The following is a 144,179-nucleotide window of genomic DNA, read 5'->3' as shown; positions in this document are numbered from 1 at the left end:
GTTAGTGATGTTAGTTCAAAAAGGGGAGAGTTTTCGCTGATTTCTCTATGACCTCAATCGTGAACTGATGACATGGCTTCTTTAAATAAATTTGATGACAAAAACAATGTTTAAAGGTGCCCTTCCACCAAAAACATTTAATACTGGCTCTTTTTGAAATACCATAGTTCACTCCGAGTTGCATATGCATGCTGCATGTGAAAATGTAATTCTACCCCCATTCCCTGTATTAGCTTATGAAAGAAAATAGTCGGAAAAACGAGCGAATCTGAAAAAGCCCTACGAACTTACGTCATTTCGAAAATTAGTATTCATGGCCTCGCCCACCTTGGCTTGCGACCGCCCACGGGAAGAAAGTTCGGATTTAAGCGCGAGGAGAGATAGCAGAGCCCGTCTTGTCAGTAGCTAACGAAGAGGACCTAACAGCAAGTTGAAAACATGTCTGAACAAGTTCGTGCCTGTGTTATTTGTGGCAGTAACACATCAACGTTGCATATTTGGGGAGGCTGGGACCTCCCCTGTGCGAGTTACGAGTGTTCAAAGTCGGGCTGGAGACGCCGACAGAAACGAAACCTAAGCGGAGCGCTGCGGCTCGCCTCGGGGCGAATTACGTCCCAAAGTGTGGGGCTAGCCCACCCTGGCAGCGCTGGTTCGTTGGGGAGAGGGCAGAGGTCGCTGGCTGCCAAGTTTGGGGAGGCTGGGACCTCCCCTGCCCGAGTTACGAGCGTCCAAAGTCAGGCTGGAGCCGCCGACAGAAACGAAACCTAAGCGGAGCAACGTTGCAAGATGGAAGAGGTGAAGAAGAAATGGTTGGAATTTATCTTTGGAACACCACCAGCGAAGTATAATGCAGCGTTAGTACTGTGTTCTGATCATTTCAACCACAGTGACTTTTCAAACTTCGGTGCCTTCAGTAGTGGTTTTGCTTCGAGGTTGTTTTTAATACCTGGATCTGTCGACCACCAGCTCACAAGCTGTAAGTAAAACATGAACTTTTTGTTCGAAGGTTTTTGTTACAAAATAGCATGTTCATATTCTCCACATTAGCATGCATGACATGGTCACAAGCTAGGCAGGGATGAGAGTTTTCCGCTTTTCGGCGGATTTCCGCTTTTTCTGAGTAAAAAACGACCTTTTTATATTATGCCAAATCCGTTGAGAATGTTTTTTATTAATTTCGGGGGGTTGGGGTATGTTCCTTCATGCTGTTCAAACTTTATTAACTCCAACGGTGTTTACACATTATTTGTAAGTCGCCATCTTTAGTCTCGTTTAAATCTCGTTGAATGTGATGTAAAATTCGTGTTATCTACATTGTTATTGGTCAAAACATCGACGTCGAGACCATAACAGCCAATCAAAACAGTTTTTACAAAGACACCCACATCCGCTTGTTCTGACCCACTGGAGTGCTGTTAGCCAATCAGAGGTAACACGTTTACTGATTGCTGTTAGGCAATCAGAGGTAACACGTTTACATGTCATGAATATTAATGAGTAAGAGCTGAAATCCTGTCGTTCTCCCGCCACCCACTCCTCCACTAAACTAGAACAGCCTGAAACAGAAGAACCACAGCATTTTTTTGACCAAAACCGGCTCACAGCATTCATTCATACTAGAGACCACCGCACAATTAATGAAAAAACGATGCAAGGGGACCTTTAAAGACAAACAGAAAGAAGTATTCAGCTGTTCTCCTCATGTCAGTCGTGTGTCATCTACACTGAGTGCAGAATTATTAGGCAAGTGAGTATTTTGACCACAACATCCTTTTAATGCATGTTGTCCCACTCCAAGCTGTTTAGGCTTGAAAGCCTACTACCAATTAAGTATATCAGGTGCTGTGCATCTGTGTAATAAGAGGGGGTGTGGTCTAATGACATCAACACCCTATATCAGGTGTGCATAATTATTAGGCAACCTCTTTTCCTCTGGCAAAATGGGTCAGAAGAGAGATCTGACAGACTTTGAAAAGTCTAAAATTGTGGGATGTCTTGCAGACGGATGCAGCACTCTTGAAATTGCGAAGATGTTGAAACGTGATCACCGAACAATCAAGCGTTTCATTGCAAATAGTCAACAGGGTCGAAAGAAGCGTGTGGAAAAAAAAGGCGCAAAATAACTGCACATGATCTGCGGAAAATCAAGCGTGAAGCTAACAAGCAGCCATTAGCATCCAGTTCTGCCATATTCCAGAGTTGTAACATTCCTGGAGTGTCAAAGAGTACAAGGTGTGCAATACTGAGGGACATGGCCAAGGTAAGGAAGGCTGAAAAACGACCACCACTGAGTAAGGCACACAAGATAAAACGTCAAGACTGGGCCAAGAAATATCTTAAGACTGATTTTTCTAAGGTGCTGTGGTCTGATGAGACGAGAGTGACTCTTGATGGGCCAGATGAATGGGCCTGTGGCTGGATCAGTAATGGGCACAGAGCTCCACTCTGACTCAGACGCCAGCAAGGTGGAGGTGGAGTACTGCTATGGGCTGGTATCATCAAAGATGAGCTTGTTGGACCTTTTCGAGTTGAGGATGGACTCAAACTCAACTCCCAGACCTACTGCCAGTTTCTGGAAGAAACCTTCAAGCAGTGGTATAGGAAAAAGTCAGCATCTTTCAAGAAGAACATGATTTTCATGCAGGATAATGCTCCATCTCATGCGTCCAAATACTCCACTGCGTGGCTAGCCAGTAAAGGCCTGAAAGGTGAAAAAATAATGACATGGCCCCCTTGTTCACCTGACCTAAACCCCATAGAGAACCTGTGGTCCATTATAAAACGTGAGGTCTACAAAGAGGGAAAACAGTACACCTCTCTGAACAGCGTCTGGGAGGCCGTGGTTGCTGCTGCACACAATGTTGGTCGTGAACAGATAAAGAAATTGACAGAATCTATGGATGGAAGGCTTTTGAGCGTCCTCATGAAGAAGGGTGGCTATATTGGTCACTGATTTGTTTTTGTTTTGTGTTTGAATGTCTGATATGTTTATTTGCAAATATGGAGTTGTCATATCAGTGTACCTGGTGAAAATAAATAAGTGAAATGGCTACATATTTGGTTTTTATTAAGTTGCTGAATAATTCTGCACAGTGAAAGTTACCTGAACACATACATATTCTCCTAAAATGGCCAAAACTAAAAACGCCCCACTCTAACTTCCATACATATTCAGCTTTGATATTTATGAGACTTTTTGGTTGATTGAGAACATAGTTGTTGTTCAATAATAAAACTAATCCTCAAAAATACAACTTGCCTAATAATTCTGCACTCAGTGTATTCAGAGTGTGTGCCACTAGTCAAAAGTGCCAACTTGAAGTGCCAGTACAAAACAAAACATAACCATATCAGTTGTTATTTATTTTTATTCTATCTACATTCACTGGATATGAGCAGTCGCACGCTCTGATTGGCTACTCTGCTACTAGGATATCAGCTCATATACCATGAGCAGAGAAAAACAAAATGGCGGAGTGCATTGATGAACCATCTGGGGACAACATAAAAACTCTACTCGAAAACAAAACCTCAAAAAAGGCAAAAAAGCAACAAAATACGGAATAAAAGTATTCGATGCTAAGAATGTGCCTTTTTTTAATTATTCAAGAATTATTATCATCATTGCATTTTTCACAAATTGCTCCTGTCATTTCACCGGTTTGTTTACATTCTAAGCGGAAATAATTTTATTGGACGTTTTGTATAAAGTTTTTATTTATAGAATTTGCAAAAAATAAAAATGCTCTGTTTCTCAGAATCCAGTGAATGTGGATAGAATAAAACAGTTATTCCACTCAATCTTGTTGTACATGGCTTATAGCCGACTCGGCACGACCCGCCTCGTCGGCAATCAGCGATTTCACGGAATAACTGTTAAAGAGCCGTAAACTAATCCTTAATGGTTAAGCATTAAAATATAACTGTTGTCATTCAGGTACGTTATCCAGTCACACATCCAGATGTTTATCAGCAAAGAATTTTATGTAGCCGGACTGGAATAATTTTAATATAGACCGTCACCTTTGTCAGTCTCTTAATCATGATTTTGTATTTCTGCAGATGGCCAGATGTATACTTGGGCCTCAGCACGATGGGCCAAAACATGTCCTTCTCCAACCTCAGACGAGTCCTGAACTTTGCTCTGGAGGCACGGACATCTATAGCCGATCAGGCTGACGGCCTTTGTGCACCCGGATCGTATCGGCCAATCACAGCAGAGTTGATGGTACATCCTGGATACCCGAGTTTTCCTATGCAGGGTGGGTGTGGTGAAGGACCAGATGACTTCTCTCAGTCGGCTGATCGTCTCCATGAGCTTAACATGCTCAGAGACCCGGTGCTGCTTAGTTACTATCAGCAACAGGGAATCCTGCTCTGTGCTTTTAATGACTTTTAAATATCACGGGCTGCTGAACTGGGTCCTCAAGTGCTGCATGTCTCAGTAGGATTTCTAACAGATATCACCTGACTTCACTAATAACCTGTTCTTCCAGACCTCATGGGATAAATTAATTATCCAGTCAGGTGACAGGCAGCTGTGGGATTGTTTTTCAGATCACTAGGATGACCGAGGTCTTACCAGGCTTTAAACAGATCCAGGATCATCAAACCGTACACTTTACACTGTGACAGAGACTAGAGTCATGATTTCATTAAATGTTAGTATCGTGTTTTAGGTATTTGCCTTATTTGAAGAACGAGTGCAAAACACTTCAAAATGTGGGCTGCTTTCTCAAATCTTACAGCTAACTGGAAAATACTGTATTTTGTTTTAACAAAAGAAGACATTTCAGAATGTCTGAACTGTGCAATTTAGGGTTGCATATGAAGTTTGACTGAGCATATGACAGTGATGTATATCTTTGAAAATTATATATCTATATGTAAAATATATTTTTTTTACATCTATTGTAACAATTGTGTATTTTCTATGGCGTTACATAAATTAAAACCATAATTATTTCATTCTGTATATAAACATTCTGAAGTCTTTATCTAGATTTAGAAAAAGATATTGAAGCAATGTGAATCAAGAGATTAAATACTGGAAACTATTACCGAAATCTCTATGGGTTTCTGTAACTATCAGAGCTAATGACCTGTGAAAACTGGATGAGGGTAAACAGCGTGGTGCTGTAGGCTTCTCAGTGATTACTAAGTACCAGCACTGACTCTTGCTCCTGGCCGTGCATTAGCTACTTGATATCATTGTTGAAGGTCTGCACTGGCATAAACATTAACTAATATCACTCACACTTACAACCCCGATTCCAAAAAAGTTGGGACAAAGTACAAATTGTAAATAAAAACGGAATGCAATAATTTACAAATCTCAAAAACTGATATTGTATTCACAATAGAACACAGACAACATATCAAATGTCGAAAGTGAGACATTTTGAAATTTCATGACAGCAGCACATCTCAAAAAAATTGGGACAGGGGCAATAAGAGGCTGGAAAAGTTAAAGGTACAAAAAAGGAATAGCTGGAGGACCAAATTTCAACTCATTAGGTCAATTGGCAATAGGTCATTAACATGACTGGGTATAAAAAGAGCATCTTGGAGTGGCAGCGGCTCTCAGAAGTAAAGATGGGAAGAGGATCACCAATCCCCCTAATTCTGCGCCGACAAATAGTGGAGCAATATCAGAAAGGAGTTCGACAGTGTAAAATTGCAAAGAGTTTGAACATATCATCATCTACAGTGCATAATATCATCAAAAGATTCAGAGAATCTGGAAGAATCTCTGTGCATAAGGGTCAAGGCCGGAAAACCATACTGGGTGCCCGTGATCTTCGGGCCCTTAGACGGCACTGCATCACATACAGGCATGCTTCTGTATTGGAAATCACAAAATGGGTTCAGGAATATTTCCAGAGAACATTATCTGTGAACACAATTCACCGTGCCATCCGCCGTTGCCATCTAAAAGTCTATAGTTCAAAGAAGAAGCCGTATCTAAACACGATCCAGAAGCGCAGACGTCTTCTCTGGGCCAAGGCTCATTTAAAATGGACTGTGGCAAAGTGGAAAACTGTTCTGTGGTCAGACGAATCAAAATTTGAAGTTCTTTATGGAAATCAGGGACGCCGTGTCATTCGGACTAAAGAGGAGAAGGACGACCCAAGTTGTTATCAGCGCTCAGTTCAGAAGCCTGCATCTCTGATGGTATGGGGTTGCATTAGTGAGTGTGGCATGGGCAGCTTACACATCTGGAAAGACACCATCAATGCTGAAAGGTATATCCAGGTTCTAGAGCAACATATGCTCCCATCCAGACGACGTCTCTTTCAGGGAGGACCTTGCATTTTCCAACATGACAATGCCAAACCACATACTGCATCAATTACAGCATCATGGCTGCGTAGAAGTAGGGTCCGGGTACTGAACTGGCCAGCCTGCAGTCCAGATCTTTCACCCATAGAAAACATTTGGCGCATCATAAAACGGAAGATACGACAAAAAAGACCTAAGACAGTTGAGCAACTAGAATCCTCCATTAGACAAGAATGGGTTAACATTCCTCTCCCTAAACTTGAGCAACTTGTCTCCTCAGTCCCCAGACGTTTACAGACTGTTGTAAAGAGAAAAGGGGATGTCTCACAGTGGGAAACATGGCCTTGTCCCAACTTTTTTGAGATGTGTTGTTGTCATGAAATTTAAAATCACCTAATTTTTCTCTTTAAATGATACATTTTCTCAGTTTAAACATTTGATATGTCATCTATGTTCTATTCTGAATAAAATATGGAATTTTGAAACTTCCACATCATTGCATTCCGTTTTTATTTACAATTTGTACTTTGTCCCAACTTTTTTGGAATCGGGGTTGTACAGTAACCACTTTATCCTGATTACGTTTGTGGTGGATCTGGAGTCTATCCCAGGGAAACTGATGGGAATAAACCCTGGATGGGATGCCAGTCTAACGCAGAGCCCCATGCGCGCACACGTTCACACCTAGGTGCAACTTAGAGAGTCCGAACCACATACTGGCAGGTTTTTAGGAGGTGAGAGAAAACTGGATAACCCTGAGGAAACCCACAAAGCACAGAGAGAGCAAAATCTCACATAGACAGTAACTTGGGCTCAGGACCACACCAATACTACCCAGAGTGGCACTGTGTACTATTCACCCATGACCTATAAATCATGAAAGAGCCTGCTTTGTTTTAAACACTTCCTTAACACTTTTATTTTTTCTACTGCTTGTCTTTTGCATTTTCCCTTCTCTCTGTAGGTGCTTTGTATTTTAGTGTTTGTTGGGTCTCTGATCCTCTACCTCCATGCATCCAGGTTTCGTGCTCTGCTCCTTGGCAGTTTCTTTACATTGTAATATAATAAATTATATATACATGCCACTGAGGCGTGCATGCATATACATACACACACAGTGCTGAGCGTAAATGAGTACACCCCCTTTGAAAAGTAACATTTTAAACAATATCTCAATGAACACAATTTCCAAAATGTTGACAAGACAAAGTTTAATATAACATCTGTTTAACTTATAACATGAAAGTAAGGTTAATAATATAACTTAGATTACACATTTTTTCAGTTTTACTCAAATTAGGGTGGTGCAAAAATGAGTACACCCCACAACAAAAACTATACATCTAGTACTTTGTATGGCCTCCATGATTTTTAATGACAGCACCAAGTCTTCTAGGCATGGAATGAACAAGTTGGTGACATTTTGCAACATCAATCTTTTTCCATTCTTCACCAATGACCTCTTTTAGTGACTGGATGCTGGATGGAGAGTGATGCTCAACTTGTCTCTTCAGAATTCCCCATAGGTGTTCGATTGGGCTCAGATCAGGAGACATACTTGGCCACTGAATCACTTTCACTCTGTTCTTTTTCAGAAATCCAACAGTGGCCTTAGATGTGTGTTTAGGATCGTCATGTTGGAAAAGTGCACGACGACCAAGGGCACGGAGTGATGGTAGCATCTTCTCTTTCAGTATAGACTCTATACTGAAAGAGAAGATGCTACCATCACTCCGTGCCCTTGGTCGTCGTACACTTTTCCAACATGACGATCCTAAACACATCTAAGGCCACTGTCTATACTATAGAGCAATACATATGTGAATTCATGATGCCATCAATGAAATGCAGCTCCCCGACACCAGCAGCACTCATGCAGCCTCACATAAGGACACTGCCACCACCATGTTTCACTGTATGCACCAGGCATCTCATCTCATCTCATTATCTCTAGCCGCTTTATCCTTCTACAGGGTCACAGGCAAGCTGGAGCCTATCCCAGCTGACCACGGGCGAAAGGCAGGGTACACCCTGGACAAGTCGCCAGGTTATCACAGGGCTGACACATAGACACAGACAACCATTCACACTCACATTCACACCTACGGTCAATTTAGAGTCACCAGTTAACCTAACCTGCATGTCTTTGGACTGTGGGGGAAACCGGAGCACCTGGAGGAAACCCACGCGGACACGGGGAGAACATGCAAACTCCACACAGAAAGGCCCTCGCCAGCCCCGGGGCTCGAACCCAGGACCTTCTTGCTGTGAGGCGACAGCGCTAACCACTACACCACCGTGCCGGGCACCAGGCATTTTTCTTTGTATTCCTCACCTTTGCGATGCCATACAGTTTTGAAGCCGTCAGTTCCAAAAACATTTATCTTGGTCTCATCACTCCAGAGTATAGAGTCCCAGTAGTCTTCATCTTTGTCAGCATGGGCCCTGGCAAACTCTAGGTGGGCTCTTTTGTGCCTGGGCTTTAGGAGAGGCTTCTTTCGTGGACAGCATCCATGCATGCCATTCCTCTGCAGCGTACGCCGTATTGTGTCACGGGAAATAGTCACCCCAGTTTGGCTTTCTACTTCTTTAGATAACTGCAGTGAACTTGCATGCCGATTTTCTTCAACCCTTCTCATCAGAAGACGCTCCTGTTGAGGTGTTAACTTCCGTGGACGACCTGGACGTCTCTGTGAGATGGTTGCAGTTCCATCTTTCTTCAGTTTTTGTACCACTTTTGCTACAGTATTCTGACTGATAAGTAAAGCTTTGCTGATCTTCTTGTAGCCTTCAACTTTGTGGTGTAAAGAAATTATTTTCTTTGGGGAATTCTGAAGAGACAAGCTGAGCATCACTCTCCATCCAGCATCCAGTCACTAAAAGAGGTCGTTGTTGAAGAATGGAAAAAGATTGATGCTGCAAAATGTCGCCAACTTGTTCATTCCATGCCTAGAAGACTTGGTGCTGTCATCAAAAATCATGGAGGCCATACAAAGTGCTAGATGTAGTAGTTTTTGTTGTGGGGTGTACTCATTTTTGCACCACCCTAATTTGAGTAAAACTGAAAAATGTGTAATCTAAGTTATATTATTAACCTTACTTTCACATTATAAGTTAAACAGATGTTATATTAAACTTTGTCTTTTCAACATTTTGGAAATTGTTACTTTTCAAAGGGGGTGTACTCATTTACGCTCAGCACTGTACATGCCACTGAGGCGTGCGTGCATATATATAAAATGTGTGTCGAGAACTTTCTATTTCTGTTTTGACCTACCTTTTTGAAGGTCTAAACAATCACATTGTCAGATGTGGATGTAACATGGTTTCCTTTTCAAAAAGGTTACTGTACCTTTACAGGTACAACGGCTTGTCACTGGGGTAGTACCCTCTTATATACTGCTCGGGAATATACATGTACCTTTTTGGTCCTAGAAGAAGAATTCTTTTATTCATCACACATACACTTATGAAATTCCTCTCTGCATTTAACCCATCTGAAGCAGCGAACACACACATGCACACACACGTGAGCAATGAGCACACACACATACCCAGAGCAGTGGGCAGCCATGCTAACAGCGCCTGGGGAGCAGTTGGGGGTTCGGTGCTCTCGCTCAAGGGCACCTCGGCGTAAGGCTGCCCCATGTTAACCTAACTGCATGTCTTTGAACTGTGGGGAAACCCATGCAGACACGGGAAGAACATGCAAACTCCACATAGAAAGGACCCTGTCGGTCGCTGGGCTCAAACCCAGAACCTTCTTGCTGTGAGGCGACAGTGCTAACCGCTATACCACTGTGTAGTATCACTAGTACTAAGGTACTTATTTGTACTCTTTATATACTGCTTGGGAACATATATGTACCCTTTTTGGCTTTAAAAGGTATGCATAGTTACCTTAAGGTCCAATAATGAGCCCTAGGGGGTATATTAGTGTAGATTATACCTTGGGGAACAGAAATGGACTCCTACTGTACCCTTATTTCTAACAGTGTACTGTATAAGCCTTTTAGGAAGATAGAAACATTTTATATATATATATATATATATATATATATATATATATATATATATAAACTCTTAAGGTAACCTGTCAGCTGAAAAAAAAAACCCTACTTAAACACTACTGCTATCTGTTTAATAGCTTTAAAGTCTTCTTCCACATTAGTTAATATTTAACCTATTTCATTTCATTTCTCATTTTCCAGATGTTTCTAATCTTCCATGCAACATAATAAAGAGTTCCTGATTTATCCCTCTGGATCTGGGAACCCTTAAAACTCTCCATCAGCACAGGCGTTTTAGTGTGGATCAAAAGTCAAAAGATGCAGATTTACTCATGTAAACATAGATCAGGCCTTAATGTGCCGTTTGCTTTGAGATCCCAATGTTTTTGTCAATGCTACCATCTAATGGAATTCCATAGAAAGCACATGATGCACTTGGAGTTTTAAGAAATTACTGATGCTGTTTAATACCAATGGTCTTTGCCACGTGTGTATAAAACAGAATTATTTTTTCTCTATGAATCGATACGTCAGGTTGAATTTTTTTTCCCCACTGGAGAATTCCACACAGTCAGTCTTGTTAGTTAGCTGGATTTATTAGGAAACCATTGACCAATCAGAGAGTCAGCACACTCAGAGTGACCAATCAGAGTCAGCCGCTACTTGAGTATATGTCATTCCCATGACTGTGCCAGTTTATTCTATTTCCACACGCAAAATATATAATGACTGTAAAAGAATATCTTCATATCGCTGATATTACTCTATGAAGGGGGTTAAGTGACAAGAGACTATATTTCCAAACACATCAACCACCAATATTTTTCATTATAGGCCTCTACAAATAGAAAAGTGCCAAAGCACACCTTAACAACATCTACTTCACGAAAGTATCTTGGCTAGAAATGTGAAAGGAGAGATTAATCACAACAGGCTGATAATGTCGATACGATTCTAAAGCGGTGCCGACTAATCTTTATTCAGAATAAACAAAAATAAATGCTTTCAGGCTGGAGGCACCATTTCCTAATTTTTTTTTTTTAATATATATAACACATGTGCGCGCGCACACAGACACACACACCCTAAACCCAAACAATGAACAAAACACAAGAGCTCTCTGTGAAACTTTTAAACTAAAGGATCTTTTTAAAAATTAGACAGACATCCCCATAAAACTTTCATTCACAAGAATTGTATTCCTTCCTTTCTTCACTTGTGGGGACGTATATGATAAGAACAATATCAGTGTCTAGGTTTTGTTGTTGACTAATCAGTGCATTTGCAAATCTATGGTATGGTCAGAGCAGGTAGGACGCTGTCACACAAAACACAGTGCAACTCGATGAGTGACAGAGGGGGGGAAAAAAAATCAGATTAAAATTATCAGCACACTCCTCTGGGATCAAGGTGTGTCACCTACATCACCTCGTTCATTGGTTTAAATATTTTGGGTTGTGTATGCATGGGTGTTTTTTTTGTTGAAAGGAAAAAATCATAGAACATAAACATGTGAATTAGATACAACAAAACAGTCCACAAGAAAATTTATATTTAACATATTTTTTGCAGAATTCCTTTTCGAATAAGCCGTTAAACTTTAAAGAGATTAAGAAGTGCATATTGATGTGAAGATCATTTCACTCAGAACAGCATCACACAGCACTCAATAGTGAGACACCAAGTTAGAATTTCTTGATTACATTTCCTGAACAAACTTTTTTAAAAAAACAGAAAATAATAATAATAAAAAAAAAAAATCCAAAATTTTCCTAAAGGCTTCAAGCTAACACCAGGTAGAGAGACTGGTGATGGATCCACATGGAGTCCCGATTTACGACGGAGGCTGCAGCGGCGGCGGTGCGATTCTCCAGCTCGACTAGAATGATATGTATAGTGAGAAAGAGAAGAAGGAAGAAAGTGAGGAAAGAAGAGGGTATAGAGGAGGATTTATGTTTGGGAGGAATGGGGCTACACACTTGTCAGGTGCCATTAGTCCACTGGCCGCTTTTCTCCGTGTTTCTTTGTAAAATCTTCCGCGTTCTTAAAGAATTTTTTACGGTCCTTTGAGTATTCTTCTGCCAAGTCGGCCCTCAGGGGATGTTCTGGCTGTGGGTCGTTCACCAGCGCGATGAGTGACTGAATAACTGGGGGGGGAGAGAGGAAAAACAAAAAACAAACAAACAAAAAAATTTAGGCAGACACGCTACATGAAAAGGTATCATCAATTATTTTAAGATTCTTAAGCACCTTATTTATTTAGGAATTCTATCAATTCCTAACTGAATAACATGCTTGAGAATTTCAAAAAAAAAAAAAAAAAAAAAAAAAAATCACTGAGGCCTTTTCATGTGGCGTGCCTGCCTCAATTTGTAATAAGTAAATTTCCTTAATTAATTTTTACTAGACAAAATACTAGAATGCAAACTTGTAAGCGAGGACAATATAAAAATCTCATTGTTAGTTTTATTAATTTATTTTTATTAATAATGACAAACTGGAAGCAGCTGATGGGATGTTAAAATATTGTACTTAATCTTTTATATTGTTAAATACAATTTATTTATCCCTCCCCTTTTAAATATTTCTTTATTTTCTATAACATACTGTATATATTTTTTTATTCTACAGACATGAAAAAGAATAACTGAACAAGTTTTTCGTTTTAATGCAACCCTAATTTATTGTTGGAAAACTGTTTACAAACCTTGTTCACCGAGATAAACATTATACATTGTCAAAATTCCTTCAGGAATCTTGATAAGTCTTATCGCCCAGCACAGATTACATGCCATTCATGCCACTCTTGAAGAAAAACTACATGAAAGAGTGTGTTTACTACAGTGGTGCTTGAAAGTTTGTGAACTGTTTAGAATTTTCTACATTTCTGCATAAATATGACCTAAAACATCAGATTTTCACACAAGTCCTAAAAGTAGATAAAGAGAACCCAGTTAAACAAATGAGACAAAAATATTATACTTGGTCATTTATTTATTGAGGAAAATGATCCAATATTACATATCTGTAAGTGGCAAAAGTATGTGAACCTCTAGGATTAGCAGTTAATTTGAAGGTGAAATTAGAGTCAGGTGTTTTCAATCAATGGGATGACAATCAGGTGTGAGTGGGCATCCTGTTTTATTTAAAGAACAGGGATCTATCAAAGTCTGATCTTCACAACACGTTTATGGAAGTGTATCATGGCACGAACAAAGGAGGATTTCTGAGGACCTCAGAAAAAGCGTTGTTGATGCTCATCAGGCTGGAAAAGGCTACAAAACCATCTCTAAAGAGTTTGGACTCCACCAATCCACAGTCAGACAGATTGTGTACAAATAGAGGAAATTCAAGACCATCGTTACCCTCCTCAGGAGTGGTCGACCAACAAAGATCACTCCAAGAGCAAGGCGTGTAATAGTCCACGAGGTCACAAAGGACCCCAGGGTAACTTCTAAGCAACTGAAGGCCTCTCTCACATTGGCTAATGTTAATGTTCATGAGTCCACCATCAGGAGAACACTGAACAACAATGGTGCGCATGGCAGGGTTGCAAGGAGAAAGCCACTGCTCTCCAAAAAGAACATTGCTGCTCGTCTGCAGTTTGCTAAAGAGCACGTGGACAAGCCAGAAGGCTACTGGAAAAAAGTTTTGTGGACAGATGAGACCAAAATAGAATTTTTTGGTTCAAATGAGAAGCGTTATGTTTGGAGAAAGGAAAACACTTCATTCCAGCACAAGAACCTTACCCCATCTGTGAAACATGGAGGTGGTAGTATCATGGTTTGGGCCTGTTTTGCTGGATTCTTCCAAGCCGGTGTGCAGGACTGATCAACAGTTACTGGAAACGTTTAGTTGCAGTTAATACTGCACAAGGGGGTCACACCAGATACTGAAAGCAAAGATTCACGTACTTTTGCCACTCACAGATATGTAATATTGGATAATTTTCCTCAATGAATAAATGGCCAAGTATCTCATCTCATTATCTCTAGCCGCTTTATCCTGTTCTACAGGGTCGCAGGCAAGCTGGAGCCTATCCCAGCTGACTATGGGCGAAAGGCGGGGTACACCCTGGACAAGTCGCCAGGTCATCACAGGACTGACACATAGACACAGACAACCATTCACACTCACATTCACACCTACAGTCAATTTAGAGTCACCAGTTAACCTAACCTGCATGTCTTTGGACTGTGGGGGAAACCGGAGCACCCGGAGGAAACCCATGCGGACACGGGGAGAACATGCAAACTCCGCACAGAAAGGCCCTCGCCAGCCACGGGGCTCGAACCCAGAACCTTCTTGCTGTGAGGTGACAGCGCTAACCACTACACCACCGTGCCGCCCATGGCCAAGTATAATATTTTGATCTCATTTATTGAACTGGGTTCTCTTTATCTACTTTTAGGACTTGTGTGAAAATCTGATGTTTTAGGTCATATTTATGCAGAAATAGAAAATTCTCAAGAGCTCACAAATTTTCAAGCACCACTGTACATTACGGGTCCATTACGAGGTCGATGAGGTCAGTTCAAACAAGACTAGTCTCACAGACAGCTCTACATTTTGCCAAGCACTGAAGATAACTTTCTCTGGAATCATTAATATTATTTTGAAATTACAAAATCAAGCATCTTTTCACTAATCATTCAGGGTTGAGGGAAAAAAGAAAAAAACAAAAAGAAATTATGCAATCAGCTAAAAGTGGCTTAAATATTAACTCCTGAAGAAGTAAGGCCATAAAGCTGGTGCTTCAGTTTTTCATGCTGTTATCTTGCTTCGTAAAAATAAGGCTTTATATCCTGTTGCCGATCGCACCGAAGTTAAATTCTACGCTACAGAAAGGTAGGTTCAGAGTTCACGGGCCTTGATGGACATCCTCGGACTCACGATCATGTGATCTGAAATGGGTAAACACAAATCCAAAATGGCAGTAGCTAATAGCTCTACTCGTGTAGTCAGTGATACAATTTGGCCCAAAAATCTTGATAAAGTGTCCACGATTACTATCGCAAATCATCTTTCAAAGTGTGGCAAACAAGAGGTTGGTGAAAATTTACAGACAATTATTTACATAGTGTATATATGATGGAGGATCATAATGCCGCGTTTGTGAAAGGACTTTGCTATCATGGTCAGCGCAAAAGCGAGTCACTACATGCAGTTCGAGTGAAAACGTGGCCATCAATGACGGCGTAGCTCACTCTGGCCCGTCTAGTCTGGAAGGAACGATCTAAAGTGGGCCACTTGGCGCAATAAATGTTGCAAGCTATATACAGACGCTATACACATCCTAGGAATGCCTATCTATTTGCCAGAAAGAATCCAAAACGGTGAGGAATTGTCTGAGAAGCAGCAATTTTTGTTGAACTTAATTAGCCCATAACTTCATTAATGATTGTAATTAAGCAAATCTGGGTAGAAGTTATATGCACCCTAGTACCCTATCTTCACGGCAGAAAGAATCAAAATCGGTGAAGAATCGAGAGAGAAGCAGCAATTTCCGTGAAACGTGGACGATGCCGGACGGACAACAGACAACACATGATAGCATAAACTCATCGCCTGTCAGCCCGATGAGCTAATAATTAACAATGGCAGTGGTGATATGGGAGAGTTACTGTTCTTGTAAAGCAGGGTAAGTCTAGTTGTTTTTCGCTCACTTTATGACCTTCTGAAGTCTTTTATTGCTTGGAAAAGAATGAAATAATAGTTATAATGAATTGTTAATGCAGCCATAAGCTGCACAATAATGTACCATTTTGAGCTATATCTCAGACTTCGTGGTTCATGAATACAGATAATCCAAACAAACATGGTGCGTCAGCGTTTGTTTACCCGTTTCAAACCATGTGACCACAGCACTCTAATGGAGACGAGGTCGTCTATAGTACAGCTTTAACTGTATTCTGCTTCACTTGTCAAGCCCTGTTTGTGCTGGATTCGTTTTAGTATAGGCAGGTACTATAGATTAAAAAGTGATTACATACAAAATACAGACACACACAATGCAAATGACACACTGTATTTCAAACATAACTCGACGTACACATTCGGATCAGGAGCCTGCAAGATTCAGGAACATCTTAGTCATATACGAGTTCAACAGGAAATCGAAGCACTGTGCGCTCTTGTTTTATAGACCCCTTCGCAGTAAACGTCATTCATACGTAAGCGGAAATTGCGCGCGCAGCCTGGACCCAAAAAAGACTCAGAAATGCCTAGTTGTTGTGTTTTTGGGTGTCAGAATTGTAGCAGTGATGGGGTTAAAATGTACAGAATTCCAGCAGGATCTCACCCATTCAAAAAAATAAAAAATAAAAAAAAAATAAAAGATCGATGACGTCTATGGCTACAAGCCATCAAACGTGTAGACTGGGATGAAAGCACTATCAAAAATGCGCGGGTTTGCAGCGCCCACTTCATCACAGGTAAGATCAGGCTATTTATTAAATCTTTCTTTTTTATTCTTTCTAGTCTTCGTTTATTGACGTAGCAAAATACTTTGGTAACGTTTGTCTGATTAGCTGGGTCATAGTTACACAATGTAATGAATATTGTTAGCATGTTAACTTAGCTTTGCATGCAATTTTGTTTGTAGGAGAGGTCTCGCTTGACTCAAGCAGTCCAGATTTTGTGCCATCATTATTTGTGTATGCTGAAAATCACAATTTTAAAGCGAGGATGGAAAGGTAAAATTGTGTGCCCTCACTCTAAATGCCAACTTACGTTGACTGCTCTAACCTAGCTCCCGCCCCGTTCAGTTTCATTTCTGCTCTCTGCCTCTCGCTTTTTACGCAGCTCTGATTTCTCTTAGCTGCGCTCTTTACACTATCATTCCTTTCATGCCATTACCTCCTGCAAATTGCTGTTTAGTGTTGGTATTTGCTGTTGTAGCTAAAGCCACATTGCCATCACATCACTGGCATAATTTGATTAAAACAAAATGAATATGAATTCATTGTTAATCAAGTTGTACATGCCCGCACATAACATAATCATATGCGTCTAAAGACTTGTAGGCAAGAAGTTTTTTGTGGGTGTACACTGAAGTCTTGTCAATAAGGTACGAGTATATATCTGGCCATTGTATACCAGGGAACTTGCTAACATCGTCCGTCCACTCTTTAATTAAATACGGATCCGGTAGGCGATGTCCACTTGTTAGAGTTAACTTATTTATGTAGCATTCTCGATCTTGTAACGACAATTGTTTGGCATAATCTGACAGCTCATAATGCCGGTCTATGGGCAGCGCCATTGTTTCTGAGTCCAGGCTGCGCGCGCATCCTGGCAACGGTCGGTTTGTTTACAAATATGCGAAGGGGTCTATTACACCCTAAATAGGAGTTGGTATAGTTTTTAAATTGAAACTAATGTTTTGTTATAAAAATGGAAAACAAATTGCAGCATTCAAATGACTTGTCAACATATAGAGAAATGATCAAAATGTTTATTGGGAAAGATCACTAAAAAGGCTGGAACAAATAATATATAATTAAAAAAAAACAAAAACCACCACACACACTACAGCATTACTAAGCACTTTAATACAATCCAGTCCAGTCCAAACCCAGCACCATGTTGATGGCTTGATGCTGGATGATGTGGTGTCACTTACCTTGGTCAGTTTTGGTGGCTGGCTTCCAGTTCTCTGCACTAATCACAGGCAGACAGACCTGCCCTTTCTCGTCAATGTTGGGGTGGTAGATCTTCGTCTTGAACGTGATCTTCGGGGGTTTAAAAGGGTACTCTGCAGGGAAAATAATCTCGATCCTGAACGCCCCTTTGTCATATGGAGGGTTATCCTAAAGAAAGGTGAGAAACACACACTGAAAGTGAAATTTCATAAAGATAAAATGTCGGAGAATACACAACCACCTTTTTTAAATGAGTCTGTACGCATGCACACTTTTTAGAATAAAATAATAAAATGAAACAATACATTCTGTTAAAAAGCAGCACAGAAAAAAGGACTTACTGGAACAATGAGGCCTTGCCATGTCAGTATATTCGATTCATCGACTTGAATGTTCCGGAAGTTTTTCATTCCAGATGAACGAATATCTTCAAGCTCCTGTCAAAATGAATAAAATGCAAGTGTTTCAATTTGATATCAACATTCAAGCCCTTACTTTGTCAATCGATGAAGATTGCGCCATAAGGGGAGATGGGTGCTTCCCATTTTTCAGATGCGCTTTCTTGTTCCCTTTCCTTATTTCCTGTTCTCACGTGTTAGCGCTCAGACGAGAAAAGGAATGGACACAAGAAAAGAAAGCAAGGCCAAAAAACAAAAGGCGAATGTGTCCGAAACACGAGATGTCCTTGCTCACTTTGAAGTGACCTCATACTTAGGCCAAGTTTACATTAGACCGTATCTGTCTCGTTTTCTTCGCGGATGCACTGTCCGTTTACATTAAAACGCCTGGAAACGCCGGGAAACGGGAATCCGCCAGGGTCCACGTATTCAATCCAGATCGTGTCTGGTCCGGTGCTGTGTAAACATTGAGAATACGCGGATACGCTGTGCTGAGCTCTAGCTGGCGTCGTCATTGGACAACGTCACTGACATCCACCTTCCTGATTCGCTGGCGTTGGTCATGTGACGCGACTGCTGAAAAACAGCGCGGACTTCCGCCTTGTATCACCTTTCATTAAAGAGTATAAAAGTATGAAAATACTGCAAATACTGATGCAAATACTGCCCATTGTGTAGTTATGATCGTCTTTAGGCTTGCCATCCTTCCATTTGCAAGTGGTAAGTGACGCGCATGCCCGACATGCACTGAGATCACACACACAGCGGCTCAGTCCCGAATCACAGCTCGTGCGCTCCACTCGCGCGCTCTGTGAGCTGCGCAGGGCCGGAGTGTGCACCCTCCAGAGGGCACTCGCTGTTCAGGGCGGAGTGATTTGGAGCGCAGGATGCCTGCGGAGCCGAGCGTATCTGTGTATTGGCGTTGCTGTGTGCATGCGAATCGTGTATTGGCGTTGCTGTGTGCACACTAATCGTTTTAAAAACGTTAATCTGATGATCCGCTGATACGGTCTAATGTAAACCCCACCTTAAAGTGCTCATGGGACCTCATAATCTCAGCTTGATTTCTTTGGAATACATTTTTAAATGTATATGTTCCTAAAATTGCTGGACTTCCAGGTTAGGGATAGAAAGCAGGCTTCATTTATAGGACTGGAAGGCACACAATGTATTTCTAATATGCTCGTTTAAGAAACCAGCAAATTATTTACAATTTTTGTAAACTAAACATACACACACACTTTGACAACTTTAATAGGAACACCTGTATACTAGCATGACGCATAAAATCATGCGGCTACAGATCAAGAGCTTCAGTGAAAATTCTCATCAAAAACATTAAAATGGAGAATACAAGTGAGCTCGGTGACTCTCACCGTGGCATAATTGCTGGTGTGGTTGACGACCAACCACAATAACCTCTATCTATGAAGTGCAACTTGTGTGGACACGGGTTTCATGCAAGGATGGGTCTTTTCAGCCGACACAACACGAGAGGAAAGAAAGAAAAAAACCCCAGAAGAAACAAAATACTTGGAAACAAGAAATAGCCACCGCAGACGAACTGTTGCGTCAGATGGGTTGAATTACGTATTTTAGAAAACAGCTGATCTCCTGGGAATTTCACATCCAACAGTCTTTAAAGTGCAGCACTTGCAAGTGGAAATTCCTCACTGAAGAGACACCTCAGAGAAGAATGGGCAAAGGTGGGTTTCTCAAAAGCATCGCAAAAAAAAAAAAGTCATCTTTTAAATGGTCGCGCAAGGAGCACAATGAACACTCTTGCTCCCAATTAAGACACTCATAAGGGGTGTTCACACGGCAACTTTTACTCCGGTGTAGCACCAGGGCTGCCCCGGTAGAGCGTTCACACGGTACAAAGTTATACCGGTGTAGCCCCTGAAAGCTGCTTAAACCGGTGCAAATCTAACCCTGCTCGGGAGGTGGTTTAAGAAATTTACTCCAGAGTAAATGCTAGTTTGCAGGGCAGCACCGATATAAAATGGGACGTCTGAATGCTACAGAGGTAGACTCACTACGCGTGAAGAGAGTTGATTACATATGGGCATTGCATAATTTGCATCCTGGTATTTTGCGCTTCCAAAATGGTGAATATCAACAACAACAGAACTGCGTGTCTTCGTCCACGTTGTTTTCCCAGCGCTTGGTGATGCCATGACAACCGTCCACATGGCCATGAACGACATGAAGTCGTCGATTTGTTGCCGAATTAATTGTAGAATGCGTTGTTTTCGTGCTCTCTTGTACTTGTGCAACCTTTCCTTTCTCTCTTTTACGGTGTCTGATAGACCACAACGTAGAAAGTTTGTCTGGAGAAGTATAAACCATGGTTTTTCGATATATCAATCACAAACAAGGTGGGAAAAGGAAGTACATTTTCACGCATGCGCATATTTCATTTCTGCATTATAGCACGGTCGCAAAAACTGCCGCGTGAACACAAGTGGGGCTGCACCGGCGCTAACACGCTTCTCTCTAGTAAGCAGGTTTGTGACGTGTGAACGCTCCACAAAATTTACACCGGTGTAAGATATATCGCAACAAAATACATCGGTGCAGCATCGATGCAAATATGTGCCGTGTGAACACCCCTTTAGAGTTTTGGTAAACCTACCAGACTGGTTCAACTTGACAAGAAGGCTACAGTAAGTCAAATAACCAACCACTCTTTGCAACCAAGGTGAGCAGAAAAGCGTCTCAAGACGCAGTTTTTTTTTTTAAAGCAACAATATAATACTGGAAATTTTATAGTTACAGTATGGTATGAATGGCCATGTTATAGTATTGAGTCATACAATTATTGCTCCACTTTAAAGAAAAAAAAAAGTCTATGAAGATTGCACCATACAGGGAGATGGGTCTCATTTTTCAGCTGTGCTTTCTTGTTTCTTTTCCTTATTTCTTGTTCTTTAATGGTTCCTGTCCTTTTACACATACATACTAATGTGTGGGCGGCGCGGTGGTGTAGTGGTTAGCGCTGTCGCCTCACAGCAAGAAGGTCCGGGTTCAAGCCCAGCGGCCGGCGAGGGCCTTTCTGTGCGGAGTTTGCATGTTCTCCCCGTGTCCGCGTGGGTTTCCTCCGGGTGCTCCGGTTTCTCCCACAGTCCAAAGACATGCAGGTTAGGTTAACCGGTGACTCTAAATTGACCGTAGGTGTGAATGGTTGTCTGTGTCTATTGCCGCTTTTCCACTACCAACACGGCTGAGTTGGGCTGAGCCGTGCCGTGCTGAGTTGGGCTGTTGGAGTTGCATTTCGACTACAACCGCGCTGAACCGTGTTGGCTGGAAGTGGGTGGACACATTGGGTGGAGTTAGCGAAAGTGGGTGGACGTCACGTGATGTCGTTAAGCGGCGCAAACAGTGACATCAGTGATCTTTTAAGCGGTAGTCTCACGACCCGGATAGTAAACAATAAACATGGAGGACATGGAGTCGTTAGTGTTGCTAGTCTTGGTGCTGTGGCTTGTTGTCACCAACAACGCCAACAGATACTGGCAAGAGCGTATAGATGAGGCGAGGCGCATAAGGCTTCAGAAATTCTCGTAATTCGTAATTCTTCTTCTGGGTTTACGGTGTTTACAGATCCCAGCGTGCTCGCGGGGCGTGTGTGGGCATGTGAGGACACTCCTCCTCACCAATCAGTGCACAGGGGAGTGTCTCCTCACGCCCCTAGCCCCACTCGGCTCGCTTTGGCTCGCTTCAGCCCTACTCCAAAACCGTGCGAGTTTTGGGTGCTAAGCAGGGCTGAAGCGAGCTGAGTCGTGCTGCTCTAAGGTAGTTGAAACGCGAGCCGTGTCGGGCTGAAGCGAGCTGAAAAAGGGTAGTGGAAAAGGGCCATATGTGTCAGCCCTGTGATGACCTGGTGACTTGTCCAAGGTGTACCCCACCTTTCGCCTGTAGTCAGCTGGGATAGGCTCCAGCTTGCCTGCGACCCTGTAGAACAGGATAAAGCGGCTAGAAATAATGAGATGAGATACTAATGTGTAACCCTATAAATCCAATCAAAATCACTTTTTAAGTACTGAACAAGCTACACATAGTGTCAAAAAATTGCTGTCTGTTAAATATATAAAGGAGTAGTCAGATCAGATGAGGAAGTGTCCTCCTTATAAGTACACTTTTATTTAAAAAAAAAAAATGCACTGCTCACTCTATGTCAAATCACTGAAAGTATCATGTTACACATGATATCTGATCTACAAGGAAACCTTTAAGTTAAAAAAAAAGTGCCTCACTCATTACTGGAGAAAAATATCCAGACTAGACAATTTTCAGGCATCTGACTAGCTGATGTAGGGAAACTGGTCTGTGCTCTTGGATGCACTTGAAATGAAACCTACACCCAGTTTCGGTTTTTCTTCAGGGCCTTGCTAACTAGCTTGCTAAAAGGCTATGACATACATATACACGTCCAACTCTAGCTTAAAAAAAAAAGAACAGTCTGTTTTATAAGGCACTCATTCATTTATAGTTTTTTTAAAAACTTAACAACCAACACATTCATTTATCTAGCTAGCAATCTGCACTGCAGTTTTAGGTTAACAGACACCCAAAGCTAGTTTAACATTACTTCTGCTTATTTTTTTTAAAATATTCTAATAGTCTTCAGATTCATAATACTTTAAATAAACAAACCAATAAACAGATACCATTTTTAGAGAACTAAAAATATTATGGCTAGATTAAGCTAAACATAATGACCGGTTTTTTTTTTCCCCTCACACGGCTGGCTAGCTAGCTAGCTAGCTAGAGCTCGTTAGCTAGCTAGCATATCCGAGACATGAACTTTTATTTTAACTAAATTATTATACACCCTTATTATTAAGCTCCCTCTCGATTTGTTGATAAAACCCAGCAAAAACAAAACAATACATTCATTTGAACCAGTGCTGTCTATTTTCACTCACAAACCCGGCTTGGGTAATACAGCTAACCGAGACACACCGGCTATAGCCGAAACCGCATACTACCGTACTAAATAGTATGTTCCGCCGCTGCTTGCGTACTATTTTATCCACACTATTTAGTACGGTAGTATGCTGTTCCGGATTTAGCTACCGTCTGAGCGATACAGTAAGTTTAACCGAAACTTAACGACAAACCAATGTGAATAAACTGATTACTCGGTCAGTTCAAGTAATAATCAGTTTAATAAAGAATCCCTCATTCGAGCGTCGATTACAAAAGCGATATAAAAACCAAAACCAGAGAAATAAAGCTATTCTACCTTGCAAAGTCTCCTGGTCGCCGACATCTTGAATCGTTCGACTACTCCCAGAATGCACCGCGGCAACACAACAAGACTCAGCAGAAACTGATGCTGAGAAGCTTCACAGACAACTCGTTTAAGTGTTAAAAATAATCTAAAAAATACAAAAGCGACTAAAAAGAAGTCATGTTCTGAGTTATATGTGTACACAGTTGAAATTTCCATGTTTGTTCTCCAAAGAAAAAAAGAATAGAAATATTTAAATATTAGGCGTGGCTAGATTTTTTCCAGTGGGGTGGCCAGGTCAGACCCAATGACCTTATTGGGGTGGCAAAATAGTTACTCATCTTCTTCCAGAGAAAATAACACAGTTTTCGGGAATCAGACACAGACGCGCAGCTTGTGAACAGGCAAGGCAGGCAACTGCTTGGGGCCCCCTGGCCCAGGGGCCCCCCGAGAGTCGGGGCTCGAGGGCTTATTTATTTTGTTTTTTATTGTTTTTATTCAATCAATCAATCAATCAAATTTTATTTATATAGCCCTTTACAATAACCAAAAGGTACCCAAAGTGCTTTACATCAAAGCCATAAAACAGAACACCAAAACACATAAAAACACAGGTTTTAACTGCGGAAGGTGCCACCTGTCTGTGAAGATTCTCAATCATCCAGGTCATAGTAAACTGTGGGTGGTAGAAATGGGCAACTGGACTTGCTTGAAAATTCTTGAAAACGTTTCACCTCTCGTCCAAAAGGCTTCCTCAGTTCTGTCTGACTAATAGGGAGTATCAGATATTTATCTTCTCCTGGATCAGAATCAGGCCCTGTCCACACGGCAACGGATTCAGGTGACTCCGATACAATTGCTTATCGTTTAGGCCTGGCGTCCACACGGCACCGGCGTTTTGGGTGCCCAAAACGCAATCTTTTTGAGAACGGGTTCCAGAGTGGAAAGATCTGGCAACGTTGCCGTTGTGAAGTCGTCTGGATGAGTAGAACGGATTTGTTTACGATGACGTCACAACCACATGACTGTGAGTGCTTCACGCCGGGTAGAAGTGTAACGAACTCGATGCGAGTTGTCAACAAATCCTATAACTTGGTTCATGAAACGCGCTTGCAAAATATTTTCACTGTGAATATTTATTGTGTAATGGTGCAAAGTGAGAGAGAGAGAGAGAGAGAGACTCTGCTCTTAGGGCCAATCCCGCCAGCAAAAATAGGGAAAAAAAGGAGCGATCTCACCTCTTCAGATGTTGGTTTAAGTCCTACAATACATTCCTCAAAAAGGGCGTAGAAGAGCAAATTAATCCATCAACGTGTAGCATACAATTTATTCCGGACCATTAAAGACGCCGCCTTCCGCATAGAATCATACGTCATCCTCGCCGCCATATTGGATAGGTCAAAGCGGAGAATAAAGATTCATGTGCTGCGTTTAACTGTACCAACAGGTTTACCGTCCAAACGAGATCACATGGGATTACCTTTCACAGGTGAGAAACAACAAATTAATCCATCAATGTGTAGCATTCAATTTATTCCGGACCATTAAAGACACCGCCTTCCGCGTAGAATCATACGTCATCCTCGCCACCATATTGGATAGGTCAAAGCGGAGAATAAAGATTAGCTGCGTTTAACTGTACCAACAGGTTTGCCGTCCAAACGAGATCACATGGGATTACCTTTCACAGGTGAGACTGGAAAAATACTTTTCATTGTATTTGGTCATTATAATGTAATTTTACGAACAGATTTTCCTGACTTTGTGGCTAATATGAAGTCTCGCGCATAATAGTTTATGTGCATGCGTCCTTATTTCTTCTATTGTTCTGGTGTCTCCGAAGGGACCGTCTTACAGCACCCCTAGAGGTGTGGCATGTGTATTGCATTGTTTTCAGCAAGCGTTGCGTTGCCATATGGACCTGATATTTTACTGATCGTTGCCCATTTGGACGCGATATATTTTTAAATAACATCTCGTTGCCGTTGTCGTGTGGATGTAGCCTCAGAATTCTGATGACCAGCTCATCTAAGGTGTCATTGAGGCATCATGTTGGTGTGGGTCACTGGAGGCTGGGTGTGAACGGCGAGTCATTAGGGTGATCAAAGGATTGCCCGTTAGGGTGATCAATGGCAATCTGACTCCCTCTGTCCTCCTGTGAGTCACCGATCCTTTGATCACCCTAATGACTCACCGTTCACACCCAGCCTCCAGTGACCCACACCAACATGATGCTTCAATGACACCTTAGATGAGCTGGTCATCAGAATTCTGATTCTGATTCTGATCCAGGAGAAGATAAATATCTGATACTCCCTATTAGTCAGACAGAACTGAGGAAGCCTTTTGGACGAGAGGTGAAACGTTTTCAAGAATTTTCAAGCAAGTCCAGTTGCCCATTTCTACCACCCACGGAAGGTGCCACCGTGCTGCAGATTACCAAAAGCCTTTCAGAAGTACATGAAATAAAACAGACGAAACGAAGCACCCCTCAAAAACAAGTCGGGATTGTATGCCAGTCTAAAAAAGTAGGTCTTCAACTTTGATTTAAAAAGGCCGGGATCAATAGTGGTGCGAATGTCGGGGGTCAGATTGTTCCACAGTCTGGGAGCAGCGACAGCAAAAGAACGATCACCCCACTGTTTATATCTCAACCTTGGAACTTCTAAAAGAAGCTGACCCGAAGAACGCAGGGCCCTACCATGATCACGAATAGTTAAAATCTCAGACAAGTAAGAGGGAGCCAGGCCATTGATGGCATTAAAAACAAACAACAGAAGTTTAAAATCAATTCTAAAAAGGACTGGAAGCCAATGGTAAATTGTTCTTTACCATTGTATTTTCACATTTGGAATTTAAAAAACTTTGGTTTCATACATTTTTCATTGGTGTCAGATTATTTATAACATATTGGTGATGAACACTGGTCAGAAGGGCCCCCTGGAAATTTTTGCTTGGGGCCACAACAGACTCTAGAATCGCTTCTGATCAGACACAGTCTCAGCGTTTAAGTCTAGGCTGAAAACATCTGTTTCGTCAAGCCTTTTGTTAATGGTGTTTATGAGGTAAAGGTGTAGATCTGGAGGGTCCTCAGATATAGAGTGTTTTGGTAAACTGGGATGTATGGATGCTGTCAGTCCCCCACTTGCTTGCTCATTTGGGTTTGTTGACGATGTAGTGGCTGGCTGCTTTTTGTCCTCATGCCTGTGTTACCTTCTGGCTCTTCCCTTTTAGTTATGCTGTCATAATTAGTTTTGCCGGAGTCCCTGCTTGTACTCACGCAAAATGTATACTGTTCCTACTTATAGACCCCTTCGCAGTAAACGTCATTCATACGAAAGCGGAAATTGCGCTGGACCCAAAAAAGACTCAGAAATGCCTAGTTGTTGTGTTTTCGGGTGTCAGAATCGTAGCAGTGATGGGGTTAAAATGTTCAGAATTCCAGCAGGATCTCACCCATTTCAAAAAAATCGCCGACGTCTATGGCTACAAGCCATCAAACGTGTAGACTGGGATGAAAGCACCATCAAAAATGCGCGGGTTTGCAGCGCCCACTTCATCACAGGTAAGATCAGGCTATTTATTAAATCTTTCTTTTTTATTCTTTCTAGTCTTTGTTTATTGATGTAGCAAAATACTTTGGTAACGTTTGTCTGATTAGCTGGGTCATAGTTACACAATGTAATGAATATTGTTAGCATGTTAACTTAGCTTTGCATGCAATTTTGTTTGTAGGAGAGGTCTCGCTTGACTCAAGCAGTCCAGATTTTGTGCCATCATTATTTGTGTATGCCGAAAATCACAATTTTAAAGCAAGGATGGAAAGGTAAAATTGTGTGCCCTCACTCTAAATGCCAACTTACGTTGACTGCTCTAACCTAGCTCCCGCCCCGTTCAGTTTCATTTCTGCTCTCTGCCTCTCGCTTTTTACGCAGCTCTGATTTCTCTTAGCTGCACTCTTTACACTATCATTCCTTTCATGCCATTACCTCCTGCAAATTGCTGTTTAGTGTTGGTATTTGCTGTTGTAGCTAAAGCCGCATTGCCATCACATCACTGGCATAATTTGATTAAAACAAAATGAATATGAATGTCCCATTGTTAATCAAGTTGTACATGCCCGCACATAACATAATCATATGCGCCTAAAGACTTGTAGGCACGAAGTTTTTCGTGGGTGTACACTGAAGTCTTGTCAATAAGGTACGAGTATATATCTGGCCATTGTATACCAGGGAACTTGCTAACATCGTCCGTCCACTCTTTAATTAAATGCGGATCCGGTAGGCGATGTCCACTTGTTAGAGTTAACTTATTTATGTAGCATTCTCGATCTTGTAACGACAATTGTTTTGCATAATCTGACAGCTCATAATGCCGGTCTATGGGCAGCGCCATTGTTTCTGGGTCCAGGCTGCACGTGCATCCTGGCAACGGTCGGTTTGTTTACAAACATGCGAAGGGGTCTATTCAGGGGACATTGGGCATACCTAACAACCTGTGTTTTCTCCCCCACCCCAATCTGTTCCTCTGAGTTACATATCAATCCTGAGATCGAGATGCTGACCTCTTCTGCTCCTCGGACCTGCCTGATCCATCCTGATGCCCTATGTCTGGTTGGAGTCTCCTCACATCGCTCCTGTAGAGGACGGCCCCATATGGAAAGTTGAAAGTCACACTTGGAAGACGCTCTGGACACTTACAATAATGCTTTTATGGCTGAGGACTACAGTTGACTTGCTAACTTTAGGACTGCAGTTGTCATGAACAGTTTTGCACTCAAGTTTCCATCAATGAAGAGTTTGTAACATCAACGAAACTGACTTCATGTTAAAACTGTTAATGTTATAGTCATGCTGTCTGTTGTTGCTCAAATGAGGTTGGGTTCCCTTTTGAGTCTGGTTCCTCTTGAGGTTTCTTCCTCATGTCATCTGAGGGAGATTTTCCTTGCCACCGTCGCCACAGGCGTGCTCATTGGGGATAGATTAGGGATAAAATTAGCTCATGTTTTAATTCATTCAAATTCTGTAAAGCTGCTTTGTGACTGTCTATTGTTAAAAGTGCTATACAAATTGACTTGACAATTTGCCTAACTGTATCTATTTATGGCTGATCTGATTAGGATCCCCTTCGACTCCCCAGGAACACTGTCATCAAGCAAGCTACAAAACATAACATTCTCTTCTTCTTTTTCTTCTTTGCCCGTCCAGTGTGTTCTGGGTTAGGTCCCTTTCCTAGGGTTTCTTGGCTTAGTAAGTACAGCCAGCTAGCCACCCCTCTGCTGCACTGCTTTTTGGTCATGGACAATTTAGAGTAGCCAATTAGCCTAAGTGCATGTATTTGGACTGTGGAGGAAACCGGAGCACCCGGAGGAAACCCATGCAGACACAGGGAGAACATGCAGACTATACACAGAAAGGCCCCTCTTCAGCCGTGAGGTTCAAACCTAGAACCTTCTTGCTGTGAGGTGACAGTGCTAACCACTACAAACACTATATAACAGTAGAATACATCTTATGAAATACGCTTTCATAAGATCTTGTTAGTGTTTAACAGATGGACAGTGAGCTAGCTACTAATATGGATGAAATCTACTGACTAACATAGATTCTAGAAAGCAGTGGCTTTTTCAAGGTCAGTGTAAGTCAATGTACTTTATAGATTAAATTTTAAAAGTCAGGTGTGTGTTAAGATAGAGGCTAGATGCCACTATGGAGCCTAATAACAACAATGAATCTACACAGGGCGGCACGGTGGTGTAGTGGTTACCACTGTCACCTCACAGCAAGAAGGTCCGGGTTTGAGCCCCGTGGCCGGCGAGGGCCTTTCTGTGTGGAGTTTGCATGTTCTCCCCATGTCTGCGTGGGTTTCCCCCGGGTGCTCCGGTTTCCCCCACAGTCCAAAGACATGCAGGTTAGGCTAATTGGTGACTCTAAATTGACCGTAGGTGTGAATGTGAGTGTGAATGGTTGTTTGTCTCTGTGTGTCAGCCCTGCGATGACCTGGCGACTTGTCCAGGGTGTACCCCGCCTCTCGCCCATAGTCAGCTGGGATAGGCTCCAGTTTGCCTGTGACCCTGCACAGGATAAGCGGCTACAGCTAATGGATGGATGGATGGATGGAATCTACACAGGCTACATAATACCTTTCCCCCCAGAATATATGAGATCTGAGCTCTTTAAGTTCTTCATGTGACCAAAAGATGTCACTCTGGTGTCAGAACTCAGCACTCAGTGAACGGCCTGATGCAATTTCGTGTATTTTTGCTTGTATCCTGACTGTGTGGCAACAATAAAATGTCCAACACTATGTTATAATCACTGCATTGCTTAAATCAGCCTTTCTCAACCAGGGTGCTGCGGCACCCCAGGGTGCCGCAGCACCCTGGTTGAGAAAGGCTGATTTAAGCAATGCAGTGACAATTCAGATCATTAGTGTCACTGCATAGTGACACTAATGCAGATCATTGCCGCCTCATGCATCATCAAAATTTGTCTCACGGCCCCCTTTCCCATGTCACAACGTCACTGCCGGGGTCAGAGTATGGTCAGCATGACTGTGTATATTTTATATGGGGGTGCCTTGAGAATTTGCATACTTCTGAAGGGTGCCGTGACTGAAAAAAGGTTGAGAAACGCTGGCTTAAATAATCAAACCTATTGATGGGAATCTGTTGACACAGAAATCATCCAATCTTTAAAGCAAACAGGTGAATTTAGGATATCAGTACTATACAAGACCTAACATTACTTGTAAAAGTAAATAGTTAGCCATGGGGTGGTGTACTAGCCAGTTCCTGAATAAGTGGTGATGCCAGTAACTTCTCATATCGCAGCCTTTTTCTTTCCTAACTGAACTTGGGTAAGAGCATTCATTCATTCATTCATTCATTATCTGTAGCCGCTTTATCCTTCTACAGGGTCGCAGGCAAGCTGGAGCCTATCCCAGCTGACTACGGGCGAAAGGCGGGGTACACCCTGGACAAGTCGCCAGGTCATCACAGGGCTGACACATAGACACAGACAACCATTCACACTCACATTCACACCTACAGTCAATTTAGAGTCACCAGTTAACCTAACCTGCATGTCTTTGGACTGTGGGGGAAACCGGAGCACCCGGAGGAAACCCACGCGGACACGGGGAGAACATGCAAACTCCACACAGAAAGGCCCTCGCCGGCCCCGGGGCTCGAACCCAGGACCTTCTTGCTGTGAGGCGACAGCGCTAACCACTACACCACCGTGCCGCCCTGGGTAAGAGCAAAGCTGCTAATTATTCTGAAGAGCACAATATTTTATGGGCTGTTTCACAGTCATGGTTGTCTTTTTTGAATAACCCCAACTAACTCCTGCAACTAGGTCCAATGAATATATGCTGGAGTTTCTTCTACCTTATTTTACATGGACACACCTGTAGCCCTACCTACAGCACTAATGTCTCTTATAAGTTCTTATAAATATGTTTGTAAGAGTCAAATGCAGGCTCAGTTTTGCCCTTGTGGTCATTTAATTCTACTTTAATTATTACACTTAGATTTTACTGCTTAAATTCAGAATTGCATTTTTTTTTAGCACTAACTAGGTTTTACTTTGGGACATATACAGTACTTTCATTCACAATTTAAGTTGAAGTTACACTTTTTTTGTAAACTAGGTGCCTCTGAGAGGATCCTATGTCCGTCAAAAATGTTTCCTCCAGAAATCACTCACCAAATGATGAGGTTGTAAATGATTTTTGAATAAAATATTTGTCTCTTCTGAAGCAGAACACTCTGTTGTTGCGCAGTAAAAAAACAAAATTTGAAACAGATGTGAGACACATTTGCAGCGGAGCTTCACGCATGGCTGTAATGAGTCCGTCAAAAAGTGTCCTCTCTGGAAAACCTAGACGCGCAGCTTGTGAACAGGCAAGGCAGGCAACTGCTTGGGGCCCCCTGGCCCAGGGGCCCCCCGGGAGTCGGGGCCCGAGGGCTTATTTATTTTGTTTTTTATTGTTTTTATTGTTCTTTACCATTGTATTTTCACATTTGGAATTTAAAAAACTTTGGTTTCATACATTTTTCGTTGGTGTCAGATTATTTATAACATATTGGTGATGAACACTGGTCAGAAGGGCCCCCTGGAAATTTTTGCTTGGGGCCACAACAGACTCTAGAATCACCTCTGGGAAAACCACAAGGATCGTTGGTAGAAGAGAGCAACTGGACTTGCTTGAAAAGTCTTGAAGACGTTTTGCCTCTCGTCCGAAAGGCATCCTCAGTTCTGTCTGTCTAATAGGGAGTATCAAGTATTTATCCTCTCATGGATCATAGAATCCGAATCAGAATGCTGATGGCTGCATTGTAGGTGGCTGATAGATGTCATAGACACCCACCTCTGTTCAGTGATGGTCGTTCCAGGTTGACAAAAATGAACGATCCTCTCTGGCTAAGATGTCTGCCAGTTTTCTGGAAGTCCTCTCATACTCCCGCACCAGTCGAAGGGATCTCATCCCAAAGTGCGTAGAAACATATCTGTGAAGATACTCAGTCATCCAGGTACATAGTAATCTGTGGTTGGTAGAAGAGAGCAACTGGACTTGCTTGAAAAGTCTTGAGGATGTTTTGCCTCTCATCCGAAAGGCATCCTCAGTTCTGTCTGTCTAATAGGGAGTGTCAACCTCTTCTACCAACCACAGATTACTATGTACCTGGATGACTGAGTATCTTCACAGATATGTTTCTATGCACTTTGGGATGAGATCCCTTCGACTGGTGCGGGAGTATGAGAGGACTTCCAGAAAACTGGCAGACATCTTAGCCAGAGAGGATCGTTCATTTTTGTCAACCTGGAACGACCATCACTGAACAGAGGTGGGTGTCTATGACATCTATCTGCCACCTACAATGCAGCCATCAGCATTCTGATTCGGATTCTATGATGATCCATGAGAGGATAAATGCTTGATACTCCTTATTAGACAGACAGAACTGAGGATGCCTTTCGGACGAGAGGCGAAACGTCTTCAAGACTTTTCAAGCAAGTCCAGTTGCTCTCTTCTACCAACCACAGATTACTATGTACCTGGATGACTGAGTATCTTCACAGATACACAAGGATCGTTATCACTTCAGTTCTTATTACAGTTACCACCGTGTATGCACATTGCTGCACAGGACTTGAAAATTTGTACTTAACATACGTCACATCCATTTCAACACTTGGTGTCCCTTACTCTTGTGGACTATAAGAAATATGGTCAATTTTAGAAATACACTACTGTATATGCCGTCTTCTCACTACAAGTCAAATGCCCAGTATATGCCCTGTAGCTCTGAAATTCTGCACAGTTCATTTCCATCTTGAAAGGTTATTTTTGGCAGCAGAGAAATGCAAAAAAATCTGAGGTTTGATTTTTGGACCATTGTGGACCTTAAAAATGTACCCTCATTGTGAAACAGCCCTTATAATGTTTTATGTAGTGTTTCTAATCAAACAAGAATTTCCCACAAGTGATGATACCAAGGGACTCACAGCAGATTATCTGTGCCACAGAGATATTTGCAGAGATCTGACTGTATCAAATTGAAGTTTCATGCACCACAGTTTCAGAGAGAGAGAGAGAGAGAGAGAGGGTGTGTTCATGACTTTCCCAGTCTGATTAGTGGTTTGATACACATTCACGTCAGTGTAGGGCCAAACAACTAATTTCAAACGAGTTTCCCATAAACCATGGGACCAAACAGACCTGCCTCTTTTGGTAAGTAATGTTTCGCCAAGGTAAAATGTCATTGATTGGAATTACTTTGGGTTCTGACTGGTATGGCTGCTGAAACACGCACTGTATAGCATCTCAAGGACCCATACACATTTCTTAAGCTGGGAATTAAAAACAATTACACTAGCATTATATAGACATATAGATATATAATGTTACGTAAGGTAATAAAAGGGGCAGCATGGTGGTGAAGTGGTTAGTACTATCGCCTCACAGCAAGAAGGTTCCAGGTTTGAACCTCATGGCCAACGAGGGGCCTTTCTGTGTGGAGTTTGCATGTTCTCCCCATGTCTGCATGGGTTTCCTCTGGGTGCTCCGGTTTCCCCCAAAGATATGCAGTTAGGCTAATTGTCTACTCTAAATTATCCATGACCAAGAGTAGTGGCTGTATGTACTTAGCCAAGAAACCCTAGGAAAGGGACCCAACCCAGAACACACTGGACGGGTGAAGAATGTTATAATATTTTATATATCTCTGCTGGAATGCAGCACTTATGCTATATGTAAAGATGACCTATTCACAATTACACTTTCCTAGTCTGGTTATATATGCTAAAATCACCATATTGTATATACTCAGAACAAAATAGTCAGCGTCTTCAAGATTAGGTTGGATAGTTTGCTTCACTTCCATCGAATCCTCTCTAATAGGGCAACCCTCTTGTTGTAGGGCTCTACTTAAAACCCTCAGCAATCAAAAAAGAAAAAAAAAAACGAAAAAGAAGTAAACCACTGGTTTATTAACAACCAGAAACGTAGAGGTCATACCGCAAGATGGGAACTGTATTACGCGTACACGTTTTCTGTTCTGCATTTGCTCTGACTACACTTTTTTTTTAGGCTTGTGAAAGTGTCTGTGCCAAAGTGAGAGAATGCCAAGTCTGATTTCATATCAATAAAACTTAATTGTGCAATGAAACCGATCCTGTCTCACAGCTTATTCCCAGCTCTTTCTCACTGACATGGATCATTTATGTTTTTCATTAAGTTTCATCCATTCCAAAATGAATTAATCATTATTATCATTACAAAAACAAAAAACAGGTATTTTTCAATCTTAAGGTGCTCTTTCGCTTTATTTCAGTTTAGATGTTTTAGCAATCCAAACTACATAGAGTGTGGTCTTTGGTCTCAAGGCTAATGAATTGATTTGGCGATGCAGATGACTACATTGAGTGGTTGAAAGACAAGAATGTGCCTTATAAAGGCCTACAATAATTCATATAGCGTAGCATACAGTATATCAATGAGGAACTGAGTTCAGTAAAAGTTTCAAGACACAAAAGAAATGCAGCATGTCTTTGCTCGTAAGGGCCTCACACCCAAACTTTTATTGAGATTTTGTGTGCGGGGGATGTACGGTAACTTGAATGCAATAACAATGGCAGGCATGTAGACAGTAACGGCCAGTATTGTATGTAGGCTGTTCATTGTTCAGTGGGTTCTAATTCATGTCCAAATTTTCCGTAAGTTTCGTTTCATGAGCACCATCCAAGGTGATTATTATCTTTAATGTGGGTGTATAACGTCTGTGGGGAAGCACATGAGGTTATGCTCAACCTGTTCTTCAAAAATGAAAAGCATATTATCGACTAATGATAATACTTAGCTCCAAACACAGGGCACTATTATACATGCAGAGATTCAAACAAGCTTAGGGGCATAGAATAAATCCACAGGGGATTATTGCAGTTAGAATACTTGAAGTTTTGAAAAGGAAAAAAAAATCCAAATACAGTGAATACAGTGCCCTCCATGATTATTGTTCCCCTTGTAAAGATTAGTAAAAAGGGTAAAAAAAGTAAAAAAAAAAATTCCAAACTTGAATTGAAATAAATTGATTCAGATAAAAACAAATCCCTCATCAATAAATAATTATTTTTCAACAAAAACTATTATTGGCACCCCTGCATTTAATACTTTGTACCTCCTTTTGCCAGTAAAACAGCACTCAGTCTTCTCCTATAACACTGTATAAGGTTGGAGATACAGAGCAGGGCATCTGAGACCATTCCTCTTTACACAATCTCTTCAGATCATCCAGGGGCCTCGGCCCGCTCTTCTTTTGCTCTCTCCTCTTCAGCTCGCCCCACAGGTTTTCAATGGGGTTCAGGTCAGGGGACTGAGATGGCCATGGCAGAAGCTTGATTCTGTGCTCAATGAACCATTTCTGTGTTGATTTGGACGTATGCTTCAGATCATTGTCCTGCTGGAAGATCCAGTGACGACCCTGTTTTAGTTTCCTGACAGAGGCAGCCAGATTTTCATTTAAAATGTCCTGGTATTTCATGGAGTCCATGATGCCATGAACCCTAACAAGGTTTCCAGGGCTTTTGGAAGAAAAACAGCCCCAAAACATCACAGAACTTCCACCATATTTTACAGTTGGGATCGGGTTCTTTTCATTCTAGCCGTCCTTTTTACACCAAACCTACCTCGAGTGTTTATTGCAAAAGACTCCATTATTGTTTCATCAGACCAGAGAACACGGTTCCAGTCAAGGTTTCTCAAACTTCAAGCACTTACATTTGAGGTCAACTGACAGAAAAGGCTTTTTGTCGGCATACCTTCCAAATAATCTGTTGCCATGGAGGTGGCATCTGATGGTGGTTTTGGAGACTTGGAAACCACAAGCTTTTACATTTTCTTGTAATTCACCAACAATGATCCTTGGAGGGCGGCACGGTGGTGTAGTGGTTAGCGCTGTCGCCTCACAGCAAGAAGGTCCGGGTTCGAGCCCTGTGGCCGGCGAGGGCCTTTCTGTGCGGAGTTTGCATGTTCTCCCCGTGTCCGCGTGGGTTTCCTCCGGGTGCTCCAGTTTCCCCCACAGTCCAAAGACATGCAGGTTAGGTTAACTGGTGACTCTAAATTGACCGTAGGTGTGAATGGTTGTCTGTGTCTATGTGTCAGCCCTGTGATGACCTGGCGACTTGTCCAGGGTGTACCCCGCCTTTCGCCCATAGTCAGCTGGGATATGCTCCAGCTTGCCTGCGACCCTGTAGAACAGGATAAAGCGGCTAGAGATAATGAGATGAGAGATGAGATGATCCTTGGAGATTTTTTTTGTCTCTCTTACCCTCCTCCTCACTGTACATGGGGGCAAAATAAACTTGGGTCCTCTTCCAGGCAAGTTTGTAACAGTTCCAGTTGGTGTCCATTTATTTTATTATTGCCCTAACAGTAGAAATTGACATTTTCAGATCAGTAGCTATTTTTTATAACCATTCCCTGACTTATGAAGGTCAATACACTTCTCCCTCATTAGGTTTATGTATTCACTTCTCTCTCCCATAATGATGGATGACTAAGGGAATATGGCCTCTGTGCCACCTCATATTTGTCTCCCAGTTAATCAGGAAGTCATGGATTACAGCTTGAAATTCCTACGCATTCCAATCATCTCAGAAATGTCCACCAGAGAGCCTATCAACAACTCCTGGGATAATAAAAACAAAACCAGTGGAAAAGGAGAACTACAGTACTGTATTTGTAAGAAATGCAACAAACGTCACAGAGAGGATCTGTAAAATTTCTCTTTCTCATAGGCAGAAGTATCACACTGAGGTTAAAGCATGAAAGTATAACATCATTTGGTTAGTTTCTAGGGTCTGTGTTATAGGAATTAGAGACATTTGCGGTCATATTACAAGCTGGCATGACAGATGAGAGAGTGGGTGTAAGAGTTCAAATTCCTCTGGTTTCCAGAGGAAAAATAATTATTTGAAAACCATGTACACAGCACAAGATGCAATATATATATATTTAATGAACTGATAAAAAGTTATTAGAGAGTTTTATGTTGTGCATAAACAAGATAAACTCATGTTTGCTGACAGGCTTAATGGTCTGTGGCTTGTTCCTTCAGTATAAAAACTTCACATATAAAAATGATCCAACAGCACATGTTAAGATAATAATTATGAAAGATATAAAATGATAACAGTTCAAAAGTTTGTATCTCACATTCTGGATGTGATATAAGCGTTGTGTGAAAATTGCTTCTTTCATATAATCTGAACAGCTTCTGAAGCCTGTAATATTGTAGTATTCAGCCCCACTCATCCTACTTTCCCTTTGTCAGATGTCAGCTGTTATTTTTGTTGCAGAATGTACTTATATTTCACATTTGTTTTGAAACCTCATCTCATCTCATCTCATCTCATCTCATCTCATCATTTCTAGCCGCTTTATCCTGTTCTACAGGGTCACAGGCAAGCTGGAGCCTATCCCAGCTGACTATGGGCGAAAGGCGGGGTACACCCTGGACAAGTCGCCAGCTCATCACAGGGCTGACACATAGACACAGACAACCATTCACACTCACATTCACACCTACGGTCAATTTAGAGTCACCAGTTAACCTAACCTGCATGTCTTTGGACTGTGGGGGAAACCGGAGCACCCGGTTTCCCCCACAGTCCAAAGACGTGCAGGTTAGGTTAACTGGTGACTCTAAATTGACCGTAGGTGTGAATGTGAGTGCAGGTTAGGTCACCCAGAGACATGCAGGTTAGGTCACCCGGAGCACACGGGGAGAACATGCAAACTCCACACAGAAAGGCCCTCGCCGGCCACGGGGCTCGAACCCGGACCTTCTTGCTGTGAGGCGACAGCGCTAACCACTACACCACCGTGCCACCCCTGTCTTGAAATCCATTTTTAAAATATAAATTGTAAAATAGTAGACCCAAATTTGTGTACGTCTTAGCTTGCTAAGATGTGTGGGCTGTCATAAAAATACCTTTATTATATCCCAACTAGATTATTTCCATGCTCTGTTCATTGGTCTCCCAGCTCTTGGTTTCTCAGCTGCATGATATTCAAATCCCTCCAGACAGAGTCCTCACCCACACAAAACACTCAGCACGCATGTCTTGGACTTTCTTCCTCCTGGTCTATTGTCTGTCCTGAAATTTAAACCGACCACCATGGGTTCCAGGGCATTTAGGGTCACAGCCCTCAAGCTGTGGAATTCTTTCCCACAGTGCCTCCATGAAATTGCTTCTCTCCTCATATTCAAAACTCAATTCAAGTCTGATCTCTTCTCTTTCTGCTATCCCTCTGATTGTCATATTGTCCATTCCTTTTACCATGGTTTGAGCTTGTCTGTTGTCTTTTTTGCCCATGCTTTTTATGATTATGTTCTATTCTTCCATGTCTTATTTGTTTGTTACCATGACAACTTTATATTGCTTTAACAAACCAAAATAACTCACCTAAAATTTACATTTAAAAAAACAAACAAGCTTAGCTATATAATACAAGATAGCTAGGTCATGTTCTTCATGAGGTGTTGTTTATAAAGGACACATATGGCCAGCAAAATCTTTCTTCATCTTACAAATGAGTTTATGGCATCTATCTGGGCAGCACCTGGGCTATCAGTGCCATGATGATATTATATTATGTAGCTCAGTTCTATTCTATTCTATTACATTTCATTACAGTGCACTGTCCCATTCTATTCTATTGCTCTATCCTGTTTATAGGGAAGCCATGGCCTAAAGGTTAGAGAAGCAGCTTTGGGACCAAAAGGTTGCTGGTTTGATTCCCTGGACCAGCAGGAATGGCTGAGTTGCCCTTGAGCAAGGCACCCAACCCCCAGTTGCTCCCCAGGTTGCTCTGGGTATGTTGTGCATTGCTATGGATAAGAGTGTCTACTGTTTAAATGCCTGTAATGTAATGCTCTATTCTATCCTATTACATTTTATTCTATATTTTTCTATTGCTCCATCCTATTCTGTTCTTTTCTACTCTGTTCTATTCTATTCTATTCTATTCTATTCTATTCCATTTATTACATTGATCTTTTATAGTACCTCACATCATATCACACTATTTTATTCTATTCTATTCTACCTGAGTTACTGAAGGCACTGGATGTTGTTGGGCTGTCTTGGCTGACACGCCTTTTCAGCATTGTGTGGAGGTCAGGAACAGTGCCTCTGGATTGGCAGACTGGGGTGGTGGTCCCCCTTTTTAAAAAGGGGGACCAGAGAGTGTGTTCCAACTATAGGGGGATCACACTTCTCAGCATCCCTGGGAAAGCCTATGCTGGGGTGCTGGAGAGGAGAGTCTGGTCGATAGTCGAACCTTGGATTCAGGAGGAACAATGTGGTTTTCATCCTGGTCGTGGAACACTGGACCAGCTCTTTACCCTTGCAAGGGTACTGGAGGGTGCATGGGAGTTTGCCCAATCAGTCTACATGTGTTTTGTGGACCTGGAGAAGGCTTACGACCATGTCCCTCGTGGTGCCCTGTGGGGGGGTGCTTTGGGAGTATGGGGTTCAGGGCCCACTACTGCAGGCCATTCGGTCCCTGTATGACCAGAGCAGGAGTTTGGTTCGCATTGCCAGCAGTAAGTCAGACTCGTTCCTGGTGCATGTTGGACACCGCCAGGGTTGTCCTTTGTCACCGGTTCAGTTCATAACTTTTATGGACAGAATTTCTAGGCACAGCCAAGGGGTGGAGGGTGTCTGGTTTGGTGCCATCAGGATCACGTCTCTGCTTTTTGCAGATGATGTGGTCCTGTTGGCTTCATCAGTCTGTGACTTACAGCATGCGCTGGGATGGTTTGCAGCCGAGTGTGAAGCGGCTGGGATGAGGATCAGCACCTCCAAGTCCGTGGCCATGGCGCTCAGCCGGAAACAGGTGGAGTGCCTACTCCAGGTCAGGGGGGAGTTGCTACCTAAAGTGGAGGAGTTTAAGTATCTCGGGTTTTTGTTCATGAGTGAGGGTAAGGGGGAGCGGGAGTTGGACAGAAGGATCGGGGCAGTGTCAGCAGTGATGCGGATGCTAAACCGGTCTGTTGTGGTAAAGAGAGAGCTGAGCCAAAAGGCAAAGCTCTTAATTTACTGGTCCATCTATGTTCCCACTCTCACCTATGGTCACGAGCTATGGGTAGTGACCCAAAGAATGAGATCGCGGATACAAGCAGTAGAAATGAGTTTTCTCCGCAGGGTGGCTGGGCTCTCCCTTAGAGACAGGGTGAGAAGCTTGGTTCTACTCGGAGTAGAACCACTGCTCCTCCACAACGAAAGGAGTCAGTTGAGGTGGTTTGGGCACCTTGTTAGGATGCCCCCTGGATGCTTCCCAAGGGAGGTTTTCTGGGCATGCCCAACTTGGAGGAGACCCCGGGGCAGACCCAGGACACGCTGGAGAGATTACATCTCTCGGCTGGCCTGGGAATGCCTCGGTATTCCCCCGGAAGAGCTGGTGAAGGTGGCCAGGGAGAGGGAAGTCTGGGCTGCTCTGTTTAGGCTGCTACCCCTGCGACCCGGATCCAGATAAGTGATAGAAGATGGATGGATATTCTATTCTATTGCTCTGTACTGTCCAAGTGTATTCTACACATCTATCTATCTATCTATCTATCTATCTATCTATCTATCTATCTATCTATCTATCTATCTATCTATCTATCTATCTATCTATCTATCTATCTATAACATCTATTCTATTACATTTCATTACATTGTTCTGTACTGTCTGATTCTATTCTATTCTATATACTTACATCACATTATATTACATTGCTTGGATCTATTCTATTACATTTCATTACATTGCTCTGTCCTATTCTGTTCTATTGTGATATTCAATTCTATTTGCTTCTATTGCTCTGCCATATTATATTCTGTCCTATTCTATTCTGTTCAATTACATTTCATTTATTACATTGATCTGTCCTATTCTATTCTATTCTATTCTATTACATTACATTACATTGGTCTGTACTGTCCAATTATCTCATCTCATCTCATTATCTCTAGCCGCTTTATCCTGTTCTACAGGGTCGCAGGCAAGCTGGAGCCTATCCCAGCTGACTACGGGCGAAAGGCGGGGTACACCTTGGACAAGTCGCCAGGTCATCACAGGGCTGACACATAGACACAGACAACCATTCACACCTATGGTCAATTTAGAGTCACCAGTTAACCTAACCTGCATGTCTTTGGACTGTGGGGGAAACCGGAGCACCCAGAGGAAACCCACGCGGACACAGGGAGAACATGCAAACTCCACACAGAAAGGCCCCCACCGGCCACAGGGCTCAAACCCGGACCTTCTTGCTGTGAGGCGACAGCGCTAACCACTACACCACCGTGCCGCCCCCCGTCCAATTATATTCTTCACTATTCTATTCTATTACATTTCATTACATTGTCCTGTACTGTCTATTCTATTCTATTCTATTCTATTCTATTCTATTCTATTCTATAAACTTACATCACATTACATTACATAGCTTGGATCTATTCTATTCTATTACATTTCATTACATTGATCTGTCCTATTCTATTGTGTTATTTGATTCTATTCTTTTCTATTGCTCTGCCCTATTCTGTTCTGTTCAATTATCCATCCATCCATTATCTGTAACCGCTTATCCTGTTCTACAGGGTCGCAAAAGCAAAGGGGAGTCCCATATACGATTTGTACATTGGGGGAGTGCCTGTTAGAGAGCGCACTTGTCCTGGGCCATCGGCATAGTGAGGTAGGGTGGCCAGTTCCTTTCCTCGCCGCCTTTAACTTCCCCAGTGTTTCCACCAGGTCCCCATTCACTGCTGGGTGGACAAGGAGCGAGCCCCAGATCCCCGTCGAGCCGAGGCTCGAACCAGGGACCGTTCGCTTAGCGGTCAAGCGCTCTAACCACTTGGCCACCTGCGCTCCTACAGGGTCGCAGGAAAGCTGGAACCTATCTCAGCTGACTATAGGCGAGAGGTAGGGTACACCCTGGACAAGTCGCCAGGTTATCGCAGGGCTGATACAGAGACAAACAACCATTCACGCTCACATTCACACCTATGGTCAATTTAGAGCCACCAGTTAACCTAACCTGCATGTCTTTGGACTGTGGGGGGAAACCGGAGCACCCGGAAGAAACCCACGCGGACACAGGGAGAACATGCAAACTCCACACAGAAAGGCCCTCGCCGGCCGCTGGGCTCGAGCCCAGGACCTTCTTGCTGTGAGGTGACAGTGCTAACCACCACACCACCGTGCCACCCCTCCATTCTATTACATTTCATTTATTACATTGATCTATTCTATTCTATTCTTTGCTTTGTTCTGTTCTATTCCCCCATATTTTGTAATTATTTTTTCCTACTTTATATACACTATATGGCCAAAAGACACCCGTGTGGACACCCCTCCTAACGTGTTCAGGTGTTTCAGCCACATCCTTTATTAACAGGTACATAAAATCAAGCACATAGCCGTACAATCTCAATACACAAATACTGACAGTAGAATGGGTCATACTGAAGAGTTCAGTGACTTTAAACATGGCACTGTGTCATGGGATGACACCTTTGCCACAAGTCAGATCATGAAATTTCTGTCCTGCTCGATTTGCCCTGTCAACTGTAAGTGCTGTTATTGTGAAATGGAGGCGTCTAGGAAAACTTGAAGCAACACAGAGCAGAAGACCATACAAAGTCACAGAGCATGGCCATTGAATGCTGAAGCGTATAGCACATAAAAATGGCCTATACTCTGTTGCATCACTCATGACAGCCTGAGATCACTATGTCCAATGCCAAGTGTCTGCTGGAGTGGTGTAAAGCACACTGTCACTGGACTCCAGAGCAGTGGAAATGTTCTCTGGAGTGATGATCTTGCTTCATTACCTGGCAGTCTGTTGGACAGTTCTGTGTTTGGAGAATGCCAGGAGAACACGATTTACCAGAATGTATAGTGTCAACAGTAAAGTTTGGTGGAGGACGGATAATGGTCTGGACTGTTTTTCAGGGTTTGGACATCTTAGTTCCAGTGAAGAGTAATGTTAATGTTAATATTAATGATACAGCATACAAAGACATTTTAGACAATTTTATGCTTCCAAATTTGTGGCAATAGTTTGAGAAAGGAAGGCCCTTTCCTGTTCCAGCATGTTCCCCTGTGCACAAAGCGAGGCCTATAAGTTTGGTAAGTTTGATGTGCAGGAACTCCAGTGGACACTGCAAGCCATGCCTTTTCATCCAAAATCAGTGCCACTATATTAATAGCCATAGATTTGGAATGGGGGCGGCACGGTGGTGTAGTGGTTAGCGCTGTCGCCTCACAGCAAGAAGGTCCTGGGTTCGAGCCCCGAGGCCAGCGAGGGCCTTTCTGTGTGGAGTTTGCATGTTCTCCCCGTGTCCGCGTGGGTTTCCTCCGGGTGCTCCGGTTTCCCCCACAGTCCAAAGACATGCAGGTTAGGTTAACTGGTGACTCTAAATCGACCGTAGGTGTGAATGTGAGTGTGAATGGTTGTCTGGGTCTATGTGTCAGCCCTGTGATGACCTGGCGACTTGTCCAGGGTGTACCCCGCCTTTCGCCCGTAGTCAGCTGGGATAGGCTCCAGCTCGCCTGCGACCCTGTAGAAGGATAAAGCGGCTAGAGATAATGAGATGAGATGAGATTTGGAATGGGATGTTCAACATGCTCATAATGGTGTGATTGGCCATATAGTGTCTATAATTACATTTCATTCACACACACACACACACACACACACACACACATACATGCATGCACACTTTGCAAAGTAGCACTTGCAGCATTGCCAATTTTATTGCTCAACATCTAATCCACACTGCACAGAGTAGCACTTCCTGGAACGTTTGTTTACTGCTGAGGAACCAGTGCCAAACTCCTCTTACGGCTTCTCATCTAACCCCCATCATTCCTGATTTACGACTCAAAACAAGATGAATGTTTTGTGTAGTGAAAGTCCCTACACTAAGGCTTACAGTAAGCTCTGGTTCAGTTGATGTGAAGGACCGCCTCCTGAGATTTGTCTTCCAGGGAGTTTCCTGTTAACATAAGAGATTAGGCATGATATAACTCTTTATGGATCACTCAATATATATAATTGTTAAGATAACATAAATCACCTGTGCAATGAACTGTTACTCACGTGTTGACACTACTTGTGTCATCACTACTGAACTATGTAAAGAAAAGAAATAAGTACCGTAATACAAGTCAGTGTATCGTTTTTAAATGTAATACGAGTCACGTGTGTCATTTTTAAAAATAAAACATTGAAGGTTTTAGCATTGAAAAAAATTAAATCGTTTCCTGTTCTCTATGATCCCTATACCTCCTCCACCTAATTATTTTGAGGAGCTACAGTCCATGACCACTAAATTCATTTGGAATGATAAAAGAGCTCGTATTCGTCTATGCACATTACAGCGACCAAAACACTCTGGAGGCTTGGCAGTTCCTGACTTTAAACTATATTACTGGTCATTTCAAATAAAGCAATTGACAATTTGGTGCAAAGAGAATGTAGTCACACCCTGGCGTCAGATAGAGAAAGAGATGGTAAACCCGCATAGGATGATAGACATACTATTCTGTGGGCTGGAACCTAGATCTGTGTGTAGAAAGTTTGGACCAATTATAGGCAACTCCCTGAAAATTTGGTTTGCTGTCCAGAAACATATGGGGTGCAAGGTAAAGCTCTGTGACCGCTCTCCTGTTTGGTATAATTACAATCTATTACAGCATTCTGGTCCCTATTATAATGACAGTTGGGCTTCTGGAGGAATTTATACTCTCCAAGATCTGTATGATAGAAATGGTTTGATTTCGCTCCAAGAGCTTAAAGAACGTTATTCTCTCCCGGGGTTTCCTTGGTTCTTGTATTTACAGTTGAGATCTGCAATCCGTGCTCATGGAGTTCCGTGGGACTCGCCTTTACCCTCTCATCCGCTGGACTCTTGGATTTCCGCTCGAACACCTTCTGTTGGATTAGTGTCTGTTATCTACAATGAACTGATATCTAAGGATGTTAAACCTTTGGGAGTGATCAGTTCTTGGAACCGTGAACTTGAGGGTCAGGGTTATAATCTGGACTGGGACAATATTTGGACCAACATACCCATCTCATCAAGAAATCCAGCACATCAACTTATTCATTACAAGTTTGTGCACAAATTTTACGCCACACCATACAGACGCTTTACAATGAAACTGACAGAAAATCCCAACTGTACAAAATGTGATCAGAACGTTGTTGGCACATACCTTCATATTTTTTGGGAATGTCCGTCTGTGTCTGGCCTCTGGATCAGGGTGCATAGTTGCCTTGAAAATATTTTAGGTTTTCCCATTCCTATGTACCCCCCTCTACTTCTATTCAATGATGACACCGCTCTCAGTGGCAATACCAGATTGGCACAGAGGAAAGTTATATTTGCAGGTTTAATGGCTGCTAAGAAGACAATAATACATTCATGGTTTTCCCCGGACATACCATCGGCAAAAGAGTGGCTAAACCATTTTAGAGACATTGCTGTTTTAGAAAGGTCATTGGCTGTCATACATAAAGCACGAGCATCTACTGTGGAGGCCTGGGACGCTCTTATCAGTTATCTTTCTGACGTAACATTGTTTGCGCGTATGTAGGGTGTACATCTCCTCTTTTTATTTACTTAGTTGTACAATGTGTGTATATAAGTGTGTATGTTTATCTCATCTCATCTCATTATCTCTAGCCGCTTTATCCTTCTACAGGGTCGCAGGCAAGCTGGAGCCTATCCCAGCTGACTACGGGCGAAAGGCGGGGTACACCCTGGACAAGTCGCCAGGTCATCACAGGGCTGACACATAGACACAGACAACCATTCACACTCACATTCACACCTACGGTCAATTTAGAGTCACCAGTTAACCTAACCTGCATGTCTTTGGACTGTGGGGGAAACCGGAGCACCCGGAGGAAACCCACGCGGACACGGGGAGAACATGCAAACTCCACACAGAAAGCCCCTCGCCGGCCCCGGGGCTCGAACCCAGGACCTTCTTGCTGTGAGGCGACAGCACTAACCACTACACCACCGTGCCGCCCTAATACAAGGTGCAAAATGTTCAATGAAAAAGTTTGTCACAAAAAAAAAAAATTAAATCGTAAAATGTATCAAGTGAGTTGAGGTTCAGCATAAGGTCAGTAAACATTGGAGAAATTACAATTCAACTCCTGAGGGGATTTTTTTCCCCCCAGCTTCCCTATTATTATTCACGTACGTTGTACAAACCATTCGTTTACAATGTGGTGTTCATTGTACACATATCACATTTCTTAAAGCTTTTTTTTTTTTTGCCTATTCTTTGCCCAGGTCCTTTTGATTGCTCTGTTTAGCTTGTGGTAAGGTTTGCTTTCACTTCCACCTCTGTCTGGAGTTCAAACTATGAACAATTCCAGGTAGAGTAATGGAATTAAAAATACCTGTGAATGAGATGTTGAACCAGAGAGACTTTGTGAGCTGTTCCTGTTGCATTGTCACTCAGACCACATTTGGATTAGTTTGCATTTCTGTACTCGGTGCTTTACATCTTTGCTTAATGCAGTCAAAGTTCCACCTGCATTCTTTTGTTCAAAGACATGCGGTTAGGTTAAAATTGGACAGCTTTGGGCTGAGGTGCCCTTGAGCGAGGCACCTAACCCCCAACTGCTCCCCGGGTGCTGTTAGCATGGCTGCCCACTGCTCTGGGTATGTGTGTGTGCTCATTGCTCACGTGTGTGTGCATGTGTGTGTTCACTGCTTCAGATGGGTTAAATGCAGAGAGGAATTTCACAAGTGTGTGAGATATAAAATTGTTGTTGTTGTTGTTCTTCTTCTTCTTTGTGACCAAGTCAGTGACTTGACCTCAGACGGGGGTTTTTTCATTTCACTGGTTTCCCTTCTCATTCTGTTGTATGATGTGAAAAAGTACTTTCAGACCCTCTTGTCCATTCTCATGTATTTCTCTCTGCAGACCATATTATGCAATAAACAATGGTGTAACCTTAGAAAAAACCTGATCTTCCAGGATAAGCATCAGTAGATTGAAGTATTGTGCAATTCTGCAGTTTAGAATAAACACATGCACCTTGTTCATTACATATTATAGGTGCACATGCACACTTGGTGTGTGTAAATACAGTGCTGAGCGTAAATGAGTGCACCCCCTTTGAAAAGTAACATTTTCAACAATATCTCAATGAACACAAACAATTTCCAAAATGTTGAAAAGACAAAGTTTAATATAACATCTGTTTAACTTATAACGTGAAAATAAGGTTAATAATATAAACTTAGATTACACATTTTTTCAGTTTTACTCAAATTAGGGTGGTGCAAAAATGAGTACACCCCACAACAAAAACTATACATCTAGTACTTTGTATGGCCTCCATGATTTTTAATGACAGCACCAAGTCTTCTAGGCATGGAATGAACAAGTTGGCAACATTTTGCAACATCAGTCTTTTTCCATTCGTCAACAATGACCTCTTTTAGTGACTGGATGCTGGATGGAGAGTGATGCTCAACTTGTCTCTTCAGAATTCCCCATAGGTGTTCGATTGGGTTCAGATCAGGAGACATACTTGGCCACTGAATCACTTTCACTCTGTTCTTCTTCAGAAATCCAACAGTGGCCTTAGATGTGTGTTTAGTCATGTTGGAAAAGTGCACGACAACCAAGGGCACGGAATGATGGTAGCATCTTCTCTTTCAGTATGGAGCAATACATCTGTGAATTCATGATGCCATCAATGAAATGCAGCTCCCCGACACCAGCAGCACTCATGCAGCCCCACATAAGGACACTGCCACCACCATGTTTCACTGTAGGCACCAGGCATTTTTCTTTGTATTCCTCACCTTTGCGACGCCATACAGTTTTGAAGCCATCAGTTCCAAAAACATTTATCTTGGTCTCATCACTCCAGAGTATAGAGTCCCAGTAGTCTTCATCTTTGTCAGCATGGGCCCTGGCAAACTCTAGGCGGGCTTTTTTTGTGCCTGGGCTTTAGGAGAGGCTTCTTTCGTGGACGGCATCCATGCATGCCATTCCTCTGCAGTGTACGCCATATTGTGTCATGGGAAATAGTCACCCCAGTTTGGCTTTCTACTTCTTTAGATAACTGCAGTAAACTTGCATGCCGATTTTCTTTAACCCTTCTCATCAGAAGATGCTCCTTTCAAGGTGTTAACTTCCGTGGACGACCTGGATGTCTCTGTGAGATGGTTGCAGTTCCATCTTTCTTAAATTTTTGTACCACTTTTGCTACAGTATTCTGACTGATAAGTAAAGCTTTGCTGATCTTCTTGTAGCCTTCACCTTTGTGGTGTAAAGAAATTATTTTCTTTGGGGAATTCTGAAGAGACAAGTTGAGCATCACTCTCCATCCAGCATCCAGTCACTAAAAGAGGTCATTGTTGAAGAATGGAAAAAAATTGATGTTGAAAAATGTCGCCAACTTGTTCATTCCATGCCTAGAAGACTTGGTGCTGTCATTAAAAATCATGGAGGCCATACAAAGTACTAGATGTACAGTAGTAGTTGTTGTTGTGGGGTGTACTCATTTTTGCACCACCCTAATTTGAGTAAAACTGAAAAAATGTGTAATCTAAGTTTATATTATTAACCTTACTTTCACGTTATAAGTTAAACAGATGTTATATTAAACTTTGTCTTTTCAACATTTTGGAAATTGTTTGTGTTCATTGAGATATTGTTTAAAATGTTACTTTTCAAAGGGGTTGGATTCATTTACGCTGAGCACTGTAAATGGTGGTAAAATAGATGATGGTAAAATGTCACGACATGCATAAAAGTACTTGGACAGGTGAATAATGCTGTCTCATATCACTACTGGATTTATGATTTATGGTTTTATGCTTGCTAATAAGCACTACTAGCAAGTTCACTTTTTCTCTTTGCTCAGCAGTTCATTTCAGGCTCAAAATGGTGTTTACAATTCAATTCCTGAGGGGATTTTTCCCCCCTAGCTTCCCTATTATTATTAAGTCCAACTCAAAATAGATGGTTATGTCAAAATATCACAACTGCATTTCTTCCATAGAAATAATACCAACTGGTGCATTATAGTAAGTGCACTATTTGAAGGGTAGTACCATAGAGGTATGTAATCGCTGCTTGTTCATTGGCTGGTGATCCATCCATTATCTGTAACTGCTTATCCTGTGCAGGGTCGCAGGCAAGCTGGAGCCTATCCCAGCTGACTATGGGTGAGAGGCAAGGTACACCCTGGACAAGTCACCAGGTCATCGCAGGGCTGACACAATCAACCATTAATACCTACAGTCAATTTAGAGCCACCAATTAACTTGACCTGCATGTCTGAACTGTGGAGGAAACTGGAGCACCTGGAGGAAACCCATGCAGACATGGGGAGAACATGCAAACTCCACACAGAAAGGCTCCCGTCAGCCACTGGACTCGAACCCAGAACCTTTTTGCTGTGAGGCGACAGTGCTAATCACTACACCACCATGCCGTTCTTGGCTGGGGATGTAATCAGATAATTTACAACCTTAACCTTGCACACAGAATAAACTGCACATCTTCATTATTTACAGCTACATTTATTTATTGTTATTTGTTAAAAGCATTCTTTGCATTTACGTTCATTCATTCATAACCTCTGCCAACTTTGTTCGTGGAGGTTATGTTTTTGCCTCAATTTGGTTGACTATTCTCAATGTAACTCAAAAAGTAGAGAACAGATTTGGATAAAATTTGGAGGAAAAGTGGGCCATGGGCCAAGGAACAGTTGATTAGAATTTGATGCAAATCTGAATATGTATATGGATCCAGGATCCAGATATGTTTGTGGATCCAAGGTTTTTTTGTCTGTTCCCAAAAAGTAGTGAACTGATTTGGATGAAATTTTGTGTACAGCTTTAGTATTCTCCTGTGTTCAGGTGATTTGATTTTGATGTTGATAATATGTGGCTTGGTGGAGGTATGCACTCTATCATATGCCCTTTTAGTTCATTCATTCATTCATTCATTCATTCAGCTTCAGTAACTGCTTTATCCAGATCTGTACTGTGGTGCATTTGGAACTTATCCATCACATACTCATTCACACCTAAGGGCAAACACTAGCTAATCCCCCTTTTGTTGGAAGGAACCAGAGAACCTGGTTGTGTATATTGTGTGGAAAATACAATCAACAATTATCAACAAAATGTACAATAAGCAAACTTGCTAATATTGTAATACAACCCAGATTCCAAAAAAGTTGGGACAAAGTACAAATTGTAAATAAAAATGGAATGCAATAATTTACAAATCTCAAAAACTGATATTGTATTGACAATAGAACATAGACAACATATCAAATGTCGAAAGTGAGACATTTTGAAATTTCATGCCAAATATTGGCTCATTTGAAATTTCATGACAGCAACACATCTCAAAAAAGTTGGGACAGGGGCAATAAGAGGCTGGAAAAGTTAAAGGTACAAAAAAGGAACAGCTGGAGGACCAAATTGCAACTCATTAGGTCAATTGGCAATAGGTCATTAACATGACTGGGTATAAAAAGAGCATCTTGGAGTGGCAGTGGCTCTCAGAAGTAAAGATGGGAAGAGGATCACCAATCCCCCTAATTCTGCGCCGACAAATAGTGGAGCAATATCAGAAAGGAGTTCGACAGTGTAAAATTACAAAGAGTTTGAACATATCATCATCTACAGTGCATAATATCATCAAAAGATTCAGAGAATCTGGAAGAATCACTGTGCGTAAGGGTCAAGGCCGGAAAACCATACTGGGTGTCTGTGATCTTCGGGCCCTTAGACGGCACTGCATCACATACAGGCATGCTTCTGTATTGGAAATCACAAAATGGGCTCAGGAATATTTCCAGAGAACATTATCTGTGAACACAATTCACCGTGCCATCCGCTGTTGCCAGCTAAAACTCTATAGTTCAAAGAAGAAGCCGTATCTAAACATGATCCAGAAGCGCAGACGTCTTCTCTGGGCCAAGGCTCATTTAAAATGGACTGTGGCAAAGTGGAAAACTGTTCTGTGGTCAGACAAATCAAAATTTGAAGTTCTTTATGGAAATCAGGGACGCCCTGTCATTCGGACTAAAGAGGAGAAGGACGACCCAAGTTGTTATCAGCGCTCAGTTCAGAAACCTGCATCTCTGATGGTATGGGGTTGCATTAGTGCATGTGGCATGGGCAGCTTACGCATCTGGAAAGACACCATCAATGCTGAAAGGTATATCCAGGTTCTAGAGCAACATATGCTCCCATCCAGACGACGTCTCTTTCAGGGAAGACCTTGCAGTTTCCAACATGACAATGCCAAACCACATACTGCATCAATTACAGCATCATGGCTGTGTAGAAGAAGGGTCCGGGTACTGAACTGGCCAGCCTGCAGTCCAGATCTTTCACCCATAGAAAACATTTGGCGCATCATAAAACGGAAGATACGACAAAAAAGACCTAAGACAGTTGAGCAACTAGAATCCTACATTAGACAAGAATGGGTTAACATTCCTATCCCTAAACTTGAGCAACTTGTCTCCTCAGTCCCCAGACGTTTACAGACTGTTGTAAAGAGAAAAGGGGATGTCTCACAGTGGTAAACATGGCCTTGTCCCAACTTTTTTGAGATGTGTTGTTGTCATGAAATTTAAAATCACCTAATTGTTCTCTTTAAATGATACATTTTCTCAGTTTAAACAGTTGATATGCCATCTATGTTCTATTCTGAATAAAATATGGAATTTTGAAACTTCCACATCATTGCATTCCATTTTTATTTACAATTTGTACTTTGTCCCAACTTTTTTGGAATCGGGGTTGTAGAAACATGTTTACTACTCAGAGGTAATGTACAAGTTTTTCTAATCAGTCTGCTTCGTTTGGCCATGCTCGACATAATCATGTTACCTCATCGACTTGAAGAATCCATCTGATCATGTGGCTGAAAAGCATGAGATTTTCACATCTTCTACAGGGCTGAGGTGGGAAGAAAAGTGACCCCATCTATGGATGGACTGCAAGTCGGTAAGCGTCTCTGATATGAGGCCAGTTATATGACTTGTTCTGTAATGCATCACAAATAAGCTCTTTCCAGACATCAGCTTCATTTAGGTTATCCAATAATGAAATTACTGTATACACTCTCATGTTATTGCATTGCCAGATTTGGGATTCACTAGTGGATGATATTGTTGCACATATAATAATATTAACCCATAACATAAACTTTCTTCTGCATTTTTAGTCACTGCTATCTACAACCCCAATTCCAAAAAAAGTTGGGACGCTATGTAAACTGTATATAAAAACAGAATGCGATAATTTGCAAATCATGGAAACCATATATTGAATTGAAAATGGTACAAAGACTACATATCAAATGTTGAAACTGAGACTTTTTATTGTTTTTTTGAAAAATATATTCTCATTTTGAATTTAATGTCAGCAACACTTTTTAAAAAAGTTGGGACGGGGCAAGTTTACCACTGTGTTGCATCACCTCTACTTTTAACAACACTCTGTAAATGTTTGGGAACTGAATAGACCAATCGCTGTAGTTTTGAAAGAGAAATGTTGTCCCATTCTTGCCTGATATACAATTTCAGTTGGTCAAGGGTTGAGGTCTCCTTTGTCATATTTTGAGTTTCATAATGTGCCAAATGTTTTAAATGGGAGACAGGTCTGGACCGCAGGCAGGCCAGTTTTGCACCTGTTCTCTTTTACTACAGCACCATGCTTTTTTAATATGTGCAGAAAGCGGTTTGGCATTGTCTTGCTGAAAGAAGGAAGGCCTTCCCTGAGAAAGATTTTGTCTAGATGGCAGCATATTGCTCTGAAATGTGTATCTATCACTCAGCATTAATGAGGCCTTCCCAGATGTACAAGCTTACCCATGTCATGTGCACTAATGCACCCTCATACCATCACAGACGCTGGCTTTTGAACTGTGCACTGATAACGAGCCGGATGGTCCCTCTCCTCTTTAGCCTGGAGGACGTGGTGTCCATGATTTCTAAAAAGAATTTCTACTTTTGATTCGTCAGCCCTCAGGACAGTTTTCCACTTCGCCTCAGTCCATCGTAAAAGAGCTCGGGCCCAGAGAAGGTGGTGGTGTTTCTGGATATTGTTTATATATGATTTTAACTTGCATTTGTGGATGCAGTAATGAAGTGTTTTCACAGACGATGGTTTTCTGAAGTGTTCCTGAGCCCGTACGGTGATTTCCACTACAGACACGTGTCTGCTTTTAATGCAGTGTCGCCTGAGGGCCTGAAGATCACAGGCATCCAATGTCAGTTTTCAGCCTTGTCTCTTGCATACAGAGATTTCTCCAGATTCTCTGAATCTTTTAATGAAATTATGTACCATAGATGATGTGATCCCAAAATTCTTTGCAATTTTACACTGAGGAACGTTATTCTTAAATTGTTGCACTGTTTGCCCACGCAGTCTTTCACAGAGCGGTGAACCCCTCCCCATCTTTACTTCTGAGAGACTCTGCCTCTCTGGGATGCTCTTTTTATATCCAATCATGTTACTGACCTGTTGTCAATTAACCTAATTAGTTTTTTTTTAAGCATTACACAACTTTTTCAGTCTTTTGTTGCCCCATCCCAACTTTTTTGGAATGTGTTGCTGACATCAAATTCAAAATGAGCATATATTTAAAAAATAAAATAAAATTTCTCAGTTTCAACATTTAGTATGTTGTCTTTGTATTATTTTCAGTTAAATATCGGGTTTCCATGACTTGCAAATCTTCACATTTTGTTTTTATTTATGTTTTACACAGTGTCAAAACTTTTTTGGAATTGGGGCTGTATTTGTTATCCAAACTGTGATGTATTTAATTTGAACTTGAGTCTTTGAGGCTTTGAATCGAATCAGTTTTCAAACTCAGTTGTCACATTTGCTGGTGGTGGAGCTTGAATGTCAAACGGCAATGCATATAATTCATTATGTGTCAAAGTAATGGAAAGCCTGTACCCTAGAGTGAATAGAATGCTCAACTGTCCAGAAAATCATCAGGACAGTCATGGTCATTTGTATGCACAGCTTAACCAGTGTCACTCATCTGAAGTGCCATTGTTCTGGCTCTGTGCCACAATTTTCTTGGAAACACGCCTTTCCTGATGCCAGAATCTTTGTGGTGGGAGGGGGGACCTGATCATAAATGAAGACAATCTCATCTCATCTCATCATCTCTAGCCACTTTATCCTGTTCTACAGGGTCGCAGGCAAGCTGGAGCCTATCCCAGCTGACTACGGGCGAAAGGCGGGGTACACCCTGGACAAGTCGCCAGGTCATCACAGGGCTGACACATAGACACAGACAACCATTCACACTCACATTCACACCTACGGTCAATTTAGAGTCACCAGTTAACCTAACCTGCATGTCTTTGGACTGTGGGGGAAACCGGAGCACCCGGAGGAAACCCACGCGGACACGGGGAGAACATGCAAACTCCACACAGAAAGGCCCTCGTCGGCCACGGGGCTCGAACCCAGACCTTCTTGCTGTGAGGCAACAGCGCTAACCACTACACCACCGTGCCGCCCTTAATGAAGACAATGTCAAAGATAATCCAAAGCTACACCTTGCAACCGTTTGGCCAAAGAATTGGCTTTAAATTGACTCCAGACGTTGGCTTAATGGTGCAAATTAAACAGAAAGGAAACTGGAAATTCTAAAAAAAATTTAAAGAGAAGGAGGAAATTGTTGTTTGGACATGCTGAAAGGAACATTAAAATGCTTATCGGTGCAATAAGAAAAGGAAACAGCAGTACGTCTTAGGAATTTATTGCCTTTTTCCTGAGAATATAACTGTCCTTGCTCACACAGCAATAATAGTGTCTTTCATGCAATAATGGACATACCCATGACAACAATTTATGAACTAACCACAGAGAAATGAAAACGACCGTGGGTAGGAAAAAGTGCACAATACGGCCTGTTTTATCCTCTGCTTTGATTTTGTGCAGAGCTGAAACAAAACCATGTCTTTATTTGCTTGGAACTGAATTCATAAGGCATTAGAAAAAGATGCCTGCATTCACGTGACAAAAAAAAAAAGCAGTTTTTTTTGGAGCGTGTGAGACTTTGTCAAAAGTAAAAGAAAAGGTGGGGGAGATGTGACGGGAAGCATTTGAAAAAATAGTTGGAGAGGCGGAGAGTGACGGTACATAGTGAATTGATGAATTTATGAGATAATGAAAGTGAAAGTTGATGTTGATTGTGGCATGAGGTGCAGTAGGTGTATAAATATAGCTGTGTCATCATAGGTCTGTATACACCTTCGAGGTATCACACTTGCAGAACTCAAGAAAACTGCAGAACACAGACGCAAGAATGATGAATGCAGTAGTTGTTCTTCTGGTCTTCTGTTCGCTGTGGAACGATGCACAAGGTAAGACTCACATGCACATGCACATGCAGAGCAGTTTCTTTTTCTGTTACAATAAAAAGGATGTTGGTCATTCATCCATAATATATCATTGTGACGTGGACTCAGGGTCAATGACCGCCTGAACTAAAGTCTTTTAAAACTACAGGCCTATTGTGTGCAGTATGAACTTGCTGGAATAGTGGGACATAAATGTCATGATTCAGTTTTCTTCTCTCTCTCTCTCTCTCTCTCTCTCTCTCTCTCTCTCAAGGGGTCTTTCCATTTTTTCTTGAAATGAACAGATTTCCTGTGAATCATGCACACGTTCCTAATATATGGCGCAAAAGCATGCAAAAGAATCTACTCCTCCACTTCATATGTGAAATTATAGATCGTCTAGTTTTGCATTGCATTAATCCATTGGTTATTTTTCACTCCCATGATTGTAATGAGCTGGATCTCTTTTTTTCCTTTCTAGCATTCTCCAGCAACGCTGCTGACTGCTGCCTGTCCACCAGTGATGCTTTAGTTCCACGCCGCATTCTTGAATCATATAAAATCTTAACCGTAGAGGATGGATGCCCCATTCCAGCTACCGTGTAAGTATTTTATCGGAGTAAAATAGTATAGAACAATATAGTATTTTATTACCATCAGTCTCCATCCTACAAAATTTTAAATACACACACACCTTTAAAGACTCACCTTTCTTTCCCTGTTAACTCTCTGTCTTTTAGGTTCATCACAAAAAAGAACAAGAAGTTGTGCTCTCCACCTACATACGACCCGAGATATCCATGGGTGATGAAGCTTGTTGAATTTCTGGACAATCGTAGCGGCAAAAGCAAAGGTAACAAACTATATAAATACTCTCTCGATTTAATTATCATGGTTGTAGAGCTAAACAGACATTAATTTTAACCTGCCTTTACTGATTTTCTCTTTTTTCCAGGTGCTCAGTGATCAACAGGGTGAATATGCCCAGACTTGTTGGATCACCATGACTGCATCATGTTCTGTGAAGCTTTTGCAATGTTAATACGCTACTTTGCTTCGTATCCATGTCATTTGAACATTTCTGATATCACGCACATGCTCTTGAGTTATGCTTCTCATACAAAAAAAAATAAACATAAAATGTACCAGGGTGCATGTCTGTATCAACATTGGGTTTTTTTTATACACATTAAATCACTGATGAGTTGTATTTTTTTACCGTCAAATATGCACATGACTTTTCGAAGACAAGTGAATTCAAATAAAATTCATTTTTGTAAATAATACCCAGTGTTTGTTGCACTTCTTATTAATCTGATATCAAGTCAAGTCAAGTCAACTTTATTATCAAATATGCTATACAGTGGTGCTTGAAAGTTTGTGAACCCTTTAGAATTTTCTATATTTCTGCATAAATATGACCTAAAACATCATCAGATTTTCACACAAGTCCTAAAAGTAGATAAAGAGAACCCAGTTAAACAAATGAGACGAGAATATTATACTTGGTCATTTATTTATTGAGGAAAATGATCCAATATTACATATCTGTGAGTGGCAAAAGTATGTGAACCTCTAAGATTAGCAGTTAATTTGAAGGTGAAATTAGAGTCAGGCATTTTCAATCAGTGGAATGACAATCAGGTGTGAGTGGGCACCCTGTTTTATTTAAAGAACAGGGATCTATCAAAGTCTGATCTTCACAACACGTTTGTGGAAGTGTGTCATGGCATGAACAAAGGAGATTTCTGAGGACCTCAGAAAAAGCGTTGTTGATGCTCATCAGGCTGGAAAAGGTTACAAAACCATCTCTAAAGAGTTTGGACTCCACCAATCCACAGTCAGACAGATTGTGTACAAATGGAGGAAATTCAAGACCATTGTTACCCTCCCCAGGAGTGGTCGACCAACAAAGATCACTCCAAGAGCAAGGCGTATAATAGTCAGTGATGTCACAAAGGACCCCAGGGTAACTTCTAAGCAACTGAAGGCTTCTCTCACATTGGCTAATGTTAATGTTCATGAGTCCACCATCAGGAGAACACTGAACAACAATAGTGTGCATGGCAGGGTTGCAAGAAGAAAACCACTGCTCCAAAAAGAACATTGCTGCTCGTCTGCAGTTTACTAAAGATCACGTGGACAAGCCAGAAGGCTATTGTAAAAATGTTTTGTGGACAGATGAGACCAAAATAGAACTTTTTGGTTTAAATGAGAAGCATTATGTTTGGAGAAAAGAAAACACTGCATTCCAGCATAAGAACCTTATCCCATCTGTGAAACATGGTGATGGTAGTATCATGGTTTGGGCCTGTTTTGATGCATCTGGGCCAGGATGGCTTGCCATCATTGATGGAACAATGAATTCTGAATTATACCAGTAAATTCTAAAGGAAAATGTCAGGACATCTGTCCATGAACTGAATCTCAAGAGAAGGTGGGTCATGCAGCAAGACAACGACCCTAAGCACACAAGTTGTTCTACCAAAGAATGGTTAAAGAAGAATAAAGTTAATGTTTTGGAATGGCCAAGTCAACATCCTGACCTTAATCCAATCGAAATGTTGTGGAAGGACCTGAAGCGAGCAGTTCATGTGAGGAAACCCACCAACATCCCAGAGTTGAAGCTGTTCTGTATGGAGGAATGGGCTAAAATTCCTCCAAGCCGGTGTGCAGGACTGATCAACAGTTACCGCAAATGTTTAGTTGCAGTTATTGCTGCACAAGGGGGTCACACCAGATACTGAAAGCAAACGTTCACATACTTTTGCCACTCACAGATATGTAATACTGGATCATTTTCCTCAAGAAATAAATGACCAAGTATAATATTTTTGTCTCATTTGTTTAACTGGGTTCTCTTTATCTACTTTTAGGACTTGTGTGAAAATCTGATTATGTTTTAGGTCCTATTTATGCAGAAATATAGAAAATTCTAAAAGGTTCACAAACTTTCAAGCACCACTGTACATGCTCGACATACAGCACAGATGAAATTTCAGTCCTCTCTGACCCACGGTGCAAACAGGCAATAAAAATAGAATAATTGAAAAAAACAAACAACAATATAAACAGTATAAACACTATATAAAACTATATCGATATTGATATAGGAAATACTATTGATATTGTGACAACTTGTACTTTTACACAATACTGACACATCACAGGCACTGTCTTTACTTTTATAACACTGATCGATTTCTGGAAGGAGTCTCCATTGCCCATTGTTATCACTTTAAATAAGAACAGAGAGATAGATTTACTTTATTGATCCCAAGCTGGGAAATTGTTTTGTTGCAGCAGCAAGTTATCAGACATGCAGAAAGAAAAAGACACACTGTACAAAATAAAATAGAATTCAAAAAAAAAAATCCCATGAACAAACTGACTATACAATATACAGATAAAAATGTAACAATAATAATAATAAAAATCTATAATTGTGCACTGTACACGTGAATGTGTATTAATAGTGCTAAAAACAAGAATTGTGATAAATGACGATAAAAACTGTGCAAAGGTGAATGGAAGATAAATTAAAACACAAACTCTAATGGTGCAAAGTGACTAATGATGAAACAAATAAGAATAAGAGGAACAATAAAGCTGTAATTTTCATTTTCCTGATGCGGGACAGAGGGATTTTCAGTTTCTTTGGAGCTTTAACCGGATGTATTTCTGTTCTAATAATTTCAAGAGAAAAAGAAAAGAGAAGCAGAGAGGCAATTATGGTTTATAATTCAGCTTGTAATGCAGGCATTATGAGGAACTAACTTGTTTTTTGGAGCTTACAAAACTTTCTATGTACGTAATACAGGCATGTGTGTGTGTGTGTGTGTGTGTGTGTGTGTGTGTGTGTGTGTGTGTGATGTGATGTGTCATTCAAAATAATAAATTAAGCATGTTAGTGCTGGCAAATTACTGTAGTGTAAGAGATTAAGACACTTCAGGACATGCCGTTACTGGAAAATAATCAATTTCCTAGTGGGAACAGGAATTCTGCTTTTTATCCAGCCATATTACACCATTCTGTCGTTGATTCTTTTTCTATAATAGCATGCCCTGTTGTTGTTTATTTCTTTTATATATATCATTATGGGGCGGCACGGTGGTGTAGTGGTTAGCACTGTCGCCTCACAGCAAGAAGATCCAGGTTCGAGCCCCGTGGCCGGCGAGGGCCTTTCTGTGCGGAGTTTGCATGTTCTCCCCGTGTCCACCTGGGTTTCCTCTGGGTGCTCCGGTTTCCCCCACAGTCCAAAGACATGCAGGTTAGGTTAACTGGTGACTCTAAATTGACCGTAGGTGTGAATGTGAGTGTGAATGGTTGTCTGTGTCTATGTGTCAGCCCTGTGATGACCTGGCGACTTGTCCAGGGTGTACCCCGCCTTTCGCCCGTAGTCAGCTGGGATAGGCTCCAGCTTGCCTGCGACCCTGTAGAACAGGATAAAGTGGCTAGAGATAATGTGATGAGATGAGATACGTCATTATAGTAGCCATATAATGGAGGATAGCCATGGATTATTGGTTAGAAAAGCAGCTTTGGGACCAGAAGGTCGCCGGCTTGATTCCCTGAACCAGCAGGAATGGCTGAAGTGCCCTTGAGCAAGGCACCTAACGCCTAACTGCTGCTCTGGGTACATTGTACGTTGCTCTGGATAAGAGCATCTGCTGAATGCCTGTAATGCAATTGTAATATTTTAAAAATGTTTTCAAGGATTGTGATACAATATTTGGTAGACACTCTGAGAAAGTAAAGTACATTACTGTACCTTTAGGTGTACAATGGCTTGCCAGTAGGGCAGTACCTTTGAAGGTACTTATTTGTACCCTTTATATACTGCCTGGGAACATATACACTCACTGGCCACTTTAATAGGAACTTGTTCTTGATTCTAAGGTTCCTGTTCTTGGTTGCAGGACTGGAATCCAGTGTGGTCTTCTGTTTTCTGTTGCATGCTGAGATGCTTTTCTGCTCACCACGGTTATAAAGAGTGATTATATGAGTTACTATATCCTTCCTGGCAGCTCAAACCAATCTGGCCATTTTCCTCCGACCTCTCTTATCAACAAGACGTTTCTAACCGCAGAACTGTCGCTCACTCACTCAACTCAGTGTTTTTTTGTTTTACGCACTATTCTGTGTAAACTTCGGAGACTGTTGTTTGTGTGTGAAAACCCCAGGAGATCAGCCGTTTCTGAAATATTCTAATCAAACCAGTCCATCTGGCTCAAACCAACACCCATGCCACAGTGAAAGAAGGTCACACTTTGAGATCGGAATTTTTTCCCATTCTGATGTTTGACGTGAACATTAACCGAAGCGCTTGATTTGTATCTAAAATGATTTTATGCCTCAAGAGATCAGCTGATTAGAGAACTGCATTAAAAAAGTGGGTGGATGGGTGTTCCTAATAAAGTGACTGTATGTACCTTTTCGGCCCCCAAAAAGCTACACACAGGTCCAATAATGAGCCCCAGGGGATACATTTGTGTACATTGTACCTTGCAGAACAGAAATGGACTCCTACAGTAACTGTACTCCTATTTCTAACAGTGTATCTCCTATTTTTATTGCATACGAATGTAGACCCGGAAGACTAAATGAGCATTACTTTTCAAATTGTCATTCATCATGTTTTGTGCTCATAGTTTCAATGCACCGACAGTTATATTACGCTCGCACACACCCTCATGCTCAGCACAACAGATAAGCACATTGGCTCATCTGTGAAATCCCCAAAGTTGACTAAAACAAATCAAGGAAAAGTTGCTCAGTGTTGTTGATTTGTTTATCAGCACAGTGAAACCAAGATTGTGAGTGATAAATGCAGAGATAACATATAACCTATTGTCTGGACCTTACGGTAAGCTGGAACCATGCAGCTGGCTGAAGAGAAAACGAAAGCATTCTCAGTTTAGTTCCAGTCAAATTTGGGAAAAGGAACAGTGATCGTAAAAGTTCACACAGGACCACCATCGGAGTGTATGAGAAAATGGGAAACTGGCAGAAATTTATACATTTTTATTCCGTGACAAAAGAAAAAAAAGAACTGGGGGAAGAAAAAAAAACTTTTCGGGTAATTTAGGACATTCTTTCCAAAGCAAACATGTCCTCAATAAGTCCCCACTGCAGTTGAGTAATACACAGCTTTATATTTGATATACTGCATTTTTTTTTTCTATTACAGTTTCTAGTTGCAAGTCTTAAAATGTTTTCGCACTCCTCATGGTTTCTGGTTGGAAAAAATAAAGCAAAAAAGAATATCAGTTTTGCAATTTACGTGTAAAAAGTCACATTTTCATCCACTGTTAATACATTTAACATGTATTCTATCTATCTAGCCAAGACTAATGGGGCTTTTCCACTACCAACGCGGCTGAGTTGGGCTGAGCCGTGCCGTGCTGAGTTGGGCTGAGTCGAGCTGAGTGGGGCTGTTGGAGTTGCATTTCGACTACAACTGCGCTGAACCGTGCTGGCTGGAAGTGGGTGGACACATTGGGTGGAGTTAGCGAAAGTGGGTGGACGTCATGTGATGTCGTTAGGCGGTGCAAACAGTGACATTAGTGACCTTTTAAGCGGTAGTCTCACGACCCGGATAGTAAACAATAAACATGGAGGACATGGAGTCGTTAGTGTTGCTGGTCTTGCTTGGGTTGGTCTTCCATCTTCTAGTTTTCTGATCTTCTTCTTCTTCTTTGTCGTAATTCTTCTTCTTCCAGGTTTACGGTGTTTACAGATGGTGGTTAAAGATCCCAGCGTGCTCGCGGGGCGTGTGTGGGCATGTGAGGACACTCCTCCTCACCAATCAGTGCACAGGGGAGTGTCTCCTCACGCCCCTAGCCCTACTCGGCTCGGCTGAGCTCACTTCAGCCCCACTCCAAAACCGTGCGAGTTTTGGGTGCTGAGTAAGGCTGAAGTGAGCTCAGTCGTGCTGCTCTGAGGTAGTCGAAACGCGAGCCATGTTGGGCTGAAGTGAGCTGAAAAAGGGTAGTGGAAAAGGCCCATAACATTCACTCAAACACAAGACCTTTACTCTAGTAAGGCCTGTGAATCCTCCAGATGAGGTTGAAAGCAGAGCAGAAGAGTCTCTCACATTAAAGGGAGGGAGCTAGCTTAAAGCTAGACTGCCTTTCAGGTTTTTCAAGTGTAGGTCATAAAAAGAATTTTCCCTGACACCCAATTATGTTTGTTTAGTGGACCAAAAGCGACTAAATTCAAATCACAAACTTCCAATTTTATTATTTTTTTAAAATAGAACAATTAATGAATTTAAGGCCACGTGACCCTAAATTCTCCGCTATTTTTTCCTGCTTCACCATGACCCAATACAAGATCTTATGTCATTTATGTCATGCATCATGTGGTGGGCTTTCCCTGTTTGCGCAAGGCATTGTGGGATACAAATTTGAAACAGGAGAGAAAAATGGAGGACGTGAGTGTGTGAATGAAATGTTAAAGACCGACTACAGTAACGGAAAGCGAGAAGAAAAGACGTTATGTTATATGCGAAGGAAAGGAAACGCAGGACCAAACTAATAAATATCGGCGCTCAGCGAGCACCTCGGTGTGATCAGCTGTTCGTTTAGCGACAGAATGATGGAACTGTCAGTGCACGCTCAAAGGTAAACCTGTAGATGGCAGTAATGCGACACTGTGGATGCCGTCTGCTATAAAACCCAAAAGAAGAAGGTAAACCTGCGCATGCGCACACACACGGACTTCCTCTGTCTGCTTGACTGCGCGAAGCAAGCGATTTCATGCACATTATTTGCTTTAATCCCCTCAAAGTAAATAACTTCCCAGCCACAGAATGGCCTGATATTTTGTGAGATATTACAGAAATAAACATACCGTATATCACAATGACCACATTTCAGAGGGAACTAAATTTCACTGATTTTATGAAATCGAAAGGTCGTCTAGCTTTAAAGTGATTAACCAGGAAATTTTGAAATTACAGGGTTATGAAATGTCATCATTATACAGTAATACAAGATGTTCTAGATGAAAAAAATTAAGCGGACTTTAACTTAAAAAGCATGTTAAAGTTATAACATCAGTTCGTTGGGCCATTTCCCAGGGCGCAGTCATACCGGATTAGCTAGATACATGGATGTATTAGGAAACGAAAATGAGGATGGCGCGGTGTGACGTAGGATTCCGTATGTCTTCCTCATTCCATCCTGGATCCAAGATATTTGACCGAGTGGCTTCATCAAGTAAAGCAGGAAAACTTTACTCCTGGAAAAAGCCGCAAATTGTGCAGTGAGCATTTTACAGAAGAGTGTTTTGTGGAGGACTTGGATGAACAAATCAGTGGGAAGAAGCGAGACAGGAGGCAGAAACGACAACTGAAGCCAGACGCCATCCTGACTTTGTTTCACCGCAAAACAACAACACTGGCAGCACGACAGCATACCGTGTCATGCATCAAACAGACGGAAGATAAGCAGGTAAATATATACTTTTTAAATAAACTAGCCACTACTTTATTTTGATTCCTTTTCTAATCCTGCATTCCTGTAATTTTTGTGCAGAAATGCAAACAAATTGACCGAGAAGTCACACTAGACCATAATATTATACTATAGTCGAGTATAGCATGCACTTGTACACCTCTGTTGTGCTCGCGGAAAATGACGTCACGCACAATGGAGTTATGGCTGCCTCCCTGACAAAAAATACTCCCGTCTATTTTCATCAGCGGTTATATCGTTAAGAACAAATTTTACATGCAGCTTTTTTTTAATAAAGGACAGACACAAAGACAGACTTTTAATTCAATTTGTTTATTTGCGAGATATTTTCTTTAAAGCTCTGCTATAAAATGGGTGAGAAGAGGAAGAGAGAGGGAAGTCCAAGAGGAGGAGATTTAATATCCTTCACAGGAACAGTAGGATCTGAAATCAGTGCAGAAACAGCACGTAGAAACAGACTAACCCTCTGACCGCAATGGCTCGATCTGATGTTATCAGTCTGTGTGTAGGTGTGTGTGTCTGGATCACTGCAGTCATCTATCTGTCTATCATCTATTATCTATCTATCTATCATATGGCCTTCCTGTCACCTTGAACCTATCTGTTCATTCTCCTCTGACCTCTCTCATCAGTAACTCAATCAAGATCTACTGCTCACTGGCTGTTGTGCAGTTTTTGTGGTGCAGTGGTGAGCACTGTCGCCTCACAGCAAGAAGGTTCTGGGTTTGAATCTCACTGCCAACGGGGGCTTTTCTGCCTGGAGTTTGCATGTTCTGCCTGAGTGTGTGCTCTGGTTTTCCCCACAGTCCAAAGACATGCAGATTAGGAAAAATACCCAGCCACTGGATTTGTATAAGACAGTGCATTCTTAATACTGGTCCCAAGCCAGATATATTTGAAGACCCAATGTGAAATTAGTGTGAGCTAAACTGGTTATTAACCTTCTGAAAATAAATAAAGTCTATTATTATTTTTTCACCAACAATTCTTGGATTGGATAATTGCATGAAATAGAAGAACTATACTTCTGAAGGTGTCCTATGGTATCTGGGACCAAGCAACAAATCTTTTAAGTCACAGGACTTTTTTTAAGTCACAGGTCAATTTGCGAGGCCTTTTTCTGCCTGGGTATTAAACCAGTTTGAGTTCTGTTTTGATCCATCTGTTTCCTCCTCCTTGTATTTTTGTGAGCAATTTGAAGATCCACTTCAAATTGCTCACAAAACTAACTAATAGTTAGTTGCCGGAGTCCCTGCTTATCTCATCTCATTATCTCTAGCCGCTTTATCCTTCTACAGGGTCGCAGGCAAGCTGGAGCCTATCCCAGCTGACTACGGGCGAAAGGCGGGGTACACCCTGGACAAGTCGCCAGGTCATCACAGGGCTGACACATAGACACAGACAACCATTCACACTCACATTCACACCTACGGTCAATTTAGAGTCACCAGTTAACCTAACCTGCATGTCTTTGGACTGTGGGGGAAACCGGAGCACCCGGAGGAAACCCACGCGGACACGGGGAGAACATGCAAACTCCGCACAGAAAGGCCCTCGCCGGCCCCGGGGCTCGAACCCAGGACCTTCTTGCTGTGAGGCGACAGCGCTAACCACTACACCACCGTGCCGCCGTCCCTGCTTATACTCAGTGCAATATGTATACTGTTCCTACTTATTCAGGTGACATTAGGCATACCTAACAACTTGTGTCCCCCCCCCCCCCCCAAAAAAAAAAAAAAAAAAAAAATCTGTCCCTCTGAGTTACTGTCGGTCCTGGGATCGAGATGCTGACCTCTTCTGCTCCTCGGACCTGCCTGATCCATCCTGGTGCCCTATGTCTGGTTAGAGTCTCATCGCATTGCTTCTGTGGAGGACGGCCCCATGTGGACAGTTGAAAGTCACACCTGGAGGACACTCTGGACACTTACAGTAATGCTTTTATGGCTGAGGACTACAGTTGACTTGCTAACTTTAGGACTGAAGTTGTCATGAACAGTTTTGCACTCAAGTTTACATCAATGAAGAGTTATAACATCAACGAAACTGACTTCTTGTTAAAACTGTTAATGTTATAGTCATGTTGTCTGTTGTTGCCCAAATAAGGATGGGTTCCCTTTTGAGTCTGGTTCCTCTTGAGGTTTCTTCCTCATGTCGTCTGAGGGAGTTTTTCCTCACCACTGTCACCACAGGCATGCTCATTGGGGATAGATTAGGGATAACATTAGCTCATGTTTTAAGTCGTTCAAATTCTGTAAAGCTGCTTTGTGATAATGTTTATTGTTAAAAGCGTGAGACAAATAAACTTGACTTGACTTCCAGCTTGCTAGGCCAGTCGAAGTTTCACCAGAGTCCCTTTAGCCGGTTTGCTGGGAAACAAACTGGCTAACAAACCGTTTCCACCTCCCACGACGATGGACGAGGGGTTGGGCAACAATGTATCAAATGGCCATCTCAATAGGATGCTAATCCATCATCCTGCTTTTAGAGCCCGCAACAAAAGGAGCTCAGAGACCCGAGCTCGAGGGTGGCCTTGCAAACGCTGGATTGATGGCATGAGGGAAACCCTCAGAACCTACAACCTGTCTACTACAGAAGCTGCCCACCAAGCCTTTGACCGGCATCTCCAACTCCCTACGACGCCTCAAAGTACAAGCAGAAGATAAAAGAAAGAAGACTTTATGAGGCCCCTCCATGGATAGGACTTGTTTGTCCAGTACATCCCACAGAAGCTTGATGGGATTGAGATGTGGGGAACTGGGAGATCGAATCAACGCCTTGAACTCTTTGTCATGCTCCTCAAACTATTCCTGAACAATTTTTGTGACCACCTTCTTCCATTGCTTCATGGTCCAGTTCTGATGCTCTCATGCCTACTGTATGTGGACAGGGGTGAATATGGGCACTCTGACGGGTCTGCGACTTTCCAGCAAGCTGTGATGCACTGTGTGCTCTGACACCTTTCTATAATTAACTTTTTCAGCAGTTTGTGTGACAGTAGTTTTTCTGCGGAATTGAATGAGTCAGCCAGGCTAGCCTTCATGTACTGACTACTTTCACATTACGCATAATGCTTTGCACCTCGTCAGGTAACCAAAATATAAATAAACTAAAACAACATGGCGTTGCACACTGACAGTAATCTTTCAAATTTAAATCTCCCTGAAACCTTCAAGGAAGTGTCAAAACGAACTAAACCAAAGCTTAAAGAAACCTGCAAAGCCTTTTCTGTGGACTTTGAGAAATCAATCGATAAAAAAGCAGTTGTAAATATCGTATCAAACGCTTTGAACATCTCTACTTTGGGTGACAGTGAGTCAGCAGCCTTCTTCGTGTCTCAACACGGGTGTTCCAACAATTACTGACCTGCACAAGTTAAAAGATCGGCAGAAGAGCTGAGAAAGATTGACACTGATCAGAGAAGAATCCACTGTGAAATCGGCTGCGGGAGGCACGGTGGTGTAGTGGTTAGCGCTGTCGCCTCACAGCAAGAAGGTCCGGGTTCGAGCCCCGTGGCCGGCGAGGGCCTTTCTGTGCGGAGTTTGCATGTTCTCCCCGTGTCCGCGTGGGTTTCCTCCGGGTGCTCCGGTTTCCCCCACAGTCCAAAGACATGCAGGTTAGGTTAACTGATGACTCTAAATTGAGCGTAGGTGTGAATGTGAGTGTGAATGGTTGTCTGTGTCTATGTGTCAGCCCTGTGATGACCTGGCGACTTGTCCAGGGTGTACCCCGCCTTTCGCCCGTAGTCAGCTGGGATAGGCTCCAGCTTGCCTGCGACCCTGTAGAACAGGATAAAGCGGCTACAGATAATGAGATAATGAGATGAGATGAGAAATCAGCTGCTGGTTACGACGAGAAAGCCGTAAGAAAAACCACAAAACGCTTCGTGCATGAGAATTCAAGCAAGGAATTCACTCAGTCAGGTAAGTACTGTAAACACAGCAGAACGGTCAAATTTATTTTTTAAGTTTAAGCTGATTTTGATTTCCTTCACTCTGATTTGAGCTCATATGCTACCAGATTGCGACAATCTTTGGGCTGTTAGAGGAAGCTGTTAGGACGACACAGTCAAATACTACAATCGATCCACCTACATAAACACTAAAAGGGGAAGTACATGTCAGCTTACTTACATTGCATCATTTGTGCTTTGTTTTAGGAGTTGATCCTTCAATAAAGTCATCCTTTTCAGTTCTTTGACTTGTCTTTGTTTATTGGTTTTCGCACTTTTTATGACTGAACACAAAGACAGACCGGTTGTCAGCTTCGTGGCTCGGATCATCAGACTTTACTCCACCACCGAAGTGTGCAGAACACAGTCGCGTGTTGTCTGTCGGTGTAAAATTTGGACGGTGAATTCTGTCTAATGACGCTTTTCGACGCTTAACTTCTCTAGGTATTCTGTAAAACTTTAAATCAAGAAAAGTCATTTTTCCCCATGTGAATTCGAAGAAACGACTGAGGTTATCTGACTTAGTAAACAAATACAGCACCTGGTTTCCCCCCAAGCTGCAAGGCATTATGGATAATGTGAAAGTAGTCAATATGTTTGTTTGAGTGTGTATGAGCAAGAGACAGAGACTGGAATTTTTATACTACATCGATATTGAATATTTAGTGTTTGCATACTGAGATACAAATCCATGAACAAACACTCTATTTAAAAAGCAGACAAGTCCATCATTCACCATGACCTTTGCTCTGGTATGACCTGGGAATCTCCCATTTGACTAAACGAAACCTAAAGCTCTGCTATAAAATGGGTGAAACAAAACCAATGCAACAGAACAAGAAGAAGACAAGAGAGAACACAAGAGAGCAAGCGAGAGAGAGAGAGAGAGAGAGAGAGAGAGAGAGAGGGAAGTCCAGGAGGAGGAGATTTAACATCCTTAACAGAAGCAGTAGGATCTGAAATCAGTGCAGAACAGCACGTGTGAGACTCACCCTCTGACCGCAATGGCTCGATGTAACTTTCTCAGTCTGTGCGTGTGTGTTTGGATCACTGCAGTCATCCTGAGCATCAGCGTGGATGGTTAGTTTTGAATTATCTATTCTTCTGTAGTATCTGGCTTTTAGATGATTCAAAGACTGTGTGTGTGTTGGCTGTATAGCAAACCTGGACAGCAATATGCATAAGTCATAATGGTCATTTTGCTTAGTAAATTTGGCAAATTAATCAGCATCCTGGACCTTCTTTTAGAAAATTTTCCTAATCTCTGTAATTCCTCTCACTCATTTAGTGTCTCTTGGAGGGCAAGCCCTGGACTGCTGTTTGAAGGTCAGCCCTTATTACATCCCAAAGCACATCGTCTCGTGCTACCGTGAACAACGCAGAGGTGACGGCTGCTCCATCGATGCTGTTATGTGAGTATCATAGGCACGTTGACATTTAAAGGTTCACACTCAGTGATTCTTAAGTGAGTACACCTTTTTATCATCTTTTCAAAACTCTCATTAAAACCCGTTGAGAGAAGGGACTCCATGCTCTGTAGTGCATCGGGCTATAAACGAGAGAAAAGCAAAAGAATGGACAACCAATGTGCAACCAGTTAGTACAAGGACTCGTCTCAATTCAGAAAGCTCTGCTTCTTGCGTTAATCATTTGTGTTTAGTCTAAGCACATGTTTTTTTGGAGGGGAGGGTGAAGAACAATAAAGGAGGTGCTGTATATGTTTAAATTTTGAGTTCACAGACTGCACCTTTGAACGTCTTTTTTGTTCGGCTGCTCCTGTTTGTCAGGGGTAACCACAGCAGATCTGTTCCGTGTATTTGATTTGGCGCAAGTCTTATATTGGATGCCCTTCCTGATGCTTGGGACTGGCACCAAGTATGCACTGTCTTGTACAACCCCAGTGGCTGGGTATTTTACCTAACCTGCATGTCTTTGGACTGTGGGGGAAACCGGAGCACCCGGAGGAAACCCACAGAGACACGGGGAGAACATGCAAACTCCACACAGAAAGGCCCTCACTGGCCGTGAGGTTCGAAAATGGAACCTTCTTGCTGTGAGGTAACAGTGCTAACCACTACACCACTGTGCCACCTCAGACTGCACGTTTAACTAGAGCGATTATTCCTGTATTTTATGAAGAACGTCTTTATAAACTCAAGTGCTTCTGTCATTACAGCCACAAAAGTAGCAGTAAACAATGATTATTAGCTCATCCGGCCAACAGGCGATGAGTTTATGCCATCACGTGTTGTCCAACATCTGTCGTCCATCCGTCGTCGTCCACATTTCACAAAAATTGCTTCTTCTCTCTCAATCCTTCACCGATTTTTATTATTTTTGGCAGGAAGGTAGGTCTGCCTGGGGTGCATATAGCTTCTACACAAATTTGCATAATTGCAATTAATAATGAAGATATGGAGTAATTAATCAATCCCTAACCAGCAGTTTCCACACAAATCGCTTCTTCTCCCTCAATTCTTCACCGATTTTGATTCTTTCTGGCGCGAAGGTAGGGGTACCTAGGGTGCATATAACTTCTATCCAGATTTGCCTAATTACAATTATTAATGAAGTTATGAACTAATTAAGCCTTAATGAGAAGTTCAACAAAAATTGCTTCTTCTCGGTCAATTCCTCATCATTTTGGATACTTTCTGGCAAATAGGTCGGTATTCCCAGGGCGTATACAGCTTCCATATATCACTTGTATATAATGTATACAGCTTGCAACATTTATTGCGCAAAGTGGCCCACTTTAGATCGTTCCTTCTGGACTAGACAGGGCCGGAGTGAGCTACGCCGTCATCAACGGTCTCGTTTGTATTTGTGCTTTCAGCTTCCGAACTCGAAAAGGCCGGGATCTTTGTGCTCCCTATGAAGCCAAATGGGTCAAAGACCTGATGAAAGCAGTGGACACCAGAGCAATGAAGAAATCCAAGGTACTGTATATTATAAGTTTGTTTGAAGTGATATCAGTGTATGAGATTGTAGCTTTTGCATGTCATGGTCATGAATCATTTTTATTTCTTTTATTGTGTTTGTAAAAGTTATATTTGCCTCATTCTAGAGTAATAAAATATATGAATGACTCATTAGTCAATAAGAACACACATTAACATCAGCTCAGCGTGACAATACATTTGCTTCGTTGTTGAAATGAATGACGTCTTGGGTTTTATTTGTTTTGGTGCGAATCTGACTCAACTACACAGTAAAATCCCCAGTGTTGAATTAACAACCAGAGTGTTGATTTCACACTCTACTGTGTTGATATACTGTATGTCCAATTGCATGCAAATTAACTCAGAAAGTGTTAATTCAACACTGGGGAATTTTCTGTGGAGCTGCACTGAGAAACCACTACACGTAAAACCACAGACTACAAACCAGATTCTTAGTTGATTCTCTTCTCTTTCTCTGTTTTGGAATTGCAGAACAATCTCTGTCAAAGCATGAACGCTTAGGTTGCTCGGGAGAACAGCGATACCGTCACACCCACCCAGGTGGTCTGATGAACAAAGCTGGAAGGTGATGTTTTCGACATCATGGCAGCTAAACAGCTAAATTTCAATGCTATACTGTTTCCTGTGACAACATGATTTAAATATTCTCTGCATTATAATGTATCTGAACTTTTGTATTACTTCAAGTTCTTGTTGATTTTTTTTTTTTTAAATACCTTGACGTTCTCTTAAACTGTGATGACCGGGAATCTTCTTTCCACCAAATATCTTGACCATATGTTCCTGATGTTACTGATGATATTACTGTTGCTTTAATCAGAGGTAAAACAAGCAATGATTTAAATGATTAAAAAGCAAGATAAGGGCATTTCTCAGCTCTCTGTCTTTTACACTAGCTTACATAAGAAATGAAATAAAGTAAACGAGCAGAAGTAAAAATTAATGTCCATTTTCTTTATGTAACTGGATTTTTGTATCTGAAAAAGTGGTGGTGTAGAAGAAAGTCTGGTGAATAAAGCTGATCTTGAGCCTTATAGCAATGATAGCACATATTGTTAATGACATGGTCTGTGTATTTTGGGCTAAAAAAAATTATTTAAGCTTAAAGATTGTTCGTGTATCTTTGTCTAATCATTATTTTTTATTTATTTTATCATTTAATTAACGTCCTTCTAGTACTGACTTATATCATGAACTGTTATGAAAAAAGCACATGAATAATCACAAAATAAACATTATTTTAGTTACAAACATATTGTTTGCATCACTGTATGCTTATTTTTTTGTGAAAGAAATGTCATGTTAGCAATATCAACTGCTCTTAATAACACGATACATATATTATGTATTGTATATTAACAGAATTCATCTATATCTTAGTTAACCTACAGTATAGTGCAAAAGTCTGAGGCACCCTATTTTTTTAGTACAAACTTTGCTATAGGTTTCCAAACATTACTTTTCCAGCACAAAATTAAATGTTACAGAAAAATGTTTGTACAGTGGATATAAAAAGTCTACACACCCTGTTAAAATGATCGGTTTTTCTGATGTAATAAAATGAGACCACAATAAATAATTTCAAAATTTTTCCCACCTTTAATGTGACCTATAACCTGTACAATTCAATTAAAAAACAAGCAAATCTGTTCGAGGGAAAAACATAAAAAATAAAAAACGTACAATAAGCTGGTTGCATAAGTGTGCACACCCTTAAACTAATACTTTGTTGAAGCACCTTTGGATTTAATTACAGCATTCAGTCTTTTTGGGTTCACACCCGCCATCAGTTAAAATGACTCTGATTAACCCCAAATAAAGTTCAGACATTTACTCAGTTGCCTCCTCCAGCAAAAGCCAGGGTTCACAGAGAGCTTACAAAGGGATCTCATTGTTGAAAGGGATCAGTCAGGAGAAGGGTACAAAAACATTTCCACGGCATTAGATATACCATGGAGCACAGTGAGGACAGTCATCAAAAAGTGGAGAAAATGTGGGACAACAGTGACATTACTGAGAACTGGACGTCCCTCCAAAACTGATGAAAAGACAAGATGAAAACTGGTCAGGGAGGCTGCCAAGAGGCCGACAGCAACACTGAAGGAGCTGCAGGGATTTCTGACAAGTACTGGTTGTGTACTACATGTGACAACAATCTCCCATATTCTCCATATGTCTGGACTATGGGGTAGGGTCGCAAGACGGAAGCCTTTTCTTACAAAGAAAAACATCCAGGCCCGGATAAATTTTGCAAAAAAAAAAAAAAACATAGACTCTCGTAAAAGCGTGTGGGAAAATGTTATGGTCTGATGAAACCAAGGTTGAACTTTTTGGCCACAATTCCAAAAGGTATGTTTGGTGCAAAAATAACACTGCGCATCACCAAAAGAACACCATACCCACGGTGAAGCATGGTGGTGGCAGCATCATGGTTTGGGGTTGTTTTTCTTCAGCTGGAACAGGGGCTTTACTCAAGGTGGAGGGAATTATGAACAGCTCTAAATACCAGTCAATTTGGCCCAAAACCTTCAGGTGTCTGCTAGAAAGCTGAAGATGAAGAGGAATTTCATCTTTCAGCACAACAATGACCCCAAGCATACATCAAAATCAACAAAAGAATGGCTTCACCAGAAGAAAATTAATGTTTTGGAACGGCCCAGCCAGAGCCCCGACCGAAATCCAATTGAAAATCTGTGGGGTGACCTGAAGAGGGCTGTGCACAAGAGATGCCCTCGCAATCTGACAGATTTGGAGCGCTTTTGCAAGGAAGAGTGGGCAAATATTGCCAAGTCTAGATGTGGCAGGCTGATAGACTCCGACCCAAAAAGACTGAATGCTGTAATTAAATCAAAAGGTGCTTCAACAAAGTATTAGTTTAAGGGTGTGCACACTTATGCAACCAGCTTATTGTACATTTTTTATTTTTTATGTTTTTCCCCCGAACAGATTTGTTTGTGTTTCAGCTGAATTGTACAGGTTATAGGTCACATTAAAGGTGGGAAAAGTTTTGAAATTATTGATCGTGGTCTCATTTTTTTTACATCAGAAAAACCGATCATTTTAACGGGGTGTGGAGACTTTTTATAGATTAGATTAGATTAGATTAGATTAGATTAGATTAGATTAGATTAGATTAGATTAGATAAAACTTTATTGATCCCTTTGGGAGGGTTCCCTCAGGGAAATTAAGATTCCAGCAGCATCATTACAGATAAATAGAGAATAGAAAATAGACAAAAATCTTCTAGATAAATTAAATTAAATTAAATTAAATTAAATTAAATTAAATTAAATTAAATTAAATTAAGTATTTACATATATAAATATAAAAAGAATAAGATATGGGGAAGACAGGAAGGGGGGAGGGGCCAGCAGGAGAGATATTGCACTTTATATTGCACATTATATTGCACATTGTCCAGTATTGCTTAGTATTGCTTATTGTTAGGCGAGGCTATTGCTCCTTCCCGTCCTCTGTCCTCCTGTTACCCCTCCCCCCCCAGAGTGTAAGTCAGTAAAGAAAGCACCGTATTACATATCAGACCAAAAACATAATGAAGGTTGCTGTGTTTTGCTACAAGAATAAGAAACAAAGTCTCCAGATGAATTGCCAGTGGTTCTGAAAGATGCTCAATAAAACTTACCAGATAATAATTTCCTTATACAACTGCACAAATAGGCGGCACGGTGGTGTAGTGGTTAGCGCTGTCACCTCACAGCAAGAAGGTCCGGGTTCGAGCCCCGTGGCCAGCGAGGGCCTTTCTGTGCAGAGTTTGCATGTTCTGCCCATGTCCGCATGGGTTTCCTCTGGGTGCTCCGGTTTCCCCCACAGTCCAAAGACATGCAGGTTAGGTTAACTGGTGACTCTAAATTGAATGTGAGTGTGAATGGTTGTCTGTGTCTATGTGTCAGCCCTGTGATGACCTGGCGACTTGTCCAGGGTGTACCCCGCCTTTCGCCCGTAGTCAGCCGGGATAGGCTCCAGCTTGCCTGCGACCCTGTAGAACAGGATAAAGTGGCTAGAGATAATGTGATGACATGAGAGGTCAAAAGCTGATCTTGCATTCACAATAGAACATAGACAACATATTGTAGGTATCATGCCGCCATTTTGTCTCTAAGAACTACAACTCCCAGTCCTTTCCCGCGTGACCTACGTCACGCGTGGGCGGGATCATCTACGTCAGTCCGCCATGCGTGCATAAGTCCAGGCGGAAGCTCCGCTCTTTGTCTCTCGTGTCCGGATTCCAAGGAATCTAGACGCACAAAAGAGATGCTCTCAAACCCGAAAACACTTCCTTCTTGCAAGATTCACCATCCAGCGCGTTCTGTGCTTAACCACTGGCCAAGGTAAAAGTCCAGAATAGCGCGATCTTTAAACTCAACCTTAGTTACAACCGGTTTATTCGTATTAGAAGTGATGTCACGACTGCAGCCCAGGCAGTTAAAAGCAGGGCTTTGAACCGGAATTTTTTTCCTATTGGTTCGTTCCGAACAGAAACGGAATTTTAACGTTTCCGGTTTTGGGTTCCACCATTAAATAGACGTTCCCGAACCGGTTAGAACAAAAAAATTTCGTTCCCGGAACGGTTAATTACGTTCCCTGTCAGCTGTTTAACAAATGGCTATAAAATTATGTCTCTGTCTCATCCAGCTTAAGCCAAATATAGGCCAATTCTATTACAACCTTCATTAAATAAGACAAGAAATAATTCAAAACAATTATTATTTCAAATGTTGGCGATTTGGATTCTCAGTATGTCTTCCCAGCTACACAAACAGAAAAAGTGCCAAAAATGAAAGATAATTCGTTTAGTGTGTTACCAAAGGCTAGTCAGGCCCTATAGAGGGCTACCGCATGACGTCACCGCGCCGCGAGATTTTGTTAGGCGCCATATTGGAAGTACACATCTATGCAAGTACATACATACATAAACTACAGCTGAAATGTAGCCAGGGCCGGTTCTGCCCTAATCTGGACCCGGGTGCAACATCGCGCACCCCCCCAAAAAAAACCAGTCTAAATCAGGACAACCATCACATAACTATAACTATAAACATTTTATATCAACTATTTTAACTAAATGGGCTATAATAAATAAGCCTGCAGGCAGCCACGGCGGGCTGCCTTAAAAAGTAACCATTTGTCCTACCTTAAAACTCGTTTTGCATTTTCTGCCTCCTTTTTTGTATTTTCAACCCTCCGTTTATTTTCTTTCCTTTTCTGAAAACCCGATTTGTGTCCAGGCATTTTGTTCTGCTACCAACGAACTAACTCGTCAGGTCTCGTCTCTCGAGCCCGCGATGATTCCCGTGGGAAGGGCAACAACTGATACATTTTTACAAACAGCCAATAGGGAGGTTGCATCGTTCAGGCTCTTCTTTGCTCAGACACTAAGTAATGCAATTACTCACTAGCAGTCCACCTTCCCGCTCTCTCCATTCAGTCAGCGAACGTCACACAGGAAGTGAACCCCAGCGGGTCATAGAAACTTGCGCAGGAGAAGAATGACTATTTGTAGGCTACAGAAACTTTGAGGAACGAAATAAAAACCGGTATTAACCGGTTACCATTATTTTTAATAAGCGTTTCTGTTCCGGAACATAAAAAATAATAAAGTTTCTGGTTTCGTTTCTGTTCCATGTGAAATAGAAAAAGTTCCCGGTTTTCGTTTTCGTTCCTTGAACCGGTTCAAAGCCCTGGTTAAAAGTTAAGAAGCGATTGAATCCTTTTTAACTCAAAAGCGCTGTGCATCTTATTCTGATCAGAGACTTTTCCTCACGAATGCTGAAGTTCGGACCAAGAATCCTCTGCTTTCCACGGGAACCACCCAAGTGCTCCGCTGGACCAGAAAGTTCTCTACGCCTCCATCACGAGCGGCTCACGTGCTCCAACGGCGAGGCCCGAAACTACAATGGCGAATATTTCTTCATATCTTGCTAAAGGCAGGATTAAGTAAGATTTTGGCATTTGGGCATAATTAAGATAGTTTTAGGAATTTAGTTTTATTGAAATAGTGTGAATTTAAACCCAAGTTTATCTGTTACACTGTTAAACACGCAGCGTGTTGAATTGTTCTGTTTTTGTTTAATCTCATTTGTTTTAATAGGCTGTGCATGCTTCTCTCTCTCTTATTCTTACTAACATTTTAATTTCATTATTATACATCTTGATCTCATCAAGATTTCAGTGGATTCAGTATAGGCCCTTTTCCACTACCCTTTTTCAGCTCACTTCAGCTCGCTTCAGCTCACTTCAGCCCGACACGGCTCGCGTTTCGACTATCCAAAAACAGCACGACTCAGCTCGCTTCAGCCCTGCTTAGCCCCCAAAACTCGCACGGTTTTGGAGTGGGGCTGAAGCGAGCCAAACCGAGCTGAGTGAGGCTAGGGGCGTGAGCAGACACTCCCCTGTGCGCTGATTGGTGAGGAGGAGTGTCCTCACATGCCCACACACGCCCCGCGAGCACGCTGGGATCTGTAAACACCGTAAACCCGGAAGAAGAAGAATTACGAATTACGAGAATTATGAAGCCTTATGCGCCTCGCCTCATCTATACGCTCTTGCCAGTATCTGTTGGCGTTGTTGGTGACAACAAGCCACAGCACCAAGACCAGCAACACTAACGACTCCATGTCCTCCATGTTTATTGTTTACTCTCCGGGTTGTGAGACTACCGCTTAAAAGCTCACTGTTGTCACTGTTTGAGCCGCCAAACGACATCACCTGACGTCCACCCACTTTCGCTAACTCCACCCAATGTGTCCACCCACTTCCAGCCAGCACGGTTCAGCGCGGTTGTAGTCGAAATGCAACTCCAACAGCCCCACTCGGCTCGACTCAGCCTGACTCAGCACGGCACGGCTCAGCCGCGTTGGTAGTGGAAAAGCGGCATATGGTTATGAGCTAGTGGGTTAGCTACAGCTTCCCTTTGTCTGCTTAGCAACACAAAGCTAATCAAGGCCTACCGTGTGCTCAGCAGGCCATCAGGCCTGATAAACCACACCTCAGCTAGAAATCCACAAGCTAGCTTTTTGTTCAGGCCACGTGGCCACTCATAAACACACCCTAGTTAGCTACGGCTAATTCCTTTGTCTTTAGCAACACGTGCTCAGTAGGCCTCACCAGGCCTAACAAACACACTTTAGCTAGGCCATAGGGCCTTTCACAAACACACACTAGCAACACAAGGCTAATCTAGGCCTCCACCATGTGTAGTTAGCTACACGATGCTAAACACATGGTCAAGTCCTTCCCACACACACACACACACACACAAGCACACATAGCAACAGAGCTAATCCATTGTTCTATTTAGATAACATTCCTTTGTTTTACTAGCAACAAGCTAGGCCATACACACACACACCATATCATATTTGTATATATTGATTATCCATTTTTATCTTTGTTATAATAAATCCATTTATTATCAAAGCTGTGTGTATTCATCTTGTTGGTGTTCCAATATTTCTGAAGTCCCCAATCTCTCAAAGAATTCAAAAAGGTGCATATAAGTTATGTAATATGGTAAGTGATCGTAATAATTTGGAAATATACCATAATTTAGCTGTTTCGTAATTTATTATTAAGCACCAGGATTAATGGTATGATTCACTAAATGATTCATTGAACGATTCACTAAATGATTCACTGAATGATTCACTTCAAATGAGACTGATTCTATGGCATGATTCAATTCAAATGAGTCAAATTAAATGATTCAGTGGGATTGATTCATTGTAATTATTAACCTTCAAAATTTAATGAGACTGATTTAATGAGATTGATCACTTAATTTCAATAATTAACTGATTGCACCTACAATATCAAATGTCGAAAGTGAGACATTTTGAAATTTCATGCCAAATATTGGCTCATTTGAAATTTCATGACAGCAACACATCTCAAAAAAGTTGGGACGGGGCAATAAGAGGCTGGAAAAGTTAAAGGTACAAAAAAGGAACAGCTGGCGGTCCAAATTGCAACTCATTAGGTCAATTGGCAATAGGTCATTAACATGACTGGGTATAAAAAGAGCATCTTGGAGTGGCAGCGGCTCTCAGAAATAAAGATGGGAAGAGGATCACCAATCCCCCTAATTCTGCGCCGACAAATAGTGGAGCAATATCAGAAAGGAGTTTGACAGTGTAAAATTGCAAAGAGTTTGAACATATCATCATCTACAGTGCATAATATCATCAAAAGATTCAGGGGATCTGGAAGAATCTCTGTGCGTAAGGGTCAAGGCCGGAAAACCATACTGGGTGCCCGTGATCTTCGTCAGACAAATCAAAATTTGAAGTTCTTTATGGAAATCAGGGACGCCGTGTAATTCGGACTAAAGAGGAGAAGGACGACCCAAGTTGTTATCAGTGCTCAGTTCAGAAGCCTGCATCTCTGATGGTATGGGGTTGCATTAGTGCGTGTGGCATGGGCAGCTTACACATCTGGAAAGACACCATCAATGCTGAAAGGTATATCCAGGTTCTAGAGCAACATATGCTCCCATCCAGACGACGTCTCTTTCAAGGAAGACCTTGCATTTTCCAACATGACAATGCCAAACCACATACTGCATCAATTACAGCATCATGGCTGCGTAGAAGAAGGGTCCGGGTACTGAACTGGCCAGCCTGCAGTCCAGATCTTTCACCCATAGAAAACCTTTGGCGCATCTTAAAACGGAAGATACGACAAAAAATACCTAAGACAGTTGAGCAACTAGAATCCTACATTAGACAAGAACAGGTTAACATTCCTATCCCTAAACTTGAGCAACTTGTTTCTTCAGTCCCCAGACGTTTACAGACTGTTGTAAAGAGAAAAGGGGATGTCTCACAGTGGTAAACATGGCCTTGTCCCAACTTTTTTGAGATGTGTTGTTGTCATGAAATTTAAAATCACCTAATTTTTCTCTTTAAATTATACATTTTCTCAGTTTAAACATTTGATATGTTGTCTATGTTCTATTCTGAATAAAATATGGAATTTTGAAACTTCCACATCATTGCATTCCGTTTTTATTTACAATTTGTTCTTTGTCCCAACTTTTTTGGAATCGGGGTTGTAACTTGCACATGTAAATTTAACAAATCTGGAATTTAAATCCCCTTAAGTTGAAATGGCAAGTTGTTGGCAAGTTTTAACTTGAAACTGTAGAGTTACAATAATGCAGAAATGTGTGTTTGTACAACTAGGTAATAAAAGTTTTCTTGCATGGATAATGTAAAATAATTCTTTATTTTAACTCACAGTATCAAGGTGAAATAATAAGTGAAGAAAAGTTCAATCAACTTTGATAATGAACAATGTTGGACAACTGGAACATTGCAGTGAAATTAAATTTAATTTCTGAACTGAAACACATTCTGATTTGTAACAGAAGGGTGCCAGAAAGACTGAAAGGGAACGTGTACAAGACAACAGTAAGAGCAGCGATGTTGTATGGTTTGGAGACAGTGGCACTGACCAAAAGACAGGAGGCTGAACTGAACCGGAGGGAGTGGAGCTGAAGATGTTGAGATTTTCTCTGGGAGTGATAAACTTGGACAGAATTAGAAATGAATAGGTATATTAGAGGGACAGGACACATAGGACGGCTTGGAGACAAAGTGAGAGAGGTGAAATTGACAGGGTTTGGACATGTACAGAAGAGCGATCCAGGGTATACTGGGGGGGAAAGGATGCTGGAGATGGAGTTGCCAGGTAGAAGGAAAAGAGGAAGAGCAAAGATGAGATTTACAGATGTGGTGAAGGAACACATGAGGATGGTTGGTGGGACAGAAGAAGATACGGAGGACAAGACGAGATGGAGGGACATTATCCGCTATGGCTATGGTGTCAACGTGAGAGAGGTGAGATTGACAGGGTTTGGACATGTACAGAAGAGCGATCCAGGGTATACTGGGGGGGGGGGAAAGGATGCTGGAGATGGAATTGCCAGGTAGAAGGAAAAGAGGAAGAGCAAAGATGAGATTTACGGATGTGGTGAAGGAGGACATGAGGGCGGTTGGTGGGACAGAAGAAGATATGGAGGACAAGACGAGATGGAGGGACATTATACGCTATGGTGATACAGCAAAAAAAAATAATAAGAAGAAAGAATTTCTGAGTTGAAACAAAGATTAACGTCAAGTTAAACCAATATGAAATGTCTTACAGTGTGTATAATGAAATGAGTAGCAGAAATGTCATGGCGCCCATCCTCCAGGACACCAGGTGGCGCTGATGCAGCAGCGCTGTTTGTCTCTCTGCTGTTAATATTTTCAAAGAAGAACAAAAATCTCTAAACCTCTTTGCTAAACGATGCTAAAAACACGTCCAGGCGTCTGTTTGAATTTTCATTTAATTCTGTTTGCTTTTGTTTTAAAAGAATATACTAGATGTCATGTCGGTAAGCTGCTTTTTATTTATTATTATTATTATTAAGGTTAGATTAGTTATATTAGTGGTGACAAAGCTGTCTGGTTGCCAAGGAACACTGAAAACTCTGGGCTGTGTTTCAAATGACCCTACTCTTTCTGTTTAAGTGCACTACACCAGTATGAACTCTAAAGACTATATAGTGCATCATGTGTCCTATAGGCAGGCATTTGGGATGGAGCCAGTAATAACGTTAAATAGTGGTTAATTCCTCTTTGTACTAATTATTATGTATTATGACCTGATAACTAGCCTCAATATATAAACATTTAGTCCTGTGGTTAACTTTTAACTAGCTAACGTACAGGATGAAGGTGAATAGTCTGTTATCTGAGCATGATTCAATCTCAAATGGCTTTCTACTTGTAATATAATATATTATAATATAAAATAAATACACTATTGAAAAAGAAATGCAATTACCAGCTTTATCTTGCTATTGTTCAATTTAACTTCACAAAAACTCTATAGAAATGATGTCTATATTATTGGGATGTAAATGCATGTCTGTGAAGATTCTCAGTCATCCAGGTCATAGTAAACTGTGGGTGGTAAAAGAGAGCAACTGGACTTGCTTGAAGATTCTTGAAGACGTTTCACCTCTCAACCCAAAAGCCTTCTTCAGTTCTGTCTGACTAAGGCCCTGTCCACACGACAGCGGATTCAGGTGAATCTGATAAAATTGTTTATCGTTTCGGCCTGGCGTCCACACGGCACCGGCGTTTTGGGTGCCCCAAAACGATATTTTTTTGAGAACGGGTTCCAGAGTGGAAAAATCTGGCAACGGCGCCGTTGCGAAGTCGTCTGGATGAGTAGAACGGATTTGTTTACGATGACGTCACAACCACATGACTAAAACAAGCAGCACTCTCGCTGTTTTGTATGAACCACTGCATTGCATTCACTTTTGTATGCAGCTTTTCTTTTAAATAAACAAGTAACTGAACCATTTCTTGAATTTCTTTTTTTATTGGATAAGACTGCTTTTCGAAATGTTCACACACAATATAAAAAGTTATATAAATTATATAAAAATGCTTTTCAAAATGTTCACACACAATAAGAAAATTAAGTTATATAAAACTATGCACACTAATAAAACTAATTTGTACACACAGAAGGCACGATTTCCTCGTGTAGTCGCAGCCATCTTCTTCTTGTTGTTGTGTGTTTGTTCCTGAGAGTACTTCACGCCGGGTAGAAGAAGGGGTTTATGCGCATGTGTCCTATTTCTTCTATTGTTCTGGTGTCTCCGATGGGACCGTCTTACAGCGCACGTAGAGGTGTGGCATGTGTATTGCATCGTTTTCAGCAAGCGTTGCGTTGCCATATGAACCTGATATTTTACTGATCCGTTGCCCATGTGGACGCGATATTTTTTTTAATAAAATCTCGTTGCCGTTGTCGTGTGGATGTAGCCTAAGGGCTGGGTGTGAACGGCCTAGAGAGTCATTGGGGTGATCAATGGATTGTTGGTTCTCTCTGTCCTCCTGTGAGTCACTGAAAACAGCTGGGTTTTGGTGTGCATTCAGTTGTCTGGGAAGTGTGCCAAGGACTGCATTGTACAGTGCCTTGCAAAAGTATTCATACCCCTTGAACTTTTTCACATTTTTCCACCTTACAACCACGAACTTAAAAGTTTTTTATTGAGATTTTATGTGATAGACCAACACAGAGTAGCACATAATTTGTGAAGTGAAACGAAAAGGATAAATGGTCTTCAAAATTTTAAACAAATAAAAATCTGAAAAATGTGATGTGCATTAGTATTCAGCCCCCCTGCGTCAATACTTTGTAGAGCCACCTTTTGCTGCAATTACAGCTGCAAGTCTTTTGTGGTATGTCTCTACCAGCTTTGCACATCTAGACACTGAAATTTTTGCCCATTCTTCTTTGCAACATAGCACAAGCTCAGCCAGATTGGATGGAGAGCGTCTGTGAACAGCAATTTTCAAGTCTTGCCACAGATGCTCAATGGGATTTAGGTCTGGACTTTGACTGGGCCATTCTAACACATGAATATTCTTTGATCTAAACCATTCCATTGTAGCTCTGGCTGTATGTTTAGGGTCATTATACACTTTATTGTTACAGACTCAAAGGTCCAAATAATACATATAAAAATACACACACACAAAAAAAAAAAAAAACATTTAAGATAGGCCAACATAAAGTTGGCTTTTCCAATGTTTCCACATGTCAGAAATATATAAAATATCACTCTCCTTTATATTACACAAACTCATGATGATAACATTTCTAGATTCATATAACCTACACATAAATTTGTGCATAAGTTTCCTCATCAGAGCCTGAAATGTAGGAACCTTAGCATTTACAAACAAAGCACTTGCACTTTCCCACCTCGGGGCTTTAAGCAATATTCTCAGTGCATCATTATAAGCCACCTTAATCTTATTTATCTTTGCTTTGCTATAATTATACCAAAGCTGAGCTGTATACAGTGATGTACAATAAGTTCTAAAAAGACATGTTTTGACTTCATATGTACACATATAGAACTTTCGTGCCAGCATATTCGCTTGAGCATACAATTTGTAGCACTGGCGCTGGATATCATCATCATCACTTAATCATTCCTTAGTAGATGTCCCAAATATTTTGTTTTCGTAACAACTGTCAGCTCACTGTCATTTAGAAAAAAAGAAGGAAAATGTAACTTTTTATCCTCCTTAGCCCTAGCAATCATTATAACACTCTTTTTTGGGTTGTATTTGATGTCATACTCTATGCCATAATCTGAACAGACTCTAAGCAGTTGCTGCAGACCAGCACTATAAGGAGACAACACAACTAAGTCATCAGCATATAATAAATGATTGACAACCTTATCCCCAATCATACATCCAGTCTTACAGTCTTTTAACTTCATAGACAGCTCGTCCATATAAAAATTAAAAAGAAAAGGAGAGAGAATACCACCTTGTCTGACCCCGTTGGAAACAAAAAAATAACTAGAGGAGGCCTCACCCCATTTGACCTGCATGGTTTGATGAGAATACCAGTACTGCAAGATGCGGATCAAATATAAAGGAACCCCTCGTTCATATAATTTTAAAAATAATTTCCCATGATTAACACGGTCAAACGCCTTAGATGCATCTAAAAAACACATAAATATGGTAGAGTTCTTTTTCGTATACTTTGATATAAGCTCTTTCAATGCATATATACACAAGTCTGTTCCATGTTTATGCTTAAAACCAAACTGATTGTCAGTTGTTATCACATATCCTTGGAGCCTATCCAAAATAATCCGCTCCAAAACTTTGGAGATAATGCTTGCAAGTGCAATAGGCCTATAGTTGCCCGAGTTAGATGCTTTACAAATTTTATCTTTAATGACTGGAACCAATAATACAAATAAAAGGGAGTCTGGTAATACACCATGTGCCAACAGGCCAGAAAAACACAAAGCCAGCAACACAGAAAGTCTGTAGCTCGCATACTTCAGATGCTCTGCAGAGATTTGATCAGGGCCACTGGCTTTATTTACTGCCAGCTTACCAATGGCATCACACACCTCATCTGGTCTAATAACCATAATGTCATCAGGAACAATATAATCATCAACTTTAAAAACAGCACTATCAACACAGTTAAAAATTTCCCCAAAATGCATAGCCCAAAACTCAGCAATATTCCCGTCCCCAACTATACCATCTATAGTGGAGGGAAGGGGAATCTTGCTGTTGTTAATAGCCCTCACTTCATTCCAAAATTCCTGAACACTATTCTGTTGAAGTTTTCTAGCCATTGAGTTAGCCCTCATCATTTGCTCATTTTTTTTCACATAGCGTATGGCATATTTATATCTAGCATTAGCGGCCTTTTTATTCTGAAACTCTGGGCCATGTCTGGCTTTTCCAGCAGCTACCCAGCTTCTTAATGCTTGTTTAGCCTCAGAATGGAGATCAGCCACATATTTACTCCATCCAGGCCTAATCTTTTGTTTTTTCTTATCTCGAATAAAATACTTCCCATCATTAACCAAGCAATTAACAATATTTTCATACATATCAAATAAATAATTACAGTGGTCCTGATTTTTACAATTAGAGTCACAGGAAAATACTAAATATGGTATATATACACTACTGAGACTAGTATCAGTTAGTGCATTATAATTCCAAAGATCACTCTCAGAGAGCTTATCCCACTTTATTTTATTATATGTATGTTGACATCTATTATTGTCAGACAATACTGGTAGGCAGCTCAAATTTAATGTCATTGAGACAGGAATATGGTCTGACATAGCCAGATGATATCGAATGTTAACGTCAGATATACAGTCATGGGCATCAGCTGTGCATATACAATGGTCCAGCCAGGATGTTGTATGCCATGCCTCGCTAATGTATGTATAGCTATTATCAGGCAACAGCATTTTACTGGATAACACCAGTTTACTATTTTGGCAAAAGTCCTGTAAATATTGTCCAAACATAGACTGATTATCCGAAATGTCAGCATTCAGATCACCCATAACAAATATACTTGTACACTCATTTTCTTTAATAAAAGAACTAATGAATGCTAATCTGTTAAGGAATTCGTTCTCATTCTGGTTACATTCATAGGGGGTGTAAACATTTAAAATAACAAACTCATTTTTCTCATAGACCACCTTGATGGCTATAGCCCAGTCAACCTGCAACCGCAAGACAGTTATCAGTGAGTCATACTTCTTTTGCCAGAATATGGCCACACCACCAGGTATTCTACCCCGTATAATGCCCAAACTCAAATCAGTTGTAGACTCCCCTGCCCCATAAAAATCATTATGCACAGAGTTAAGTTTGTCGAGGTCTTGTTTGGGCAATAAAGTCTCTTGTATGCACAGAATATCCACGCTGTTTAAAAGTTGGTCAATCACAATGCGACGCACTTTATCGCTATCACTCTGCCCTAAGCGCAGGCCACGCGCATTGTATGACACAACTTTCATGTTTACAATCCATCCTCAGCCGCGGCAGATGTCCCGGCCCCAGACACAACACTACTCCTCACCACTCCAGGAGTTTTTATGTCCACTGTTTTCCGTGCTTCATAGAAGCGGCGCACAAAGATGCCATCTGGCCAAATTTCCGGATCATACATTTCCTCGACCTTTTCGCATTCTGCCATGATTTTAAATGAGCTATATCGCTTTTGAACACTGTCTATCTTTTGGCAAGTCACATCTCGGTGCAATTTATCTTTAAGATAACAAGTCAATGCTTCCGATTCTACATCCGGGGAAAATCTCGAGGCGAAGACACTCACCAACTTAGTTTTTATGGTTCGTAAAGATCCGCATACACTGGTTCCAACAATACCACTGTTCTTCACCCTCCGAGCCGAATTCAGGCGCGGTTTGGGTTGAAGCTGGGTCAGTCTGCCAGCCTGTTGCTGTTGTCGTCGGCCCCTCCTGACTACACTGCTATATGTTAAAGAAGCAGATAGCCTGGGAGATTGGTCAGCGACTCCATCCGCTGTACTGGCAGTAGGCCTATCCGTAATAGGATTCAAGGTTTCAATCACCATCACCGCGCTATCCACATCTCGCCCTGCGGCGGCCTCACCGCTGTCTGATGGCGTTGGCACATTATTCAAGACGGGTTCGCAGTTCTCAACAGCACACAAACGCTGGTTTAGTCCACTTGCTATCATCCGAAGATCATCGCATTGCCCTGTTTGCACAGACACCGCTTGCTTCAGGGATGTTATATCCGCACTGACACGCTCCAAAGTCCGCAACATACATGACACATCAATACTGTTAAAAGTTACAGGAGGCAGTTCATCTAAATGATGCGACACAAAGTGAGGGATGTTTTCCCCAGCCTCGTTAAGCACTTTAAGACAGCTTTTAATGTTGTTTACGTCTTTCTGTGGCCCCTTGTGCGTAACAAAACGCTGAGTTGTGTGGGGGCAGAGTTCAAACAGTGCCTTCTTTGAATTCTCAATCCACTCGGATCCAAAGTGGTTCACAGCCACCAATATTATATCGTCCTGACTCAGTGTCTTCATTTTCACAACAAGAAAGTTCAGCAGTTCATCCTCCACCAGAGTTTTACCGTTTGCTGTAGTGTAAATCTCTGGTTTTAGTCGAGCTTTTCTCAAAGCAGCACCACCTTTACCTGCTGTGTCCGCCATCTTGGATTCCGCCATACAGCATGTCATAATAATTCGGAAAACAATAGGTTCTCACACTGTACGGTGCTCGGGCCATTGTCTTGCTGGAAGGTGAATCTCCTTCCCAGTCTCAAGTCTTTTGCAGCCTCCAACAGGTTTTCTTCCAGGATTGCCCTGTATTTAGCTCCATCCATCTTCCCATCAACTCTGACCAGCTTCCCTGTCCCTGCTGAAGAAAAGCATCCCCATAGCATGATGCTGCCACCACCATGTTTCACAGTGGGGATGGTGTGTGCAGGGTGATGAGCAGTGTTAGTTTTCTGCCACACATAGCGCTTTGCATTTAGGCCAAAAAGTTCAACTTTGGTCTCATCTGACCAAAGCACCTTCTTCCACATGTTTGCTGTGTCCCCTACATGGCTTCTTATGCCTGTCTTTCAACAATGGCTTTCTTCTTGCCACTCTTCCAAAAAGGCCAGATTTGTGGAGTGTACAACTTATAGTTGTCCTGTGCACAGATTCTCCCACCTGAGCGGTGGATTTCTGCAGCTCCTCCAGAGTGATCATGGGCCTCTTGGCTGCTTCTCTGACCAGTGCTCTCCTTGCTCGCTCTGTCAGTTTAGGTGGACGGCCATGGCTTGGTAGGTTTGTAGTTGTGCCATACTTTTTCCATTTTTGAATGATGGATTGAACAGTGCTTCTTGAGATGTTCAGGGCTTGGGATATTTTTTTATAACCTAACCCTGCTTTAAACTTCTCCAGAACTTTATCCCTGACCTGTCTGGTGAGTTCTTTGGTGTTCATGATGCTGTTTGTTCTTCAGTGTTCTCTAACAAACCACTGAGGCCTTCACAGAACAAGTGTATTTATGCTGAGAGTAAATTACACACAATAGGACTCTATTAACTAATTAGATGACTTCTGAAGGCAATTGATTGCACTGGATTGTATTTAGAGGTATCAGAGTACAGGGGGCTGAATACTAATGCACACCACACGTTTCAGATTTTTATTTGTTTAAAATTTTGAAGACCATTTATCATTTTCATTTCACTTCACAATTATGTGCTACTCTGTGTTGGTCTATCACATAAAATCTCAATAAAAAACTTTTAAGTTCGTGGTTGTAAGGTGGAAAAATGTGAAAAAGTTCAAGGGGTATGAATACTTTTGCAAGGCACTGTAGGTGGCTGATAAATGATGTCTTAGACCAGCGTTTCTCAACCTTTTTTCAGTCACGGCACCCTTCAGAAGTGTGCAAATTCTCAAGGCACCCCCATATAAAATATACGCAGTCATGCTGACCATACGCTGACCCCGGCAGTGACATTGTGACATGGGAAAGGGGGCCGTGAGACAACTTTTGATGATGCATGAGGCGGCGATGATCTGCATTAGTGTAACGATCGTTTAGGGCTGCTCGATATTGGGAAATATCAATATTGCGATATTTTCAGTCAATATTGATATCACGATATTTTAAACGATATTTTTTTTTTTGCCGATTCGTGTAAAGCTTGCGCCAACTCAAAGAGGATGGACTCAAATTCCTCCAATTTATCTCTTGCTTTTCCATTTAGTTTGCAAAATTAAAGTATTTAGGCATGCACTTGCTTTGATTCTACCGTCCTCTGCTGGCTTGTGTCTACCTCTATACCTTGTTGAGTGCTAAGCACATAGCCTAGTGTATATTATGGGACCTTTTTGTGAAGACAGTATATTTGTATTATGACTAAATTTTATTATTTTCTAAATGATACCTGCTAAAACACCTAGATATAGCCATACAAAAAGGGTCTATAAGCTCACATTTTGAAACAATCAAATTTGAAATAAAAAAAACTCATGTTTATCTCACTTAAAGGGGTTTATTAAGCATTTCTCACTATAACAAAACAAATAAATATATTAAGAAAAAATGTAAGGTTTCCAATGTATACAAAACATGTCTATATTTATATAAAAACATTTATATGAAGAAAATAAAAAATAGACTTTGTTCTACTTTTTTCCAAAAATGCTGCATCCAAAAATAAAATGTTCCACTTTTGTATTTGTTACATTTTTTTCGTTAACACCCACCATTGAACTTGGAATGAACTTGAAATGAGCACCTGTCCTGAACTAGCAAATGCTGCTAAAGATTTTTTGCTAGAAACACCAGCCTGTTGACATGGTCAGGTTTCAAAGATGCTCGCAAGCAAGTGACAATGTTCCCACTAGTGCTGAAAACTCTCTCTGAAGAGGAACTTGTGGCAGGTATACACAAGTATTTTCTGGCAAGCTTTGAAAGACGTGGGTAGATGGCCTTCGCATCTCTCCACCATATCATCGGGTCCTTCTCAGCATCTGTTGTTTCGGACTGGAAGTAAGACTGGACCTCGAGAGAAATTACTTGGTCTTCTTGTAGGTGAGGCCCTGCACCCTGGTCTGGAGTGGCCTTGAAGAAGCTGGCCAGGAGCTTCCTCTTCTTGCTAGGAACATCTGTACCAGCAGCATCCTCAGTATCAGCAGGGGCCACAGTTGTCACTGAAGGGGCTTCCACCTTAGAGTCAAAAACACATAGAAAAACACATTCAACAGATGTGTGTTAATATATTAATACATACAACGCAATAACAACAGTAATGATAATAGTAATAATAATATACCATATAATAATACCACACAGTTAAACAATAATGTTGTATTAGTGCATTGTTATAAATTAAATTATTATTACCATAGCACTGGGAGCTCTGGCATCCCTCAGCTCCAGTTTCACTCGACTCACAATGGATTCCTTCTGGTCTTCATCCACATACTTCAACTTGAATCTTGGGTCTAGGGCAGACGCCATGTCAAGTAGCTCTTGTGTTTCACTGCCACTGTATTTCTCATTGAGGTAGCCCAGTATGTCATGCTTGATGGTTTTGGCAAGCAGTGTGTCATCTTCTTGATCTTTCAAGACTGAGTTATTGAAGAGATGCAGTGTTGGCTTCACAAGAGAGATGCTCACATATTTTTCTCCTGACAGCGCGTCTGTGAAATCAACCAGAGGGGCCAGTGACTTATTGACAGCTTCCAGTACATCGATGTCTTGCCAGGAGAGGTATAGATGTCGTTGTTTCCGGTCATTGGAAAGGACCTGGGCAATCGCCTTCTGTTGCTCAAGGATTCTGGCGACCATGGCCTGTCTAGATCCCCATCTGGTCGGGCATTCGGTCTTGAGGGCGTGCTGAGGCAGATTCAGTTGCTTCTGGGCTTCTTCAAGTTCCCTCTTCTTTTTCCAGCTGTAGCTGAAGCTACTGACCAACCTCTTACAGACTCCCATGGCACGGCTGATCTTGTCATCGGAATTCTTCATTGCATTTTCTAAGATTAAAGAAAAAAAAACACAAAGGTGTAAAATAGTTTGTATTTCACATTATTTGCCTTGTAAGGCCACCCACGACTGAACTGGAGGAAACCTAGGACTAATAATGAATTATACCACAGCGAGCTAACTGATTTAAAGCTCATTCAGATTAAGATAAGCAAAGATAAGATTAAAGCACAATGCATTTAATGTTAGTCTGTGCATCGTTTCTCAAAAGCATAATTGATAACCAGTTAACAACTTGGTAATCAGCTGTCTGTAGCTCATTCAAAAGAGTGTTTCGTCTTCAAAACAAGCCTTCCTTTACTTCATTATGAACATTTTAGCCAATTCGTCGACTGAATGTTTTATCATAATGTCCGTGTTTTTTGTTTGTTTGCTTGTTTTGAAGAGAACGACAAGTTCAGCCTAGCTAGCTACCTTCAAGTTGTCAACTAGTTATAGTTATTAGCAATGATGCGGTCGAAAACGCAACCACGAGAAAGCGGTTGTCCAGTTGACAGAGGTTAGGTACCATCACTTATGCCATTTAACAAAGGAATAATAGCTACTCAGTACTCACCTATGGCCAAGTGCAGTCGATGCCCGAAACATTGGAGCCTCGTCCATCCATTGATTTGTGTAGCCAGGTTAACGTTCGCTGCGTTATCAGTGGTGATGCAGACCAATTTGCTTTCGTCTAATCCCCATTGCGCCAGAGATTCCCTCAATATGTCCGCGATGTTTTGCCCCATATGGTCTTCTGGCATGAAAGCCGTCTGCAGACACTTTACTTTTAAGTTGAGCTCGTTGTCGATGAAGTGCACAGTGAGGCTAATATATGGTTCGCTTGTACGGCTAGACCATAGATCCGTTGTTGCTGCGAAGTGATCCGCTTCCAACACTTCTTTTGAAACTTTCTCTCGGCAATTCTCGTACATCCCTGGCAGGACATTTCTGGTGAAATAATGTCGAGAGGGCAGAGCATAGCGTTTGTCAAGCTCTCTGATCATTTTCTTAAAGCCCTCGCCCTCGACTGTATTGATAGCCTGCATATCTTTGGCTAGAAAATAGCCGATGGATTCGGTCAATGCTTTGTGCCTCTCTGAATTTGTGGCGTACTGAGTTGCGTTGTACAGCGTGCCTTGAATTTATGACTGGGTGGTCTTGCTGGTTGAAGCGACGTTGGCCTGGTCCATTTTTTGTTTTTTCTTTACTAGGTCATCGTGAATTGCCCTGTGGTTTACCTTGAGGTGTGTGAATAAGTTTGATGTGTTGGCAAAAGGCGCAGACACCACTCGCCAGCAAATCCTGCATATAACTGTTTTCTGGTCTTCATCCTTCTCCTCAAACCCGAAATGGTCCCATACTACCGAACTTCTTCTCCCTATTTTGGCGACCAACTGAGCCTGCACTGATACTTCTCCTGCATCTTCCATTTCTAGCTTGCTAATGTCTTCACTCAACACAGAGACCGAAGAGAGCGCGCGAGACTGCAGAGCAGTTTTGAAGTCAATGACGTACCACACGCCGCGTTTTGATTAACCCATTCGCGGCCACACCGGTGCCGTGGCAGTACAGATAAATGACAAAAATCGTTTATAATCGGTATTATTAATTTTCATATCGTTTGACGCCAATATCGTTATCGCGATTTAAATACGATATATTGCACAGCTCTACTATCGTTTTTTGGAATTTTAATTCATTTTATTTATTTCAATGTTAGAATAAATATCATATTTTTTTGACGGCACCCCTAACGAAGCCAGACGGCACCCCGGTTGAGAAAGGCTGTCTTAGACCCCCACCTCTGTTCAGTGATGGCCGTTCCAGGTTGACAAAAATGGCTTCTTTAACTCCTCGCTCATACCAGCGGTCTTCTCTGGCTAAAATGCGTACGTTGCAATCCTGAAAAGAGTGTCCTTTGTTGTTAAGATGAAGATAGACAGCAGAGTCCTGGCCTGAGGAACTGGCTCTCCTGTATTGAGCCATGCGCCTGTGAAGCGGTTGTTTTTTTTCCCCAATATATGAGTCCGTGCATTCCTCACTGCACTGAATTGCATACACTATGTTGTCCTGTTTGTGTCTGGCTATTCTGTCCTTAGGGTGGACCAGTTTCTGCTTCAGGGTGTTACTGGGTCTGAAATGTACCGGAATGTTGTGTTTGTAGAAGATCCTCCTGAGTTTCTCAGATAGACTAGAAATGTAGGGAATGGCAATGTTCTTGCGTTTGTTCCTGTTATCCTCCTTGTCTGTTATGTTCCTTTTTCTGCTCTTCTGCAATGGACTCGCAGGAGGACAGAGAGAACCAACAATCCATTGATCACCCCAACGACTCTCTAGGCCATTCAAGTTCAAGTCAACTTTATTGTCAATAATGCCATATGTGCAGGACATACAGAGGATTGAAATTGCGTTTCCCTCTTATCCGCAGTGCAAACAGTAATAAACATGAAATATAAAATATAGGTACAAGGTATAAACTGTAAAAAGGAAAAAAGGGGGGAGGGAAAAAAACCCCCGGGGGGGTTACACACACAAGCTAAAGCTATCTAAGAAAAGACAAGACAGTGGCAATCCAGAAAGTGCAAATGTGGCAGTGTGAACAGAATTAACGGTATAAATTTAAATGTGACGAATGACAATATAAACAGACTGAACAATGTAAACGGGAACAGCAGTCTGACATTATAGTAATTATCAGTATAAATATAAATAAATAAATGGCAGTATGAGCAGAATTTTCAGTGTAAGTATAGTGGTGCTTGAAAGTTTGTGAACCCTTTAGAATTTTCTATATTTCTGCATAAATATGACCTAAAACAGCATCAGATTTTCACACAAGTCCTAAAAGTAGATAAAGAGAACCCAGTTAAACAAATGAGACAAAAATATTATACTCGGTCATTTATTTATTGAGGAAAATGAGCCAATATTACATATCTCTGAGTGGCAAAAGTATGTGAACCTCTAAGATTAGCAGTTAATTTGAAGGTGAAATTAGAGTCAGGTGTTTTCAATCAATGGGATGACAATCAGGTGTGAGTGGGCACCCTGTTTTATTTAAAGAACAGGGATCTATCAAAGTCTGATCTTCACAACGCATGTTTGTGGAAGTGTATCATGGCACGAACAAAGGAGATTTCTGAGGACCTCAGAAAAAGTGTTGATGCTCATCAGGCTGGAAAAGGTTACAAAACCATCTCTAAAGAGTTTGGACTCCACCAATCCACAGTCAGACAGATTGTGTACAAATGGAGGAAATTCAAGACCATTGTTACCCTCCCCAGGAGTGATCGACCAACAAAGATCACTCCAAGAGCAAGGTATGGAATAGTCAGCGAGGTCACAAAGGACCCCAAGGTAACTTCTAAGCAACTGAAGGTCTCTCTGACATTGGCTAATGTTAATGTTCATGAGTCCACCATCAGTAGAACACTGAACAACAATGGTGTGCATGGCAGGGTTGCAAGGAGAAAGCCACTGCTCTCCAAAAAAAACATTGCTGCTCGTCTGCAGTTTGCTAAAGATCACGTGGACAAGCCAGAAGGCTATTGGAGAAATATTTTGTGGATGAATGAGACCAAAATAGAACTTTTTGGCTTAAATGATAAGCGCTATGTTTGGAGAAAGGAAAACACTTTATTCCAGCATAAGAACCTTATCCCATCTGTGAAACATGGTGGTGGTACTATCATGGTTTGGGCCTGTTTTGCTGCATCTGGGCCAGGACGGCTTGCCATCATTGATGGAACAATGTATTCTGAATTATACCAGTGAATTCTAAAGGAAAATGTCAGGACATCTGTCCATGAACTGAATCTCAAGAGAAGGTGGGTCATGCAGCAAGACAACAACCCTCAGCACACAAGTCGTTCTACCAAAGAATGGTTAAAGAAGAATAAAGTTAATGTTTTGGAATGGCCAAGTCAAAGTCCTGACCTTAATCCAATCGAAATGTTGTGGAAGGACCTGAAGCAAGCAGTTCATGTGAGGAAACCCACCAACATCCCAGAGTTGAAGCTGTTCTGTATGGAGGAACGGGCTAAAATTCCTCTAAACCGGTGTGCAGGACTGATCAACAATTACCAGAAAGATTTAGTTGCAGTTATTGCTGCACAAGGGGGTCACACCAGATACTGAAAGCAAAGGTTCATATACTTTTGCTACTCACAGTTATGTAATATTGGGTCATTTTCCTCAATAAATAAATGACCAAGTATAATATTTTTGTCTCATTTGTTTAACTGGGTTCTCTTTATCTACTTTTAGGACTTGTGTGAAAATCTGATGATGTTTTAGGTCATACTTATGCAGAAATATAGAAAATTCTAAAGGGTTCACTAACTTTCAAGCACCACTGTAAACATGGCAGATATGACAGTATAAACAGTGTAGCAGTGAAGTCTATCAAAGATTAAAGGACCCATGGCATGGTGGTTTGTTGATGCTTTAAACGGGCTCGTGGAGGCTTCCGGATGTTATATCCGCAGCCTTTCTCGAAATGAACCCTCGGCATGTAGATATAGCCTCCTGGGAGAAAGCCCCATTTCAGCCCTTTTCCCAGTGCGTTGTTTTGCTAATGAGAAGCATGGAGGCGGGGAAGGGTAGAGGTTGGGGGCGGGCCATGGGGGGAGGGGCTTGACCCAGCTGCGGGCATGCTACCTGTGTGTGAACAGTAGCAATGGCAGGTCAAGCAACAGTCCAGAGAACAGAGAGTGAGAGTGTTCGGAGTGGTAGTTTACGAACGTATAATACCCTAGGCTTGAACACGCACTCCATAACCAAAGAGGATAGAAGCAGCAACTACAGCAACATATCGCTTATCCAACAGAAGACATGCATTGCGGAGCAATAGTCAAACATAAGCTCATAAGTTACAGTCAATTTCCAGACTAAACTCAGTTTAATAGAGCATACTGCATGCTTTTTGGTTTTGTAGCGCAGAGTACCTGGCTAACTGCAGGAAGCGGTTAGCTGCACAGCTAATGTAGCCATTGCAAGGCTAACGCACTGATTTTAAAACACGGCAAAACGACTTAACAGTTATACACTTACTTGTTCGGTGTTTGTTGCTGATGCGGCAGGGATGCTTGGTACGGACCCAGGCTTCAGTGACAGTTGATGTGCAAAACCTGCCCTGTACTGTCCCAAGTTGTGGAAACATTCCTCAGGAAAATGCTTCCGACAAACATACACCGTCTTAGGTAGACTCGACGGCGTATTATTGGAGTAAATAAAATTAAGCCACTGCGTCTTCGGGGGCTCTCCCGTCGGCAGTAAAAACAGACTCCTTTCTGTGTTGTTACATCCATGTACAGCGCAATTTCCATGTTTTGCTCGCTTAGGTGGTGCCATGTTGTGTCCTCTATGGTCTCCTCACTACAAAATTGAAGTGACGTATCTATGGTGGCAACTTTTGAGCTGGGCGGGCAATCTATACAGTGGGTGGGAATCCAGAGGGGGGGCGTGGGGATCATCTCCCTTGCTGACGTAGTAAAGGGAAGAGCCTATCAACGCGCCATTTTGACGCGCCATTCTCAAATGTTGACAAAGGGTGGGCATAGTTTGGTTTACACATTATGACATTTCTAGCCACTGGGGTGACTTAAGAAGGTCAGAGGAACTCATTTTAACGTTAAAAAACCTCAGAAAGTGAAAATTTCATGCCATAGGACCTTTAAAGATGTATAATGTGTAAAGTGTTGTAAACAGTTTTTATATAGTGCAATTAACTATTTATAAAAAAGGCAGTATGAGCATAATTTTCAGTGTAAGTATAAATATGGCAGATATGTGAAAAGTGTAAATAGTGTTCTAAGCAGTTTCTATATAGTGCGATTAACAAACAAACAAAAAAACATGTAGACAGTATTGTAAACAGTTTTAACATAGTGCAATTGAATTCCGTTACAGTTCATTAAAGTGGCTGGCGACATTTGGTTTGTGTATTAAGGGAAGGGGGTACTGGCCTGGGAGGGAGTTCAGCATCCTGACGGCTTGGTGGATGAAGCTGTCTCTCAGTCTGCTGGTTCTTGCCCGGAGGCTTCTCATTCTTCTCCCAGAAGGCAGGAGGCTGAAGACGTGGTGGTTGGGATGGGTGGAGTCGCCCGCAATGCTGAGTGCTCTGCAGGCCAGGCGTGTGTTGTAAATATCCTGAAGGGAGGGTAGCGGGACACCGATGATCTTCTCAGCTGCTCTCACTATGCGCTGCAGGGTCTTCTGGCAGGATGCAGTACAGCCGCCGTACCACACAGTGATGCAGCTGGTCAGGATGCTCTCAATGGTTCCGCGGTAGAAGGTCTGCATGATAGGGGCTGGTGCTCTAGCTCTTTTCAGTCTGCGGAGGAAGTAGAGGCGCTGCTGAGCTTTCCTGGCCAGCGATGCGGTGTTGCTGCTCCAGGAGAGATCCTCAGTGAGGTGCACACCCAGGAACTTGGTGCTGCTCACTCTCTCCACAGCGGCACCATTGATGGTCAGTGGAGGATGCTGGGTGGAGGCTCTCCAGAAGTCGACAACCATCTCCTTTGTCTTCTCCACATTAAGAGAGAGATTGTTGTCTCTGCACCACGCGGCCAGTTGGCTCACCTCATCCCTGTAGTATGACTCATCATTGTTGTTAATGAGTCCCACCACAGTCGTGTCATCCGCAAACTTGATGAAGAGGTTGCTGTTATGTGTTGGTGTGCAGTCGTGGGTCAGCAGGGTGAAGAGAAGGGGGCTGAGCACACATCCTTGGGGGGCCCCAAGTCCAGCAACCAGTTGCAGAGGGAGGTGTTTAGTCCTAGACAGTCCAGTTTCTGTATCAGCTGCTGGGGGATGATTGTGTTAAATGCTGAACTAAAGTCTAAGAACAGCATCCGCATGTAAGAATAGAATAGAATAATCTTTGTCATTGTACCGGGGGATACAACGAAATTGAGGGTGCTCCCACAGAGCCACCATACACCAGAAAAATAAAATGTACATAAGAGACACAGAATATACAATAAAAACGTCAGGGAATAAAACGTCAGGGAGTTAAGTATAGTCTCTCAAAATTGAGACATAAAATGTGCAATTAGCAGATAAAAGGCAATAAATATAAGGTGCTAAAACAAGAAGTGGAGGTAGATTTGTTGGTTGTTGGGGTGGAGGTGTTATGTGAGTCCATTTGTGAGAGAGTGTGTGTACATGTGTCCGTTGTTGTTGGCAGTCCTGATGGCCATTGGGAAGAAGCTGTTTGTCAGTCTGCTGGTGTGGGACTTTATTGACCTGAAGCGTCTCCCAGAGGGCAACAGATCAAACAGGGGGTGGGCAGGGTGTGAGGGGTCTCCTGTGATGGCCTTGGTTCTTCTGAGGCAGCAGGATGTGGAGATGTGTTCCAGGGTGGGCAGAGGGCAGCCGATGATTTTTTTGGGTGGTGTTTATGACCCTCTGCACCGCCTTCCTATCCACAGCTGTGGAGCCTGCGTACCAGACACCCAGACAGTACGTCAGTACGCTCTCCACAGAGGAGTGATAGAAGGCCAGCAGCAGCTTAGTGTCCAGGTTGTTCTTCCTGAGGACGCGTAGGAAGTGCAGCCGCTGCTGAGCCTTCTTCACTAGGGCCCTGATGTTAAAAGTCCAGGTGTGAGAGTCCTTAGTGTCCAGGTGAGTGAGAGCTGAGTGGAGAGCGGTGGAGATTGCATCATCAGTGGACCGATTGGCCCGATATGCAAATTGGTACGGGTCCATGGAGGGCGGGAGGATGGATTTTATGTGCTGCATGACTAACCGCTCAAAGCACTTCATAATGATGGGGGGTCAGTCCCACAGGGCGGTAGTCGTTGAAGCAGGATGGAGAGGCCTTCTTTGGAACAGGGATGATGGTGGTGCTCTTGAAGCAGGTGGGAACAACAGCTTGGCTCAGGGAGGTGTTGAACATGTCTGTGAGCACTTCTGTGAGCTCCTTTGCACAGTCCTTTAGCACACGACCTGGAATGTTGTCAGGTCCTACAGCTTTGCGGGTGTTGATCCTGGAGAGGGATCTCCTCACACTGGCTGGAGACAGGGACAGCACCTGATCATCCGGAAGGGGTGGTGTTTTCTGTGCAGGCATGCTGTTGTTGGCTTCAGACCGTCCAAAGAAGTTATTTAGACTGTTCGGCAGAGTGATATCCTTGTCACAGGTCTGTGGTTGAGGTTTATAGTCCGTGATGGTCTGTATCCCCTGCCACAGGCTCCTTGTATCTCTGCTGTCAGTGAAATGATGGGCTATCCTGCTGCTGTACTGCTTCTTTGCTAGTCTGATGCCACGGGACAAGTTGGCTCTTGCTGATCTCAGACCAGCCTCATCACCTGCTCTGAAAGCAGCGTTCCGGGCTTTCAGTAACCGATAGACTTCCCCCGTCAGCCATGGTTTCTGGTTGGCCCGTACTGTGATGGTCTTAATGTCTGTGACATCATCAGTGCATTTACTAATGTAGGCTGTAACAGTGTCTGAATACTCCTGGATGTTGATCTGGTGGTTGTAAGTGGCTGCCTGCTTAACCATGTCCCAGTCTGTGATGTTAAAGCAGTCCTGAAGTGCTGAGGAAGCACCCTCTGGCCACACCCGTACCTGCTTCTGGACCGGTCTGGTGACTTTGACCTTCGGCCTTTATGCTGGCATTAGCATAACAGTGATGTGGTCTGAAGCACTGAGATGGGGGAGGGGTGAGGCCTTGTATGCTCTTCTCAGGCCAAGTTTACATTAGACCGTATCAGCGGATCATCAGATTAACGTTTTTAAAACGATTAGTGTGCACACAGCAACACCAATACACGATTCGCGTGCACACAGCAACACCAATACACGGATACGCTCGGCTCCGCAGGCATCCTGCGCTCCAAATCACTCCGCCCTGAACAGCGAGTGCCCTCTGGAGGGTGCGCACTCCGGCCCTGCGCAGCTCACAGAGCACGCGAGTATAGAGCACGAGCAGTGATTCGGGACTGAGCCGCTGTGTGTGTGATCTCAGCGCATATCACTTACCACTTGCAAGTGGAAGGATGGCAAGCCTAAAGACAATCATAACTACACAATGGGCAGTATTTGCATCAGTATTTGCAGTATTTTCATACTTTTATACTCTTTAATGAAAGGTGATACAAGGCGGAAGTCCGCGCCGTTTTTCAGCAGTCACGTCACATGACCAATGCCAGCGAATCAGGAAGGTGGATGTCACAGTGACGTTGTCCAATGACGACGCCAGCTAGAGCTCAGCACAAGCGTATCCGTGTATTCTCAATGTTTACACAGCACCGGATCAGACATGATCTGGATTGAACACGTGGACCCTGGCGGATTCCCGTTTCCCGGCGTTTCCAGGCGGTTTAATGTAAACGGACAGTGCATCCGCGAAGAAAATGAGACAGATACGGTCTAATGTAAACTTGGCCTCAGTGTAGTGTAAACCTGGTCCAGTGTGTTGTTTCCCCGTGTTGCAAAGTCAATGTGTTGATGTAACTGAGGAAACACTGTTTTGAGATTTGCATGGTTGAAATCCCCAGCTATGATAAGTCCCTCTGGATGGGCTGTCTGTTGGTCGCTGATGGCACAGTACAGTTCACTCAGTGCCTTGTCCCTATCGTTGTTGTTACAGCTGGGAGGAATGTAAACTGCAACAAGCAGGATGGCAGAAAACTCCCTTGGTAGATAGAAGGGCCGACATTTGATGATCATAAACTCCACAAGGAGTGAACAGTGTCTGCAAACTACCACAGCGTCCTGACACCAAGCATCCCTGATGTAAGCACAGACCCTGCCGCCGCGGGTCTTACCTCCTTCAATGTGGGCTCTGTCAGCTCGATAGCATGTTAGCTGGTCAAGCTGGATGGCGGAGTCCGGTATGCTGTCGTTGAGCCATGTTTCCGTGAACACAAAAACACAGCACTCTCTCACAGCCTGCTGGGTCGGTCTCAAAAGGTGAATATAATCCAGTTTGTTATCCAAGGAGCGTACATTGGCGAGTACGATGGACGGTATAGCCGGCTTGTGTGGATTAGCCATTAGCCTGGCTCAGATACCCCCGCGCTTTCCCTGCTTCTGCTTCCTCTCGCACCGCCTACGGCGCTTCCTCTGCGGGTGTGCAGCAGTAGTGGGGGTCAATGTCAAAGCGGGCCGCCGGAGTAGGCTGAGGTCATGTAGCTCCTTAGCGTGTGCCAGGTTTAACTTACAGAAAAAAGTGTTGCCAATGTCAAAAAGAGTCCCACAGCTGTATGTGCGCCTCGGGACAGACAAACACGACGAAAACATACCATCACTGAAGCACACCGACGAAGACAAACATGTAAACACCACGTTATCGGGACAGAGAGGAGCCGCTGCGTCTGCACGCGCTGCCATTTTAGTGTATAATCACACTAAAATGGTGTGATTTTACACTAAAATTTTCACACCCAGCCCCCAGTGACCCACACCAACAGGATGACCCAACGACATCTTAGGATTACTTTTCATCTATGAGAGGATAAATACCTGATACTCTCTATTAGTCAGACAGAACTGAAGAAGCCTTTCGGATGAGAGGTGAAACGTCTTCAAGAATCTTCACGCAAGTCCAGTTGCTCTCTTTTACCACCGACGTAAATACATATTTACCTGCACTGCTAATCATTTGCTTGAACCTAATTTTAGGACAAGGAGTAAGATGTAGGCTAAAAAATTAATGTACATTGGGATAGAAATGATGATCATTTAAAAAAAAAAATCCTACTTGTCCAGAGAGATTTGTAGGATACATTTGCTAAGTAATGTTTGTTTGTGGCCCTACTGTGACTGTCTGTTGGTCTACGCCTGTGTTTATAGTGCAATATGCAAGTCTGTTTAGCTTTCTAATATGTTTACTTATTGTTGTCTTGTGCGCATTTACTGTAACTTGTTTATTGTACATACCAGCACATTGGAGTTTGGAGAAACGTAATTTCTTTCAGCCGTGCACTGCTTGTTGTATGGACTGAATAAGAATAAAGTTTGACTTTGACTAATGGGATGCCAGTTCCTCACAATAGTCCAGGAGTAATAGGGTTATACCCGGAACAAATTAGTAACAAGCTGAAAATTTCAGAATATGTTCAGAATACCTTTAGGAATAACATACTAAAAGTCCCCGGAAATCCCCCTTGTGCTCTCTGAGAAATTCAAGATGGCGTCCAAAATGGCCACCAAATGGAGATCTGCCCATATCTCAGGCCCAAAACAAAATATTAATGCAATTAAAAGGTCAGAATATATGTTTTGTAGGGTAGGAGAGTAAATTCCAACATGTGTGTATTAATTACATTGTGTATTAACATTATATAATAACAATGTACACATTATTATAACAGTATATTTGTGTATAGTGTGGATCCATTGGTTACTCGTTCACTCCGTATCATCCTATTCTGTTCACAAAACAACAAACACAATTACTAGGGGTTGGAGCACTTATTTTCATTAATATTAATTAAAGTAAATTGGTGGTGTAAAATGAAAAATGGCATGTTAAAACGTCATGCTGAGTTCAGTCATTTTTAAAAGGTCATGCTGAGTTTAGTCATTTTTTGTCCGAACACACTGGCATTGCTAGTAGTAAAGACTGGCGCTAGAAACTCAAAGATTAATTTTTTTCCACCCTTAAACAAGCTTGAATAAATTCCCTACTTCATTGATGGTACAACACAGGTCCAAGCATTACAACTGAGGCACTGAGAAGTGTTTAAGTCTACTCATTGTTTATAAGCAAGAGCTTTTATTGAGGCAGACCTTTTTGTCATGAAAGTCGCCGGAATGTTGAAGAAGTGTACTGAAACAGCTTGCCATTGTAGTTTTAGAAGATAGAGTTCTCAAATTTAATTTCCCTTTAATATTTTATCAAAGCTTAAAGATGCACTAAATATTAAGGAAATTGATGTCTAATTGTTGTCTTACATTATGTTCATGTATGTAGGTAGCCTACTAAGCTAATCTGTCAATCATGTCAACCATCAAATTCCATGTAATTTCCACATTAATGACCTTGTAATCTTGGTTAATTTTAATTTTAACAGTGTGACAATGGTGAATTTGCATTGCTTGTATGAGAGAACATATAATTTAACATTTTAATTGCATTTATATTATGTTTTATCCCTGAGATATTGAAAAATCTCCAATCGGCGGCCATTTTGGACGCCATCTTGAATTTCTCAGAGAGCACAAGGTGGATTCCCGGGGACTTTTAGTATGTTATTCCTAAGGGTATTCTGAACAGCTTGTTACTAATTTGTTCCGGGTTGGACTCAATTTTGAGCTAATGCTCTTGGGCTACAAGTCATCATGCACACGTTCACGTCCATTTCATCCAAAAAAAGATCTGGAATACTGATTCGTCTGATGACAATGCACGTTTCCAATGTGTGATGGTCCATCCCAGATGCCTCTGAGCCCAGAGAGGTCGACGACGCTTCTGGACGCTTAACATAAGGCTTCCTCTTTGCATAGTAAAGTTTTAATTGGCATTTATGGATGTACCGTAACTCCGTATTGTAGTGCTTGAGAAATATTTGCCAAAGTAGTTATAGCTACAGATGAATGACCGTTCTTGATGCAGTGCCGTCTGAGGGATTGGAGATCACTGGCGTTTAGCTTAGGCTTGAGCCCTTTACACACCAAAATTCCTCCAGATTACTTGAATCGTTTAATGATGTGCATCGTAGAGGATGAAATATCCAAATCTCTTCATATCTTTCTTTGAGGAACATTGTTTTAAAAAATTTTCAATAGTTTTCTCAAGCATTTGTTGACAAACTGGCGATCCTCGACCCAACTTTGCTCCTCAAAGACCAGGCCTTTCCTGGATACTGATTTGGTACCAAATCATGATTACAGTCACCTGTTTCAATCACATCTTTATTTAATTGTTTTACCCTCATCACTAGCTCTAAATTGTCTCCGTCCCAACTTTTTTTGGAATGTGTTGCAGGCCTGAAACACAGGAATGGATGTATATTAACAGATGAAATGAAGTTGACTGGGGGGGGCATGAAATATCTTGGGTTCATTCTGTCTGCAATGAAATACAAGTCAAAGTACATTTAGAAGTCACTGCTTTTTTTTTTTTTATTTGCAATTTCCATACTGTCCTAACTTTTTCTGATTTGGGGTTGTATAATATAAAGTAATACAATAATGATGTTGGGGTACTAGGAGCTGGCATGTTGGTCTTCTACACAGATTAAAAAAAAAGAAAGACTGTAAAGAACTTTCTGTACCATCTCCACTGTTAATATTAGAACAACTACCAAACTGAATAAAATGTACGCCTGATATGTTTAATAATAATAATAATAATAATAAGTTAAATTTATATAGTGCCTTTCAAGAAACCCAAGGATGCTTTACAATTATAGACAAGGGGAAAAAAAAATAGTAAATAAATAAAAGTAAAAAGTCCACCAAGTAGGGTCAGGACGTAATTCCCATGGTGTAGCAGCCACAGTCCCACCAAAAGGCGCACGAAAACGAGTCCCACATCTCCAGCACCGCCGCCGTGACGCTGTCAGCAACATCGCTTGAACACCACGCCATGGATCCACAAAGCGAGCACAGAAGCACCGACATGCAGAGCGCTGGTATGTCCAAACCACCTGCACAGCTGCCGCGACACAAACCAGCAACATCGCTCAGAACATCACGCCAAGCATTAAAGCACAGAGCGCTGGACAACCACGATGTAAAATGAGCAACGAGCTCACTGCAGTCCACAGCTGGGAGCACAGGCATCACCCACAGCGAACCAAGGCCTGGAGGGAACCGACGCCCAAAACTAGGTCCGGAGCTACACCACAACCAGCGGACAAAACCTTCAAACAAACATCAAACTACACAAACACACAGAAAAAAAAATGAAAATAGAAAAAGAAATAAAATAAAATAAAAAAGCTCTGGTGAGAAGCGGCAGCCAGAACGCACACGACGTACTCTCAACCGGAAACGGAAAAGTTTGAAAGTGAAAGTATAACTGAAATAGTTTGAGTTGTCCAATTTATATATTAAACACGGAGGAACTATCTAACTAGCAAAAAAAGCACACAGTTCTGAGCCCTTTGTGCTTTTCTATTTCAGAATGAGACCAATTTGACTGAGGGAAAGCTCCTGGAAATCGATGAAGCTCACATTGAATATATTGCTTTGCTTGTCATTTTCAGTGTTTTTGCCTTCAGTCCTTGTTGCATCTGGTCCAAGAGCATCTGCCTTTCTGGTTGGTGAAGTGACTGACGTGTCTCTGACCATCAGCAGCGTCTCACCGTCCAACGCTACCGGTATGATTCACAATTGTGATCCCTACACATTTTATTTTATTACAAACTACAAATGAGACTCCAGCCATAGTATCACAGCTATATGTTCTTCGTTTGCAACCATGTGACCAAAACTGCTTGACCGCCGCCATGTTGGAGTATATACAATATACATACATATATACAGTGGTAAGAGTACAGACTGGAAGGTAAAGAGGAGTTAGATTTAGAAGCTTGTAGTTATTTCTCAAATCTATTTTAAAAAATAATCATTTTAACTGCTTCAAAAGACAGATATCTAACACACTACTATATAACATATTTAGTGATAAAGGAGCGCTCACCGGGCGAGGAGGCCGCAGTGTCTGAGGAAGTGGATTGACGTGAATCTTGTTCGATTGACTCTTTAGGAAGATTCTTCAATAATTTTGCGTTTCTATCTGCACTCTGTAAGCCTCGCATTTCGAGCTACCGCTTTAGTACCATCTTTGATTTTGTCATGGCCCATATTTTGTGTTGGAGCCCAGTCTGGATCGGTAAAATTCTAGAGATCAGCTGGTTTCCCTAATGGAAAGAAAAAGCAAAATAGAAGCGGCGTCATCAAAAATGATATACAGCTCTTTTTAAAATGAAATAATCGAAGCCTTTGATTGTCGGCTCACGCGGTCGATGATCACGGCGAGTTTCTGCGTGACCAGGCTATTAAACAGTCCAGTATTTCTTATATATTGCGATCTTTCATGAATAACTAGTTTGTAGCACTTACCGTTGATAAAATGTTCACTGCAGACTCATGCGGTTTTTGCTTTCTCATCGCTTAGATCAGCCCAGTTTATGTTGGATAGCCAGTGACGACTCCGCTCCATGGACAACTCTATTGTTTTGGTTTTTTTGCCTCCTTGATTATTTATAATTTCTGGAATCCTACGAATAAGTCTCGACTAGAGTTGTGCTTGCAGCACAAAGAGTCAGCATAGCGAAGAAACAAAATGCCTCGGTCACAACCGGCCGTATGTGCTCCTACGGCCGGTCTACGTGCAAAAAACACAAGAAACGCACGGAGGGCGTGCTTGTGACGTGCTGATTTTCGAGCCGTAGACTGGCCGCAGACCGGCCGCAGAGGTTCTTTGTCATGTCAAACAAACTCTACGGGCGCTTACGTTTTTTTCAGGTTGCAAGACAAACTTACGGCCAATGTGCGTCTTTCTCCACGAACAAAAAAAACGCAGCGATTTGGGAAATGCCAAAAATCGCACGGCCAAAAAATCGTACGTCCGGTTGTGACCTAGGCTAAAGGAATTCTTGAGCATAACAACCTCTCGAGGATATCTATAGTAAATGTGCGGCGTGTGAGTTTGTGCCGATCCTCCGACATGGCCGACTTCCGGTTCAAAGCCTCACGCATAATGAGCTATGACGTCACGTGCAAATGAAGAATTGCTCTTTTTGTCTGATAGGACGCCTCCCTCCAGCCTCCTGCGTGCCGTCTAGTCTCAGTCAATGGACCGTGTCACAAGAGCTGATGGGAAAGGTGTGTATTTGCTGTTCCAGTTCAATTCAGCTTTATTGTTATATGTATTAGAGACAGTGTCACACAGTACAATGAGATTCTTATTCTGTGAGTCCTCCAGCAACATGACCTAAACGCGAATAAAGACATTAAAAACAAGAGAAAGTACTTAAAAACAAGGACATAAAATAGTATAAAAAGATGCAGCAAAGTGTGTAAAGTGTCAGTGCAAATAAATAAGTAGTTCAGTGCAAACGCTACAGGACTGGGTTTTGTTAACAAAACTGTTTATGAAGCTTCTTAAATGATGTCACAGCTGCACTAGGATATTGGGATATTACTTCCAAATGAGGCAGTGATATCCTGAGGCCTGACCAACCGATTTTATTTACTGAAGAAATCAGAAATACAACCCCGATTCCAAAAAAGTTGGGACAAAGTACAAATTGTAAATAAAAACGGAATGCAATGATGTGGAAGTTTCAAAATTCCATATTTTATTCAGAATAGAACATAGATGACATATCAAAATGTTTAAACTGAGAAAATGTATCATTTAAAGAGAAAAATTAGGTGATTTTTAAATTTCATGACAACAACACATTTCAAAAAAGTTGGGACAAGGCCATGTTTACCACTGTGAGACATCCCCTTTTCTCTTTACAACAGTCTGTAAACGTCTGGGGACTGAGGAGACAAGTTGCTCAAGTTTAGGGATAGGAATGTTAACCCATTCTTGTCTAATGTAGGATTCTAGTTGCTCAACTGTCTTAGGTCTTTTTTGTCGTATCTTCCGTTTTATGATGCGCCAAATGTTTTTTATGGGTGAAAGATCTGGATTGCAGGCTGGCCAGTTCAGTACCCGGACCCTTCTTCTACGCAGCCATGATGCTGTAATTGATGCAGTATGTGGTTTGGCATTGTCATGTTGGAAAATGCAAGGTCTTCCCTGAAAGAGACGTCGTCTGGATGGGAGCATATGTTGCTCTAGAACCTGGATATACCTTTTAGCATTGATGGTGTCTTTCCAGATGTGTAAGCTGCCCATGCCACACGCACTAATGCAACCCCATACCATCAGAGATGCAGGCTTCTGAACTGAGCGCTGATAACAACTTGGGTCATCCTTCTCCTCTTTAATCCGAATGACACGGCGTCCCTGATTTACATAAAGAACTTCAAATTTTGATTTGTCTGACCACAGAACAGTTTTCCACTTTGCCACAGTCCATTTTAAATGAGGCTTGGCCCAGAGAAGACGTCTGCGCTTCTGGATCATGTTTAGATACGGCTTCTTCTTTGAACTATAGAGTTTTAGCTGGCAACGGCGGATGGCACGGTGAATTCTGTTCACAGATAATGTTCTCTGGAAATATTCCTGAGCCCATTTTGTGATTTCCAATACAGAAGCATGCCTGTATGTGATGCAGTGCCGTCTAAGGGCCCGAAGATCACGGGCACCCAGTATGGTTTTCCGGGCTTGACCCTTACGCACAGAGATTCTTCCAGGTTATCTGAATCTTTTGATGATATTATGCACTGTAGATGATGATATGTTCAAACTCTTTGCAATTTTACACTGTCGAACTCCTTTCTGATATTGCTCCACTATTTGTCGGCGCAGAATTAGGGGGATTGGTGATCCTCTTCCCATCTTTACTTCTGAGAGCCGCTGCCACTCCAAGATGCTCTTTTTATACCCAGTCATGTTAATGACCTATTGCCAATTGACCTAATGAGTTGCAATTTGGTCCTCCAGCTGCTCCTTTTTTGTACCTTTAACTTTTCCAGCCTCTTATTGCCCCTGTCCCAACTTTTTTGAGATGTGTTGCTGTCATGAAATTTCAAATGAGCCAATATTTGGCATGAAATTTCAAAATGTCTCACTTTCGACATTTGATATGTTGTCTATGTTCTATTGTGAATACAATATCAGTTTTTGAGATTTGTAAATTATTGCATTCTGTTTTTATTTACAATTTGTACTTTGTCCCAACTTTTTTGGAATCGGGGTTGTACTTGTGACTTGGACATTTGTCACTGATTTGAGACTTGATTTGCAACATGGCCTAAATATCACCGTTATCGTTAACAGTGAGCCTAAAAGTTTGCATCCCCATGGATTTACTCCTGATTTCTCCCCAATTCGGACAGTAATAGGTCAGTGGAAACTGATCGCACACTCTGAGGAAAGTGCTATCCACCTCCTTCTGCATGCATGAGCTCACAGACACCTATGGTTGCCTGGTGTCTCTGTGATTGATGGGCGAGAGAGGATGCTGTCCCTCCCATCCTGAAAGCATGGCCAACTTTTCAAAGAAAAGAAAGGGAAAGGGATTTTCAAAAAAAAGAATCCAAGTAAACCTGCAAGAGAGATTCATTAAAAAAAAAGAAATTCAGGAAATGTAGGAAAATGGAATAAAATTTTCAGTAAGAAAATTGCTTAACTGCAAAAAAAAAAAGGCAAGACATTTTTAAAGGCCCAGTCACACAGCTGATCACGCATAAATCACGTATAAAGTTGGCTTGTGCGTGATTGTCAGTGGAGAAATTGACCATTTTTTGGGGGTGTGCGTGGTCGAAAATCACCGATTAATTGCGCATGAACTACGTACAAATCACTTACAAATCACGCACATCAGCGCATAGGGTCAAAAGAGGGACAAAATCTGGTTTTTATTGACGAACACGCCATGCATAAACTGCGTATGAACCACGTATAAGCACGCATGAACCGCACACTAGCACTGATGAACGACGCATAGAGCGCGCATGGATCACACATGGATCACTGGATCAGTGGATATCAGTGAAATGTACGTGTTACTACAGCGAGACATGCGTGATATGTGCGTTATTCGTCAGTGAAAAGTCATCGACGTGCGCGGTAGCGGTAAATTTCTTGCGATCAACCACTAATGGTCCACGCATATGTCGCGCATTGTCCGCGTCAGAACTACGGCAAAGGACGCACGAATTACGTTAAACGGCGCACAATCACGCATACTTGTGCGTGATCAATATTTTTGAGCAGCTCAAAACCTGGAATCGCACACAAACCCGATTCGTCGAACATCCACTGACAACTACTGATGCTCCACGTCAAAAAAACTTATGAATTACGCACAGCACTGATGAATCGCGCACGACTCGAAATTTATGCGCAATTCATGCGTAAATCGTAAGTTTTGGCTGTGTGACTGGGCCTTAATATTGCAATCGCGTGTTAACATGTGTTGCAACAAGCTTCCAATATTTTTTGTCCTGACTTCCTGAAGGACATTTTTGCACTCAGTTGTGTCAAGTCAATGCAAATACATGGATCAGAGCATTAAGATGGTCAAAAACTGTAACTCTGAACTGACTTTGGCCCGTTGACTTGTTTGATGCTCATGAATAAATGATCTAGTATTTCCTTTTATACTTTGAGTTGCACCAGAATGCCAGATCGGTCTGGAATACCAATCCCTGTTTGGACTTTTTGGCTCCAAAATCTCCATGTGATCAAGATATAAAGGATGAATCATACTAACTGTTGTCACACTAAGACATCTTCAGTGTCCTCTGAAATTTCTACCCAAATAAGTGCAGTTGATAGAAACCGTTCCTTCCAGCGTGTAAACAAATCCCAGCCTGTGAGACTGTATGGCACTGTGTCTCCATTAACCATTAATCTTCTCCTGTAACAGAACAGCCTCTTGGTGCACGTGAGTCTGAACCGCCGCCGCCTACAGCTGTGTGCCAGTACGAATGAGACAAACTGCTGTGTCGAGCCGCTGTGTGTGAGCGAGACCGTCAGGGTGTGTGCATGCCTGGACAACGTTCCCCAGGCCACGCTCATCATCCAGGCTCGGATCTACGCCCAGCTGCTTCCCACTGGCCCTGTATCGGGTCAGGACTTCTTCTGGACTGTTTTTTTTTTTTTTTTCCCCCCCCTCTGCACTGTGTGATCATAACTCTAGCACTGTGAACCGCTACTGATGTGTGTTTACTCTTCCTCTTCTTGTAGACAATAAAACCGTGATTCCTAATCAAGTCTTCCAGCCACTTGGTCAGTGTCCATGTGACTTGACGGCAAAAGCGTGTGACACAAGATGCTGCTGTGACCAGGTACATAAAAATAATCAAATTTAATTTCTGATTTTATGACGGTTAATTATACTGAAGGTTTGATCCTTTGGGACTGAAGTTGAGCTTCCAATCATGTAATGGTTTCAAAAATCTGAAAACATTTTAATACACCCATTAATTAAATCACGTCTGGTGCAGTTTTAGTGTTTAATTTTATGACACTTTTTTTCCTTTTTTTAATAAAGTTTAATTAATTTATTTTGTGAGTGATCCAGCTGCTGAGCTAATTTGTAGTAGTAAATCAAAGTGACTGATATAACTGAGATGTTTTGCCAGTCAGCTTTGGAGCTTGTAAATAATTTTAATTAATTTTTGCTGCACTGCAAAAAATGATATCTTAGCAAGTGAAAATAGTTGAAATAATCTAGCATTTCCTATTAAAGGTCCCATGGCATGGTGGTTTGTTGATGTTTTAAACGGGCTCGTGGAGGTTTCCGGATGTTATATCCGCAGCCTTTCTCGAAATGAACCCTCGGCACGTAGATATAGCCTCCTGGGAGAAAGCCCCATTTCAGCGTTTTTCCCAGTGCGTCGTTTTGCTAATGAGAAGCAGGAGGCGGGGAAGGGTAGAGGGTGGGGGCGGGTCTTATCATTAATATTCATGACATGTAAACGTGTTACCTCTGATTGGCTAACAGCACTGTGACGCTACCTCCAGTGGGTCAGAACAAGCGGATGTGGGTGTCTTACTATGGCGAGAGAGAAGGAACAAACCGTGAAGGGAAAAATACCGCGCGCTGACGTCATTAAGGTGCGACGCGAGGAAATAAAATAAATTCAACAAATGTTTGGGTTTTTACTGAACGAACAAACAAACAAATAAAATGAACGAGTGACTTAAAAAAAAGAATGTGGGTGTCTTTGTAAAAACTGTTTTGATTGGCTATTATAACAGAGCACGCTGCATGCTTTTTGGTTTTGTAGCGCAGAGTACCTGGCTAACTGCAGGAAGCGGTTAGCTGCACAGCTAATGTAGCCATTGCAAGGCTAACGTGGCACCGATTTTAAAACACGGCAAAACGACTTAACAGTTATACACTTACTTGTTCGGTGTTTGTTGCTGATGCGGCAGGGATGCTTGGTACGGACCCAGGCTTCAGTGACAGTTGATGTGCAAAACCTGCCCTGTACTGTCCCAAGTTGTGGAAACATTCATCAGGAAAATGCTTCCGACAAACATACACCGTCTTAGGTAGACTCGACGGCATATTATTGGAGTAAATAAAATTAAGCCACTGCGTCTTCAGGGGCTCTCCCGTCGGCAGTAAAAACAGACTCTTTTCTGTGTTGTCACATCCATGTACAGCGCAACTTCCATGTTTGGTGGTAACTTTTGAGCTGGGTGGGCAATCCATACAGTGGGTGGGAATCCGGGGGGGGGGGGGGCGTGGGGATCATCTCCCTTGCTGACGTCGGCAAGGGAAGAGTTTATCAACGCGCCGTTTTGACGCGCCATTCTCAAATGTTGGGCATAGTTTGGTTTACACATTATGAAATTTCTAGCCACTGGGGTGACTTAAGAAGGTCAGAGGAACTCATTTTAACGTTAAAAAACCTCAGAAAGTGAAAATTTCATGTCATGGGACCTTTAAAAGAATACAAGACAACAATTCTGAGATTATTAAACCCAGTTCTAGATTGCAACCAACTTATTCTAAGATGTCTTGTCAAGTAAAAATATCTGTCCATGCAGCAAGATAATTTCACTAGTATTAAGTCATTTTCTCCTCAAATTCAGTTTTCAATTTTTTGCAGTCTGTACAATAGACTTTTTGCACTCTCAGAAAATAAAGTACATTATTGTACCTTTTGGGGTACAATGGCTTGTCACTGGATCAGTACCTTCTAAGGTACTTATTAGTGCCCTTTATATACAACTTGGGAACATGTATGTACGTTTTTGGCCCTAAAAAGGTACACAGTTATTTTAATGTCCAATAATGAGCCCTAGAGGGTACGTTAGTGTGCTGTAGATTGTACCTTGGGGGACAGAAATGGACTCCTACTGTAACTGCACCCCTATTTCTGACCGTGTATGAATAATGGTGCTGCTATATGTGAGAAATATAATATCAAAATGCTTGACTTTTAACCTGTTATTCAACTTGTAAAGAATTTGTGTTTGATTAAATATTTAAATTGCAATTTTAAATTGTTTACTACCTTATAAGATAAAAGTTTGGGATTTATGACAATGTATTTTTAAAATTTTTCCCAAAACTATGTACACTACCGTTCAAAAGTTTGGGGTCACTTTGAAATTTCCTTGTTTTTGAAAGAAAAGCCCTGTTCTTTTCAATGAAGATCACTTTAAACTAATCAGAAATCCACTCTATACATTGCTAATGTGGTAAATGACTATTCTAGCTGCAAATGTCTGGTTTTTGGTGCAATATCTCCATAGGTGTATAGAGGCCCATTTCCAGCAACTCTCACTCCAGTGTTCTAATGGTACAATGTATTTGCTCATTGCCTCAGAAGGCTAATGGATGATTAGAAAACCCTTGTACAATCATGTTAGCACAGCTGAAAACAGTTGAGCTCTTTAGAGAAGCTATAAAACTGACCTTCCTTTGAGCAGATTGAGTTTCTGGAGCATCACATTTGTGGGGTCGATTAAATGCTCAAAATGGCCAGAAAAATGTCTCGACTATATTTTCTATTCATTTTACAACTTATGGTGGTAAATAAAAGTGTGACTTTTCATGGAAAACACAAAATTGTCTGGGTGACCCCAAACTTTTGAACGGTAGTGTATTCACTATATATAGTGAATACATAGTTTTGGGAAAAATTTTAAAAATACATTTAAAAATAAAATTTTAAAATAACAAATTACTAAAATGCAAACGTTGATTAAAAAAAATATATATATATATATAATTTTTTTTTTTTTTACTCAATGTTTGCATTTTAACAATTTGTTATTTAGTCTTATAGAACTGCCTGATAACAAATACATATATATATATTATTTACGAGCTTAAGGTCGGTCCGTATCGTGAAATACCGTGACCGAGGTCTTGAAAATACTGACTGAGGCCGTATTTTCAAGACCTCGGTCACGGTATTTCATGATACGGACCGACCTTAAGCTGGTAAATAATATATTTATTTTTTTCTTTACCAAATTCTAACAGAAAATGAGAGCGCCTGAAAGGGAAACCATATTTAGAACAAACCTGCTATTCGGCTTGCTCCTGAAATGTTTTCTTTTATTTCGTCTTCATCAGGGTAGTAAAACTCACTTTCGCTGTGAACACTGTCGTTATCGCTATCCATGCTGTAAAATGAATGCTATTCTACTGAGAAATGAGAAAATAAATGTTGACAAAAAATTGCTACTATGTTTGTTGTTGTGAACGAGTGAGTCGCCAAAGGTCCGTAACCGGGGTCCATATCGTAGGATTCTGGACCACTCGCGAGCCAGTCAGAGCGCACGATTTGATGGAAACCAGACCGCGAAAAAAATAATGCATTTTATTATGTTTAATTAAATAGGAAAGACAAAATTGTTGTAAAAATAGGATTCATTTTTCACTCCTGTGGTCTGTTTTATAAAACGAAACATAACGAAGATAGTCAGAAAAGTATTATATATTTAAATTATTCCACGAAATCGAGTCGTACATGAGCTGATAGCCGACGAGGCGCGTAGCGCTGAGTTGTCTATAACCCATGTACGACGAGATTGAGTGGAATAACTGTTTTATTCTATCCACATTCACTGGATTTTGAGAAACGGAGCATTTTTAGTTTTATTTTTTGCAAATTCGATAAATAAAAACTTTATACAAAACGTCCGACAAAATCATTCCCGCTTAGAATGTAAACAAACCGGCGAAATGACAGGAGCAGTTTGTGAAAGATGTGATGATGATAATAATTCTTGAAAAATTAAAAAAAGATACGTTTTTACCATCAAATACTTTTATTCCAGATTTTGTTGTGCTTTGTATTTTGTTTTCGAGTAGAGTTTTTATTTCGCCCTCGGCTGGTTCAGCAGCACGCTCTGCCATTTTGTTTTTCTCTACTCATGGTATATGAGCCGATAGCCTAGTAGTAGAGTAGCCAATCGGAGCATGCAATTGCTCATAATCCAGTGATTGTGGATAGAATAAATATCAAGATACTGATATGTTGTTACCTATGAGCATAATGTGTATGTAATTCTTATAGGACTGTGCCCCAGAGCTGTTGTGGCTTTTTGTTGGTCGGTGTCTCCCTGGCCCATTTGGAGGGATTATCTCTCCTGTTCCTGACTACGTCTGCTCCGCTCAGTCGGCTGAAAATGCTCCTGACTGGTTCCCTTTTCTCTGCGTCACCTCTCCTTTAGAGAACAACCCGTTCCTTGGGCTTTTTTACGACGGCACTACTGTGTAGGTGATTTTTTTTTTTTTAAATCTCTCTTAATTCTCATAATTAGTTTTCTCTGTTTCTGATTTGCTCAATGGCTGTGTGGGCACTTTTTGAAAATTCCTCCAGCACTCCGAAGCCTGCTCCGTCTTTCCAGACTCAGCAGATGGCAGCACCTGTACCTCCTACAAGCTACCGCCAGGGGGCGCCCATCTTCACCACAGACTACCAGTACTTCACCATCCCACAGGTGATCCAAACAGAATATAGTTATATGCTGTTCACGTGCTGTTCAACCAACCATTTATCAAGACTTATGTTCAGCATACCTCGGTGTGCAGGTGTCCATGCTGGGGCAGTGCTTGGAGAAGGCTCCGGTAGCGTTCCTGCAGAACTTTGAGGCGGTGTGTGTGAGAACCCTGCAGTCCTGCCCTGCTGCAACAGCCGAGCTCAGCGTGGCAGTGAGAGATGGACAAGGAGGTGAGTTTCTCATTATTCTGAGTCATAAGTGTTGAACTCAAATTCCAACCAGGTTGGATTAGCAATTTCTAGAAAACCTCATTAATTAGCCTGGTGAGTAGGAAAAGAAATACTTCGAGATGGGCAGAAAAATGCAAGTTTAATGCAACCTGTCGTTGTTAAGATCGTTTGTTTTTATGGAGCGCTCAGAACTTCATTTGTAACATGTGACGCTTCGTATGTGTAGGAGTGGTCACAGTGGTCGTCGAGGATGAAGTAGTGACAGATCTCAGCCTTTTCTTATCAGGTCCTGCTAATCCGGGTCAGTTATTTATTTAAAATCTCCACCCTACCCACCGTGTCCTGTTTGCTGGTCTCTGCTCCTTGTTTGTTTGTTTTTTTGTATTAACTCTCCTTCTCCTCTGTCTATTTTTTTAGCAGCTGGGACACAGTTGTGTGTGAATGTGGTTCTGTCTTTAAGTTATACATTTCAGTGGAAGAGGAACGGCATTACAGCGATCAGTGTGACCCGCTGTATTGGAAACATCACCCTCAGTCCTGGAGGTGAGAGTTGTGTGTGTGTGTGTGTGTGTGTTTGTATATGTAAAGCTGTATTTATGCTGAGTAACATGACATCAGTAAAGGCAGAATGTTTTTTGATACCGTCTAGCCTTCATCGCTATGGAATCAATTTTGTGCCAAAATGTTCATACAATACTTTTGAAATGTCAAACAAAAACGACAAATCAAAATACAAAAAAAAGGTCAATTTTTTTAGACTGGCAAACAAATTATTCGTGTAATCGTGCAAAATATCAGTCTATTACTCTTCAGAAACCTTTTATTTTTGTTCCGCGTCTTTCTCAGTTTTGTTTGACGTAATTTATTTTGGTTGCGATTCCAGCTTTCTCGTTTGCGCTCCCTGACTTTATGCTTGCAGTTTTGGCACAAACTTCACGTGTGGGTGGGCTGTCCAGGAATGCATTCCCATTGGGTAACTTGTGTTTGACTGACAGCTACGCTCAGCCATTCCCCCAGAGGCTGTTGCGGCCATTTCCTACTCGGATTTTGTACTACTGCAACACATACAACACATTTGTCCTGTACTTACACTTTGTTGAATTAATTCAATATCATAGTCGCCACTGAAGTCCACTCGATCCTTGTTTACCGTCAGTGGATCGGTCACTCGTCAAACAGTCCGCCAGAATCCGAGTAGGAAATGGCCGCAACAGCCTCCGGGGGAATGGCTGAGTGTAGCTGTCAGTCAAACACAAGTTACCCAATGGGAATGCATTCCTGGACAGCCCACCCACACGTGAAGTTTGTGCCAAAACTGCAAGCAAAAAGTCAGGGAGTGCAAACGAGAAAGCTGGAATCGCAACCAAAATAAATTACGTCAAACAAAACTGAGAAAGACGCGGAACAAAAATAAAAGGTTTCTGAAGAGTAATAGACTGATATTTTGCACGATTACGATTACACGAATAATTTGTTTGCCAGTCTAAAAAAAATTGACTTTTTTTTTTGTATTTTGATTTGTCGTTTTTGTTTGATATTTCAAAAATATTGTATGAACATATTGGCACAAAATTGATTCCATACATTGCTTCCATTATCAGTGCATAATTAACACTCTCTTTATTTTTTTCTCTTCTTTCTCAGTGACGCTGACGACCCGATACTCTGCAGTGTTCGTGAATGGAAATATCACAGCTCAGCCTAACTCGGGCAACCCAGGTCTGACCATATCTCAGCTCTTTAAATGGCCCAGGAAAAAGTAGGAATAGGTCTGGCTTACTTCTGATGTGTTTTTCAGGTTATCAGGTGGGAAGGCCGGTGATTGGTGGAGTTTTGGATGATGCTACCGGAGCTGTAGGGAGAGCTCCAATCAACCTCTGGCAAGGAGGTAACATTAACATTATAAGTGTTAAATAAAACTGTTCCTGAGAAGAGCTCTAGTATCTACAGTATTCGCTTCAGGTTTTGAGAACTACACAAGGTTGTTCATAAAATAAAGAAGGCCCTGACAATTAAAAAAAAAAAATGTTGTTGTTAGCTTCTTCCCTTTGAGAAGTAACAGCACCAGTGTGTTGTTTTGGTTACCTAAGTTGAAAAGTGATGTAACTCTTGGCCAAAGTTTCGGTTACGAGATGCAATTCTTTGTCGTCATAGTCCAAGTCTGGCTAGCGCCTTTATTTTCTGTCTGTACTGTATGTTTAACCACACGGTTTCATATTGTGCTACCAGTAGAATTATTATACATACAAGACGCTTTCTCGATGGAATAAAAACGTCTTCTGTTCCCTTCTAGCGGGTTTCATTCATTTGGTTCGATAGCACGTAATATTGTTAGCATATCGCTTATCCTACGTGTATTATGTCACTCTACGCGATGGAGAATGAGCGTTGAATATGGTTTACGATATTGCATGGTTGTCAAGACAACATGACGTCACACGTCGGAGATGTAAAACTTCCACGCTACCAAGCGACTGGGACAATTTGTAAACGAACATGGCCGCCAGGTTTGCGTCGTCAAATACGGAAGATTTTGAGAGAATTTTGAAAGAGAAGGACGCGTTGAACACCTGAAAGGAATGTGTATGTATTATAATAATAATAATATTGGCTGGCTTTTTTTTTTTTTGTGGTATATCAGATATATTCCATTCAGCTACTCGTCTTCGACTCATTCAGTATCGTGCTAGCTGAATGGAGTATATCTGATATACGATGAAAAAAAAGCCAGCCAATATTATTTAATTATATCATGGCACGGCTCTCGGTTTTATTTTGCTTCGCTTCATTAGCGTGCACACTAATTAATCTGTGTAGTGTTTAAAAAAAAAAAGCTCTTCCATCATCTATTTCACACCTTAAGCCTAGGTCACAACCGGCCGTACGTGCTCCTACGGCCGGTCTACGTGCAAAAAACGCAAGAAACGCACGGAGGGCGCGAGTGTGACGTGCTGATTTTCGAGCCGTAGACTGGCCGCAGAGGTTCTTTGTCATGTCAAACAAACTCTACGGGTGCTTACGTTTTTTTTTCAGGTTGCAAGACAAACTTATGGCCAACGTGCGTCTTTCTCCACGAACAAAAAAAACGCAGCGATTTGGGAAACACCAAAAATCGCACGGCCAAAAAATCGTACGTCCGGTTGTGACCTAGGCTTTAGGCAATTTGTGTTATGCTTCAGATGGTGGTGTTTGGACCAAGTAGCACAAGCTATAGCTGTAATGCTGAGGTGTTTCCCACCACCACAAAACACTTTAAATTTAAACATAGCTACAGTGGGGCAAAAAAGTATTTAGTCAGTCACCAATTGTGCAAGTTCTCCCACTTAAAAAGATGAGAGAAGCCTGTAATTTTCATCATAGGTACACTTCAACTATGAGAGACAGAATGGGGGGAAAGAATCCAGGAAATCACATTGTAAGATTTTTAATGAATTAATTGGTAAATTCCTCTGTAAAATAAGTATTTGGTCACCTACAAACAAGCAAGATTTCTGGCTCTCACAGACCTGTAGCAACTTCTTTAAGAGGCTCCTCTGTCCTCCACTCGTTACCTGTATTAATGGCACCTGTTTGAACTCGTTATCTGTATAAAAGACACCTGTCCACAACCTCAAACAGTCACACTCTAAACTCCACTATGGCCAAGACCAAAGAGCTGTCAAAGGACACCAGAAACACAATTGTAGACCTGCACCAGGCTGGGAAGACTGAATCTGCAATAGGTAAGCAGCTTGGTGTGAAGAAATCAACTGGGGGAGCAATCATTAGAAAATGGAAGACATACAAGACCACTGATAATCTCCCTCGATCTGGGGCTCCACGCAAGATCTCACCCCGTGGGGTCAAAATGATCACAAGAACGGTGAGCAAAAATCCCAGAACCACACGGGGGGACCTAGTGAATGACCTGCAAAGAGCTGGGACCAAAGTAACAAAGACTACCATCAGTAACACACTACGCCGCCAGGGACTCAAATCCTGCAGTGCCAGACGTGTCCCCCTGCTTAAGCCAATACATGTCCAGGCCCGTCTGAAGTTTGCTAGAGAGCATTTGGATGATCCAGAAGAGGATTGGGAGAATGTCATATGGTCAGATGAAACCAAAATAGAACTTTTTGGTAAAAACTCAACTTGTCGTGTTTGGAGGAGAAAGAATGCTGAGTTGCATCCAAAGAACACCATACCTACTGTGAAGCATGGGGGTGGAAACATCATGCTTTGGGGCTGTTTTTCTGCAAAGGGACCAAGACGACTGATCCGTGTAAAGGAAAGAATGAATGGGGCCATGTATCGTGAGATTTTGAGTGAAAACCTCCTTCCATCAGCAAGGGCATTGAAGATGAAACGTGGCTGGGTCTTTCAGCATGACAATGATCCCAAACACACCGCCCGGGCAACGAAGCAGTGGCTTCGTAAGAAGCATTTCAAGGTCCTGGAGTGCCCTAGCCAGTCTCCAGATCTCAACCCCATAGAAAATCTTTGGAGGGAGTCGAAAGTCCGTGTTGCCCAGCGACATCCCCAAAACATCACTGCTCTAGAGGAGATCTGCATGGAGGAATGGGCCAAAATACCAGCAGCAGTGTGTGAAAACCTTGTGAAGACTTACAGAAAACGTTTGACCTCTGTCATTGCCAACAAAGGGTATATAACAAAGTATTGAGATGAACTTTTGTTATTGACCAAATACTTATTTTCCACCATAATTTGCAAATAAATTCTTTAAAAATCAGACAATTTGATTTTCTGGATTTTTTTTCTCATTCTGTCTCTCATAGTTGAGGTATACCTATGATGAAAATTACAGGCCTCTCTCATCTTTTTAAGTGGGAGAACTTGCACAATTGGTGACTGAATAAATACTTTTTTGCCCCACTGTATGTTTTGTTAGTCAGTAAAGCCAGTATCTCACTGGGCTGCGACAGCCTGCGACTAGTTGGAGACACAACAATTGCGATAAGATATGCGAATTAGCGACAATTTTCACTTGGAATCACACTGAATTTATATTCGCATATTTTATCGCAATTGCTGTGTCTCCAACTAGTTGCAGGCTGTCACAGCCCAATGAAATACTGGCTGAACTCACACTTCCTATCTCATGGAAACTGACTTGAGAAGGGTTCGTGACGGTTTTGCGACACCATCGACGCATTTGCAGCTATTTTGAGAGAAATTTTGTCGCGTGAATTTTTTGAACATGTTCAAAATTTCAGCGACGAAGGAGCGACACTTTGCGACTCATGCGAGGAAATTGAGAGGCCCCGCGAATGTTTCAAGACACTTTTGAAACTCTCTCGCGAATGACGTTCGCAATTTGTCGCAAGCTGTCACAGCCCAGTGAGATACTGGCTTTAGGAGTAATTTTCCTACTTGTTTGCTGGGCAGCTAACATTCCAGACACAAAATCTGCTCATCCCAGGCATCCAAGCCACTCATTCATCCTCCTCTGACGTCTCTATTACATACAGTGAGAGATGGCATGTGCTCCTCTGCTGACCTGAGACCAGTCCTCTATGGGATAAACTCAACATCTGGGTGTCTGATGCCTGTCAGTTTGCTTAATCTCAGCGAGTGCAGCCAGCTCAGGTGAGCGCTATAATCCACTTCCTGTCCTTCAAAGAATAGTCCGGTGATTATTTGTACAGCTCTCTACTCAGTGTAGTTGATCAGCTATGAGGCTGAAGAGTAACAGAAAGGTCCATTCCACCCAACATAGACTTGATAAGGTTTGTTTTTGGACAGTGTAACTTTCTGTAAACGTGATCGAACGTTTAATGTGGAGCTGAACACTGCACCATTACGCAGGCAGCCATCTTGGACAACCAGGGACTTTTTTTTCCCTCCCTCCATTGTGCAAGTTGTATCCTCCTTCACTTGGTGGTCATTTTATAGAATGCCCTGTAGGCCCCATCTCCCAAAGTTTTAAGGTGGAATTTGTATTTAGTCGAAGACTTTTGGGTGAGATCGACTTCCAGTCAGGCTTCTAGTATTCGAGTCCAGGACTCGGACCCTAATTTTAAAGTGCATATTCTGGACCAATTTCATTTTTTCTTTTTAAATATGAAAGTATGTCCCTTTACACACTCATCCAGAAGGGTAATTTTGCACAAGGCCATCTGTCTACATCAGAAAAAAATATAAAATAACAAAACTCGTCTGGAAAAATCCCAAGGGAGTCTGGAGCCAGATTTGTGACGTTACCTGCGGAAGCGCCAGCAGGCTGCGGGAGCTTTGCACGGTTTCAGTGCACAGCCTGTGTAGACCAAGCGCTCCCATTTCTCTCTCATTGTCCGGTCTTTTGGAAAACGATGAGTACTAATCCCATCAAGATTGGTGTTGCTACACCCTCCTACGATACATCTATTAACCATTTTAATAATTACGCGATAACGTTGAAGAAATTAGCAGAAAACCACCAGGTCGTTTTCTCATAAACAAACCAGCGCTGACGTAGGATTCAGAGGGAGGCGTCCTGCACGTGACGTCACGAAAATCAATGTTTGCCGGGAAATCCAAATGGCAAGTTTTTTCAGAGGCGGACCAATTCACCTCAAATGGCTTGATTTCAACTGAATTTTTCTGGTATTGCGCAAGGTAAAAAAAATTGCAGAGAATGCAGAATGTGACAGATATTTGACCAAAGTTTAATATAAAATAGGAGAATTATATTGATCTTGCTCCTGAATTTACCCGTGATATGCACTTTAAGGACCCATGACTTGACTTGGACTTAAGTACTGATGACTCAGACTCGCGCATTAAAGGTGGGGTACGAGATTTTTTTCAGGAGTATTTTTTACCATATTGCTTGAAAAGCTCCTCACACCCATGTTGCAAGCAGTACAATAGAAGGTTTGACCCAAAAACGAAATATTTTAATCCAGTCTACAGTGTAAAATAAAGGAAAAACGCCATCCAATCCTATCGGTGTACCACCTCAAAATGATTGGATACTGACACGTCAATCAGACTGAAGCCCGCGAGCAGCCCTCTGTGTGTGTGTGTGTGTGTGTGTGTGTGTGTGTGTGAGAGAGCGAGCAGCCCCTCCCCCAACCCGCGCGCTGCGAGCAGAGTGTCACAGGATTTTCTCAGTGCGCTCCCTCCAAACAACGGGGATTTACACGAAAACGGAAGGAGATATTCACAAAATTCTTTCACAGTAAGCGCCACAAGGCTCTCCTGAACACACTGATGTAATTGTTTTGTCTGCAGTGTAAAAACTGAGGTCACTAGAGCGAGTTAAAAACGAGTGACTTTTCTGCCAAGTTTATAATGGCAGTCTATGGGGCTGCGCGGCTGTCCTCTCCTCACTTTCAGGCTTCTCATTCAAAAACTGCAAGTCCTATCGTGTAGGTAGACACATTGTGTGAATCAGGACAAGTGTGGCTACTACTTTTGAGAAAATTATGTGTGTGGAGTGAAAATTGGGGCTGAAAACACAGTTTAAATGAGAAAGTTTGAGCTATTTTTCCAAGCTCTCTCCACTGGTGTGTAATGCAATAGACACCCATTATAAAGCCTGATTTTCTCAGGCTTTATAAAGGGGAGGAAGGGTGGAGACGCGGGGGGTGGGAGCATGGCGAGGGCGGGCGTGTTTCTTTTCAAAATATGGCTTGCGGGAACCGTTATTCCAAAATCTCGTACCCCCACCATTCGGACTCTGATTTTTTCTTTATTTTTTTGTAACATGCCATAATAATTTGGCATAAGATATTTATATCTACATTCATTTTTGTACTAATTTCGTGCAAGAGTGTCACACCTGCATGCCTTGGCGCGTGCATCAGATAGACTCTCGGGTGCGCTCCGCACAGCGCACGCACCAAGTGGACTCTCGTGCGCGTGCCATAAACCGTTTCACATAATAAAGGCAGCAACAGCCACCGTCAAATGGTGCGGTTGGAGTCTTGTTCTCGGACTTGACTCGAAATTTTCTTGAATGACTTGGACTTGACTCGGACTTGAACAGTGAGGACTCGAGACTGGACTCGGACTCGAGGTTTAGTGACTTGACTTCAACACTGCTTCCAGTGCAATGTTATCCTTGTAGCAAAACGAAAGAGAATCCTCGACACGAAATAGGTCTTAGATTATTGACTACATTTGATAAAAACTGCACAAAATAGTGTTTTGTTTTTTCCCCCCCTGCACCATGACTTTAAAATAGCTCTATGGAATAGAAAATATAGAAATTGCCGTGTAGTTTCAAAGACTATACCAGAGACAACTGCTCTAAGATTACAAGGGAAGCCCAGCTTCCTGTAAAATGTCATGAAAATGTTTGTTAAATATCTATTTACATGACTTAACTCTCTTATTCCGAATTGATATTTTGTGCTAAAAAGTGCTCAGCTTTACGGCTAGTTCTTTCAGCAGTTATTTCTCGCTGGTCGTCATAATCTGTTAACGGTCCCCCCCCCATAAAAGCCTGTGGAAGCACGACCCATTGAAAACCCACTGGTGCTCAGCATCTTTGTAGTTTAATACCACTACAGGATATGCTTTGATCTTAGTGCAGCAAAGCTAGACATTTATTGGACAATATGCTTTTAAAACATAATTTCCGGACACCCGGCTTCACTGGGAGTCTATGGAGAGACTCTGACAGTAAGGCAGGACTGGACGCTGGGCTTCTGTATGATAATTTTAAGAACTCCTAAATCTCTTTTGAATGTCATGTGACTGACAGCGTTTTAAAATTATACGTCGCATCAATCGGAGGGATTCAAGCTCAGTCCAGGCAATGTGTTGGCAACTGAAGTCACGAGACTGGCTACTGCTCATTCTCATTCTTTTCCTACCAATATATGGTTCCTATTTCCATTTGTGTACATACTGTAAATAAAATTGTAAATATAGAGTTTGTGACCTTGCTTTCGTTTCAATTCAGTCAAGGCTGTTTATTTTAAGCCAGGCAATAGAGGGGAAATCTAGCTAGCTAGGTAGCTGTTAGCTGTGCGAAATGGCAAACATTGCTAATGTTGTCGACCTGATTTTTGGAGAAGACTTGATTTTGATGCTCTTCCTTACGAGGAAAGGATTAAATTAAACAGGGCAGATCAATGCCCAAGATTGATTTAAATTCAGAAGTCAGGGAGACACGATCACTCATTTCAGCTGTCTTGGTACCGTATGATAAAGTAAACTGGTTAACTGGGAGTGCTTTGACCACAAGTATGTCCTGTTGGCCTCGTCTCTTAATGAGATGATCCCAGGGATGGATTATTTGGTCAAAACTGGGTTTTGGACATTTGGCCAACTTTGACAGGGCATATAAAAGGCATGAGAAAAGCAAGGAACACTTAAAATCATGTGCACAATTAAGTTAATGTGGTAGAGTCGGAGTAGAACACGGCAGAATTCGCATATATAAGTAACAACAAATTGACAAATAACAAATAATTGAAAAATTGTATTACGTAGACCTAAAACTGAGCTTCCTTTATTTCAAAGACCACCAGCCGCCACTGCGCTATACTCATTTTAGTCTGCTTTGACATGCTAATAATATATTACAGCAGGGCTTTTCAAAGTGTGGGGTGCGCCTCCCCTAGGGGGCACCAGAGTTCTTCGGGGGGGCGCAACGTGAGGAAAAATAAACCAGAATAAGTTACTATTGTGGACATTTAACGAACTTCAGCTAGCCTTTGCCAGAGACAAAATGGATCGATTTTTAGTACCTAAAGCTACAGTGAGTGAGGAGACAGAGTCTGGGCCAAGCAAAAAAAGAAGGAAGTATGACCACGATTATTTAAAGTTTGGATTTTCATGGACTGGATCTGAAGATGCTCCACTGCCACAGTGTGTTGTCTGCCAAGAGGTGCTAGCTAACGATGCTATGAGATGTTTAAAATGTGTAAAACAAGATGTTAAAAAAAAGCACAGATGTTTAAAATGTGTAAAAGAAAAAAATAAAAATGTGTACAACAACCATTTTTTTAAATACGAATGGAACATTAAGTATAGGAACAACAAAAATTGTAAGGGGGGCGCTGTTGTTTATTTGCTCTCTGAGGGGGGGGCTGACTCTCCCACACTTTGAAAACCCCTGGATTACAGCATTGTGCCTTGACCTTGTTTCTTATTTCAGAGAAAGTGTTCGCTCCACTTTGGCTGCTCTAGTCCCTGCTATGTTGGTTTCCAGAACAGGCAAACCAGATTTCTCCACACTGACCAACTGGACCCATATCACTAGTGAGTATCTGTACAACCTGATGATTGTTACAATTTATTGTGAGAAAATGCTCTAATGGCTTTGAAGAATATTTGGATTTCTAATGACGTGCATCTAAAACATCATTTTTACTGTGAGCTAGTTAACAGTTATTCCATAAAATCAAGTAGTGCACGCGCCTCGTCGGCTATAAGCCATGGACGACGAGATTGAGTGGAATAACTGTTTTATTCTATCCACATTCACTGGATTTTGAGAAACGGAGCATTTTTGTTATTTTATTTATTTATTTTTTTGCAAATTTGAGAAATAAAAACTTTGTAGAAAACGTCCAAGAAAATAATTTCCGCTTGTAAACAAACCGGTGAAATGACAGTAGCAATTTGTGAAAAAAATGCTATAGTAATTCTTGAAAAATAAAATAACACGTTCCTACTATCAAATACTTTCATTCCACTTTTTTTTTGGGTGCTTTTATTTATTTTTTTTTGGTGGGGGGTGTTCTTTAGGTTTTTTTTGTTTCTTTGGCAGTTGGCAAACCAACTTAAAGATGCATTACTGCCACCAACTGGGCTGGAGTGTGGAACAGGGGATATTAGGGGGGACTATATTGTTTTAGCTAGTTCTGTTTCTTTTAAATACTTGAACAATTTGAGGTTTTGTTTTCGAGTAGAATTTTTATTTCATCCTTGATTGGTTCAGCAACACACACTGCCATTTTGTTTTTCTCTACTCTCTGTATATGAGCTGATATCCTAGTAGTAGAGTAGCCAGTAAGAGCGCGCGATTGCTCATATCCAGTGAACGTGGACAGAATAAACAGTTATATCAATTATATATACACATTAGTATTAATTTAAATTGTGAATTAATTGCTAAGAAACATATTAGTGAAAGATTTAAAATGTTTCTTTTTCTATTGTATTTTATATTTGTTCAATACTGCTATGGTTCGGGGGCGAAAAAATCTCTATTAAATGTTGGTAACTAAACATTTGGCAATCGTAGGTTCAGTAAAATTGACTTGTGGCTTGTATTTGCATATTGGAAAGTGATTTAGCTCTTAGATCTTATGACACATGAACACTTCTCAGTTACATGTTCAATATAATTACAAAAGTCATGTTTTTATAGCGTTTGACCTAAAATCAAGGTATGTATGCATGAACCTGTCAGTAAAATGTTTAACTATTTGAAAAGTGTTATATAAAATGTCTGCCATTTCTTGAAAACGTAGTACAGAAGTCTAATCAGACAGCAGGGGGCTCCAGGGGTGTGTGCACTGGCGTTCCAGCTCACCTCCATATTCACATCAGAAGTGTCGTCATGGGAACCATAGGTGGGGTACCACAAAAAATGATCCAGGCTGTGGAGATAAAGTAGGTCAATACTTAAAAAAATAACCCCAAAAAATCTTTTTCGTGTTTCACTGCTATGTTTAAGCTGAATCCAGTGAATCTGGTTTCTTCTTCTTTTAGTTTTAAGGAGTCTACATGGCGTTTAGAGTGTGATCCAGGTCAGGGAACCGTCTGTGTGACCCCAGACCTGACCCAGACTTTCCCTGTGACCTCTTCTGTGACCTTTACCGAGGCTCGTATCAGCACACAATCCCCCATGTCCAGGTGAATCAGAAACATTCACAGGTTCCACCGTGACTCTGACCAGCCAGATATATCCCATCTTGGCTTGCGTGGTGTATGGACTAGAAGGGTAACTACAGTGGTGCTTGAAAGTTTGTGAACCCTTTAGAATTTTCTATACTTCTGCATAAATATGACCTAAAACAACATCAGATTTTCACACAAGTCCTAAAAGTAGATAAAGAGAACCCAGTTAAACAAATGAGACAAAAATATTATACTTGGTCATTTATTTTTTGAGGAAAATGATCCAATATTACATATCTGTGAGTGGCAAAAGTATGTGAACCTCTAGGATTAGCAGTTAATTTGAAGGTGAAATTAAAGTCAGGTGTTTTCAATCAATGGGATGACAATCAGGTGTGAGTGGGCACCCTGTTTTATTTAAAGAACAGGGATCTATCAAAGTCTGATCTTCACAACACATGTTTATGGAAGTGTATCATGGCACGAAGAAAGGAGATTTCTGAGGACCTCAGAAAAAGCGTTGTTGATGCTTATCAGGCTGGAAAAGGTTACAAAACTATCTCTAAAGAGTTTGGACTCCACCAATCCACAGTCGGACATATTGTGTACAAATGGAGGAAATTCAAGACCATTGTTACCCTCCCCAGGAGTGGTCGACCAACAAAGATCACTCCAAGAGCAAGGCGTGTAATAGTCGGCGAGGTCACAAAAGACCCCAGGGTAACTTCTAAGCAACTGAAGGCCTCTCTCACATTGGCTAATGTTAATGTTTTATAAGTCCACCATCAGGAGAACACTGAACAGCAGTGGTGTGCATGGCAGGGTTGCAAGGAGAAAGCCACTGCTCTCCAAAAAAAACCCCATTGCTGCTCGCCTGCAGTTTGCTAAAGATCATGTGGACAAGCCAGAAGGCTATTGGAAAAATGTTTTGTGGATGGATGAGACCAAAATAGAACTTTTTGGTTTAAATGAGAAGCGTTATGTTTGGAGAAAGGAAAACACTGCATTCCAGCATAAGAAGCTTATCCCTTCTGTGAAACGTGGTGGTAGTATCATGGTTTGGGCCTCTTTTGCTGCATCTGGGCCAGGACGGCTTGCCATCATTGATGGAACAATGAATTCTGAATTATACTAGCGAATTCTAAAGGAAAATGTCAGGACATCTGTCCATGAACTGAATCTCAAGAGAAGGTGGGTCATGCAGCAAGACAACGACCCTAAGCGCACACGTCATTTCTACCAAAGAATGGTTAAAGAAGAATAAAGTGAATGTTTTGGAATGGCCAAGTCAAAGTCCTGACCTTAATCCAATGGAAATGTTGTGGAAGGACCTGAAGTGAGCAGTTCATGTGAGGAAACCACATTCCTCCAAGCCGGTGTGCAGGACTGATCAACCTTTACCGTAAACATTTAGTTGCAGTTATTGCTGCACAAGGGGGTCACACCAGATACTGAAAGCAAAGGTTCACATACTTTTGCCACTCCCAGATATGTAATATTGGATCATTTTCCTCAATAAATAAATAAATGACCAAGTATAATATTTTTGTCTCATTTGTTTAACTGGGTTCTCTTTATCTACTTTTAGGACTTGTGTGAAAATTTGATGATGTTTCAGGTCATATTTGTGCAAAAATATAGAAAATTCTAAAGGGTTCACAAACTTTCAAACACCACTGTACGTTTAGCACTTTGTTATAGTGCTAAAATGCAGGATCATGGGTAATTTCCTGAGGTGAGATGTATTGTCTGGTGGAAAAGCACTATTTTAAAAAAGAATTCTCAGTCCCTGATGAGAACCATAGGCAGCAAGGCATCACACTGCAGCTCCCTTTTGTTTCAAACCCATCTTCTGGTCTGTTTAAATCTCTCCCACTCATTGTGTAGGTTCTGAGATTGATTTGATTACCTTGGGACTGGTTGCTTTTCGTTGTCTTTGGATTAGCTCTCTGCCTTTGTCTGTCTGAGACTTTTTGTATAGCATCTGTGGAACGTTTCTCGATTACTGAATTATACTTTTTCTTGGAACCTGATCACTGTAATTACTTCACCGCACACTCCTGCACATAGCTCCTCGCAGCCCTGCTGAGTCAGACTTCCTCCCTTCCTGAAGTTTCAAACCTAATCCAGACGCTCCAAGTTCTCGAAAGCCGTCTTACATAATCATACAAATAACTTATTTATTTATTTATTTTTAATCCCCCGTTGGCCGAAAGGCCCGAAAGGGGGATTATGTCGTGGCAATGTCCGTCTGTCCCGGGAAGGGTGCTCACCTTCTGAAATCAACTCCTCTCACAATTTTTGGAGAAATTTCACAAAACTTGGTAGAATTATTTGTTATATGTCGGAAATACATACATTGCAATTTCGTTAAATTCTGTCACATTTTACCAGAGTTACAGCCCTTGATAAACAAAATTATACTTTGACAATTTCATGAGAGTGTGTTTTTCCTTCTGAAATCAACTCCTCACAATTTTTGGAGGAATTTCACGAAATTTGGCAAAAGGCTTTGTTATGTCAGTAGTACGCATATTGTAATTTTGTTCAATTCAGTCGCATTTTACCAGAGTTACAGCCCTTGATTAACAACTTTGTACTTTCACAATTTCATGAAGGTGTGCTTGCGTTCTGACATCAACTCCTCTCACAATTTTTGGACGAATTTCTCGAAGCTTGGTAAAAGGCCTTGTTATATGACGGTAATATGCATATTGCAATTTTAATTTAATTTGTGAAAATTTTCCCAGAGTTTTGACCCTTGATTAAATAACTTGTACTTTGACAATTTCATGAGGGTGTACGTTCTTCTGAAATCAACTCCTCTCACAATTTGTGGAGGAATTTCACCAAACTTGGTAAAAGGCTTTGTTATATGACAGTTATACACATATTGAAATTTCATTTAATTTGGGCAAATTTTACCAGAGTTATGCCCTTGATTATTAACAAACTTGTACTTTTGGCAATTTCATCAAGGTGCGCTTGCTTTCTGAAATCAACTTCCCTCACAATTTTTTTTATCCCCCGCTGGCCGAAAGACCTGAAGAGGGGTTATGTCGTGGCGATTTCCGTTTGTCCGTCCATCCATCCCGGGAAGGGTACTCACATTCTGAAATCAACTCCTCTCACAATTTTTGGAGGAATTTCATGAAACTTGACAGGATTCTTTGTTCTATGTCGGCAGTACGCATATTGCAATTTTGTTAAATTCAGTCGCATTTTACCAGAGTCATGGCAGAGTTGCCAGTGGGGGATATTGTGCTCACAGAGCACTCTTGTTAAAACCATGGTGCTATTGAATTCCTAATGCTGGTAGGTCAGAAGGTGTTGATTAATTTCCTGTAACTGTATTAGTATTAAAACACTTGTTCTAATATGTTATTGTTTCTATAGTAACAGTGCAGGTTGATGATGTGGCAGTGGGGGCGTGGCCAAGCGTCGGTTTGTGAATGGAGGGTGGCGTCAGGGAAGGTGACTGGCAAAGTCAGTACACCTGTTGTTAATTAACATTGTGTGTGTGTGTGTGTGTGTGTGTGTGTGTGTATTGCAGTAAAGACGGAAGGTAGAAAAGGAGGGAGAGGGTGATGAGAGGGGGCTCTCCTGACCAGAACGTGTGTGTGAGTTTAACCAAGCTGAAAAGCAATAGGAAAAACTGAAAATAAAGCCTGTGTTGACACTATTTCCCTGATGTGGGTGGAATACTGAAGCACAGCAGGTGGGAAATAGCCTGGAAAATCCCATGCTGCTTTGCACAATCGTTCTGATCTGAAAAGACAGCATGGAAACTATGGTCTAAAGCAGGGGTCTTCAATCCTATCCGCAAAGGGCCGGTGTAGCTGCAGGCTTTCATTACAGCCAAATTGGAGGCTCACTTGATTGTTGACTGGAGACGAGGGTGAAATGATTAAACAAGTGAAATCAGGTGTAGCTCCTGCTTGGTTGGAATGAAAGCCTGCAGCCACACTGGCCCTTTGTGGATAGGATTGAAGACCCCTGGTCTAAAGGCTCGCCTGAGTTAGGGAGCCAATCAGAGAGTGGGGAGGGGTGGAAAGACGGTGACGCGTACTACTTTATTTGGGACTGTTTACGGATCACCTTTAACATGGCGGCGAGCAATACGAACCAAACTTTTGATCAAGCTTTAGACACTGTTCTGAATAGTTTAGAGCGAAAGTTTGTTTTGCCTTCTCTTCTCTTCTTCGCCTCTTCGTCTTCTTCGTCGCTCTAACTAAGTCACCGGGTACAACTGTCATGATTGGCCATGGGCTACGTATACGCCAAATGATAGACATTCGCAACGTCCAATAAACGGCCGTTGACAATCGTAAACCACACCTCCCCTACGAGAAATTCAATAGGCGGATTCCAAACCATATTTCACTTGTGATATGATCTGGTGTTAACCAGACTAGGTGGGAAATGGTGTCAGCACAGGTTTTATTTTCAGTTTTTCCGACTGCTTTTCAGCTTGGTTAAACTCCCACACATGCGCACGTTCTGGTCGGGAGAGCCCCCTCACGTCGCTCTCTTCCTCCTTTTCTACCTTCCATCTTCACCACAACACACACAACGTTAACTGACAACGGGTGTACTGACTTTGCCAGTCACCTTCCCTGACGCTGCCCTCCATTCACAAACCGATGCTTGGCCACGTCCCCACTGCCACAGATGTGTATGGTACTTTGTATGACAAAGAAAAATGTTTATTTAATACTAATGGAAGGAGTCTCCAGTGTCAGAGGTAAGAAACTTTTTTTTTTTTGGGTGGAACAAGTGGCACTAGCCAATCATGGGCGTCTGTGAGCTCATGTATGCAGAGTTTGGCGGATAGCAGTTTCCTCCGAGTGTGTTACGCCGTCCCTGGTGTTGTATAAGCAGCAGTTCGAAGAGATGCAGTCGGCTGAATTCGCATGCCTCAGAGGAAGCAAGTGATAGCCTTCGCCATCCCTCCCTGATTAGTAGCTGTCTGGTGGGAGGGAATTAGCCAGGATTAAATTAGGGAGAAAATCAGGGAAAGAAAAAAATTACTGGTAAAATTTTGCACCTCGTGTCCAGGATTTTGAATGAAAAAAAGAGAGCGATGAATGTTTATAACTGTTACGTTAAAAAAAAAAATCTAACAATGATAAATATGTAGGTTTGCATGGTAGAAGCAGAACGAATCATTCCAGGAAGTGCGCTTGTAATAAAATAATCAACTCTGGAGTCGTTACAGTATTAACGACTCCATTGTTACAGTATTTAGTTCTTATGTGACATCTTTGTCCCTCACGCCATCAGACTGTACAACTCCTCTCTGGCGGGGAGGAGGGGTAACAAGAGGACAGAAGATGGGAAGGAGCAGTAGCCTAGCCTAACAATAAGCAATACCGGACAATGTGCAATATAAAGTGCAATATCTCTCCTGCCGCCGCCCCCCCTTCTCCCCCCCTTTTCCCCCCCTCCATCCCCCCTTCCTCTCTTCCCCATATCTTATTCTCTTTATATTTGTATATGTAAATACTTAATTTATTTTAATTTATCTAGAAGTTTTCTCTATTTCTTTTCTCTGTTTATCTGTAATGATGCTGCTGGAATCTTAATTTCCCTGAGGGAACCCTCCCAAAGGGATCAATAAAGTTTTATCTAATCTATCTCTAATCTAATCTGAAATTTCAAATTTTATTTGTCACATACACAATCATACAGAGTATAACATGCAGTGAAATGCTTATTGCAGTGCTGCGTAGGTCATGAGGATAGTTTGGGGGGAGTGGTAAAAAAGGAGAGGGAGTAAAATAAATCTAATTTAAAAAAGGATAAAAAAAATAAAGAATGTGGAGATGGAGTGCTCTGCAAAATATACACAATATACACTGTAGAATATGCAATGTACAGAATAAATATGTTATTTACCAGCTGGGAAGTCTGTATCGTGAAATACCGTGACCGAGGTCTTGAAAGTACTGACCGAGGCCCTCTGGGCCGAGGTCAGTATTCAAGGCCAAGGTCACGGTATTTCACCATACGGACCGACCTTAAGCTGGTAAATAATACATTTACTTTTTTCTTTACCAAATTCTAACAGAAAACGAGAGCGCCCGAAAGGGAACACAGAGACGAGCCGCCATTTTGAATCCTCATTCACGGCTGTAATGCAAATGGCTTCCTCCTCGGTATACAAGTGCACTTCCATGGCAGGAAAAAAAACTACATTTTGCCGCCTATGTAGTCCCCTATTTATACAAAATTGAGTCATTCAGGATTCAACCATGTTTTTGCTCGGCATTAGCAACAGTTACAGGTTTTTAGCTTTCTCCTGAAATGTTTTCTTTTATTTCTTCTTCCTCAGGGTAGTAAAACTCGCTTTCGCTGTGAACACTGTCATTATCGCTATCCATGATGTAAAATTAATGCTATTCTCCTGAGAAATGCGAAAATAAATGTTGACAAAAATTGCTACGATGTTTGTTGTTGTGAACGAGCAAGTCACCAGAAGTCCATAACTGGGGACCCGCTCGTCAGCCAATCAGAGCACAGGATTTGATGGAAACCGGACCGCGAAAAAAATAATTAAGTTATTCCACGAAATGGAGTCGTACATGAGCTGATAGCCGCAGAGATGCGTAGCACCAAGTCGGCTATAAGCCATGTATGACGATATTGAGTGGAATAACTGTTTTATCCTATCCAAATTCACTGGATTTTGAGATTTATTTTTTGCAAATTCGATAAATAAAAGCTTCATAAAAAACGTTCAACAAAATCATTTCCGCTTAGAATGTAAACAAACCGGCGAAATGACAGGAGCACTTTGTGAAAAATGCTATAATTATTGAAAAGTAAAGACATGTTCTCACCATCAAATACTTTCATTCCATATTTTGTTGCTTTATTTTTGGGGGTTTTGTTTTTGAGTAGAGTTTTTATTTTGTCCTCGATTGGTTCAGGAACACGCTCCGGCATTTTGTTTTTCTCTACTCTCGGTATATGAGCTGATAGCCTAGTAGTAGCCAATCCAAGCACGTGATTGCTCATATCCAGTGAACGTGGATAGAATAAGTATAAATATACTGCACTGTAATGAATATGTTGAAATGTACATTGCACTATAATTAGGTTGCACAAAGATGTGTAATTGCTATACAAATGTACTGTACAGTGGGGCAAAAAAGTATTTAGTCAGCCACCAATTGTGCAAGTTCTCCCACTTAAAAAGATGAGAGAGGCCTGTAATTTTCATCATAGGTACACTTCAACTATGAGAGACAGAATGGGGGGAAAGAATCCAGGAAATCGCATTGTAGGATTTTTAATGAATTAATTGGTAAATTCCTCTGTAAAATAAGTATTTGGTCACCTACAAACAAGCAAGATTTCTGGCTCTCACAGACCTGTAACTACTTCTTTAAGAGGTTCCTCTGTCCTCCACTTGTTACCTGTATTAATGGCACCTGTTTGAACTCGTTATCAGTATAAAAGACACCTGTCCACAACCTCAAGGGCTACGTTCACACTGCAGGCTGAAGTGACTCAAATCCGATCTTTTCGCCCATATGTGACCTGTATCCGATCTTTTATTGACAATATGAACGACACAGATCCGATTTTTTCAAATCCGACCCAGGCCGTTTGGATATGTGGTGCTAATTCCGATCCCTATCCGCTCTTTTCATATGCGACTTCAGTCTGAACCGCCAGGTCGCATTCATCCGACTTGCACGTCATCAACAAGCCACAAACGTCACTATTCTGCGCTGTAGGCGGCGGGTCTCTCAAAAAAAGTTACAACAACATGGCGCATAATCACGGGCGCAGATAGAGGGTGGGACTCGTCCCACCCAGATTTAAATTCACCTCGCTCGGTCCCCCCCACTTATAGGGAGGAAAAAACGTCTATGCTGTCTTTCTTTGCATAAGGCAAACCTCACGGAAAAATCAAAAGACTAATTACCATTCGGTTTATTGAGGTGCACAGCAGTGTATACATAGTTGCAACAAATCACATAAAACAAAAGAAAGACTGATATTCGGTTGGTTGAGCTGCGCAGACTGCACAGGTTGCGAGCTCGAGCTTGGTTGCTATGGTTACTAACAACAAGTTTGACAGGCATATCGGGGTTGGGGTTGGTTTGCTGGCAGCTTTGTCCCCCCCAGTTCAAAAAACGTATCTGCGCCCCTGCGCATGACATCAATGCGAGGGACGCTTCGGGCTGTGAAGGTTCTGAATCTTCTCAATGGAAGGACGCAGAGGTTAGGGAGCTGATTTCCATTTGGGGGGATGCAGCTATTCAAGCTAGATTGGATGGGTCATACCGCAACCGGGCGGTTTTACTTCCGTAAACACTGGCCATGCTCACTGCGTGTGACGTCGTCGTATCCTGCAATGCGCATGCGGAACACTTTTAGGTCGCTTTTCGTTCATACTGAGGATCACATACAAGTCGCATATATTTGTTAATGTGAACGACCTCACAAAAAAATCGGATTTCACAAAAAAATCGGAATTGAGCATTAAGCCTTGCAGTGTGAACGTAGCGAAAAGTCACACTCCAAACTGCACTATGGCCAAGACCAAAGAGCTGTCAAAGGACACCAGAAACAAAATTGTAGACCTGCACCAAGCTGGGAAGACTGAATCTGAAATAGGTAAGCAGCTTGGTGTGAAGAAATCAACTGTGGGAGCAATTATTAGAAAATGGAAGACATACAAGACCACTAATAATCTCCCTCGATCTGGGGCTCCACGCAAGATCTCACCCCGTGGGGTCAAAATGATCACAAGAACAGTGAGCAAAAATCCTAGAACCACACGGGGGGACCTAGTGAATGACCTGCAGAGAGCTGGGACCAAAGTAACAAAGGCTACCATCAGTAACACACTACGCCACCAGGGACTCAAATCCTGCAGCGCCAGACGTGTCCCCCTGCTTAAGCCAGTACATGTCCAGGTCCGTCTGAAGTTTGCTAGAGAGCATTTGGATGATCCAGAAGAGGATTGGGAGAATGTCATATGGTCAGATGAAACCAAAATAGAACTTTTTGGTAAAAATTCAATTTGTCGTGTTTGGAGGAGAAAGAATGCTGAGTTGCATCCAAAGAACACCATACCTACTGTGAAGCATGGGGGTGGAAACATCATGCTTTGGGGCTGTTTTTCTGCAAAGGGACCAGGATGACTGATCCGTGTAAAGGAAAGAATGAATGGGGCCATGTATCGTGAGATTTTGAGTGAAAACCTCCTTCCATCAGCAAGGGCATTGAAGATGAAACGTGGCTGGGTCTTTCAGCATGACAATGATCCCAAACACACCGCCCGGGCAACGAAGGAGTGGCTTCGTAAGAAGCATTTCAAGGTCCTGGAGTGGCCTAGCCAGTCTCCAGATCTCAACCCCATAGAAAATCTTTGGAGGGAGTTGAAAGTCCGTGTTGCCCAGCGACAGCCCCAAAACATCACTGCTCTAGAGGAGATCTGCATGGAGGAATGGGCCAAAATACCAGCAACAGTGTGTGAAAACCTTGTGAAGACTTACAGAAAACGTTTGACCTCTGTCATTGCCAACAAAGGGTATATAACAAAGTATTGAGATGAACTTTTGTTATTGACCAAATACTTATTTTCCACCATAATTTGCAAATAAATTCTTTAAAAATCAGACAATGTGATTTTCTGGATTTTTTTTTCTCATTCTGTCTCTCATAGTTGAAGTGTACCTATGATGAAAATTACAGGCCTCTCTCATCTTTTTAAGTGGGAGAACTTGCACAATTGGTGACTGAATAAATACTTTTTTGCCCCACTATATATATTGTACTATAGTTAGATGAATTTATATGAAGAGGATGTAAGAGATGGAGGGGATGAGGGTAAAGTGGTGACGATGCCTAGTAGTTGTCTGTTGTCGTCCTTTATTGTTTGTTATTGTTACTGTTATTGTCCTGATTAAGAACCCAAATGGCCTGAAGGAAGAAGTTCCTCATTCTGTCCGTCTAATTTATTTTCTGCTTTAATTCCTGACTTTGTGGATGGGTTTAAGGTAAATGGCAACTGTCAAATATTCTTGATAGTATACACGGGATAAAAATAATCTCCAGTTCTCTTCTTGTGTTATTTCTCCACTCCAGGTTTAGCATTAACTTCACAGAGTTTGACTGTGACAGGAATGACGTGTGCTGGCCCGAGCTTGCCTTCCCTCTCACACCTTATTACACTGGTGAGACCTCACATGGCATACTGCGCTAAATATGTGTCATTTCAGGTTTCATTCATATGACTTTTCTTTAATTAACAATTGTCCGCCTCACGCTCGGTGAATAATAACCTCGACGTTGTCTCATTTATCATTCACCGATATTCACTGAGCCTGAGGCGGATAATTGTTTTAGTATAAATACACAGGTGATTTATTTTTAAAAATCGTATTCAAAAGTTTATTTCAATCTTCAAAAGCGGCATGCAAATGTAATAACGTCGCCACGTGGCCTTGTCACTTAACTACGCCGAGTCACATAAAATCCTTTGTTTTGCAGTCGATTAAAAATGAAATAGTTTTAGACCAAACTTCATAGCATCTTTAGTGCTTTTAGGAACAGCATTTTCTTTCATTTCATCATTTGTAATTCTTCCTGACTTACGGTGACAAAGCCATTGGCCGCCATTTTGCCGAGATGATTATTGGAAAATAGTCCGAATCTCTCGACCAATCAGTGCATGCAATTTCCTATAATTACCTCGGTATTTATACTAATAAGTAAGTATAATTAGGTGAATAAATATTATTTTGTGTTTTTGCTGGCAGGTGAGCCGTACTCTCAGGCTCTGGCTAAAGGACTCATCCTTGTCTTCTTCTTTATCGCTGCATCTGTCTTGGGAACACCATGGAGACAAATCAGACAGGCGTGGAGCAATAGCTCGCTCTAGAGTGTGTGTGTGTGTGTGTGTGTGTGTGTGTGTGTGTGTGTGTGTGTGTGTGTGTGTGAGAGAGACTGATTCCTGATAAAGTTCATGGAGGGGGAAAAAAGACTAATTCAGTATTAAGTCATGACCTGTGTTCGAAATCACTCACTATATAGGGCACTATATAGTGAGGACGCCATTTTGTAGTGCTGTCCGAAACCTTATTTACACCCTATATAGTGCACTCAAAGTATCCCACAATGCATCACAAAAAGTAGTGTACAGCGATGGTCACTAACCAAAGTGATATATCCCATCATGCATTGTGGTCGCGCTGAAAGAAATCAAATTAAAAGCCTCAAATTTGATTGAATAAAAGGCAGCAGCAAAGAAGAAAGAAAGGATTCAGCCTTGATTTAAAAGAACTGAAAGACGCAGGTACTCTGTATTGGTTAATGTTGGAAATGCGCTCAGTATAATATGGATTTATTATTTTGAAAACCCACCAGCCATAGACATATAAACACAGACGCCGCATTGAGCCTGGTGGCCCGTTGCTGTGATACGTCAGAGTGTCCGCCATATTGGATGTGGCAAATCTTCCCCGTAAACCAATGCAAGTAAATGGACTGAACTTCATAAAGCCCCTTTCTACAATAATATTTAACTCGATGCCTTTTATTCACCCATTAAGACACACACGTATATATTTGGGAAACAAACAGGCATCAAAACAACACATATAACTTTTAATGTGATGGTTATAAATAGTGTGCGAAATACCCTGTACACTGCAAACTAGCGACAGATACGCGATAGATACAGTGGTGCCTGAAAGTTTGTGAACCCTTTAGAATTTTCTATATTTCTGCATAAATATGACCTAAAACATCATCAGATTTTCACACAAGTCCTAAAAGTAGATAAAGAGAACCCAGTTAAACAAAGGAGACAAAAATATTATACTTGGTCATTTATTTATTGAGGAAAATGATCCAATATTACATATCTGTGAGTGGCAAAAGTATGTGAACCTTTGCTTTCAGTATCTGGTGTGACCCCCTTGTGCAGCAATAACTGCAGCTAAACGTTTCCGGTAACTGTTGATCAGTCCTGCACACCGGCTTGGAGGAATTTTAGCCCATTCCTCCATACAGAACAGCTTCAACTCTGGGATGTTGGTGGGTTTCCTCACATGAACTGCTCGCTTCAGGTCCTTCCACAACATTTTGATTGGATTAAGGTCAGGACTTTGACTTGCCCATTCAAAACATGAACTTTATTCTTCTTTAACCATTCTTTGGTAGAACAACTTGTGTGCTTAGGGTTGTTGTCTTGATGCATGACCCACCTTCTCTTGAGATTCAATTCATGGACAGATGTCCTGACATTTTCCTTTAGAATTCGCTGGTATAATTCAGAATTCATTGTTCCATCAATGATGGCAAGCCGTCCTGGCCCAGATGCAGCAAAACAGGCCCAAACCATGATACTACCACCACCATATTTCACAGATGGGATAAGGTTCTTATGCTGGAATGCAGTGTTTTCCTTTCTCCAAACATAACGCTTCTCATTTAAACCAAAAAGTTCTATTTTGGTCTCATTTGTCCACAAAACATGTTTCCAATAGCCTTCTGCTTGCCCATGTGATCTTTAGCAAACTGCAGACGAGCAGCAATGTTCTTTTTGGAGAGCAGTGGCTTTCTCTTTGCAACCCTGCCATGCACACTATTGTTGTTCAGTGTTCTCCTGATGGTGGACTCATGAACATTAACATTAGCCAATGTGAGAGAGACCTTCAGTTGCTTAGAAGTTACCCTGGGGTCCTTTGTGACCTCGCCGACTATTCCATGCCTTGCTCTTGGAGTGATCTTTGTTGGTCGACCACTCCTAGAGAGGTCAACAATGGTCTTGAATTTCCTCCATTTGTACACAATCTGTCTGACTGTGGATTGGTGGAGTCCAAACTCTTTAGAGATGGTTTTGTAACCTTTTCCTGCCTGATGAGCATCAACAACGCTTTTTCTGAGGTCCTCAGAAATCTCCTTTGTCTGTGCCGTGATACACTTCCACAAACGTGTTGTGAAGCTCAGACTTTGATAGATCCCTGTTCTTTAAATAAAACAGGGTGCCCACTCACACCTGATTGTCATCCCATTGATTGAAAACACCTGACTCTAATTTCACCTTCAAATTAACTGCTAATCCTAGAGGTTCACATACTTTTGCCACTCACAGGTATGTAATATTGGATCATTTTCCTCAATAAATAAATGACCAAGTATAATATTTTTGTCTCATTTGTTTAACTGGGTTCTCTTTATCTACTTTTAGGACTTGTGTGAAAATCTGATGATGTTTTAGATCATATTTATGCAGAAATGTAGAAAATTCTAAAGGGTTCACAAACTTTCAAGCACCACTGTAGCTCAGGTAAGCTAATCAGTCAGCATACCGTAGCAAGCTACCAAAACCTGAGGCCACAATTGAGGTTTTTCACCCACGTGACCAAGTCATGTGATGCATCGTTAGGCTGCCATTTTGGACGTCACAGCTCGAATCAGTTTGAATGCGAGGAAGGCGACAAACGAAAAACATAAAAGAAAAAGGAGCGAGATGCAGAAAACACCTTCACTATCCAGCGACGTAGGGCATTTACAGGGCGAGCAGAGGGAGAGGGATTTGCAAAAATTGAGGTTAGCAGGCTTAGAGAACGACGTTTACCTGCTTCCACCAGGATTGTTCACTGACGTACGGAAGTACACGAAGCCCTCGTCTTTACCTGACTTCGGCCCACATGATCTGTATACCTGTGTCGTTAAAAACTCATCGCCATACACAGGTATTGATCTGAAAGCGTATAAGAGTTTGGATGCCTACAAATATTTTGTGTCAGGCTGGGTAACATGCCTACATCAGCGGGTCGTCCCTGGAGCCGGTGGTCACCATCTTATTACAGCTAAGGTTTGTTCACATTTTCATTTACTTTCGGTCCTCAGAATAAACAAAATGTTATTAAATGTCATTGAAATAACTGCTTAGTCTGTTGAGACATGGCCCGTTATAAATTTGCTGTTACCAGGCAATGACCAAGAACTGTATTATTAGGGTCGGTGTCTGTGTTGTAGCAGTGTACTAGCAGCTAGCTGTTAGCACTAGCTAATGCCAACAACATAGTAGCTAGTATGTTACTGTAGCAATGTTTACATTCAGTCATTTGGATGACTGTTAAAACCTTTCAGTCTCAAGTTTTTCCTTTACTGTATTTACTAGTTTACTGCAATTATGATCCGGCAGTTATTTACACCGGATCCAGTGTAGCAAGCCGGAGCGCGCTGCTTAATTTGAGGGGGAGCAAGCCGGAGCGCGCTCCGGCAGCTATTTACACTGGATCCGGTGTAAATAGCTGCCGGATCATAATTACAGTAAACTAGTAAATACAGTAAAGGAAAAACTTGAGACTGAAAGGTTTTAACAGTCATCCAAATGACTGAATGTAAACATTGCTACAGTAACATACTAGCTACTATGTTGTTGACATTAGCTAGCTTGACCTTCAAAATGGCGGACACTGGGGCGTCACGTGACCCTGTGACGTCAGGTGAAATACCTCAATAACCAACCTACAAGACTGAATATGATAAATGATGGAAATAGTGGAAAAACTGGAAATAGTGAATGAAAATTAAAAAAAAAATTCCTGTTTTATTTATTGAGTCACCACACAGACCTACTCTCGTTGAATAAAATGAGCTGAATGACCGCCAAACTGAGTTCGGCCAGGTTCTAACGTCATACCAAAACAAAATACATCACTGATTCCTTCACATTCAGAAAGGTTAAAAACATTCATCATACGTTCAAAAACGTTCATCATAGTGTGGCCCTGTATTATCTAATTCTCACTGCTTATAACTCTACACCTACCCGGTGGAGATGAGCTGGGAAACTGAAGACTGAAGGAACAGCTCCCTCTCTGATCCTGACTGTCTGACCTGTTCTGTCAAAATCCTTCATATTAGCCACAAAGTCAGAAAAATCTGTTCGTAAAATTACGTTATAATGACCAAATACAATGAAAAGTATTTTTCCAGTCTCACCTGTGAAAGGTGAGCTTGTTTGGACGGTAAACCTGTTGGTACAGTTAAACGCAGCACATGAATGAGGCATCTTTATTCTCAGCTACTGTCTCGACGCTATACCAGAGACGGTTGAAGAATCTCCACTTTGCCACATCCAATATGGCGGCGAGGATGACGTATGATTCTACGCAGAATGCGGCGTCTATGTTTATATGTCTATGCCACCAGCCGGGTGATCTGGCACGTTTTAATTGTGCGACGGTAATGACGTAAATACCAGTGCGACGAAGTAGTGTCCGAAAGCGTTGTTTTTTTTTTCCTTCCCTCTTTTCATTTTACCAATGAGCTCACTATATAGTCCTCTATATAGTAGTTCCCTATGTAGGGAGTAGCGAACGAGTGAGCGATTTCGGACACAGGGTTAATATTGTCATGGGGTTTTTTCTCAGGAATGTAATTTTGCTATTTTTTCATCAAGGTCACCGTTTTGTACAAGTTTTTCTTGTCCAAGCTTTCTTTCTTAGTCTATTTAAAAAGCCACTGTAAGATAATAATAATAATAATAATAATAATAATATAGATTTGTTATAAATATTTATTGTGGAATAATTTTTTTTTTTTGGGTGCTATTTATTTACTTATTTATTTATTCATTCATTGAAAGATTAGCCAAGACATGTTTAGTATCTGATGTTGCTTCTTCTGCAGTGAACTGGCATCCCATCCTGTGTGTATCCTGTATGCCCATCCTGTATGCCCAGTCTTCTCAGAATAGGCCACTGGATCAGGATAAAGTGATTAGGAAAGATGAGTGAATGAAGTAAAAATATTTACTCTTTTTTTTTTTCCTTGCAGTTTTACAACTAATATAGCAAAAAAAAAATGGTAATTGATAAGTATGCTCATCCAAAATGGCTTCTATATTTTCATATTCTTGTTACAGACATACAGTAATAGAAGCTATGAAATGAAATATCTTTTAAATAATTGATGATGTAAAATATTTACACAGTTAAAGGTCAAAGCAGAACTGTGTTATCAGCTGCTTCACTTCACGCACTCATCATATCGCTTCTCCATCTTCATCATCATCATGTGACCTATTTTTGCACATTTAGGGACATAATGTACAGCTTGGACTCCAAGAACTCATGCACATAACTGTTAAATATGTCCACTATTCAAATTTGTATATTTCAGGTTCTTCTATTTCTTATTCTATGTATGTAGTTACGTTTGTCTTTGCTAAATTCTTCTAGCTTAACTGTTCAAGCACCAAAGCAAATTCCTTGTATGTGAGAACGTACTTGGCGATAAACTTGATACTGATTCTTCGAACCTTGGGATTGCATTGAGGGGAAAATGGCTTCTATTTGTCCAAGATGGCTGCTCTCACAACATTACAGCGATCAGTTAGTGTGTTCAAAGAGAGGTTTGTTGTTTGTTGGTTCCTGTAGCACGTTATCTACAATGCAAAAGTATAAAAGTAAGTCACTGGATATAATTAATGTAGCTGGACTGTATTTGGGGTAAGTATGAAATCCTGTAAATATCAATTTAACCAAAACATTTGAAGAGGAAGTCAGTTTGTGGTCAAGTACTACTGTACTTTTTATATGATGTGTTATTCAGACACTTGTGTAAATATAAAAGTCTGGCCTACAGTAGACTTAATTTGACCAGTTACTTTTTATTTGTTGGCTCATGCTTACTGGAGCAGCGGCTACAATTATCGACAGTCCATAATTATCGACACCTTTTCAGATTTATACCAATAAACAATTTTACAAAGGTGAGTTTCAGTTACAACAGTTATTATTGGTTAATTAATCAACAGGAAGACCCCACCCCCTTGCCCTTTGATCTTGTCGTCTGATG

The 144,179-nt window shown here is 41.7% G+C and overlaps 6 protein-coding genes across 6 annotated transcripts in view; 4 read left to right on the top strand and 2 right to left on the bottom strand.

The window, feature by feature from the left end:
* Positions 1 to 4,950, top strand: part of ydjc (YdjC chitooligosaccharide deacetylase homolog) — a 22,343-nt gene extending 17,393 nt beyond the window's left edge. The window contains exon 6 of the mRNA XM_060907418.1: positions 4,063 to 4,950. Coding sequence (XP_060763401.1) covers positions 4,063 to 4,399 — 337 coding nt within the window. The 3' untranslated portion in view covers positions 4,400 to 4,950. The remainder of the gene's footprint in view (positions 1 to 4,062) is intronic.
* A 5,919-nt stretch (positions 4,951 to 10,869) lies between these two features.
* On the bottom strand, positions 10,870 to 23,671 carry ube2l3b (ubiquitin-conjugating enzyme E2L 3b). The gene is made up of 5 exons (XM_060907416.1): positions 23,582 to 23,671; positions 18,277 to 18,372; positions 17,917 to 18,103; positions 12,272 to 12,439; positions 10,870 to 12,171 (listed from the first exon to the last, which is right to left on the bottom strand). The coding sequence occupies exons 1-4, from the start codon at positions 23,606 to 23,608 to the stop codon at positions 12,285 to 12,287; spliced, it is 465 nt and encodes a 154-aa protein (XP_060763399.1). The 5' UTR covers positions 23,609 to 23,671; the 3' UTR covers positions 10,870 to 12,171; positions 12,272 to 12,284.
* Positions 23,672 to 55,390: 31,719 nt separating this feature from the next.
* Positions 55,391 to 56,798, top strand: ccl19a.2 (chemokine (C-C motif) ligand 19a, tandem duplicate 2). The gene is made up of 4 exons (XM_060906739.1): positions 55,391 to 55,538; positions 55,996 to 56,116; positions 56,255 to 56,367; positions 56,470 to 56,798. The coding sequence occupies exons 1-4, from the start codon at positions 55,481 to 55,483 to the stop codon at positions 56,478 to 56,480; spliced, it is 303 nt and encodes a 100-aa protein (XP_060762722.1). The 5' UTR covers positions 55,391 to 55,480; the 3' UTR covers positions 56,481 to 56,798.
* Positions 56,799 to 68,789: 11,991 nt separating this feature from the next.
* Positions 68,790 to 71,846, top strand: ccl19a.1 (chemokine (C-C motif) ligand 19a, tandem duplicate 1). The gene is made up of 4 exons (XM_060906738.1): positions 68,790 to 69,024; positions 69,233 to 69,356; positions 70,781 to 70,883; positions 71,379 to 71,846. The coding sequence occupies exons 1-4, from the start codon at positions 68,949 to 68,951 to the stop codon at positions 71,406 to 71,408; spliced, it is 333 nt and encodes a 110-aa protein (XP_060762721.1). The 5' UTR covers positions 68,790 to 68,948; the 3' UTR covers positions 71,409 to 71,846.
* A 9,370-nt stretch (positions 71,847 to 81,216) lies between these two features.
* Positions 81,217 to 139,081, top strand: tctn2 (tectonic family member 2). Its single transcript, XM_060907413.1, has 18 exons — positions 81,217 to 81,304; positions 104,987 to 105,100; positions 106,537 to 106,610; positions 110,279 to 110,480; positions 110,599 to 110,699; positions 114,900 to 115,099; positions 115,206 to 115,326; positions 115,418 to 115,556; positions 115,783 to 115,857; positions 115,974 to 116,099; positions 117,201 to 117,275; positions 117,355 to 117,444; positions 121,025 to 121,142; positions 125,647 to 125,750; positions 126,968 to 127,109; positions 127,209 to 127,352; positions 137,445 to 137,533; positions 138,119 to 139,081. Exons 1-18 carry the CDS (start codon positions 81,217 to 81,219, stop codon positions 138,238 to 138,240), a joined length of 2,124 nt encoding a protein of 707 aa, XP_060763396.1. The 3' UTR covers positions 138,241 to 139,081.
* On the bottom strand, positions 89,504 to 91,911 carry LOC132872520 (E3 SUMO-protein ligase ZBED1-like). The gene is made up of 3 exons (XM_060907414.1): positions 91,395 to 91,911; positions 90,197 to 90,828; positions 89,504 to 90,019 (listed from the first exon to the last, which is right to left on the bottom strand). The coding sequence occupies exons 1-3, from the start codon at positions 91,864 to 91,866 to the stop codon at positions 89,612 to 89,614; spliced, it is 1,512 nt and encodes a 503-aa protein (XP_060763397.1). The 5' UTR covers positions 91,867 to 91,911; the 3' UTR covers positions 89,504 to 89,611.
* Positions 139,082 to 144,179: the final 5,098 nt, after the last annotated feature.

This window comes from Neoarius graeffei, chromosome 24 (assembly GCF_027579695.1).
Source record: "Neoarius graeffei isolate fNeoGra1 chromosome 24, fNeoGra1.pri, whole genome shotgun sequence".
In the NCBI taxonomy this organism is placed as follows: Eukaryota; Metazoa; Chordata; class Actinopteri; order Siluriformes; family Ariidae; genus Neoarius; species Neoarius graeffei.
Note: the sequence above shows the minus strand (reverse complement) of the source record. Positions and strands in the feature narration are given on the sequence as shown.

What these genes read in the sequence shown, in the direction of transcription:
- ube2l3b (XM_060907416.1), bottom strand. Translation starts at nt 23,608, where the DNA reads ATGTCGGCGACCAGGAGACTTTGCAAG. An exon ending in GGCAAGGCCTCATTGTTCCA is followed by an intron (nt 18,104 to 18,276) that starts GTAAGTCCTTTT and finishes ACCTTTCTTTAG; the next exon opens with GATAACCCTCCATATGACAA. An exon ending in AGCCACCAAAACTGACCAAG is followed by an intron (nt 12,440 to 17,916) that starts GTAAGTGACACC and finishes CTCCCCCCCCAG; the next exon opens with TTATTCAGTCACTCATCGCG.
- ccl19a.2 (XM_060906739.1), top strand. Translation starts at nt 55,481, where the DNA reads ATGATGAATGCAGTAGTTGTTCTTCTGGTCTTCTGTTCGCTGTGGAAC. An exon ending in GCTGTGGAACGATGCACAAG is followed by an intron (nt 55,539 to 55,995) that starts GTAAGACTCACA and finishes TTTCCTTTCTAG; the next exon opens with CATTCTCCAGCAACGCTGCT. An exon ending in TGCCCCATTCCAGCTACCGT is followed by an intron (nt 56,117 to 56,254) that starts GTAAGTATTTTA and finishes TCTGTCTTTTAG; the next exon opens with GTTCATCACAAAAAAGAACA.
- ccl19a.1 (XM_060906738.1), top strand. Translation starts at nt 68,949, where the DNA reads ATGGCTCGATGTAACTTTCTCAGTCTGTGCGTGTGTGTTTGGATCACT. An exon ending in CCTGAGCATCAGCGTGGATG is followed by an intron (nt 69,025 to 69,232) that starts GTTAGTTTTGAA and finishes TCACTCATTTAG; the next exon opens with TGTCTCTTGGAGGGCAAGCC. An exon ending in TGCTCCATCGATGCTGTTAT is followed by an intron (nt 69,357 to 70,780) that starts GTGAGTATCATA and finishes TTGTGCTTTCAG; the next exon opens with CTTCCGAACTCGAAAAGGCC.
- tctn2 (XM_060907413.1), top strand. Translation starts at nt 81,217, where the DNA reads ATGCTAAAAACACGTCCAGGCGTCTGTTTGAATTTTCATTTAATTCTG. An exon ending in CAAGATGCTGCTGTGACCAG is followed by an intron (nt 110,700 to 114,899) that starts GTACATAAAAAT and finishes TAATTCTTATAG; the next exon opens with GACTGTGCCCCAGAGCTGTT. An exon ending in AATCAACCTCTGGCAAGGAG is followed by an intron (nt 117,445 to 121,024) that starts GTAACATTAACA and finishes TATTACATACAG; the next exon opens with TGAGAGATGGCATGTGCTCC.
- LOC132872520 (XM_060907414.1), bottom strand. Translation starts at nt 91,866, where the DNA reads ATGCAGGCTATCAATACAGTCGAGGGCGAGGGCTTTAAGAAAATGATC. An exon ending in TCGACTGCACTTGGCCATAG is followed by an intron (nt 90,829 to 91,394) that starts GTGAGTACTGAG and finishes CTTTAATCTTAG; the next exon opens with AAAATGCAATGAAGAATTCC. An exon ending in CCAGAGCTCCCAGTGCTATG is followed by an intron (nt 90,020 to 90,196) that starts GTAATAATAATT and finishes TTTGACTCTAAG; the next exon opens with GTGGAAGCCCCTTCAGTGAC.